The following is a 144,179-nucleotide window of genomic DNA, read 5'->3' on the forward strand; positions in this document are numbered from 1 at the left end:
TTAATAAGGCACCAGGGACCAATCCTGGAGAAACAGAGAAATATGACCTTTTAGAGATGGCTGTGTTGAGGAAGCACAAAGAAATTCAAGATAACACAGGAGGGAATTCAGAATTCTATCAGATAAATTTAACAAAGAGATGGAAATAATTTTAAATAATCAAGCAGAAATTCTGGAGCTGAAAAATGCTATTGTCCTACTAAAGAATGCATCAGAGTATTTTAATAGCAGAACGGATCAAGCAGAAGAAAGAATTAGTGAGCTTGAAGAGAGGCTATTTGAAAATACAGTGAGAGGAGACAAAAAATAATAAAAACTAATAAAGCATGTCTACAAGACCTAGAAAATAGTCTCAAAAGGGCAAATCTAAGAGTTATTGGCCATAAAGAGGTGATAGAGCAAGAGACAGGGGTAGCAAATTTATACAAAGGGATAATAATAGAGAACTTCCCAAACCCAGAGAAAGATATAAATATTCAAGTACAAGAAGGTTATATAATACCAAGCAGGTTTAACCCAAAGAAGATTACCTCATGGCATGTAATAGTCAAACTCCCAAAAGTCAAAGATAAAGAAAGAATCCTAAAAACAGCAAGAGAGAAGAAACAAATAATGTACAATGGAATTCCAACACATCTAACAACAGACTTTTCAGTGCAAACCTTGCAAACCAGAAGAGAGTGGCATGACATATTTGAAGTGCTGAAGGAAAAATAATTGTACCCTAGAATAGTATATCTGGTAAAAATATCTTTCAACCATAAAGGAGAAATAAAGAATTTCCCAGACAAACAAAAGCAGAGGGACTTCATCAATACCAGATTCATTCTATAAGAAATGCTAAAGGGGGTATTTCAATAAAAAAAAGGGACATTAATGAGCAATAAATAAACACCTGAAAGTACAAAACTTATTGTTAATGGTAAGTACACAGAAAAACACAGAATATTATAACACTGTAACTGTGGTGCATAAACTACTTAAGTGGAAGGACTAAATGATAAATTAATTAAAAAAAAACTAAACTTTTCAAGACTTAGTACAATAAAACAGAAACAACAAAAAGTTAAAAAGCTGGGGGACAAAGTTAAGACAAGTTTTTACTAGGTTTTCTTTTGGTTTGCATGTTTGTTTATGTAAATAGTGTTAAGTTGTTATCAGATTTAAAAATGGGTTACAAGATAGTATTTGCAAGCTTCATGCTAAACTGAAGCTAAAAATGCATACAACGAATACACACACACAAAAATCAAGAAACTAAATAATATCACCAGAGAAAATCACCCTAACTAGAGGAAGACAGGAATGAAGGAAAGAAGGAAGAGAGGACCACAAAACAACCAGAAAACAAGTAACAAAGTGTTATCAATAATAACATTGAATGTAAATGGAATAAATTCTTCAATCAAAAGACACAGACCAACTGAATGAATGACAAAAAAAAAAAAAAAAAAAACAAGAACCATTAATCTGTTGCCTACAAGAAACATTCTTCACCTATAAAGACACATATTGACTGAAAACAAAGGGATGGAAAAAGATATATCATGCCAATGGAAACCAAAAAAGAGCAGGAGTCACTATACTTACATCAGAAAAAATAGACTTCAAGACAAAAACTATAAGAAAAGACAAAAAAGGTTACTATATAATGATAAAGGAGTTAATTCAGCAAGAAGATACAATAATTTCAAATATATATATGCAAACACTGGAACACCCAGATATATAAACGAAATATTACTAGAGCTAAAGAGAAAGATAAGCCCCAATACAATAGTAGCTGGAGACATCAACACCTCACTTTCAGCAATGGACAGATCTTCCAGACAGAAAACCAACAAAGAAACAGAATTAATCTGTACTATAAACCTAATACATACTTACAGAACGTTTCTTCCAAAAGCTACAGAATACACATTCTTTTCTTCAGCACATGAATCTTTCTCAAGGATAGACCATATGTTAGGTCACAAAACAAGTCTTTTTTTTTTTTTTTTTTTTTTTTTTTGAGGCGGAGTCTCGCTCTGTCGCCCGGACTGGAGTGCAGTGGCCAGATCTCAGCTCACTACAAGCTCCGCCTCCTGGGTTTACGCCATTCTCCTGCCTCAGCCTCCCGAGTAGCTGGGACTACAGGCGCCCGCCACCTCGCCTGGCTAGTTTTTGTATTTTTGGTAGAGATGGGGTTTCACTGTGTTAGCCAGGATGGTCTCGATCTCCTGACCTCGTGATCCGCCCGTCTCGGCCTCCCAAAGTGCTGGGATTACAGGCTTGAGCCACCGCGCCCGGCCAACAAGTCTTAAAACATTCAAAAAATTGAAAAAATATCACGCGTCTTCTCTGAGCACAATGGAATAAAACTAGAAATTAATGAAAAGATAAATTTTGGAAACTATACAAATACACAGAAATTGAACAATATGCTCCTGAATGAACAGTGGGTTAATGAAGAAATTAAGAAGGAAATTGTGGTGGTTCGTGCCTGTTAATCCCAGCACTTTGGGAGGCTGAGGTGGGTGGATCATGAGGTCAGGAGTTCAAGACCATCCTGGCCAAGATGGTGAAACCCCATCTCTACTAAAAATACAAAAATTAGCCAGGCATGGTGGTGGGCACCTGTAATCCCAGCTACTCAGGAGGCTGAGGCAGAGAATTGGTTGAACCCAGGAGGCAGAGGTTGAAGTAAGCCAAAATCACGCCACTGCACTCCAACCTGGGCAACAAAGCAAGACTCTGTCTCGAAAAAAAAAGAAGGAAATTGAAAAATGTATTAAAATAAATGATGATGGAAACACAACATACCAAAACCTATGGTTAGCAAAAGCATTACTAAAAGGGAACTTTAGAGCTATAAGTGCCTATATCAAAAAAGATGAAAAATTTGAAATGAACAATCTAACAACGTATCTTGAAGAACTAGAAAAGCAAGGGCAAACCAAACCCAAAATTAGTAGAAGAAAATAAATAATAAAGATCAGCACATAAATAAATGAAATTGAAATTTAAAACTAAAAAAAAAAAAAAAAAAAATCAGTGAAACGAGAAGTTAGTATTTTGAAAAGTTAAACAAAATAGACAAACTTTCAGCAAAACTAAGAAAAAAAGAGAGAAGATCCAAATAAAATCAGAAATGAAAAAGGAGACAGTACAACTGATACTGCAGAAATTCAAAGTGGTTACTATGAGCAAGCATATGCCAAGAAATTGGAAAATCCACAAGAAATGCAAAAATTCCTAGATACATACAATCTACCAAGACTGAACCAGGAAGAAATCCAAAACCTGGACAGACCAATAAGTAATAAGATCGAAGCCATAATAAAAAAAAATCTCCCTGTAAAGAAAAGCCTGGGACCTGATGGCTTCACTGCCAAATTCTACCAAACATTTAAAGAGGAACTAGTACCAATTCTACTCAAACTAACCCAAAAAATAGAGGAAGAAGAAATACTTTCAAACTGATTCTACTAGGCCCGTGCTACCCTGATACCAAAACCAAAGACACATAAAGAAAAGAAAACTACAGGCCAACATCTCCAATGAATATATTGATGCAAAAATCCTCAACAAAATACAAGCAAACCAAATTCAACAATACATTAGAAAGACCATTCATCATGACCAAGTGGAGTTTATCCCTGGGATACAAGGACAATTGGAAGTATGCAAATCAGTCAGTGTGATACGTCGTATCAACAGAATGAAAACTAAAAACCATATGATCAGTTCAATTGATTCTGAAACAGCATTTGATAAAATGTAACATCCCTTCATGATAAAAACTCTCAAAAAACTGGGGATAGAAGGAACATACCTCAACATAATAAAAGCCATTTATGACAGACCCAGAGCTAGTACCAAACTAAATGGGGAAAAACTGAAAGCATTTCCTCTAAGATCTGGAACACAAGAATGCACATTGTCACCACTGTTATTCAAAATAGCCCTGGAAGTCCTAGCTAGAGCAATCAGACAATAGAAAGAATTTTTTTAAAATTCAAATTGGAAAGCAAGAAGTCAAATTATCCTTGCTTGCAGATAATATAGTCTCATATTTGGAAAGACCTAGACTCCACAAGAAAATTCTTAGAACTGAGAAACAAATTCAGGAAAATTGCAGGATACAAAATCAACATACAAAGATCAGTAGCATTTCTATACACCAATAGTGAACAATGTGAAAAAGAAATTTTTCAAAAATAGTAATCCCATTTGTAATAGTCACACATAAAATTAAATACCTGGGATTAAATGACAGAATTCTATAATGAAAACTACAAAACACTAATGAAAGAAATTAAAGAGGGCACCAAAAAATGGAAAAATATTCCATGTTCATGGATTGAAAGAATCAATATTGCAAAACTGTCCACACTACCCAAAGAAATCTATTAATTCAATGCAATTCATATCAAATACCAATGACATTCCTCACAGAAATAGAAAAAAAATCCTAAAATTTATATGGAACCATAGAAGACTCAGAATAACCAAAGCTACCCTACACAAAAAGAAGAAAACTAGAGGAATCACAATACTTAATTTCAAATTATACTACAGAACAATAGTAACCAAAACAGTATGGTGCACAAGCCAATGAAACTTAAATCTGCCCCCTCTCCCCAACTCTACAGCTCTTTCCTTAAATGTTTTTTTTAATGTTCATCTGTCTCTAAGCCCTTATTCTCCCTGCTCTAGTCAAGCCACAACTAACTCTCAGGAATACCCCCAAAAGCCTCCTAAAGGCTTCTCAGTCTTTAGCCTCTCACTCATTTTCCGAACTATATAAAGAGAAAATAGATAATCAGTAGATGATAGATAGAACGACAGAATGATCGATCGATCGATCGATCGATCGATCGATAGATAGATAGAGAATTCTGCTTTTGTTATATGGCTTAGAAGTACCTCTATGATTAGGTCCTGATTAGACCTCACATCCCTGGAGAAGTCTTCTCTAATCCCTTAGGTTTGGGTTAGATATCCCACATATATAATCCCACAACTCTTAGCACACAGTGATGTTGCCTAGTTAATTTTCTGTCTCCTCTGCCAGACTGAATGCTCCTTTAAGCCAAGGACCGCTTTTATTATGCTTGCCATTAAAACATTAGATCCTGCCGGGTGCAGTGGCTCATGCCTTAATCCCAGTACTTTGGGAGGCCAACGTGGGCAGATCATGAGGTCAGGAGATCAAGACTATCCTGGCTAACACTATGGAACCCCATCGCTACTAAAAATACAAAAAATTAGCCGGGCGTGGTGGCACGGGCCTGTAGTCCCACCTACTTGGGAGGCTGAGGCAGGAGAATCGCTTGAACCCGAAAGGCGGAGTTTGCAGTGAGCTAAGATTGCACCACTGTACTCCAGCCTGGTCAACAGCAAGACTCTGTCTCAAAAAAAAAAAAAAAATTAGATTCTAGTCATGTGCCTAGAAAACAGTAGTTCATCATTGAATATTTATTGAATGAGTCTTGTTAATATTACAGACTGAAAAGTTTTAGTCAGCTATTGCTAATCTTCTGTTCATCTTATACCCATCAGAATTCAAGCCTTGTCTTCCCAAATGATACTGTAAGTCTTCTGCTAGGTTAAAGGTTGTGTTTGGAATTTACCTAAAAACTCACATAGGATTCAAACTGCACACCTGGCATAATATATAAAATATCTGATCAATTACATGTCTTCTTATTATTTCAAAAATCTAAATTCTTATCAAATTCTTCAAGTTGACACTGAAGACCTTATCAACAAAATACGTATAATGTTTTCAACACTCTTACCAAAACATCGATTTTGTGTGTTTTTAGCCTATTTTCAAATATTTTCCCTCTTTACCTACCCTTCTGTCCTGCCTTCCTCTCCTAGCTCCTCCTGTGACCTACGCTTGCTCTGTTGCCATAATCTTGGATGTCTTTATCTCTTCCAATTAATTTTTTATCCTATCTTCAAAGGACTACTTCAGTTCTTGGCTTTCTGCCCCCTTTGTAAACAAACATTTTTCAATTATTCTTGTCCGTTTCAGGAATGGGACTAGTTACTGAGAAAACAAAATTAAGTAATATACTCTCCCAAGTAAGAGTCTGCATGCTGAGATTGGGGAGGGCTGATTTTTCAATTTCATATATACATATATGTTTTTGTTTTTGTTTATCAGATGGAGTCTTGCTGTCACCTAGGCTGGAGTGCAGTGGAGAAATCTTGGCTCACTGCAACCTCTGCTTCCTGGGTTCAAGCGATTCTCCTGCCTCAGCCTCCTGAGTAGCTGGGACTACAGGCACCACCACCAAGCCTGGCTAATTTTTAGTAGAGATAGGGTTTCATCATGTTGGCCATCCTGACTTCAAGTGATCTGCCTGCCTTGGACTCCCAAAGTACTGGGATTACAGGTATGAGCCAATGTGCCTGGCCTTGAATTTGATATAATTAATGTGTGATAAGGTATATACATGGCACTGTGGAAGCAGGGAGAAGAGAGCACCCTCTGACTGAGCATAGGAGGAAGACGAATGGGAGAAGTCATTAAGAATATTATTATACTTCATTTGTCTATATTCCTGTTATAAAATAGCATGTCTCATTCATTCCAGCACTTTCTGTGGCTAACATTTGTTGAGCACACCCATTAACTCATTTCACTCTTATTACAACTGTATGAGATAGAATGGCATAGATATTATTATAATCAGCAATTTACAGCTGGGAAACAGAGACACTGAGTCAATATACATGTATTGCCTCAGTCATTGGTGGGTGACATAAAATACACTGGGGACAAAGAAAGTGGGGTATGTGAGTCACATGAATCCTAAGACTGTACTAGGCACACAGAAAACTGCAAGCATTTTTTTTTCTGCTTTTGTATCATTAGGCCCAAAGACAATCTGTATATTACTCTCAGAAACTGAAAGGAAATTCAGAGCTGCTAATCCTCTACTCTAACATGTTCACACATAAAAACCTAGATTTATTTATTTGTATTTTCATACACTGTTTTGCTAGAATTTGGACATGGGCTTGTGTAATGGGGAACGATCTCTCAAATAAGAAAGAATACCATAACACTTGCTTCCATATTCAATAAGCCCAGAAATGAGAATTTGTCATCATTTCCACCATTTTTATCAGGAAGAGAGTCTCTCTCTTGCTTTTCTCAGTATAGACGTCGAAGCAGTCGGGCCAGCCCATGGATTCCCTCATCCTCTGTGCACATATAACCAAGGTAAGGCTGCATCCAACTGTCCTTGTAGGGTTTCTCTCGCTGTTTGCATGAAAGAAAAGCTTGAAATAAAATTTACTCTTTGCTCTCAGCAAGAACTAATACTTATCAAATGCCCTGGTCAAACACAATAAAATCATACTGTGTAAGGAAATTGCTTTTGTAATTGATTTACTAGTTTTCATAGAGGAAAAAGCATTTCAGTAGCATTTTCATTAAACTGCTTGTCTACAATGACTAAAAAAAAAAATCTAGTTTTCAGTTTTTAAAGACCCAGTATCTCTGTTGTTTCAATTTTTTTAACAAAAAGTAATCAAATGAGGAAAAATATTAAACCTAATGGTGCACTCTATGGTAAATACAAAATCTAGACCTGTGCTTCCTTGTAGAGAAGTATAGAATTAGACATTATTTACAGGAATGAGAACACTTTTGTTATTGCTGTCTTAGGTTGGAAGACAGGAAAATAAAGGAAGACAGGAGTAGCCTGCCTTTGTTTACACACACACACACACACAGAGAGAGAGCCTTAACCCACTGCCCTGAGACTCAAAGCAGGGCTCACCCAGCAAGAATAAACTCAAATGCACAGTTCCTGCTACCTAGGGCTTTGCGTGTCACTCTAGGCCCCGCAATAAGCACAAAACTGCCAAAAGAAAGCTTTTGTCATTTAAAATGCACTTAGCTCAAAAGAGATCAAGGTAACAAACTGCATCCAAGTTTCCTTTCAGTTAAATTACTTGATACAAAACCAAACCACTGCACTGTTGACTAAAAATATATATTTTGCTATTTCAACATTAAACTGTAAGCTCCATAAAGACAAGGTCTCTGTGTATTTCACCAGGTCCAAGCCTACAATCAAGGTATGACTTTCAAATAAACAAATAGATTTTAATTTCTCATTGAATCAAACAAAAAGTGTCTCTGAATGGATGTCACAATGATACCTTTAATCATTAACTTTTTATGGTAGAAAACTCCTTCCCAAGCTTCCACTTTTTCTCCCATTTTGGGGGCACATCAAAGGAAGAGAAAGAGCTTTGGGGGCCAAGACAAGAAAAAAAATATATAGGAAACGGAAAAATGTCACCAGGGATAATCAGATCAAGATCTTGAGGTCCAAACTCCAAATGGCAATTTTTGCTTGACTGTAAATACCTGTAGTTATACCATTAATTGAACAATGGTTACATTTGGTCGGAATTGTAAGAAACTACGCAGAGTGAAAAATATTTTTTGGACAAACTGGAGTATTCTAGGAAACCCACTTATCATGCTGACACGACTTGAAAACATTCATTTATCCAACAAATATTTACTAAAACTTGCTGTTTGCTAAGCACTGTGCTTGGTGCTATGGATTCAAATAGGAACATGCAATGTATATCTGAGATTTTTTTTGAGGTCATGGATAAATTTGACAATCTGTTATACAGACCCTCTCCCCAGAGGAATGGACATTTAAACATGTACATGTTTTATATACAATTTCAGAGAGGTTGTAGATCCTCCCAAAATCCTACAGCTGGATATTGTTAAATTATTTGGAATATTAACTGTTAAATAATGGAAGCTGTGGGATTTCTATATGTGTGTGTGTATATATATGCTATATATACACACACACATATATACAGAAATACATATTTGCATGTCACTACAGGTCCCAAAATAAGCCCATAACTGCCAAAAGAAAGCGTTTATCATTTAAAATGCACTTGGTTCAAAAGAGATCAAGATAACAAATTGTATCCAAGTTTCCTTTCAGTGAAATTACTTGACACAAAAGCAAATCAGATATATATACACACACACACACACACACACACACACATATATATATATATCTCCTACATCTTCCATTGCTTTCTGCCCAAGCAGTGATCTACATGCTGCTATGTTTCCTCTCTTTTCATTTCAATTACATTCAGGTTATTTTCTGGACAGAAACCTCTTGATTAGAACATGCTGCAAAAAGAAGTTTGCAAAGGCAGGGAAGACAGCAGGTGATCTCACTCAGACCCTTCCCAATTTTAGAGAACTTCCTGAAGTAGCTCACAGAAATTAGTAAATCATTTTAACATAGTCTTTAGAAACCTTCCCTAACCTGATTAATCAACTTATGGCACTTTTCTATTTAAAAGATTTTACTCACTTAAAAACACTTTTGCATTTTCAATGTGTAAATAACCAGCCAGATATGATGCAGAATTTTCAGGAAAAAATCAAGTCAAGGTGTACAATTTCACATCAAAAAAGAATGCTAGGTTGACATTTAAAGTACTTGTTTGCACAAAAGACACTTGGTTTTCTTTTTTAATCAATTATCCTGCTCTCACTTGCTGTATCTATTATAATTTATGGATTACTGGAATTCATAATTGAATAATATGTAGATATCACCTGGGGGTGCTAAACCAATTCTCCTACTTGGAATTGCCTGTCTAGGTAGGAATGACACCAACTTTAGTATTTTCTCTCTGATTAGAGACACTATAGATTTGCAGTCGCCTCCATGTAATATAAATCAATAAAGAATAATTTTCCAGGCAGTAAATCAATTGTCAGTTCACAGACCCTAATACCCTTGTGCAGGATTTATTGAAAAAATGAATGGCAGTCTTGTTAGGAGATGTACAGCATGCTTTATAGGGACATAATAGTGTAAACCCCAAACTATTACCTTCACTATGGTGAAGAATCCAGCAGGAATAACCCTTTCATTTCCATGGAAAGCAAACTCAAATGATTTTTCAATTACAAAATGAAAAATTTTAAAGATAATAACAAGATAAAAATCTCTGATTGGGAAGATATATCAGTCCTGAAGTCACCATAACCCTTTTGCTGGGAGTTTCTGTACCCTGGATGTGGTGGACCTATCAAATTAATATTCTAAACCTTTGCCATCCAATAGGATATCTGCTAGCCACATGGGACTATTAAAATTTGCAATATGATTAGTCCAAATTGAGATGTGCTGTAAGTGTAAAATAAACACTGGATTTCACCTAGCACATCACAAAGAATGTAAAATATCTCATTAATGATTTTTGTATTGTTTACTGAAATGGTAATAGGATATGTAGGATTCAGCAAAATATATTGTTAAAATTAATTGCAACTATTTCTTTTTATCTTTTTTATAGGGCTACTATTTATTTTAAAAGTACATATGTGGCTCACATAATCTTTCTATCGTCCATCACTCTTCTGGACCAGGCATTTTGAAAGAGAAGTATTTTAACCCTAAAAATAAGTATCGGGGGATGGGAGGTGGGTAAACCCAGGAGCACACCAAATATATCTTCATGGGTAAGTCCTTACGATTTTGGATAGAATGATAACAACCCAGAGTACTGAGAATTAATTTGGTAAAGTGGTCCAAGTGACTCACTCAACAATTGTATCATTGTCAGCCATGATGACCCAGCAAATCCTCAGCAGACCAGATCGTTAGACAAAAATAAAACTGTGCTTTTTAGAAGGGAACAACAGGTGGATCCTCTGAACAGGTGGGAAAAAGATCATAGCTGGATATTCATTGGGGGTGGAGGGAGAGGCTTTCACAGGCCATATGATAAACTCTATTAAAGTTCTAGGCAAATGAAACTAGAGAGCCAGAAAGAAGAAAAATGCCACATGTGCTACTGGCTACATAATCAGATTTCAGCTGATGAGAGCTATATGGAAGATGAAGCCAAGAGAAGTCTGATTAACATTCTACAAAAATATTTTTAATTTGCTCGTGTCAAAACATATCTTTGATTCAATAGTTACAGTCTTATTCATTATTGTATGCCCATAATCTTGCACAGGATCTTACTCTAGAAAAACACTCAATAAGTACTTGCTGGATGAATAAAATGATTAAATGGAAAGAAAAATAAACAATGCATGATGCAAATTTTTCTACTGCACAGAACTAGAAATATTCATGGAGCAGATTAGAGAGATGGTAACTCCAGACAATGAAGAAGGAAATACTGAGAAGAGTAGATTTTTAGATGGAAGAATAAGGAAAAAGTAAAATGCAAAATAACATTAATGAGACCTAAATCAGGGGAAGGTAAACAAGGATTATAAAATGAAAAGAATATTACAGTCTAGGCCAATTTTTATAATTCTCTGACTGAGAATTATAAGTCATAGCTTTCTGAATCTCAAATTTTAAAGTTGTGTAAAAGGCTTTGAAATTAATTATAAAACTTCAGCAGTCTGTAATGTCAGTGATATGGGAGAAATCGAAGAATGTAACAATCCCAAAATCCTCAGGAAGTCCTTTAGCAGATTTAACATCGAGAAGAAAATGCACGTACATTTCAGTGCTTCTCAACCCGGGGGACTCTGCACCCCAAGGGATGTTTGGCAATGTCTGGAGACATGTGTGTGTTATTACAACTAGGAGGTGCTACTGACATCTACTGGATAAAACCAGATATGCTGCAAAGCACAGAACAGCCCACCTCCCCCAAAGAATTACCCAGCACAAACGTTAATAGTACAAGTTTGAGAAATGCTGATCTACAATGATACAGAAGTAGTATTTACAGCAGCCAATGATGGCGAGACAAGAATACGCCAGGAATTTCAGGGCATTCTGCAGATAGGACAAAAGAATAGTTTGTAAAGACAAGCTTAAAAGAATGAAATAATACCTAAATTCATTAATAGCATTTCAGAAGTTTTGCTAGAATTCTTCTTAGGAAATCATCATCTCTAAGAAAATGAGAAAAAATAATTCAAATTTATATGGGTGATATATGTGCATTTTATGCAGAGGAAGTAAAAATTATGCTTTATTCTATTAAGAATAAAAAGACTTGCCATAAATTTAGTCTGGGTTCATTTCTTTATGCTTAATAAAGCCTGCACATAGCATCTGAAGAGAAAGTACATAGAAAATGTACCCATTAAAATATTTACCCTTCCAAGTAACCTAAAGTGGTAAGAAATATAGGCTTAATTATCTTCTCAGATTCTCAGCTACCACCTGAATTTGCAGTCCTACTATACTTGAAAAATAGAGAACAAGTTTAATACTAAATTTAAATCTACTGCTTTAAAAATACTTTTTCCTTGAGCTGCAAACTATAATCATGTATTCTATACCACCATGAGTTTTACTACATTAATACAATATAAATTATGCTTTAAAGATATATTCATGATTTATAATAATTGCAACTCTCAGAAACTAATAGCCAGAAGCACTTGACTTTTACCTTCAAATATTCTCACTCAAATCCAGTTAAAATACTGTTTGAATCAGCATAAGAGCTTCTATAGTGGGATTTTAGAAACAATCATCATTTTTTAAAGAACTCTGCTATTATGTTAATACTTAATAGCTTGATGTGTTACTCTTCCCAGGTAACATATTTTTATTTTTATAAAAGTCTATTAAGAATATGCTTTAATAGAATTCTACTAGTGGCATTTTCAAGGGCACAAAGCTAGAAAGTATATATGTATATAGGTGGGTGGAAGGGAAGACGTGGGTGAAGGGCGGGTAAATTTTTAGAATTTCTCACCATATTAGTTTGCTGAGGACACTATAACAAAGTACCAAAAATGGTCTGGCTTAAAACAACAGAAATTTATTCTTTCACAGTTATGAAGCCTAGAAGCCTGAAATCAAGGTGTCAACAGGGTTGGTTCCTTCTGGAGGCTTTGAGGAAAAATCTGTCCCATGCCTCTATCCTAGTTTCTAGTGGTTGCTGGCAATCCTTGACATTACTTGGCTGTGGCAACATTTAACTCCAATATCTGCCTCTGTCTCCATATGGCCTTCTCTGTGTTGCTAGCTCTTCTTTACTAGTTGGTCTCTCTGTTTCTTCTATTAAAAGGACACAAGACATGAATTTAGGGCCCACCTAAATTCAGGGATGATTTCATCTCTAGATCCTTAATTAAATCCATCCACAAATACCCTATTTCCAAATCCAAACACATTCTGAGGTTCTGGCTGGACATAAATTTGGAAGAGAGACATTTCAGCTCACTATGCTCACCATATCTTATTTGTGGTCAACTATTTTGTTTAAATAAAGGTATGACTCTGTCTGTGTATCCCTCTCTCATTTTCCTTATGGCACCACGCCTGAAATTGAATGTGGATCACCCTTCCCAAGGACCCATGATGTCATCTATAAAATAGCATCACCACCAACAGATGTCAATGAAACAACTCAAACAGACTTAGACTAAAGTAGCAAATATACCAGTTTGGGGCTTTTTTAAAAAACAGGTTGGGTATATTAGGTAAGCAATTTAAGTTTTCAATGTCTGTGTTATCAGGAAGATTAAATGATATAATGTACTTGGAGTTTGATCCTAGCTCTTCCACTGAATAGCTATTTGACCTTACACAAATTACCCGGTTTCCTTTATCTCATATTCTTGATGGGTAAAATCAGAATAATACAGATTTTAATGGTAAGACAAAAATCATGCATATGAATATGCCTACCACTGTGGATCTGATGGTTAGCCAGATAATAAATTTTATTTAGCCAGCACAATGGAGTTTATTATTTGAATTTAAATTACTTTAGGCAGAGCAGGCGTTCTCTTCAATTTGCCATAGGTTCCACTCTCCATTTGAATGAAACTGAGTTTATCTGTACTGAAAGGCCTTTGAGTTTATGTCTACAATGTTAATACATAGCAAGAATTCAGTAAAGGAGTAACATCAAAGGCTACCTGTCCCATTACTAATTGTCCTGTTCAGAAAAAAGGAATTCACCACCTACAGTGAAAGCTCACTCCATACTTTGAGATAACCCCATTTTCTGGTAAATTATTCCTTCTGTTCCTGTAACTTTTATTCAATTGACCTTTGTGTCTATCCCTAAGACAATATTAATGAAATCAAATCCTGCCTTTATTTACATAAACACATCTGTTGTGACTCCTCAGTACATGAGATTTGTATGACAGCATTCAAAGCCATGATTGTAAATTACAATTAGGATACATCATGAAGTCATTCATCTCAATGTTGTCAAATATTGCCCAAGGAATTTTCTATTCCATTAGATAATTATATTCCAAGCTAATAAGTAATCATCCCTCCTTTACTTTTTTGACTTTGTAGAATATGATGGGAAAACTCCAATTAGTCACTCCCAATGTTTATAGGAAAAAAGGACAGAAATACACCCTTGTATGAATTTAACAAGAGCTTTCCTTTATTCAATTTTCTTGGGGACAAGGATCATAGAATCAGAAAAATGGACAATTTTCTTTCATACAGCAATAATTTTTAAACTACTCTTAACTTTCACATTTAGCAATAAGATGTAGTAAGCGTTTTCCCCAAATCCCAGGCTACCTGTCCAGTTTCAGGATTTTTAAAGTTCGGGATACAGTGAAAATGCTAACATGAAGCTACTGATCAATGTTCAGATGTCAGCAGTCTGGAGAATTTGACAGACACTCTGGATCAGCCCTGGTAATACTGGTATTCCTGATATTTAGAATGTATAAGAAATACCATTCACCTTGGACAGTGACTTCTCATGCTAAGGCTGTAATTACCAAGTGATCCCATGTCAATATAGTCAGTCTTCTGAAATGGCTATAGGAATTCTATGGGGTCTAGAATGCTGAGATACTAATCTTACTGATGGCAAAATAAACTACTGTCACAAAGCCCTTGATATTTAGCCCTATAGAAACTAAGTCCCTTAAGAGATATGGCAATCCAAAGTGCCCTATGTTTACATTTCTATCCATTTCCCTCACATGCTAACTTCACCCAAACAATCCTCTCATTAAGAAAATAGTTGCATTTAAAATTTTCTAATGCAAAAGTCTATGAAGTCAGTTGAGTGATTCTAATTTATCAATTACAAATTTAGAAAAAGAGACTATGTTATGCCAAAGAGGTTTTTAAATTAACGTTTTCAAAGACCTACACAAAAACTAAATGTACATTGTAGACAAATACAGCAAAGCAATAAAAGAAAAAGATAAAAATCACTAGTAATGAATCCTAATCACCAGAGATAACAGGTGGTAAAATCTGGATTTTTCATAGACTTTTTCAGACACCTGAAGACTTACAATAATGGAAAGTAAGATGATTATCAACTCTATATGCCATGGCTACAGTTTCTACTTAGGTGATGACCTTTTCTACTACCATTTTATCCAGCTGTACAATCTATGATGTCAGCCTACAGAATTTCTCCTATATTCTATATATACACTGATGGACTCTCAAAACTTTATCCTATATATACATCTACTCTCAAAACTTTATGCTACATACACACTACTTTATCCTATATATACACTGATCTACTCTCAAAACTTTCTGCCGCTGTTACCATGTAATTCCTGCTAGCTGAATATTTAAAATAAGTATAAAAATTAGCCTAAATGACAATCATCACATTGTATTGTATGCAATAACTAAAGCCATATTACTCAGGCTTTAAATTAAGAAGTCTAGTTCAGTAAAATGAATTTGGTACAACCTAATGTTTGATACTTGACACATTGATTTAGTTTTTCAGAAGAAGAGATCTTTATTTGGTAAATATAGGCAAATTAGGCAAATAGAATAAACATATTTCAGGGATTTTAAAACATTAATAAATGCATAGTCATAGTAATATTTATTAAGGAAACCAAAAGATGCATTTAAATAAAATTATTTCTCATTTCCAATATGCTGATAAACTGTGAAAGTATCAAAAAGTCAAAGTAAAAAATTAAAACAAATTGACTTTTTAAGCCATGGTAATTGTACTTAGTTACTAGAGGCATTTTTTAAAAAGTATGTATCTTATAGTTTAAAACTTTCAGTCCATAATTCAGAGGGAAGATGAATTAATCCTAACAATGGCATTAAATATATTTAATAAATACCAACATTGGAAATGAGACAGTAGGATGATCAAGAGAGTGGGTCTCATCACTGAGGTAGCCAGCTAGGATGGGACAACACAGATCAAGGGTGCGAGTTGAGATATCTCCTGTAATGAGCACAGCCTGTGAACATGAAGAACAGTTACATTTTACTCATTTTCTACATTCCAGTTTCCTTCAGGCAGCCTTTTAAGTGAGTTTTAAGGGAACAAAGACAGAGGCTACTAAACCTTTATGTAGCAAATAATACCAGAAAGATTGGGCCAGGCATGGTGGCTCACACCTGTACTCCCAGCACTTTGGGAGGCCAAGGCAGGACGATCACCTGAGGTCAGGAGTTCCAGACCAGCCTAACCAACATGGCAAAACTCCTTCTCTACTAAAAATATAAAATCTGCTGGGCGTGGTGGCGCACACCTGTAATCCCAGCTACTCGGGAGGCCAAGACAAGAGAATCCCTTGAGTCCGGGGGGCAGAGGTTGCAGTGAGCCCAGATCACACCACTGCACTCCAGCCTGGGCAACAGAGCGAGATTCTGTCTCAAAGAAATAAAAAAAGAAAGAAAGAGAGAGAAAATGGCAGCTAAATAGAGGATACTTCTCATTACCAGGATAAATGATGGAGAAGCCCAGAGTAGCAACACTGAGCTAGAAGTGAAAAGTGACCACCAAGAAAATTGAAAAAAAAAAAGGTAGAATTCCAGTAAAGCAGGAGGATTATACTAGTAGTAGACTAGAAAGGTACCAAGCACAAGTCTGGGTTAACACATAGAGCTTATACAAAGTAGCCATACATTTTGGTATCAGGGAAAATATAAAGACTATGTGTTTCTGTATTAGCATTATACTGCTGTCTACAAATAACCATCAACTTAGTAATTTCAAACAAGATCCATTAGTCATACTACAGCCTGTAGGTCAGCTGAGGATCCAGCAGAGGGTCTCATTAGACCAAAATGAAGGTGTCAGCTCGACTGAGCTCTTGTGTGGAGGCTTTGGGGAAGACTCACTTCCAAGCATATTCAGGGTATTGGAAGAATCCACTTCATTGTGGCTTTAGGTCTAAGGACCCTATTTACTTGCTGTATGTCAACTGGGAGCTTCTTTCTGTTATTATAGGCCACCCAGCATTCCGTCTTAGGTAGCTCCCTACTGTTTTTTAAAGATGAGTTTAAATGATACAACAAATCCTTCCTATACCTGGAATCTCTCACATCTGGAACAAAGGGTTCATGGGATTACTTAAGTCCATTTAAATAATCTAGCATAATCTCCCCCATCTTCAAGTCAGTTGACTGGTGACTTTAATTACATTAGCAAAAATGCTTTTGAAATGTAATGTAACATATTCACAGGCTTAATAACCTACCATATTTAGTCTTGGGAATTAGGGTGACAAATGTTGCAAAGTCATTTTTAAACTTCTGCCTTACACAGCCTCCATAGTAACAGGGACTAGATTTGCCCTGCTGCCTAAATTAGCCATATTAATGGACAGAATATGAAACAACGATTTTCAAGGCACTGGACATCTGAAAACAAAGAACAATAATCTCTGAGAGAGAAAAAAAAGTGAGTCCTACAACTTTCCCAATGTACAACCTTGAAAGAATTTCAGGGCCACTGCTTGGAGAGGCCCCACTCATATCCTACTCTTTAAGATAAGAAGATGAAGCTGAGCTTCCAGGGAAACCAGAAAAGTAGAACTTGAATGACACAGTCCCAAGGAAGAGAAAGCAGGACGAAGTGCAAACTCCAAAGATATGCAGATGGTTCTTCTCAAATATTCAACAGAGTGCTGATCATCGCACGCATGTGAGGAAACTAAGGCCAAGGAAAAAAAACAATACAAAAGGCAAAAGGTCTTCAGTAATCATGTGGGACCAGGATGATGCATATTCTCACCAGCTTGACTTAAAAACATCATAATTACGGGATACCAGACAGAGTGATCAGAAATACCTTCCTTGCCTGAGTAGTGGGGAGTAATTAGTTTTAGATTAACATTGCCTCGCTCTCAATAATATCTTTAAACAAAGACACAAAAGGATCAACCTGTTTTTGAATAATTTAATTACATCCCAGAAAGAAAACTTAATAACATCTGTAGGAATACAAAAATATCCAGAACCTAGTAAGATAAAATTCATAATGCCTGCCATTTTATTATAAATTAACAGATATACAAGAAAGCGGAAAAGTATCACCCATAATCAGAAACAACCAAAATTGACACGGATGTTAGAATGCAAGCAAGGATATTTATAATTGTTATAACTTAACAGCAGATAAGATATTACAGAAGAAAATATTACTGAAATTGAACACATACCATTAGAATCTATCTAAAAGGAAACATAAGGAAAAAAAAGAATAATAATATAAGAACAGAGTATCAGTGAGTCATGGGATAACTTTAAGCATAAATGTAACTGGAGTCCCCAAAATGGGGAGGAAAAAAATATTTGAAGCAATAATAAACAAAAATATGCTAAAAATATGCCTGTTATCCTAGCACTTTGGTAGGCCAAGGTAGGTGGATTGCTTGAGCCCAGGAATCCAACACCGGCCTGGGCAACATGGACAAACCCATCTCTACAAAAATACAAAAAATTAGGCAGGTGTGGTGGGGCATGCCTGTAGTCCCAGCTACTTAGAAGACTGAGGCGGGAGGATCACCTGAGCCTGGGGAGGTCAAGGCCACAGTGAGCCATGATCATGCCACTGTACTCCAGCCTGGGTGACAGTGAGATCCCATCTCAAAAAACAAAACAAAACAAAAAAACAAACAAACAACAAAAAAAACTATAATCCCACAGATCCAAGAAGCTCAATAAACACCAAGTTCAAGAAATATTTTAAAAATTGCATTACGGAACATCATAATAAATATTTTTTAAATCAGTGAGAGAGAGAAAATCATAATACCAATTAGAGAAAAAAGACATTTTATGGATAAGAATAACAGCAGATTGCTCATCAGAAACAACATAAGCAAGAAAACAGTGAAGTAACCCCTTTAAATACTGAAGTAAGGAAAAAACTAAAACTCTTTACCTAGAATTCTATACCCAGCAAAAACACCTTTGAAAAACAGTATTAAAATAAAGGTTTCTCAGACATACAGGAGTTGAAAGAATTCATCATCAGTAAATTTCAGCTAGAAGAAATGTTGAAAAAAATTATTCAGATAGAAATATTGGTAAGTGCTACCAGATAAAAAGACAGATCTATAGAAATAAATCTAAAATACCATAAATTTTCTTATTTTTACAGAAATCCACAAAAAAGATAATTGATTGCTTAAACAAAAATAATAATTATCAATGTAATGTGGGATCCATAGCATACTTAACAACAATATACAAAGGCCAAGAGTAAGAAAATGAAAATACACTATTGTAAATTTCCTAGGTTTCTATACAATATGTGAAATAACACACTATCCCTTGAAGGTAGACTGTGATAAATTAAAAATGTATGCCATAAATCCTAAAGCAATCTTTAAAATAACAGAGAAAATGAAACCATGAAAATGTGAAAAGCCAATCCACACAATGAGAGAAAATATTTGACTATTACGGATCCAATAAGGGACTTGCATTAGAATATATAAGGAATTCTTATATTGCAACAATAAAAAGACTAAAACCCAATGTAAAAATGGGCAAACAATTTGAACAGTCATTTGTTTAAAAAGGATACACAAATGGCCAATATGTACATACAAAGATGCTGGACACCATTAGCCACTAGGGAAATGCAAATCAAAACTACAGTGAGATAACACTTCACACCTATTTAAAAAGACAATAAATAACAAGTGTTGCTGAATTGGAACCAATATACATCACTTGTGGGAATGTAAAATGATGTGGCCACTAGAGAAAACTTTGTTTCCCAAAAAGTAAGGCAGAGTTAAAACACAACCCAGCAACTCCACTCTTATGTAAATAATCAAAAGAAATAAAAACATATGTCAACACAAAAACTTGTACATAAATGTCCATAAGCAGCATTACTCATAAGAGTAAAAAATGAAAATAACCCAAATATTCACCAAATGATGAACAGATAAATAAAACATAGCAGATCCATACAATGAAATATTTTTCAACCATAAAAATGAATAAAGCACTTATATATGCTACAACATGTAAACAGTATTCTAAGTGAAATGAGCCATTCACAAAATATCACATATTTTATTATTCCGTCTATATGAAATAACCAGAACAGGCAAGTCTACAAAGACAGAAACTAGATTAATAATTGTTTAAGGCATCAAAATCATGAAGGTAATTCTGTGGAGAAAGGTTCATCTTTTTCACAAATAGTGCTAAAACATCCATGCCAAAAAATGAATTTTAAATCACATTTTTACACCATATATGAAATCCGTACCAAATGGAAAGAAGCCTAAATGCAATACCTGAAACCACAAAACTTCTAAAAGAAAAACAAGAAAATCTTTGTAACTTTAAGGAAGGCAAAGTTTTTTTTTGATATAATATATAAAATATAAGGCACAAAATTTTTAAAATAAATTAGACATCATTATATTTAATTGTCTTTCTTTTCAAAGATTAAAAAAATAAGGCAAACAACAAACTCAGAGAAAGCAGTAACAAAACATACCACATAAAGAACTTGTAGTCAGAGTATAACTCTTATAACTAAATAAGAAGAAGAAAAATAAATAAAAAAACGGACAATATATTTGAACAGATAGTCACAAAAATATTTAATTAGCTAAAAAACACATAAAAGGTTGCTCAACACTGTTAGTCATTAGGAAAACATGAATTAAAATCACAATGCAATGTAACTACATATGCATTAGAACAGCCCAAATTTTAAGGGTGATAATACCAAGTGTAGGCAAGGATGGGTAACAACTGGGATTTTCATACACTGTGACTGGAAATGTAAAATGGCACAACAACTTTGAAAAACAGCTTTCTAACATCTTATTACACAACCTAGTCCTTCCAGTCCTAGATATTTATCTACAATAGACTAAAGCATAGGTACATGCATTTGTAATAGCCCCAAACTGGAAACAATACACATGTCCAGCAACTAGTAAATAGAAAAACTGTTGTATACACACACAATAGAATACTGCTCAGCAATGAAAAGTAGTGAACTAATGTTAAACGTGATAACGTGGATGAATCTCAAAACGATTATATTAAGTAAAAGAAGCCAGACAAGAAAGTATATAATTCCATTTACACAAAATTACAAAAAAATACAAATCTATACTGACAGAAGAGATGAGTGATTGCCTTTGACAGGGGAGATAAGGAGGGGTGTTGAGAAGAATTTTTAAAAATGAGGAAATGTTTTAGAGTGATGGAAATTTTCATCATCTTGATTGTGGTGATAGCTTCACTGGCCCATACATACATCAAAATATATCAAATTTTACACTGTAAATATGTGTAGTTTATTTTATGAACAACTATACCTTCATAAACCATTGTTTAAAAATTAAAACAAAAGCAAAGAGAAATAAGTTTATATGGAAAGAAAATTAGAATAATTCTCATTTTTTACCTAGGAATCCAGCTTACAAGGGATGTAAAGGACCTCTTCAAGGAGAACTTCAAACTACTGCTCAGTGAAATAAAAGAAGATACAAACAAATGGAAGAACATACCATGCTCATGGATAGGAAGAATCAATATTGTGAAAATGGCCATACTGCCCAAGGTAATTTATAGATTCAATGCCATCCCCATTAAGCTACCAATGACTTTCTTCACAGAATTGGAAAAAATTGCTTTAAAGTTCATATGGAACCAAAAAAGAGCCTGCATTGCCAAGACCATCCTAAGCCAAAAGAACAAAGCTGGAGGCATCATACTACCTGACTTCAAACTATACTACAAGGCTACAGTAATCAAAACAGCATGGTACTGGTACCAAAACAGATATATACACCCATAGAATCGAACAGAGCCCTCAGAAATAATACCACGCATCTACAGCCATCTGATCTTTGACAAACCTGACAAAAACAAGAAATGGGGAAAGGATTCCTATTTAATAAATGGTGCTGGGAAAATTGGCTAGCCATAAGTAGAAAGCTGAAACTGGATCCTTTCCTTACTCCTTATATGAAAATTAATTCAAGATAGATTAGAGACTTAAATGTTAGACCTAATACCATAAAAACCCTAGAAGAAAACCTAGGTAATACCATTCAGGACATAGGCATGGGCAAGGACTTCATGTCTAAAACACCAAAAGCACGGCAACAAAAGCCAAATTGACAAATGGGATCTAATTAAACTAAAGAGCTTCTGCACAGCAAAAGAAACTACCATCAGAGTGAACAGGCAACCTACAGAATGGGAGAAAATTTTTGCAATCTACTCATCTGACAAAGGGCTAATATCCAGAACCTATAAAGAACTCAATCAAATTTACAAGAAAAAAACAAACAACCCCATCAAAAAGTGGGCAAAGGATATGAACAGACACTTCTCAAAAGAAGACATTCATACAGCCAACAGACACATGAAAAAATGCTCATCATCACTCGCAATCAGAGAAATGCAAATGAAAACCACAATGAGATACCATCTCACACCAGTTAGAATGGCAATCATTAAAAAATCAGGAAACAACAGGTGCTGGAGAGGACATGGAGAAATAGGAATACTTTTACGCTGTTGGTGGGACTGTAAACTAGTTCAACCATTGTGGAAAACAGTGTGGTGATTCCTCAAGGATCTAGAACTAGGAATACCATTTGACCCAGCCATCCCATTACTGGGGATATACCCAAAGGATTATAAGTCATGCTGCTATAAAGACACATGCACAAGTATGTTTACTGTGGCACTATTCACAATAGCAAAGACTTGGAATCAACCCAAATGTCCATCAGTGACAGATTGGATTAAGAAAATGTGGCACATATACATCATGGAATACTATGCAGCCATAAAAAAGGATGAGTTCGTGTCCTTTGTAGGGACATGGATGCAGCTGGAAACCATCATTCTCAGCAAACGATCGCAAGAACAGAAAACCAAATACCGCATGTTCTCACTCACAGGTGGGAACTGAACAATGAGATCACTTGGACACAGGAAGTGGAGCATCACACACTGGGTCCTATTGCAGGGAGGAGGTGGGGGAGGGATAGCATTAGGAGATATATACCTAATGTAAATGACAAGTTAATGGGTGCAGCACACCAACATGGCATATGTATACATATGTAACAAACCTGCACATTGTGCACATGTACCCTAGAACTTAAAGTATAATAAAAAAAAGAATAATTCTCATTTTTTTGCTCAAATGACAAGTGCACATTTATACTTACTTTTAAAAATTATATAAAAAATCTGCTTCTTCCAATTAGGGCTTCATATATTCAACTACATTAATAAAAGATGCACTTGCAAAAAATATCAACATCCATTGACACAATCTTACAATTATTTTATTATTGGCTTCTTATTATTAGCATATATTTCATAAATTTCATAGTAGTTTGTAGTTACAATTCCAATCTATGCTCTGCATTTTTAAGATTTATTGAGGATTTTGAATAAGGGCAATCTGAAGCATAAGCATCTAACATTTTCTAATACTTATTATACTTTAAATATTATAAGTAATTCAATTCACATTTAAAATTGGCATTCAGTATGAAACTGGATCCTCATCCCTCACGTTATACAAAAATCAACTCAAGATGGATCAAAGACTTGTATCTAAGACCTGAAACCAAAAAAAATTTAGAAGATAACACTGGAAAAACCTTTCTAGACATTGGTTTAGGCAAATACTTCATGACCAAGAACCCAAAAGCAAAAACAACAAAAACAAAGATAAATAGATGGGATTTAATTAAAGTGAAAAGCTTCTGCCCAGCAAAAGAAAGAATCAGCAGAGTCAACGGACAACACACAGAGTGGGAGAAAAATCTTAGCAATCTATACATCCAACAAAGGACTAATATCCAGAATCTACAAAGAACTCAAACAAATTACCAAGAAAAAAAAAATCCCATCAAAAAGTAGGATTTTTAGTGGGGCTAAGGACATGAATAGAAAATTTTCAAAAGAAGATATACAAATGGACAACAAACATATGAAAAAACGCTCAACGTCACTAATGATCAGGGAAATGCAAATCAGAACCCCAATGCAATATCACCTCACTCCTGCAAAATGGCCACAATCAAAAAATCAAGAAATAATAGATGTTGACATGGATGCAGTAAAAAGGGAATACTTTTCCACTATTGTGGGAAGGTAAACTAATACAATCACTATGAAAACCAGCATAGAGTTTACTTAAAGAACTAAAAATAGATTACCATTGGATCCAGCAGTCTCACTCCTGGGTATCTGTCTACCTAGAGGAAAAGAAGTCATATGAAAAAGATACTTGCACATGCATGTTTATAGCCGCACAACTGGCAATTGCAAAAATATGGAACCAGCCCAAATATCCATTAATCAACAAGTGGATAAAGAAAATGTGGTGCATATATATATATATACACACATACACACACACACGGTGTATATATGTGGTATATATATGTATATGGTATATATATATATTTGACATATATACACACACACACACCATGGAATACTACACAGCCATAAAAAGGAATAAAATAATGGCATTTGGAGCAACCTGGATGGAACTGGAGACCATTATTCTAAGTGAAGTAACTCAGGAATGGAAAACCAAACATTGTATGTTCTCACTCATAAGTGGGAGCTAAGCTATGAAGATGAAAAGGCGTAAGAATTATACAATGGACTTTGGGGACTGGGGGAAAGGGTGGGATGGGGAGTGAGGGCTAAAAGACTACACATTGGGTACAGTGAACACTGCTTGAGTGATGGGTGCACCAAAATCTTAGAAATCACCACTAAAGAACTTATTCATGTAACCAAATACCACCTGTTCCCCCAAAATCCATGGAAATAAAAATAAAATAAAATAAAAAACCCAGTGGATGGGCTCAACAGCAAAATTGGAAAAAAAGTGGCATTCAATATAAACTGAATATGAACAAACCTCACTTTCTCTCACTATATTCTTCTATTTTATATGGGCAGAGAAATGATTATGCAGTGTATAGGCAAGATTCCCAAAGGTTAAAATAAAACAGTTCTCTTATAAATTGCTGGATATTGAATATGTAGTTTTATATAAAATATTGTGGACTAGAGGCTATGAGGTATATTCAGCTATACGAAATTTACTTTCTGCCCTTGAGGAGTTTATAGTCTAATCAAGTAAATAAGATTAACAAATTAAAATGTATCAGTGATAGGAAAACAGATAAAAATTAGTAATATAATTAAGTGTAATTAAGAGTATTATCTTAGTTCTGAGGAGCCAACATGCCTTGGGATGGTTTCCAGAAGATGATGAGATGAAAGTTGATTACACTCTATCATAACTCCCTATTTACTCGCCAGATTCTCCCACTAAAATGTCAGTTCCTTGAAAGCAGAGATCCTGTTCTCACTTTGTCTTTAGTGCCCAGCTCAATGCCTGCATACAGCATATACTCACTAAGCAGTTGATGAATAATGTGTGAATAACAGAATAAACCTTAAAGACTTGGGCATGTAGGATTTGAATATACAATTAAGGCAACTCAATTTTGTCAGAGGTAGCTGTTTTAAGCAAAAGCAAATGGTTGGAAAAGCAAGCCTGAGTCAGCAAGAATGGGCAGTCCCATGTGCCTGAAGGATAAGATGCGTGAAGAAAAGTTGGATGAGAGAGAATTAAAGTGGGTAGTACAACCCCAATTGAGACTGAAGGTAATAACACCAATTTGGGGACTGAAAATAATGCATGTCAACTAAAGAAGATCTAAGCCTGGGTATGGACAGATGAAAAGGAAACATATTATGAACTAATATCTAGTAAAAAGAAAGAACTGTTCTCACTTTGACAGCACATATATTAAAATTAGAATGATACAGAGATTAGTGTAGGCCTTCCACCAGGACGACACACAAATTCATGGACTGTCCATTAAAAAAAAGAAGAAGAAGAAGAAGAACAGCTAGGATGTATTGACTGAGTTGAGAGGGAGTGCAAGGAAGTATGAAAAGTCAAGGATGGCCAAGCCTTCAAGTATAGATAACAGAAAATAACAGTTGAGATAACAGAAAATATAGCAGTGCCTTTTCAACATTGTATGGGGAATTAATTTTGGAAAAGAAATTATGAGTTAGATTTTAATTTTAAACTTAGATTTTTGAGTATCAAATAGGAAATTTCAGGGAGAAAGTGTGAGATGCTAAGATAGACCACTGGAAGATCAGAATTAGACATATTTTCTCACGGAACACATGAGTCAGAGCTTTGTGCTGAATCCAAAAGAGTAAGTCTGAGTTGTAGTGAATATCCATAATATTGAGGGAAACTGGAAAGAAGAGGAAAAGACCAAGGAGAGAATGAGGAAGAAAGTCAGGATGCTGCAGCATTAAGGCAGCTAATGTGCCATCTTAAAGCAGGGACAGATAACAATGCAAATACTACTAGACAATGAAGAAGAAGGAAGACATGAGCACCACCAAATATGAGCACCACAGAATACAATGATTACATTTGAGAATGTAATTCAGGCATGAAAATAATGAAAATAAACTAATAATCAGAATCTAAGACTAAAATAACCTAATTTATAGATTGCATAACTAGATGTTGACCTTTTTTAAAAGGTATTTTTCAACATCTCTTTAAACCTGCTCTACCCAAAATGGTAGCCACCAGCCACATGTGGCTAAGTTTAAATTAAGATTAATTAAATTAAGCTAAATTAAATTAAATTAACATTCACTTCCTCATTCATGCCAGCTACATTCCACGAGCTCCATAGCCACACATGGCCAGTGGCTATCATTGGATAATGCAGAGTTAGCATATTTCTCTGATCTCAGAAAGTTCTGATAGACAGCATTGCTCTAGACTATAGCCTTTTGAAAGTATGCAAATTAACTACTAATTTTCCTGAAATGTTTGTACTATAAAGAAAAAATTGATTTATCCATTTTACTTCTTCTCTTAAGTGAAGTGCATGCGTACACACAAACACATACACTCACACACCATTTTACCATGAAACACATAAATGAAAAACAGAAATCGGCCTGCACAGAACCATAAGAATTGATTACAAATTCCTAGAAATACTACATAACTGGTAAACGTCTCCTTTTTGAGTTGTTTTTCTTGACACACCAGTATGTCAAACATTTTCAATAAACACATTTCACAGATGGGTTTCACAGATGGGCAGACTGAGGACTAATGTGAAGAGCAGTTATGGAAAACAGTTACGAGGAACGTCAGGTACTCCAGTGTATTTGTGTACTGCACCTGACCTATTCACATGTTTTATTATGAATATTTTCAAAGTTGGAAAAAAATAGCATTTGAATAAATGACTAGCTGGAAGAAAGATGGTTATTTCCTATTGATTCCAGCCTACCTAACACCCAATGCTCAGAACCCACTCTTCCTCCAATGCTTTATGATAAGAATGTTTATTTACACTTATTTAATAATCTGAGCCATCTGTTGTTGACTGTTAGTTGTATGTCCTTGATATCATGTGGTTCAATGATATTCCTTCACAGAGTAACAGTCCAGATACCAAGGATCATGTCAATTACTGCATTTCCAATGCCTACAGCATCAAGCACAGAAAGATGACAAACAAATTATTTTGGAGAACAAGTATATGTAGATCAACTACCCATTTGTGTATGAGTATCAAGTAGAAAAGTTGAAAATAGTCCCAGGAGAGATGGCCATGACAGGAAATGCAATTTACATTTTCAAATGAAATAAATCTGGTTCAGTTACAAAAGGCTTACCTTGAAACTTCTGACAAGATCGTACCTCTAACACTGCGGTAACTGAAAAACCACAATGAGATACCATCTCACACCAGTTAGAATGGCAATCATTAAAAAATCAGGAAACAACAGGTGCTGGAGAGGATGTGGAGATATAGGAACACTTTTACACTGTTGGTGGAACTGTAAACTAGTTCAACCATTGTGGAAAACAGTGTGGTGATTCCTCAAGGATCTAGAACTAGAAATACCATTTGACCCAGCCATCCCATTACTGGGGATATACCCAAAGGATTATAAGTCATGCTGCTATAAAGACACATGCACAAGTATGTTTACTGTGGCACTATTCACAATAGCAAAGACTTGGAATCAACCCAAATGTCCATCAGTGACAGACTGGATTAAGAAAATGTGGCACATATACATCATGGAATACTATGCAGTTATAAAAAAGGATGAGTTCATGTCCTTTGTAGGGACATGGATGCAGCTGGAAACCATCATTCTCAGCAAACTATCACAAGAACAGAAAACCAAATACCGCATGTTCTCACTCATAGGTGGGAACTGAACAATGAGATCACTTGGACACAGGAAGGGGAACATCACACACCGGGTCCTATTGTGGGGAGGGGGTAGAAGGGAGGGATACCATTAGGAGATATACCTAATGTAAATGATGAGTTAATGGGTGCAGCACACCAACATGGCACATGTATACATATGTAACAAACCTGCACGTTGTGCACATGTACCCTAGAACTTAAAGTATAAAAAAAAAAAAAAAAAAAAAAAAAAAAAGAGCATCTTGCAGGGCCAAAAATGGTATATTCTAGCCAATGAATTTATTTCCTTTGACTTTTCCACATTGTCCATGAGAATATAAGTTGTAAGAGAGCAAGAGTTTGGGTGTTTGTTCATATTGCTGTATTATCAGTGCCTAAAACTTATTAGATACTCAGTAAGTATTGTTGAATGAAGTAATGAATTTATGTAGAACAATGGTTTTCCCACTTTAGCATACATCAGAATCACCTGGAATACTTGTAAAACTGTTGATTGCTGGACCCCACTCTCGGAGATTCTGATTCAGTACTTCTGGGGTGAAGCCCAAGGATATGCATTTCTAACAAGCTACTAAGTGACGCTAAGTTACTGCCCTGTGGACCACATTTTGAGAAAAACTTTTATAGAAAATAGCTCTTCGAACTTTCTCCTTGACTCAGATAGATGCTGCTACAGAGAAGAACACAGTATTGTCCAGTCCTTTGGTATAAGATACTTAATGTACCGGGTTGTTTATCTGACAAATAATATGATTGCATTATAGAAACATTTAAAGTTGATTTAGACTACGCAAAATGCAGGCACTTCCTATCCATCAACCCCATTATTTACCATAGATATTTTTTTCCTGTAGATATTTTTCTTCCTAGGGGAAGCTGGCATTCCATATTAGCAGCTTAGCATACTACTCCTTCAGCTCAAGCTTATGTATTTGGAAGAACGCTGGGAAAATATTCACTATCTCTCTACATAAAATTGTTACATGAAGCATGTCTGCCCCCAGAGAAATCAGGTGTCTCATGCACTGCACAAATTTATGTTAAAGAAAGTCTGTTTACAAGAGACGAATATGTAACCCAAATTTATCTCCCTGTGACAACTTCTGAATCTGAAAATTTCCAACTTCTCCCCTTGTGAGTTGCCTGAAATTGCTGTTTTTCAAGTCAAGAACACCTGTTTAGTGTTTTTCTTCTCGCCCTCCCTCGTAAATGAAGCCTCTAGGAAAACAGATCTGAAGGTTTTAATGAATGAGAAATAGAAAGTATTGACAGATTTCAGCACATTATATCACCCTTACCCTGTCCCCCTAATGAGGTAAGATCAAAAAGGAAGAAAACAGTTGTGATATTGGACTCTGGAGTTTATTTTTAAACTGCTGCAATTGAGCTTGGGTTGAATATCCTTCTACTGGGAACAGTCATAAGCAATTTGCACAATGCTGCGAAATGGCACATACAGACATGACTTCGGTAAGTGAACAACCAAAGGTTTGATGTTCAGCATCAGGCACCCTTCCAAATAACTTTCCATCTCAACTATACAGTACTCTGGCAATCAGCACTCCACTTGTACCTTTACTGCTGGATCAGATCTAACCACAAAACAAAAAGCAAACCATAAAAAAGCCTGAGTCACTTATTGCATCTTTTTCTAACTCAATAGTTATTGGGTCTCTAGTTTACAAAGTACAAATCCTAAAAAACAGAAAAGGAAAATATTACCTATGGATAGTTGGTGAGAAGCATCAGTGAAAGCTTCGTAATTATACAACCTTTATTCACTGATAAGCAGTTATAAAGCACCTACTTTGTACAAGTAACTGACAAAGGTGCGAATATTTATCTGATGGTAAATAAAGCTGCCACAGTCCCTATATATCTTCGTGAATTTTTTTAGTGAGACAAACAAGCAGGTCAGCAAATAAATGGCTATGTAATTACAAGTTAGGAAAAGTACACCAAAAGACAAACAGAAGGTTTTCATTTGGCCAGCATTTGCTGTGCAGCTGCAATAAGTCAGGTCCTGTGGCTTGAAAGATGCGTGAAATTTTGAGAACCAGATAAAGTAAAATTAAAGAAAGAAGAGAGAAAGGTAATCTATGTAGAGTGATAACATAAGGAAATGTACCGGGTAGAAAAATCACAGGTAAGTCATCAAATTGAAATGAAATCTGAACTCCATTACAACAGCATGGGTTTTATATCCTAGCACACAGTTCTAAAAATTGGGGTTTAAAAATAACCACTCTATCCACATAGGAAGAACATGTTAAAAGCACCTAGTTTCATTGGTTTTTTCATTGATACACAATATTAGTACATATTTTGGGGTTACCTGTGGTATTTTGATAAATGCATACATGTGTAATGGTCAAATCAGGGTATTTAAGACATCTGTCATCTTGAACATTTACCATTTGTGTTTTAAATGTTTCACATCTTCTAGCTATTTTGAAATATGTAATATATTGCTAACTCTAGTCATCTTACTGTGCTGTCAAACACTAGACCTAATTCCTTCTATCTAACTGAATGTTTGTACCCATTAACCAACCTCTCTTCAAATCCCTTATTCCCCAGCCCTTCCCAGACTCTGGTAATTATCATTCTACTCCCTACCCCATGAGATCAATTCTTTCAGCTCCTATATATGAGTGAGAACATGCAATATTCGTTCTTCTGTGCCTGGATTATTTCTCTTAACCTAATAACATCCAGTTTCATCCATGTTGCTGAAAATGACAGTATTTCATTACCTAAGTTTTTGAAATATAAAAATTGAAATGGCTTTATTTGACATATATGTCAGATGGACATGAATCACCAAGGGATACATATAAGGAGTCTTGAGAGAGAGAGAGGGCCATTTCTCTGAACCTGGCTTTCACTTTCAGCACCTACATAGCCACCTTGAGATGTTATTGATATGGGTAATTTTAATTAGTAGCATTCTTACATACTTTAAATAATAGGATGAAGACTCATCAAGAACATCTTATGTATCACCCAGATGTTTGTTGGTTATCTGAAGGGAGCATACTTAAAGGAGTTACACAGTTGTCAAATTCAAGATGATGAGTTATACGTTTTTCTTCTATAGAAAATATATTTCAAATTTGCAAGTATTTTCTAGGATAACAATAGATTATTCTCACATATGCCTTATCTGCCTCTCCCTGGTAAATATAAATATTTTCATACCTAAGAAAGTAAAAAAAAAAAGTACAGCTTTTGGGATAGAAAAAAAGCTACGGAGAGAATATTTAGAATATCAATGTTTGGAAAACTTCTCCCATTTTTAAAAACAAATTGTTACTAAAAATGACTTAAGTATATCATGTATTCAAAAAAGTCACCACATTTAAATTTAGAAATGCATTTTTCTAGTCTATAGAACTCTTCTAAATGAAGAGTTTCAGATGGTTTGAAGTGTTTATTAATATGTAACACTTGAATAATTAATTTGCAAGAAAATCTGTTAATGTTAAGGAAGGCAGAAATTTAGGTGTCAAATTTCAGCCAAAAAAAAAATTTCACATAACTAGCAAAACATTCAAAATTGAGCATCACGATTTGTTGTAGTAACAATATACTCTCTCATATGTATTTTCTGAGGGAACTTCTAAAATTATAACACAGCAAATAATTTGGACTTAACTCTAAAATATTCAATTTATTAAATCAAAATGTTAAGCTACGATTCTTATAACATAATCATGTATAACCTCATCACACTATCATGGAAAATATTAATTGAATTACAAATTTAAAAATTTTAATCTCTGAATATCTTGTTTGTTTTGTCTTTTGCTCATCTTTTTGAATTTGTTTTATGTATGTTTATAAGTTTAAAATATATTAGTACAATGGTATAGGAACATAAATAACTAAATAAAAACACATTAGTATACATACAAATTTGTACTGATGGGTTGCACAATTAAAAGAGCTTGGTGAGCACTGCCTTACTGAAGAGGCTGCTAATGAAGCTTTTTGAGAAGAGATTTAACAATCTACGCTTGCCTTTATGGAGTTAGCCACCAGAGATTAGAATGTCTAGAGAGAGATAAGAAACTACAGGCAGAAAAGAAAGTCAAAAGTTACTGTGATGATCTTACTAAGTGGGCCTGAAATAAAAGAGTCACATAGTTATAATAAAAGAAGAAATACATATGATAGGTATTGTGGTAGGCAGAATAATGGTCCCCCAAAGCGATCCATGACCTAAATCCCGGAATCTGTGAAGAGAGAGTGTTGCAGATGAAATTAAGGTTGCTAATAAGATGACATTAAAATAGAGAAATTATCCTGGATTTTCTTGATGGGCCCAGTGTAATGACAGGACTCCTTAAATGTGGAAGAGGAAGGCAGAAGGGTCTGTGGTAGAGTGACGTAAGGTGAGAAAGATTCAGTCTTACATTGCTTGCTTTGAAGATAAGAGGCCATGAGCCAAGGAATGCAGATAACTTCTAGGAGAGAAAACAGGCAAGGAAAGGAATTCTTTCAGAGTCTCAAGAAGAAATGTAGCCCCAGCAACACCTTGATTTTATTTCAGGGAAACCCGTTATGGACTTACGACCTCCAGAACTACAGGACAATAAATTTGCACTGTATTGAGCCACCAGGTTTACAGTAATTCGTTACCATAGCAATAGAAAATTAATATCGATATTATGGAAGAAACACAATGCATAGCAGTTAGTGGGAAGAGTGAAAAATTGAATATGACTTAGAGTTTTAAAGCTTAGGAGATTAAAGAGTGGATTTAACAATTATATAATCAGAGAAGAAAGGAGAAGAAACAGGTGTAGGCAGAATGCTAAAACAACATTGTAAAGCCATCTAGCTGTATGGTATGCATGTCTTAGATTGGGCTACTCTAACAAAAGAGTACAGACTGGGTGACTTGAACCACCAATGTTTATTTCTCATAGTTCTGGAGGCTGGGAAGTCGAAGATCAAGGTGCTGACAGAGCTGGTGTCTAGAATGAGGGTGTTCTTCCTGTTATGCAGATGCCATCATCTCATTCTATTCTATCTTCCCAAGGCAGAGAGAGAGGAAGCTCTAGTCTCTTTCCCTTTTTCTAAAGACACTAATCCCATCATGAAGGCAGCACCTTCATTACCTGATGTGGTTTGGTTCTATGTTCCCACCCAAATCTCATCTTATACTCCCATAATTTCCATGTATTGTGGGAGGGACCCGGAGGAAGATAATTTGAATCATGGGGGCAGTTTCCTCCATACTGTTCTTGTGATAGTGAATAAGTCTCACGAGATCTGATGGGTTTATCAGGGGTTTACACTTTTGCTTCTTCCTCATTTTCTCTTGCTGCAGCCATGTAAGAAGTGTCTTTTACCTCCAGCCATGATTCTGAGGCCTCCCCAGCCATGTGGAACTGTAAGTCCAATTAAACTTCTTTTTCTTCCCAGTCTTGAGTATGTCTTTATCAGCAGAGTGAAAATGGACTAATACAGTAATTTGGTACCAGTAGAGTGGGGCGTTGCTGAAAAGATACCCAAAAATGTGGAAGTGACATTGGAACTGGGTAACAGGCAAAGGTTGGAACAGTTTGGAGGGATCAGAAGAAGACAGGAAAATGTAGGAAGGTTTGGAACTTCCTAGAGATTTGTTGAATGGCTTTGACAAAAATGCTTATAGTGATATGGACAACAAGGTCCAGGCTGAGATGGTCTCAGATGGAGATGCGGAACTTGTTGGGAACTGGAGCAAAGGTGACTCTTCTTATGTTTTGGCAAAGAGGCTGGTGGCATTTTGCCCCTCCCCTAGAGATTTGTGGAACTTTGAACTTGAGAGAGATGATTTAAGGTGTCTGGTGGAAGAAATTTCTAAGCAGCAAAGCATTCAAAAGGTGACTTGGGTGCCGTTAAAAGCATTTCATTTTAAAAGGGAAACAGAACATAAAAGTTCAGAAAATTTGCAGTCTGATGATGCAGTAGAAAAGAAAAACCCATTTTTTGAGGAGAAATTCAAACCAGCTACAGAAATTTACATAAGTAGCAAGGAGTCTAATGTTAATCCCCAAGACCATGGGGAAAATGTCTCCAGGGCTTGTCAGAGACCTTCATGGCAGCCCCTCCCATCACAGTCCCAAAGGCCCAGAAGGAAAAAGTGGTTTTATGGCCCAGGCCCAGTGTCCCCATGCTGTGTGCAGCCTAGGGACTTGGTGCCCTGTGTCCCAGCTGCTCCAGCCATGGCTGAAAGAGGCCAATGTACAGCTTGGGCTATGGCTTCAGAGGGTGGAAGCCCCACTCCTTGCCAGCTTCCACGTGGTGTTGAGCCTACAGGTGTACAAAAGTCAAGAATTAAGGTTTGGGAACCTCCACCTAGATTTCAGATGATGTATAGAAACACCTGGATGCCCAGGCAAAAGTTTGCTGCAGGGGCAGGGCCCTCATGGAGAACCTCTGCTAGGGTAGTGTGGAAGGGAAATGTGACATTGGGGCCCCCACACAGAGACCCTATTGCAGCACTGCCTAGTGGAGCTGTGAGATGAGGACCACTGTTCTCTAGACCCCAGAACAGGAGATCCACCGACAGCTTGCACCACATACCTGGAAAAGCCACAGACACTCAACGCCAGCCTGTGAAAGTAGCCAGAAAGGGGACTATACCCTGCAAAGCCACAGGGGTGGAGCTGCCCAAGACTATGGGAACCTACCTCTTCCATCAGCATGACCTGTATGTGAGACATGGAGTCAAAGGAGATCATTTTGGAGCTTTAAAATTTGACTGTCCCACTGGATTCTGGACTTGCATGGGCCCTGTAACCCCTTTGTTTTGGCCAATTTCTCCCATTTGGAATGGGTGTATTTACCCAATACCTGTACCTACATTGTGTCTAGGAAGTAACTAGCTTGCTTTTGATTCTACAGGCTCATAGGCAGAAGGGACTTGCCTTGTTTCGGATGAGACTTTAGACTGTGGACTTTTGGGTTAACACTGAAATGAGGTAAGACTTCGGGGGACTGTTGGGAATGAATGATTCATTTTGTGACGTGAGGACATGAGATTTGGAGGGGCCGGGGCAGGATGATATGGTTTGGCTCTATGTCCCCATCCAAATGTCATCTTGAATTGTATTCTCATAATTTCCACATTGTGAGAGGGATCCCGTGGGAGATAATTTAAATCATGGGGGCAGTTTCTCCCATACTGTTCTTTTTATAGTAAGTCTCATGAGATCTAATGGGTTTATCAGGGGTTTCCGCTTCTGCTTCTTCCTCATTTTCTCTTGCCGCCACCCTGTAAGAAGTGCCTTTCACCTCCTGCCATGGTTTTGAGGCCTCCCCAGCCATGTGGAACTGTAAGTCCAATTAAACCTTTTTCTTCTCAGTCTTGGGTATGTCTTTATCAGAAGTATGAAAATGTAGTAATACATTACCTCATATAAACTTAATTACTTCCAAAAGCCCCTATCCCCTAATACTATTCCAATAGGGGTCAGGGTTTCAGCATATAAATTCTGGGGGGACACATTTAGTCCACAGCAATATCCTTAATATCCTTAATACATATTAATCAATTATAATTTAAAAAGTTCACCACTTCAATGAAACTTTCAATAAGTAATGTCATAATAAACTTTTGCAATTAAATATTAATTATTAAAATTGGGAAAGACGTAAAAGAAAGAAAGCATATGCTTGACCAGTGATCAAATGCTATTGTACACTGAAACTCATAATAAATATAATTTTAGTGTCATGGAAAAAAAACACAGAGCTAACATCCTTTCATTGTTTTTGTCTTGGGTTTTGTTTTTCTCCTGCCTATGATGTATTGTATTGCGATAAAGTGTTTGTGCACCTACATCTGATGCACTCATATCAAGATATTGCTTTGGAATAGAAACAGGAAATTATTAAGAGGGATGAAATGGATTAGTCTAATAAATGTACAACAGATTCCTTTTTTCTGCTCTTCATGTCATGACTTTTGAACTACTCCTCCAACCATGGACTTATCAGAGGGTTGGTGAAGACTGGATGCTATTGGAACTCAATAAACAAGTGCAACTTTGGATTAGATAATGGGGCAACACCTAGGGTTTTTAGATGCTGACAGAGCACTTGCTGTTGAATGAGTATAGACTCAAGGAGGGAACCAAAATAAACCATCACGGTGTTGTAGAGCTCTCCGTTTTACCTTTTTTTGCTTGTTTGTTTTGAGATGGAGTCTTGCTCTGTCACCCAGGCTGGAGTGCTGTGGCACGATCTCGGCTCACTGCAAGCTCTGCCTCCCAGGTTCTCCTGCCTCAGCCTCCCAAGCAGCTGGGACTACAGCTGCCCGCCACCATGCCTGGCTAATTTTTTGTATTTTTAGTCGAGATGGGGTTTCACCATGTTAGCCAGGATGGTCTCGATCTCCTGACCTCGTGATCTGCCCGCCTCGGCCTCCCAAAGTGCTGGGATTACAGGTGTGAGCCACCATGCCCAGCCTCCATTTTACTTCTTATCTGGAAAATCTGGCTAATGTTCAACCCAAATATTCTCTACATACTAGCTAGCAATTTGGCAAGATCCTATTATCCCACTTCTAGGACTCTATAATATAGAACTAACCAGACATATGTATGTGTGTATAAATCAGAATAATTTCTACAAATGTTCATTTGATTTGTTCTCTCTATATTTCCTCACCCTCCCCAAGTAACAAGCTAATGGCCAAACTGTTGTTTGCTTCTTCAACTTATTTTCTAGGACAAAAAACAAAAGAGGCACATTTAGAGTTTTTCTATAAATGGTAGATCATAGAAGACATAATGGTGGGAATGGGAAGGGATGGAGAGGACAAAATTAAAGGCAAAGAAATACGAGATACTTTGTTAGACCAGAGTGAGTACTGTTACTCCTTGGTTAATATATCACATCTCAGGTTTTACCCATCCACAGAACCCTAGCTGGATTTTCAGTTCCAGTTCTGCCACTGACATGGCAGATAAACTTAGTTAATCCCTATTCCAGGAGCTGGGGATTTAGCAGAGAATAAGGCAGATAAGGCCCTATCTTCATGGAGCTTATATCCCTATCAAAAATAAAATAAAATAAGCAGCTCATTCTGCCCCAGCAATGATGTTACACAAAACTAGGAAAAAAATCAGTCAAGAAAAAAAAAGATTTTTCAGCAGTGACACAGATAATGGAGCTAGTAGACACATATTTGTCAGCTAGTATAACTATGTTCAAATAGTTAAAGAAAGCCATAAACATACTGAGAAGAGACACAGATGATATAAGGTCAAATGGAACTTCTGACATGAAAATTAAAATATCTGAAGTGAAAAATTCATTGGAAAGACTTGATAGTAGATTCACTTTGCAGAACAAAGTGAACTTGAAAATATAGCAAAAAATACACCAAAATAAAGCACAGAGGAAAAAGTAATAAACAGTCACAATAGATTATAGGAAACTATTAAGCAGAAGAATGGTGTCAGGGACAGAAAAAGTATTTGAAGAAACAATGGCCAAAATTGTGCCAAATTTGATGAAAACTCGGAATCCACAGACCAAAAAAGGTTCAGAAACCTCAAAGAAAATATAAATAAAACTCTATCAATGCATATGATAATCAAACTGCTGAAAAACTGTGATAAAGAGAAAATATTTAAAGCAGTTAGAGAAAAATCATCCAAATTACATATACAGAAGAGAAAAACCTAAGAATTCTCAAAGACTTCTCATCAGAAACTATGCAATCTGAAAGACAATGGAATGACATCTTTAAGAAAAATTAAAAATATCATGTAGTAAACCCATAATCTGCCCTTAAAAATAATACATCTAGACAATGATCATCTAGTCTGTTAACATCACAAAACAGACAATTTACATCATTTATCTCCTAATGAAAGTACACAAAAAAACCTAATATGTATTTTGACCAAAAACAATACAATAAAATAACGTGAATCAGATCAAACCTCTAGATGCAAAAAATGAGTTTATAAGAAATACAGGGTAAGCTGGGTGCAGTGGCTCATGCCAGTAATCCCAGCACTTTGGGAGGTCGAGGAAGGTGGATCACCTGAGGTCAGGAGTTCGAGACCAGCCTGGCCAACATGGCAAAACCCCATCTCTACCAAAAATACAAAAAGTAGCCAGGCATGGTGGTGGATGCCTGTAATCCCAGCTACTTGTGAGGCTGAGGGAGGGGAATCACTTGAATCCAGGAGGCAGAGGTTGCAATGAGCTGAGATCACGCCATTGCACTCCAACCTGGGTGACAGAGTGAGACTCGGTCTCAAATAAATAAATAAATAATAAATACATGGTATAGAGAAGCATATTAAACAACAAGTGGTCACAACCAGAAAACTTCAGAATAAGGGAAATACTATAGAAGAAACAATGTAGTTTACATTGTTTCTTAACCAAACAAATTGTAAGAAGATAAAAAGAAACTTAAGAAATATAGCAGCCAAATTCAATGTGTAGATTTTACTTGCATTCTAATTTTAACAGACTATAATTTTTTAAAGTTGCACTAACTGGATATTTGAAAACATTAGGGAACCAGAGATTCATGATGAAATATTTATGGTATTTGCAAATGTGTTTGGGGAGAAGGTGAAGAATATGTACAGGTATAAATGAAACCAGAGTGGCCATTTGTTTATTTTTTACTATAGCTGGGTAAAGCGCATATAAGGGGTTCATTTCTCTCTACTCTTATTGATAATTTACAGAACAAAAAAAATAAGAAAATAAAACTAAAACATGTATAGTTTTTATTTTTGTAAGCTTATGGAATGAAATGTATATTCTCTGTATGTACAGACATGTTTTTTGTAGTGCCATAGAATTGGAATGGGAGGAAGGGGAATAAGGATATAAAAATGTATGTAGCATAATCCCAATTAGTTTTTAAATGTATTGTTTTATTTTCATATACATATAAATGAGAGAGGGAGAGAAGGGAGAGGCAGAAACAAGCAAGCATGTAAAAATGTTAGCTGGAATTATTTCTAAGCAATAGAATTATGAGTAATTTTTAACTTCGTGAAAATTTTCTTTTTTAAGTTTTCCACATGATTTATGACTATAATCCAAAAAAACTATAAATTATTTAAAATACAGACCAAAAACAAATGTATCCAAAATCAAACTTGTAAAGTAGAATATTAATCTGCCCTTTACTTTGGAGTTCATGAATAAAGTGATAATTTCAAAATAGTGAGTCACAATACCCATACATCTGCTATGATATCTTCCTGAGGCACATTTGGTCCTTTCCTTCCTTGCTTTTTGAAAGCACATGGTTATATGTCTCTTTTCTAGTGCTTATCTGTTCCATTATACTATCATTTTTAAGTGCCTCTCACTCTTCTCTTGCCTAAATGTAAAATCTGAGAGACATCTTATTCTCCTTTGTATCTCAGCACTGACACACAGCAGCAGTGTCAATGACAAGATTATCGGAGGAGTTACTAAAGTGCTGTCAAAAAAATAATGGTATAAAATTAACAGAAACTAGAGAAAATAGGATTAAAACAGAGATTCTCTTTATACCAGAAGACCCTTTGATGAGATCTACTAATCCATTGTTCATTCACTTAAATAAATATTACGTTTCATTCTTGTTAGGTAGTTGAAGAAATGCAAACAAAATAAAAATCAGATTAACTGCCCCCAAGAAGATCAGAATCCCATAAGGAAAAAGAGAGATTCATAAATCACTGCAATAACATAATAGGAGAAATGGAGGCATAAGTGATACAAAAGTCCACCATGGAAGAGTAAAGAATATTTACATCCCACAGATCACAGAGGAAAACCTCTGTGGAGAAGATAGCATTGGCATTGTCTTGGAAAATGGCTGGTAAAAAATACATGGGCAAAGAATCACATGCATAAAAACAACAGACATACACATACTTTGGCACTGTCACTAAAAACGAAAAAGGCAGAAATTGACTAGATGGAATCAGAGGCTTATAATTATGATGACTACTAATGAAAAGTCAACGGCTGGCCAGATATTTATAAATTTTTTCCAGTAAATGTTTATTAAAAGATCCTGAGCACCAAGCAGCATGTCCATCACCATTGTGATCCTAGCTCTGTTCACCTGTCCACTTCAAACAGTTGTTTCCCCCAGCACACGGGCAATGTCTTAGTCTTCCATCATTGTTCATTCCTCACTCTTCCCTCCCACCTCCCTTTCCTCCCCATCCAACTCATCCATCAAAGCTCCTTTTAGTAGTACATTTTCAGGCAAATTACTGCCTTCGGCCAACCTCTTCAAAGCTGTGGGGGGTGTGTGCACCCACCATTGTGCCTCCTCCCCACTGTCACGGCAGTTTCACATTACTCTCTAACTGCCTTACGCGTTTCCTCCCTGACACCATGACAGTCCTCACCTTCAAAGAGCTTTTGCTCAACATGTGGGGAAGAAGGGAGTAAAAGAAGGAAAGGGGGACATAAAGAAAAAATCCCTTCTCACACACCATTTGGTTCTGCCTCTGCATTATTTGCCTGGTCGTCATCAGAGCCGGTAGAGCTGAGAAGGGTTTTGTAGTTGAAAACACTTGGTCCTCCATCTGCCAGACTTTCCTACCAGACCCACTCGCTGTTAATAACAACGTTCCTGTCAACTATCAAATCATTATCGACTTTTTGTGGATGCATGATGGATTAATCACTGATCTCAAATGGGAATGGGAATGGTGTCTTTGATTAGCATCTAACTGTAGATGCTGAAAAGAGATTTGCTTTTCTTCTATTTGAAAGAATGTGCAGGGGGGGAGGATAGAGAGGTGGGGGAGGGAAGTCATCTGTAAGCATCCCTTCCAGATCAGACGTTTCTCTTTCAGAACTCCACCCACAACAAATCTCATTAGACATGGGAACAATTTTCACCAGGGCGATCGTGTCATTGGTACTGAGTTTCTCTTTACATCAAGGGCATCCTAACGGCATTTTGTTGTTTTTGCTGTTGTTTTTCATGAAGGAAGCCAGAATACCTATTTCATTTTCTCCAAAAGATTTACATCTTGGACAGTGTCAGATTACTTTTCCGTGTCGCTGTCACGCTTGGCTACCTTCATGCTGTTGACTTAATAAATGAAACTTACCTGAATGTCCCCAAATGTGGCCAGGAAGGAGAGTCTGATTCTTTTTTTAATAAGCACACACTGACCAATCATTTAGACTCCTCTGCACTTCTAGAGCTAAGGAGACATTCCCATTACCTCATAATGTCCCTATTAGTTCTCTCTGGTTTTATTAAAACCTTTTCTCTTTCATTAAAATAAAAAGCCTCTGAAAAACTACAGTTACAGATTTTCTGCAACCCACAATTTATGGCTGCTACTTGCAACCTTCAAAAGCTTTTAAAAATAGTATCGGCTCTATTATTCTACATTATGGTAATTGTAGTAAAGATTTAAGAGGCACTTTAAGACTTTTTAGCTCTACAGTATATTTCTGTTCCAATTTCTTGCTTAGGCATTTGGGAAAGAAGCCTTATTTAAAAGCTTTACCCTCTGCCCCCTGATATACAGCTTCCCTCTTAACTACAGTAGCTGGACCTCACCACACAATTAGGGAAGCTAGGTCTCCAATTAAAGCTCAGCAAAACATGGGGCAGAGCACATCTTTCCAGAAGCCCCTTCCATTTATATGCACCTGACAATAATCAAAATTTTTCTCGTGTGCTAGGTACCTTTGACCCCTTCGTTATGCTTCACATTCCCTTGTTAACTCTCCACCCATCCTTTGCTCCCACAGGAAATCAGTGCAGATAATCGCAAGATTAAATAACTCTAATGCCACTGCTAAAATGTTCAAAGCCATTAATATAACAAATGCCCACAGAGCCACAGGGATTTATGTAGTATTGAAATTAAACTGACCTCACCTTATCTTCGACATAGATCTGTTCTTCCTAGTTAACCTGTGCTTTCTTCTTGTTGCCCAGTCTAGGATGGTTACAATTCAAAACCACCAAGGAAACAGCTAATGGAATTTCCACAACTGTGAGCATGCACAAATCCCAATCTGGCATTGTCCTTTGTATTCAATGCACCAAATGGGATGAGCATTTTAAACACAATTCCCTCCACACACCACATTGCTAAGGCATTTTTCTTAGGCACACACCATATGGAAAAATCACACATTCCCTGATTCTCCCTTCCCTCCTTTAGGAATCCAGTAATATCTGGACAGCACAAATCTGTAACAGTCCCCAACTCTTCAAAGCACACAGCCAAGTCCCAGACATTTCTTGTTCTGACTAGAGCCCTCCTACGGCAGAGCCATAATCGTTCATTGTATCAATATTTATCAGCTGGGGAGCTTTACACATGAACTTCCTGAGCACATTTTCCCCCAACTCTTAGCTTTCTTCCAAAGCACGGGATAGCTCTATTCCATACCTATAGTAAATAAGCTTAAGTGTTTCTGCTTTGTTTTGCCTCGCTTCAAGTTTCCGTGTAAATTTCAGAATGGTGAAACACACAGCGATTCCTGCCCACTGGTATTTTATGATTTTAATTTGCTCGAAAGCTCTGAATTTCATTAGATTTTCCCATTTGGTGCATGGGATTTTTACAGTTAACAGATGTTCACTTAATAGAGCCTCCTAGTGAGCAAATCAGTTTTTTCCCTCTGGTATTCATGTAACTTTCTAGTCCTGCAGTAGCTGTTTCTGGTGCCTGCCAAGTTATCTGGCAGTAGAAACTCAGATAGAAAAATGCAACAGTTCTTTGTAAATGTATATTCCTGTTCCTTCAGTCCCACTCACTCCAACTTAACTACCTCCTCATTAACGTCATGTGAGAAAGCCCGCAGGAGAAAACACTAACTACAAAAAACAGACAGGTTTCACTCCCAGATGAAAAGATTTTCTGTGCCCAATAAATATTTTCTTAGCCTCTAGCCACTGAAAATGCCAAAATGTTTAAGGCATCCAAAATTCTAAAGGGAGAGTTTTCCAAATTGTCCTAGACCAATCTCCAACTATTGAGTTGTTTGGAGGGCTTTATTCAGATATATCTCAGGATATTAAATCACAAGACTGTAGCAAGGTCCTTGTCCCAGAAATCCTGACTTATCTGCTTACAGTTCTTTACTTACCTAGGAAAGGAAAGGTTCTGGAGTTTCTGCAGAGGCTGTAGCATAGGTTACCTTCAGGTTTCAGAAACTATCCAAAACTCTGAGTAGCAGATATCCCACCGATACCCCTATTTGTTTCAGGATACAAAGGATGATCTCTCTTGAGAAGTCGTTTGGATCCCAAATTACCCGATAAGAGGCAGAAGTACAGGGCAAAATTTCTCACTAGGAAATAGAATATCAAAACTTGCTAGGATTCTTCATTGTTATTTCTCAGCAGGATTTCTAAGATTAGGATTTGTGGCAAGAGAAGGATAAAATAAGGAGTAGGAGGACTTTGGGAATGTTATCAAATTCCTCTTCTCCTGATGGAAGACTCCTAAACACCTGCAACGGACTTGGTTCTCCTTGGGCCTTGTAGAGAGCTGTCTGACTTTCTGACATAATCTTTTCCATTGCCCTTATCTAGAATGTCCATACCCTGACCAGCTGTCCAGTCTGGCTGTGACATTTATAGCCTCGGGTTAAATCATTTCTGAGGACTCAGCCAAATTTTTCCTCTTAATGAACTACTCCCTGAGCACCACCATTTATTCTAAACCAAATTAATATGTATCTCTTTGTAGCTGAGGAAGACTTTATTTTCCAAATGTCTTATTTAACAGGTAAGTAAACTGAGCCCATTGGCACCTAAGGTATTCACTTAATTTCTCATAGATGGCTAAACTGAGAGCCAGAAATTAAACACAAGGGTTCAGACTCGCACCTGAAGCACTTTCTACTACCTCAGTTACAATCTACTTTATCGTTATTCTTTAGATTTTTATCTTCCTCACTATCCCTGTATCCTGAAGCATTTTAAGGTTTACTGGGCACCTCTTCTATGCTGGGTGCTGTAAAAGCATTTCTCCACTTAATCCTAGCACACCTGAAAGTAACATTTATCAGTCATACTCGTTAGAAAAACAGAAACCACTCTAGATATTTCAAACAGAAGAAACCGAATGTATGAAATCCAATACACTGGGTATGGAAGAGTTGAGAAGCCTAACAGCAATGGCAAGGCTACCCAGAATATAAGCTCTTAGCTCAGGGCTGGAGAGACCAGGGAGAAGGCATGTCTCCATGTCCATCTGTCAGGGAAGCTGCAGCGGTAGTCAGCTGGTCCTGTGGGAGCTGGAACAGTGGAGGAAAAGCAGCTGCTGCCAGAGGAGCTGCACAGAGCCCACAGACAGAGAAATACTCTCACTTTCCCCTTTCTTCACCTTTTACTCTCCTATCAGTGCCTTCTGTGGGCCAAACCTAGGATACGCCAATTAAGAAGTGAGCTTGCAGGTGTCAGACTCCACTGTGATTCAGAGCTGAGGAAGGTTTAAGAGTGACTCTGAGAGCAAAGAGACAAATATCCTACACATGAAGTACCATCAGCCTCGTTTATCAGTTTAAGGAACTTAGGCTGAAATGTGACATACTTACTAAAAGTTAGATATCTAATAACAAATCAGATATAGTTCGGATGTGTTCCCCCCCAACCCCGGATCTCATGTTGAATTGTACTCCCCAGTATACGAATTGGGGCCTGGTGGAAGGTGACTGGATCATGGGAGTGCATTTCTCATGAATGGCTTAGCACCATCCCCTTGGTGCTGTCCTTGCAATAGTGAGTGACTTCATGTGAGATCTGGCTGTTTAAAGTGTGGCACCTCCCTCTCTTGCGCCTGCTCTGGCCAAGTGACATGCCTGCTCCCCCTTCATTTTCCACCATGATTGTTAAGTTTCCTGAGGCCTCCCCAGAAGCCAAGGAGATGCCAGCATCATGCTTCCTGTACAGGGTGCAGAGTTATAGGCCAATTCAATCTCTTTTCTTTATAAATTACCCAGTCTTAGGTATTTCTTTATAGCAAGGTAAAAACAGACTAATGCAGGACCGATTCTGCATTCCAACTTCAACACTGTGCAATGGATTTTGTGATCCATAATCTCTCACTGCCCTCCAATCCAATCCAGTGCCGCACAATCTAATCCAATCCAGTCCCCACAAATACTCTCTCACTGCTCTGTCTTCCTCCTTACCCATTAACACACAATAGGTGCTTGATGTGTGACCAGTGAGCTGGATGAAATGCTAATCAAGCAGCCCTGGTTCTGCTCACAGGTGAAGGGCTCCCTGTGTGAGTTTCCAGAGGCTGTTGATTTTAAGCTTAGAAAAACTCCTATTTATTACCCCATTTGTTGGAAAGGAAGATGCCATCACTGACTCCCAAAATCACGAACATTCATGGAGGATGACTTTAAGTCAGTCACAAGGGGCTTATGTCTGAAATAATATGGGATACAGTTGTGTTTATAAGCAAAGCCTTTAGAATTAGACTAAGCAGGACACAAATCTTTGCTCTGAAACTCACAAGCTGTGTGACCTTGGGGAAAGTGAATTACCTCTCTGAGCATTCATATCCCCATGGGAAAATTAAAATAACAGGACCTCTCACGCAGGGTTGTTAGGAATAAATTAGATCAGTTATATAGAGAGAGATGTTATAGTACCTAACACAATGTAAGTGCTTAATACATATTAGAAAAGATGAAATCAATAGATGCTCAGAAAAATATTCTCCAGGAAGAAATACAACTTTACATGGATAGACCAAGAAGTAAGGCTTCTCTCCAGTACTCCTGCAATAACTCACAATTAAGCAATAACTTGGCAATAACAAACCAGCAACCTTAGTCAGCAGCAAACTCTGGGGTCTTTACTAATACTATGGGGGCATTTAACTGTCTTTTGGCTCTTAATTGGCAACAAGTTAGTAACCCAAGAATGTAAAAATTCCATTTCTCCACATCCAGCTGATCAATATGCACTCAGCATGCGTCAGCTCCTCGCCTCTCACGGGAATTAAATAAATTGTCAGTCAGCAGCACAATTTTGCGGTGATGGTGGTGGTAATTTTTTTCTTTTGCTAAATTATTCACCTCCTCGAAAAACAATTTGATAAATGTTTATTTCTTCATAATACATTCCAGTAACTGCTGATTTGTGATCCTGTGGACTGAATTTAAATTGTGACGAGGTAAGGGCTTCATGAAAACACCTAGACAGGGCCACAGAAAAGCTCTGGTTTTTGTTGTCGTTGTTTCTACCCTGCTCTCTGAGAGCGCCCTGGCCTCCCAGAGCATGAGGGCGCTAATTGAATTTAAGAGATGTAACAAGTGAGATGCACATGTAAGCACAACCTGCAGTGGGAATGCCGACACCGCAGGTTTGGCAGGAGACTTGGCGGTACAGCACAAGGGAACCGCCCCACAGTCAAACCAAAAGGACCAGGACTCAGAGTTGTGCCAATGAGCGGTCCACACAAGAAGACAGGTGAGAGCGAGACTGGGGGCAGATGGAATTGTGAGTGGTCTCCAGCATTAGAAAAGCTTTCTGACCAGGACATTCTATCTAAAACATGATAGAACACACACAGGGCTATTTTCTTCTGTCTGCCTCTTCGGAATAACACCTCATGACCACTACTATTTAGATGATTCCCCGGCTTGAGAAAAAGTCAATGTGTCTTCCAGGTAATTGGGGAGGAAGGTGGTGCACCCAAGGGATCATTCTCCGTCTAGTCTTCTCTATCATCTTCACATCCCTGATGGCAAATGATTGGGTGTTTTCCAGTGCTTTCTCCAAACATGTGAGGGAATTTAAATGAAGAAGAACTGAAACTCAGTATGCCAAGATCAGCAGGAAAGAATGTTATGTTCCTTCACACAGGAAAACACAGAAGTTAGTGGATGCTGCTTGGCACTTGTCCTTACTGAGTAATCACACCGATGAAAATTCCCTCGCAGTAAAGACCCGCCGCACACCCAGACTTCTGCCCTGCCTGCAGTGTGAAGCAAACTCAGATTTAGCTTGTTAAACTTTTAAACAATCACATGCACATCCCATTTTCTGACATAGTAAGTTCTGGAAAAGGACTCATGCCAAATTTTTAAATGTCATTTCTTCTAAGCACTAAACCTTTCCTTAGCACCATATTTTACACACACAATTTTTAAAATACTGCAGTCAAATTTATTCCTGAGCAAGGTAAGTTCCTGAACGTTTGTACTCATGGTGGCTGCTGTGTTCAGTGGCTGCCTCTGAGTTGGTGGTCCTCCTTTAGATGAGGGGTGTAAAGTAAAACACCTACAGAAGGCAGAAAAACGAGTGAGTGAAGCCAGAAACATCTAGGAGTGTTCGAGGCAATGATGGGAACTATGGACAACTTGAGAACACGGGCCCCATGCACAGAACTGCTACCAAGCTCCAGAAAATTGTCTTCAGGAGGAGTAGAATTGCAATATTGCCAGTTCTTCTAATTTTGCCAAAGAATTGCCAAGTTCCAATTTTTTTAGAGAAGCTGGAAATCTGGGTATTAAATAAAATCAACTGGCAAACAATTCAATCAAAATAAAATAAACATAGTGTGGCCAAACTTGTGCAGTGGTTTGTGGTTTCTAACCAATATTATCCCCTTCCACAATTTGTAATCCATTGCATTAGGCTATATTGGGCTGCAGTAGGAAATGAAACCAAAAGGACAGTGGCTAAACACACAGAAAACTGCTTCTTGCTCACATAACAGTTCTCAGTAGCTCCAAATCAGTTGACATGAGTGGGAACATAGGATGCAGGGAAGGTGAGGGAGGGCCTGCTGCCTACAGGTGAAGTAGGAAGCAGACTCTGGACATAGAGCTCAGACTCAGACCAGATTGAAGACTAGCAAAAACAGGCAAGCGGCAAAAGCACCTCTCTTTAAGACATGCCCACTAGTGCCATGACAGTTTATCTATGGCAACACCCAGAAGTCATTGCCCCTTTCCATGGCAATGGCCTAGTGACCCAGAAATATACTTTTTCTAGAAATTTCTACATAATCCACCCTTTAATTTGCATATAATCAAAAGTGGGTATAAACATGACTGCAGAACTGCCCCTGAGCTGCTACTCTCCATGCCGCCTGGGGGGAGCCCTGCTCTGCAGATGCAGTCATGGAGCTGCCTCAATAAAGCTGTTTTCTTCTACCACTGGCTTGCTTTACAATTCTTTCCTGAGTGAAGCCAAGAACCTTCCCCAGCTAAGCCCCAATTTGGGTCTCGCCTGCTCTGTATTTCAGTCATTCAGGAAAGCTGGGTCAGAAGCTCTGCCATTTCCAGTATATAACTTTCAAGGGCACGGGTGGAGGGGGTCACCTCTATCCCAGTCACATATTACCTCCTCTCTATTATTCCTTCCTTGTGGAGGCAAAGGTGCTGGAGGGGAAAGAAGGAAGTAAAAGATAAAATGTGCCTTTCTCCTAACATAACCTTTTCTGTTCAGAATCTGGAGGTATTACTCTAGGGCAATCTAGAGAGAAGCTGGTATCTTGTATTGGGGCCCTTTTTCTGTTTCTCAAAAGTGACAGATTATAGATTTTATGATAGTCCAAAGTTCGCAAGGGATACATGCACCATTCTCCACTTTGAGATAGAAAAAAAACCCCAAGGTTGCCAGTGATTGCCAATAATGGGCATTATTTCACAACCATCACAGAACATCAGAGTTGAAAGCATACTTAAAGACAGAAAGCAGCCTCCTCAATGTAAAGAGAAATGCTTCTGAATGGTTTTGCAACTCATTTGAGGCAGACGTACAATAAGAAAAATCCCAAACCACCGTTTTCCCCACCACTTTATGTACATGGTCCGAGTTGCAGTGTAAAACACTTTTTCCATATAGCTTAAAGGAGTATTATTGTACGATGGTTCATTTTTAAATGTAGATTTCAAAAGACAATAGCAGCATAAAAGGTAAGAGGAATATAGTAGACATGTCATTTTTTGCCTTCCTAATATACATTCTGTCTTCTTCTGCCAACAGCACCCTAATTTCCTTTGAGGAACAAGCTGTCTGTCCCCATATTAAATGTTGTTTGACCCTATACCTTCCTCTAGTCCCAGGAACAGGCAGATGCCCCAAACCTGGCCAATCAGAACATCTCTGCTGTGGCCAGAGTATCTGATTCAGGGATAAACACATGTTCCAAAAAGACAAACAGACTACATTCAGGGACTTTTATTAGATTCCTTGGACAGAGGGAAAAGGTTTTTGGTAGACTCGAATAAAAATAAGGGATAAGCAAGGAGCTACTCAGCCTATAGAGCAGACTACTCCATTTACTCATGAAGCTGAAACAGACGAGAACAGTTACCTGATTGAAGGAAAGTCCTCCATCCCCTGGCATTATTTGAACCAGTTCTAGCAGCTTGCAGTGTCAATCCTAGTTGTTGCTGTTATTGTTTTAAGTCAATTTGAGGTGGGTGATTTAAAAAAAAAAAAAAAGTCCTGCTAACAGAAAAAGTATTACAGAGAAATCAGTGACCATATTCAAGGATGAAAAGTCAAAATTGACAACTTATTTACTATTTGTGAGGGGAGCTCCAGAGCCTTTAGAGGGGAGACACAAAGATATAAGTGGAAAATAATAGTTACAGTAACAGGTACTCCATAAATATGAGCCCTGTCGGGTGCTGCTCTAAAACCTTTCCTTGTATTCATTCGCAGAAATTTCACAATCCCGTGAAGTAGGCATTATCATTATCCCCACTTTACAGATATAGGAATTCACAAAATTAGCAAATGTTAGAGCCAGGAATAAATGTTTCATTCTATAAACTTCAAAGATGTAGTTCTCATTGCTACTGTCATAACATCTTGAGAGATATTTCTTCACAAATAATGTTGGTTCAAAAAATTGGTAAGAGTATTCATTATAAAATGTTACACAGAAAAGGACTGGTTGTTTCACTTATTTGAATAATAATAATACTCTTCCTCATTGAGGACTTTACCTACTCTGAAGATATGAAAACTAAAGTCAAGGCCAACGTTAGCCTGTGTAGCTCCTCTGGGCAAATGCAGCCTTGTTTCAGGCTAGTTTAGCCAAGTGCTTTTGTGCAGTGCACCAACGGCACAACCAGACATAGCAGTCCTGACTAAAGACCAAGTTGATTTAATAAATTGCTCAAAACCAGAGACCTTAAAAGTAACAGAACCAGAACCAGAATCAAAGTCTCCAAATGTCCATGACAGCATAAAAAAAAAAAAAAAATTCTTCTCCTGGGTCCCCCTCTTTAAACCAGTGTTCCTCACACATGCTCAGTGCTACAAATATCTGCATCATGTTTTTATCCCCAGCCAACCACAAAGAATAAAGGCTGCAAGTGATGATGGATAGACCAAAGCCTTGCTGTCAGGTGTTCATTCCACTCGTTTCTCTTGTCCTGTGCATAGGTTTGAGCACATTGATTACATTTTTATGCATTAGTCTACCCATCTGTAAAGTGGGAATAAATATCTACTCCCCTGGTTTGTTGGCATAGTGACTGGCCCCATAGCAAGCACAAACAAATGGCAGGTCTTTCTTTCCCACCTCTGCCTGCCCCCCAGGCTCTCTGCTCATCCAGACTTTCTGAACCAGGTACACACTTTGGGGCAGCCAGCAGTGAGGTCTCCGGGACTTCCTGTTCTGATTAATGAAGAATCTACAATGCTCAGTGGAACCCCATGGGGCTGGAGTGTTTTGATATAGCAAAGGCATTCCTCCCTTCCCTCATTTATATTTTAGAAGGCCCAGATCAGACACTCCACACCTAGTTTGCTCCCACAGGACAGGGTTGACCTAGAACTGTAAAATGTGACTACCATGCTAAGTTTGCTAGAGATATGATGGCCATGGTTAGTGAGAGAAGGGAAAAAGCACTTTCAGCTGAAATTAAATGGCAACTGGAAGAGACAATGGAAACTAAGAGAAAACGGAAGAGAAAAGTAACCAAAATTACTTTTAAAACATCCAGATAAAGTAATAGAGACGTTTAAGAATCTGGTTAGATGCTAATAGTTTGTATTTAAGTTAAAAAAAAAAAGAGGAAAAGAAAAGAAAAACTAAACTTCTGAAAACCCAATGTGGCAAATAACACTTGCTGCTTTTTCTCTAACGAGAAAAGATGAAAGCAAAATATGACTCTTTTTTTTCAGAAAAAAAAAGGATTCACTATTTTTCTTTTTAGCACTTACTATATGCTTTCCATGTGCTACATATAAAACAAACATGTCCCTGTTCCTTGTAAGGCTTATGCTTAGATGGGGAAAGAAGACAAATGCAAAAGGAAGGTGAGTGACTACATGAGACAAAATATTTTCAGTCATCTAACACTTGATAAACTCTAGTTACAGAAGTTTATAGGGTGGAGAATTCATTCAAAATTCTTCTCCTCCCTTCCCTTCAATCCAATCATTCACTAATTCCCATCTTCTCTCCCTTCTCCCTCTGTCTCTTCAACTCATTCTTACCATCACCACTGCTCCTCCCTTGTTCTGGTCACCAGCATCTCTAGCCTTGACCATTTCAGCAGCCTTTGCAGACTCCAGCATTTCTGCTCCCATACTGAACTTTGATTAGTGTCTTTAAAATGCAAACTTAATTAAATCACTTTCACTGCTTAAAGCACTTTGAGGATGCCCCCCAGATGTCAGATAAAATCAAAATTACATTAAATGATACAAGAGTTCTTCATTCTCTGCCTGTCTCTGCAGCTTTATCTCCTACCATTCTTCTTCCTATTCAAGGCCAGACTGAATACCAAGGTTTCCTGTCTCTGGCCTTTGGCAAGCTGTCTTCTCGCTGCCCAGAATGACCTTACCCGCAACCATTTTCTTATGTCTGGATTATTATTGTTTATTCATTTTAATTTAGTTTTAGACGTCATCTCCTCTGGGAAGGACTCTCTGACCCTTCACAAGACAGACAGATAGATCCCACACATATACTTAACAGCTATTCCACCTGGATACTCCTCCAGCATCTTGTATTTACCCTAACCAAGATACCATATTGGAATATCTGTTTCCATCTCTGACTCTCCACTAGACTCAAAGTTCACTGATACCTGCAGTTCCTGCATTGTAGTAGATTTCCAGTGCCTTGCAAAGATTCTAGCCGACATTAAGCACTCAGAAAACGTATATTAAATGAATGAGTAGGTTGGAGTTTCCAGAAGAGAAGTTAGGAAAGAGATGGCATTCCAAATCAGATTTAGAGGAGTGTAAACAGGTAAAATGGAATGAAGGGAGACTTTCCAATAATTTTTGATAAACAATGGAGCTTACTAAAATGCAAATATCCTTATGGTTAACACTCAAAGATATTGTTTATCATCAAGTTTGTTCCAATTTAAAGCCAGGCACTATGTAAATAAGAGAGAATGTCAGAGGGAATAAACTTTTGGGGGTGCAAGAAAACAAAACTCATTCTTTCTAAATGAAACCCCTCCATTTTAGCCCATTTAGTCTTCCAATCAGCAAAATTTTTCAAACGTCAGTTAGGAAAAGAGACCTTAGATAAATGTTTTAAAATATTTGTTTCCAAAACATTAAGTGCTGTGTTGTGATTGAAATAAAATATATACCTTGCAGGAGAAAGCAATATTTAGTGGTTCTCACTATAATGAGAAACCCAAATATCTTTACCTGACTCTTCATATCCCTCCATCTTAGCTTCTTAAAAAAATCTCTTTATTCTTCTTTTCGCTACCATTTCTAGTCCCATAAAATAGTAACTATTCCCAGATAAACCTTAGTTGTATTCTTATATCTCTGCCTTTTTACATCTCGTAACTTTTTCTGGAATACCTTTCTCTTTCCTGAGCTGATAAACTCACTCATTAATGCTCAATTCAAGTTCTTACCCTCCTCTGTGAAGTCATTTCTATCTCCTCCAAAAGTGACCCAATTCTCTCATTTCCATTCTTTCATAGTTGTCTATCTTTATTTAAATACTTTCCGAAGAGCACTAGTTTCATGGAATGTCAATAGGTCATACAGGAAACCGCAGTTTTCATTTTCTATAAATTATGAAATATTTGGCTAAAGATGTAGCATTTCCATATATTTTAATATGCTAATATGCACTATGAAACTTAAGGGATTATGGTTGGATGCATTTTTCCCAATTTTACACAGTCATAAAATTTTTGAAAGCAGGAATCCCTTTCTTCACCAAATAATTTGTGTTCTTCCAAATATTTTGGGAAATGTGACTTATTACATGATTATCTACACGTTCCAGAGAGTCTTCCTGGAAATAGGACTCATTTCTTCTTGGTCTTGGCAACCTCAATAGTCAGTACATAGTAGGTTGTTAATAAATATCTCTATGAAATAATTTATAGAGAGAGGAGAAGGTACTAAAAAAGGATAATAGGGATAGCCAGCCCCATGTATCTCTTACGATGGAAAAAGGAAATACTCACCTAAACACATTGCCCTACCTGTGCAGTCCAATGTAACATGACTTAATTACAAGTCATAGAAATCCAACTCGGCCTAAACTTTACTAAACAGAAATGTCTTGGTAATATGGTAGAATACTGGAGTGGGTTACAGATTTGATGGGGAAACTGCAAAAATCTAGGACCTAGAGGAGAAGAATGAGTGACTTCATGCTATTGGGACACAAATGCTCTCCCCACATCCATCTTTCATCATTGCAACACTGTTTCTCCTTGCATTTATGCGTCATGTCCTCTAACTGAAATTGGTTAGTCAGAATGACAGGAAACATAGGGATCTTAGCCAAAACAAATACTCTTATCAGAAAGTGCAAGCCTCTTTCTCTCAATGTCTATAAGCTGACATCACTTAAGGTGTCTATTGGTCTTTGCACAGGTCATGAGCCCAGGCTTTTCTATTTCTATTGCTAGAGAGATGGATAACAGAACCAAGGCCTCACCCCCACTCTGGCCATTCCTGTATTCAGGGTCCTTAGTGCATTATCAAGAAAGGGGAGATGAGAAAGTCTGCTGAGATGACCAAGAAAGAGTTACCACTATCCACTTTAGGTGATTAAACATGGCTGTTAATGGAAAGGCTGTCCAGACATTTTGATCTCAGTAACAGGAAAACAACCCTTCCTTCTCGTTGTGAAGAGAGTGATATCTTGATTTCTATTTTGGCAACAAGTATCTCTCTCCCAGTATGAAGGAAGACCCTTTCAAAAAGCAAAGCAAAATGACATAGGGAATATATACTTACCTTATTGAAGTGGAAAGCTACTGAGTTTGTCCTTAAATGCAACTATATGAACCCTTTTAAAACCCTTGGGAGCAAGGTAACAAGAGAAACACCCGTCTGATAGGTTAACCATGGCAAGTTGGGTCTTTGTTTCCTGATTTGAGAAACAGGAAATTTTTCTGATTAGAGAAAACACAATTTGACCCCCAGACTACCCATAAAATCTGGTTAAAAATAAGGTGAGTTGAACATCAGGCTGTTATAATCTACAAAACTCCAACATTATTTAATATTTATCTGTTCCACCACACTGGGAAAAAATATTTAGAAGAGCCATTTATATTTTACTTTCCTAGACTGCTTACCTAGAATTTCCCAGTCATCAATGAAGCAGAGTTTAATTTTTGAGAGACATAAAGAAAAATGAAGAATTAAAATTGTAATTGGAAAAATTGCCTCAATCAAAATTGCACTTCAAGATGCTTGAATGGATGGGCTAAATAAGTTCAGGCATCCATTAGTTCCCAAATTGAATTAAAATATATTGAGTGCTAATTCAAAAATCTAAAGGCAGCCGGCTGGAATAGAATGGGAGTCATCTGGATCTAAAAGGGGAGTGCAGACAACACAAAGCAAGGAAAGATTATGGCATTTTTGCTGACCTGAAAGAACAAAAAAGAAATCTTAAAAACTACTGGTAATTTATTACAGCCCATTATACTAATATTGCTGTTTGCTGCAAGCCTGCTTGACGGGGGGTCCCTTTTGATTCCACACATCACAACAGCACCGTTCTAACCCTCCTCTCTGCTCCTCCCACATGAAGCCCTTTTTCTCTGCCATTTGCTGTGTGCAGCAGAGATGACCTATGGTAATTGCTGAAGACATTTTCACCCATATTTTTTAGCAAATGTAATTTCCTTTTGATGCTGCCACGTTGTCCCCCCACCCTGCTGTGACAGCAAACTCCAATAATCATGCCACTAACATTCAGATAGAGATCAAGTAATGCAGCCAGCTGTATCACAACTTTTGACTTTCAACTCTGTACTTACTTGGGTGCACATATTACCATTTGAGGAAATGAAAAACATTTTTTTCTCTAATGAAAATAGCTTTTGGCCTTAGGTGAAGCTGGTGGAATTGTCCTGAGTTTAAAAAAAAAAAAAAAAAAATCTCTTATATAATTTGGCTCTAACAAAAGTCCTTTTAAAAAAAAAAAAAAAGTGAATGCTTTTCTCGAACACATTTTCAAAGGACCCCATGATTAAAATACTAATTAGTATGGTTTTGAAGAAATGGTCCTATTTTTAAGACTGCCCTCCAAATATTCCAAGTCTTTAAAATAATTTTTTTGAAGAAGAGGAGGCAGACAAGAGAGGGGGGAAAAGGTTGAATAACAAATGATTTCAAAATTTAGGGGCATAAAACAACCATTTGCTATGTTCATGGGTTCTGTGGCTCAGAAATCTGAACAGGGCACAGCAGGAATGGCTTGTCCCTGCTCCCTGCTGTCTGGAATCTCTGCTGGAAGACTTGAGAGCTGAAATCTGGAAGCATCAGAAGGCTCACTCATTCAGGTGTCTGGCAGTCAATGCTGGCTTTGTACCAGACACCTTAGCTGAGGCTAGTGTCAGCTGGAATACATAGGCATGGACTCTCTGCTGGGCCTGGGTCTTCTCACACCCTGGCAGCTTGGGACCAATATAAAATCCCCCAAAAGATCAGGTACAACATGCCATGTCTTAGTATCACTTGCCAAGAACACCCAGTGAATTGATAAACTAACACTTCATTGGAGCCAGCCAGGAAATAGTATGTAATTTGAACCAAGGTTATTCTCCGCATGATGTCATCACAGAAGAAAGAAGAAAAGCTGCCCAAGAAGACAAAAATAAGCCTGACAAGTTGCCAAACTTTGAACTGAATATTTATCCAAAGAAGATTGTTTTTATACCTGAAGAGTTTGAATTAACTTTAAACACAAAGTTTAAATACTTTCTGTTGCCTGCTTAAATGAGAATCCAAGAACAAGATGACGTCAGTTATAAAAAATCATAAAGATAGCCACTTGACTTTTATTTCTGAGTTGTAGAAAATACATCTTTGGTCCTAGTAAACGAGGAATCTGTGCAAGTTTTCAATATGTTAAGAACAAGCTTTTCTTTGGAACATAAGCTCCATGAGGTGATGAACTCTTGACATCTACTTAATTTTTACTGAATGTCTACCATGAGCAAGGTATTTCTAGTAGGCACTAAAAATACAGAAATGAATGATACAGCACCTGCCCTCAAGGAGCTCTGCAGCTGCACTTTAGGAAGAAAGCAAACAATCATTTTAACATGGGAACTCTAAACGTTCATTTAAAAGGTAGAGACCCCTGGGCATGGTCTTAAGACCTCAAGAGAGAAGACAGGCATCACCAAAGTTGTCAAAAACTAGAAGAATGTGCCAAATCCACAGATGTTTCATTATTTATTTAGCTTAGTTGGTTAGTGAATCAGGGTAGTATGTTCATTTCCTTTATGGCCCAGTTAGCTCTGTACATAAGCACGTTATGTTCTGTGTAGGAAAAAAAAATCTCAAACCACATTTTTCCCCTACTCTCACACCACCACAGCAACAATCATCAACACAGAAGACTTTGACCAAATGTGGGAGCCTCTTTCTCCCACATACCAACCAGCAGACATCAGCTGGATGTCCTCCAATTTAATTCCGACACCATCTACCTGGAGAGAATGTCAGATTCCACAGACTGGGGGCTTCGTGGGGAGACTGCCTCTCACACCCCCAGACACCAGTCACAAGTCCAGGCCTCCAGAACTTCTGACCAACTGTTTCAAGTTGAGGTTACCACAACTCCCTCTTCGGGTTGGGTTAATTTGCTGGAGTGGCTCATAGAACTCAGAGAAACACTTATGTTTACTGATTTAAGAATATTACAAAGGATACAGATGAAGAGATGTGTGGGGTGAAGTATGGGGAAAGGGCTGGAAGCTTCCATGTCTTCCCTGGGTACACCACCCTTCAGGAACCTCCACGTCTTCAGCTACCCAGAAGCTCCCCAAACCTGGTCCTCTTGAGTTTTTATGGAGACTTCGTGATGTCAGCATTCCTTCCTCCTTCCCAGAGGTGGGACCCTCTCTGGGAAGAGTGTTAAAACCTGCAATCAGATAGGTACGGGGAAGATGGCAGTTCTGCCTTGGGGCAGGTGAAAGGAGAACAGGAGTGAGACTTTGTTCCCTGAGACCTAAACCACATAACATCAAAACAAGGACTATGGAAGTTTAATGGAGCCATGGACAAAAACATATATAAGCCAGGCGCAGTGGCTTACTCCTGTAATCCCAACACTTTGGGAAGCCGAGGCGGGCAGATCACGAGGTCAGGAGATCAAGACTGTCCTGGCCAACATGGTGAAACCCCATCTCCACTAAAAATACAAAAATTAGCTGGGCATGATGGCATGTTTCTGTATTCCCAGCTACTCAGGAGGCTGAGGCAGAATTGCTTGAACCTGGGAGGTAGAGGCTGCAGTGAGCCAAGATCACACTACTACACTCCAAGCCTGGGCAACAGAGAGAAACAAGAAAAAAAAATGATATATATATAACATCACAATCCCAGAGCTGTCATTACATTCCTGTTTCTCATCAGTATTATCTTGAAAATTCATAATTAGAAGTATGACTGATACCTGAGTCTAAATGATTGGGAGACATTGTAAGAAATTATCTCAACGTTTACCAGTGTGGTTCTGTTCTACAAGGTCACCATGCAGCCAGAGAGATGTGAGAGATGTCAGTTGTGAACCATTTTGGAGTCCTGGGCATACCATATTTCACCCAAATTAAGACATCATCAGTTATAAGATGCGCCATTATTTTCTTTACCGCTAAGAAAGACAAGTGAGGTCAAACTATGGCACTGTGCCAAGGCATTCTCAGCTGCAGCTCATATCCCAAATTTCGAGACATAAAAATGAAAAAAGATTTCATCTTTTATCATTTTATCTCAGAATCAGTGAGATATGGCATCATATGAGAAACCCTGATGGATCTCCAGGGAGAAAAGATGATGAGACAAATTCTGCTGACAACTTTGGAATAGAAATTCTTAAATAAGTGAGAATGTTCCTTAACAGATTTAAGATACAAACTCTTGGCCATGGCCTACAGAGTCCTGTACAGTCTGTTTGTGGCTATCACTCCAGACTCTTCTGGGCCACCATGCCCTCCTCTCACTCAATCCAGCGTCCCTGGCCTCCTAGGCCATGGTATGAATACAGTAGGCTCATTTCTGGCTTAGTCTTATTCTATGTTTCCTTCCTGAAACTCTCTTTACCTAGGGCTTTCATATGGAGTGATCCTTCATTTCATACAAGTTCATGGTCAAATATCACCTCCTCTGATCATCCTACCTATTTCTCCTACTATTTTAAGTACCTCATTAGGGCTGGAAAGTTTTTTTTTTTTTTCTCAATATGAAAAGAATGCTTGGCATATAATAGACATGAAATAAATATATGTGAATAAATCACAGTCATCCAAAAGTAGAAAAGGACTGAATATATTTAATTTAATGTAATCCTATCTCAAAACTGATTAGGTTAAATGAAGAAGGAATTTTAAAGATGAAATTGGATGATGCTATTTGAGGTACTCTCCAACACAGCTCCAAGAAGAATCATTCTTGACTTTTTCAAGGTTAGGGATAATTAAAAAATTAGAAAAGAAAATAAAAAGTTGCAACATAAAGGGTGCCCATTGAGGAGGCTAATTAAAAATTATTAATGCTTGTGAACAGAACACTCCTCTTATCCCCATTTCAGGGGACTCAACATCATTGGCTTTAGGAATAACCAGGTCACCACAGATAAAGACTGGAGAGATGACAACAAAGGGATAACTTTAGTTTCAGAGGAATGACAAGAATCATTTGAGGTTTAGGAAAAGAAACGAATAAGGCAACAAGCAGCCCCTGAAAGGTGCCAGGACCATCCAGCATGAAGAAAGCAATCATTTCCCAAATGCTTACAGGTACCAGGTGCTGCAGGTGTTGCACAATGGGTCAAGTGGGCTCACCGCAATCATTTCTCACTTCCATTAACTTTCCCTAGGTCACCCATACGACTTAAGCAAATTAAGCAGCTTCTAAGCTGGACACAAAAGGGAGGAGATCTCATTTATTTGGTGTGTTAAAACAAAAAAGAAGACATAGTAATATCACCAATCTCCAGGTCTCCTTCACCTTCATATTCTTCCATTATCAGTTTCAATAATTGGGCATGTCATGCTTTGGGATGGATGTAGCTTGCCTTTGGCCTGATGTTATGATTTTTCTAGAAACATCTTCCCCATCCTGGGAGGAGCTAAAGGACTTGAGTAGGGTCTTGGAGTTTTGTCTTGATGTAGTGGATGTGACTGGCAAAAGCGTCTGGCTGCTGGCTGCTTGTAGAAAGAAGTTAAAATAATAGTGAGTTGTGATTTTAAAAACAGCAAGATTTCTTTATCATTGGTGCTAGCAAAGGGGAGAGTAGAAAGCAGTTCTACTCTTCAGTTTGTGGAGGGAGTGTAGGGGTTTTTAAAGAAAGGGTTGGAATGCAGAAGAGGTAAGGGGGAATAGGAGGTACCAGGTGGCATGACTTGCTCCAATGGTTCATATTGAATTATTGTTCCATTTGGTGAGGGGAGGATGTCATCATGGATCCCACCAGGTTATGAATTAATTGCAGTCAATCTTATAGCCACTGTTTAGCTGGGAGCGGGTTCCAGCCTTGAAGTAATCTTTTGTTAGAAAGAAGTATCTGGTCCCTATCAGGATCCGACCTCTGAAGCTTCTAAGGAAATATATGACCAGATAAGCGAGCATGGTGTGTGCTTAACAAGCATCTAGGTAAATAAATGTGCATAAGGCATGGGAGTACAGAATGGAAAAGGAAAGGGAGTGGAGGTTCACAGCACATTCTGAGGCTGCATTTCAAGATGAAAGATAACACATATGCAGTTTATCTCAAAGTTATGTCTAGAGACTGGGCAGTGAGGAGGAGAAGAGGGAAAAGAAAAAAGAAGTTTTAAAATGTAGTTCGAGGCTAAGCCACTAAGCTGCTCAGTTACAGATTTAATAAAACTTTTACATCTCCAGATTCCAAACTAGAGCTCAGAGTTTAAAGGGTTTCTCCCAACTTCTGTCCACCTGAGCAGAACCAGCTTCTCCTTGGCGCCTCTCCTCTAAGGTTAACATGCCACAAAGAAGGGTAGGAAAGATTTTTCAAGGGATTATTTTATCCTAAGACCCAAGCTGACATAATTGGCTCAACTACTTTATCTTATTTAGAGAATCAGCAAACAAAGTTAATATGTGACAGTATTACTCTGGCAGTGTTCAGTAGGATGGCACAAAGACCTTTTTTAATTCATCAGCATACCTGCCAAGTCATCATCAAAAGTACTGGACCTCTAAGATTAGGAACAAGACAAGGATGCCCACACATACCATTTGTGTTTAACATAGTACTGGAAGTCCTAGCCAGAGCAATTAGACAAAAGAAAGATTAAAGACATCCAAATTGGAAAGAAAGATACTAAATTGTCCCTGTTTGCAGACAACATGATCTTCTATATAGAAAACCCTAAATACTCTACCAAAACACCTGTAAGAACTAATAAAATAAGTCAACAAAGTTTCAGGATATAAAATCAGTATACAAAAATCAGAGGCATTTCTATACACTAGTAATAAGCAATCCAAAAAAATAAATCAAGAAAACAACCTCATTTAAAATAGCCACAAAAAATAATGCTTATGGTCAAATTTAACCAAGGAGGTGAAAGCCCTGTACACTGAAAACTTTACACTAAAACCTGGTGGAATACATCAAAGGAGACACAGATAAATGGAAAGATTTTTCATGGTCATAGTTTGAAAGAATTATATTGTTAAAATGTCACTATTACCCAAAGTGATCTACAGATTCAAAGCAATCCCTATCAAAATTCCAATGACATTCTTCACAGAAATAGAAAAACAATTCTAAAATTTGTATGAAACTACAAAAAACCCCAAATAGTCAAAGCAATCTTGAGCAAAAAGAAGAAAACTATAGGTATCACACTACCCAAGTTCAAAATATACTACACATCTATAATGATCAGGACAGCATGATACTGGCATAAAAAAGATACACTGATCAATGGAACAGAGAGCTCAGAAACAAAACCACACATTTATGACTGGTTGGTTTTTGACAAAAGTGCCAAGGACACATACACTGGACCTTTGGCAAAGGACAATATCTTTAATAAACGGTCTTGGAGCAACTGAAAACCCCCATGTAGAAAAATGAAATATACACTTATGTCATGCCATATACAAAAGTCAACTCAATGTGGATTAAAGACTTAAATGTAATAAAAGAAACTGTAAAACAACTGAAAAAAAAAAACATAGAAGAAAAGCTCCATGACACTGATCTGGACAAATACTTTTTTGGATAGGAACCTCAAAGCACAAACAAACAAACAAAAAATAAACAAATAGGGTTACATCAAACTAAAATGCCTCTACACAGCCAAAGAAACAAACAACAGAGTAAGGAGACAGCCAAAAGGATGGGAGAAAATAATTGCAAACAAGATATCTGATAAAGGATTAATACCGAAAATACATAAGAAACCCATAAAACTCCATAATAAGAAAACAAATAAGCCAGCTAAAAAATGAACAAAGGGTCTTAATAGATATTTCCAAAAAAAAAAAAAAGACATGTAAATGATGTCAACATCACTAATCATCAGAAAAACACAAATTGAAACTACAATGAAATATCATGTAACACCTGGTAGAACGGCTATTATCAAAAAGACAAAAGACGACAAGTATTAGGACGTGAAGAAAAGGAGAACAGGATGTGCACTGTTGGTGGGAATGTAAATTAGTATGGCCATTATGAAAAACAGTATGGTGGTTCCTCAAAAAACTATAAACAGAACCACTATATGATCCAGCTATCCCACTACTGGGTAGACATCCAAAGGAAATGAAATTAGTATTTTGAATTGATGTCTGCACTCCCCTGTTTATGGAAGCATTATTCACAATAGGCACTTACCATACAAAATATGGAATTAACTATATCTTGGCTGTCAGTGGATGAATAGATAAAGGAAATGTGTTGTATACACACAATGGAATACTACTCAGACTTTAAAAAGAAGAAAATCTTGTCGTTTGCAACAATATAGATGTACCTACAGGACATTATGTTAAGTGAAATAATCCAGGCACAGAAAGACAAATACCATATGATCGATCTTACATATGGAATGTAAAAAAGTTAAACTAATAGAAGTGGAGAGTAGAAAGTGATTACCAAAGGCTGAGATGGGAGCTAGCGGATAGGTAGGTGAAATATTAGTCAAATGAAAGAAAATTTTAGTAAGATGGAAGAAATAAACTCAACAGATCTATGGTACAACATTCTGACTATAGTTAATAGCAACATATTTATTGTAAATCTGAAAATTGCTACGAGAGTAGATTTTATGTTCCCATCACAAAAAAAGAGATAAGTATGTGAGGTAACACACATGCTAATTAGTTTGGCTGCAATTAGCCATTCTGCAATGTTTACATATTTCAAAACATGTTGTATACAATAAATATATGCAACTTTTGTCAATTAAATAATAAACAAAAATGTTTAAAAATATTTAAAAGCCCTGGGCCTAAAGTATAACTAATCCATTTCCTTATATCAGGAGAAAAAACATGAAACTCTAAAAGATTAAAGTTCTCATAGCACAGAACATGAGACCAATGGGAACTAAAACAGTTTGGCTCTGGGTGAGGCACAGTTTACACGGAGTTGGGTGGTGCCCCTTTCAATTGCCTGGCTTACCTACACCTCAGCACTCTATTTCTTCCTGAAGGAGAACGGGAACTAGTGCTTTGCAGGTGGGTCTCTCATAATCACTTAATTATGATTATTCAGACACAAAAGGAAACTCAGAAATTAGCAACCACAGTAATCAGCATTCTTCCTGTTTTGAAGATGAGGACATGTAGTATGTAGCTCAGGTAGTACATAGCAAAGCCCAAACTCAACAGGTCTGTGTGATCTTAGCCCTCAGCTATCATGTCAAGGGAAGTCACATCAAGAAGAACTAAGGCCATGGGCAAGAAACAAAGAAGCTGGGATCAACAGCTTGTGACATCAGAGAACACACGTAAAGGTAGTGTGGACCCAAAGAGTGAGCATCAGCAAGATTTATTGCAAAGAGGAAAAGAACAAAGCTTCCACAGCGTGTAACACCTCATGTAACATATCAGAGCTCCACTGTGGCAATGGAAGTGAGAGGTGGAGCCAGCTAAGCTTCTGGATCAGGTGCGGACTTGGAGAACTTTTCTGTCTAGCTAGAGGATTGTAAACACACCAACCAGTGCTCTGTGTCTAGCTAAAGGTTTGTAAATGTGCCAATCAGTACTCTGGGAAAATGCACCAATCAGCACTCTGTGTCTAGCTAAAGGTTTGTAAACGCACCAGTCAGCACTTTGTGTCTAGCTAAAGGTTTGTAAACGCACCAATCAGCACTCTGCAAAAATACACCAATCAGCGCTCTGTGTCTAGCTAAAGGTTTGTAAATGCGCCAATCAGCACTCTGTAAAAACGCACCAGTCAGCACTCTGTGTCTAGCTAAAGGTTTGCAAATGCACCAATCAACACTCTGTAAAAATGGACCAATAAGCACTCTGTAAAATGGACCAATCAGCAGGATGTGAGTGGGACCAATAAGGGAATAAAAGCTGGCCACCTGAGCCGCAACCCGCTAGGGTCCCTTTCCACACTGTGGAAGCTTTGTTCTTCCACTCTTTGCAATAAATCTTGCTGCTGCTCACTCTTTGGGTCCACACTACCTTTATGAGCTGTAACACTCACCGCAAAGTTCTGCAGCTTCACTCTTAAAGTCAGCGAGACCATGAACCCACTGGCAGGAACAAACAATTCTGGACATGCCACCTTTAAGAGCTGTAACACTCACTGCAAAGGTCTGCGGCTTCCCTCCTGAAGTCAGCAAGACCACAAACCCACCAGAAGGAAGAAACTCCAGACACATCTGAACATCTGAAGGAACAAACTCTGGACACACCATCTTTAAGAACTGTAAACTCACCACGAGGGTCCGCAGCTTCATTCTTAAAGTCAGCAAGACCAAGAACCCACCAGAAGGAACCGATTCTGAACACAGAAGGACCTTAGAAGGAGGAATTTCAGTGACTTGACCAAATCAGATTTTAACATTTCAACCAATTATAAATCTACAATTGTGAACTCGCATGTTTGCCTAAGAGCCTCTGGATATGTCTTAGGGAAGGAATAGGAATGAATTTTAACAACTACCCACCAAACTTACTTTTTAATTGTTGAAGAGTAATGTTACCATCAAAAATTGACATTATATACATAGTAAAATCAGAAGGACTACCCACGAAAAAATAAAGATTAGCTTTTTTGCAGGGGGAGGAGAAAGATTATTATTAAGGCTATCTTTCACTCTCCATATTATATATTTCTAAGTTTGAAATTTTCACATTGAGCATATCTTCTATATTTGGGGAAAAACAAGGTCATTTTGTTTATCTTTGCAAGAAAAAGAAAGATCAACAAAAATATTCAGAATATAAAATTATTTAAAAATAAATGATTTAAAAGATTAAAAACAGAAGTGAAGACATTAAAGCCAAGGAAAAAGAACTGGTATTTTAATTACCGGTATTCTCTTATCTTTTGCTTTCAAAAAAATGCATAAGGTGCAATGTGAAGGACATAAGAGGAAAGTGGCCACTGTCTTATTACTTGGAGGAGGAGGATTCAGAAAGAACAAAGGAGCTCATTGACAGGTGTGACTGTAGTGATGTTATTAGAATGAAAAAAAAAGGGATTCAGAATCATAAGCATTTGTTTTATCTGTCGCACTTCCTTCTTCATGGAGACACAGTGAATTTGCAAGCCAGCTACTAAAGAATAGTGGTCAGGTAAAACAGAGACAGGGAACAGGAGCAGTTATTCCCCCTAGGAACTCAGTCAATTAAATGCAGCCTGGAAGGGATCTAATCTAATATCAAAGATGCTGTCAGGGGATCAGTTCCCCAGAGTTTAGGGTTAATGATGTAGAGCATGGTAGTCTGGCCAAGAGCAAAGAAAAAGAAACCTTACTAAGATCAGGTGTAACTGGAAAAGACCAGGATAAAATAAAGTAAGCATTTCCCAGAGTAATGTAGGACCTTGGGCAGAACCTTCTGCAGATGTGTCACAATATTCTCTCCTTACAGCAGTCTTCAAGTGGTTGGGTCCTCCAACATTTAGCAAGTTTTACTATAAATTAAAATTATAATCAGCACTGAAGACTAGCTTACTCTGAAATAATTCATAAGTCCTGGGGTTTTAATCTAGTAAACCCCAAAGTAAGTCCCTCTCTCAACCAGGATGGAACTAGATGAATCATATTAATCTTGAAGTTTTTGTACAAAAGAGCTCTGAGATGATTGTCATTGGTAAAGTTTTACCTAGAAATCTAGGTGTGAATTAATTGCCTATCAGGCAATTGTCCACTTATGTGAAAAACAGTGACCAACACAAATGAAGCCAAGGTGAAATGCTAAATGCTAAGCTTTCAATAACTGCAATCTACAGAGCCCTCTTTCTAAGGGGCTGTGGATTTGTAGAAATAATTTTTTACTATTTCACAGGTGAAGTAAGATGAAGTAAGAAAGAAATAACGATCACTCATTCTAACAAACAGGCAAACATACTATAGCTCATATTTGGTACTGAATCTTCAAAAGTTACTAATTCATAAGCAACTTTCCTTTTTGATTTTATAAATTTCATTTCCAGCAATATGGCAGAATGGATACCCTAAAAATTTGTTTCAACTGAAGAACAGTCCTCTTCTCTTTCTTTTTTTCTCCTTCCCAATTACAACCTAGGAGTTACTGTGATAATCAGTCCTTTTCTTTAGCTGTATACACTGACAGAAAAACAAATAAATAAGTAAATAAATAGGACCACAATGCCCTTTAAGCCTTTGACAGATGCTATGCTTTTCATTTTTTTCAGACCTTTATTTAACTTTTATTAAACTTTTTGATTAACTTTTTTCATAATCCATAAATATTGAGTCAGATAATAGAAAGGCAACATGAAACAGAGAGGCCCTTTTTTAACCTTTACTGGAATTACTCTCTTTAATGGAAACCAAAGAACAAACTACTCAATGATATAGCCATAATAGGCCCTTTGGAGAAAGAATAAAAAAAAAATAGTGTACTGCTCAAGCTGTCATGGAAGCCTTACCATTACTTAGAGCTTAATGGGTCTGAAAATACTAGTGAGAAGGGATTAAACTACTTTTCCCTCTTGGAAAACTGTTAACTCTTCTAGGATATCATTCAGGGAGCTCAGTGAGCCAGTTTACTCAATGATGCGTCAGTGGCCTCTAAAAATTAATGAACCTTTCAGAGATTGCTACTTATTACCTGATGCTGAGGTCCAGGGCTAGGCATTGTTCAGGGGGGAAAAAATTTTAAGGTAGAGAAACACAAATGCTCACATTGGCAAATTAAAATGAGTGTGAGTTTTGCTATAGCATATTACCTAATTCTGAGAGTACTAATGGCTTTAGTGGATGGCATTTACTTAGCACTTACTAAATGCCGCACATCAGGCTCGCATCTTACATACACTAGCATATTTAATCTTAACAACAATTCTATGAGGTAGGTACCAGTATTTCCTCCAATTTTTAGAAAGAAACTAAACCTTAGGGATTAAAAAAAAGAATCCAACAAATTCCCACAGAGAAAAGTTTATGACCACAAATTTTTAAATTACATTATAAGATCAGTGAACATTTTTGTTCCTGGACTACTGCCCAGAGGCCAAATGGCCACTATGTCTCTCAAGATGGTGGACTGTAACTCAAGAATGTGTATTAGCACACACTTCAGAAACACAGTGAATTCCAACCACAGAATTTAGAGCAAGTGACAAATAGCAGTGGATAATATAATACCAAGGGAAGCCACAATTAATATTAATTACCTCACATAGACATTATAAAACCATATTTAAGAAACAGACCTGCTCGATCATGACCTAAGAAGGTTTTGTGATGGCAATAAAGCAGAATTTGATTAATATGAAACTAAACTATCATATTAATGCCCTCTTATTTGACAACCCATCATACAAATGCAACAGAACTAACAGGAAGATTTGTCAATTTTTTTGGTGTTTGCCTTAGAACTTCTCTACAGACCCAATACTCGCAAGATCTGTTTCAAGTTTCTCACCACTGCTAAACTCTCAAGTTCTTAGCCTAAGCAAAATTCTGAACAAAAAAAGGTAGTCATTAGTGATGAGCCATTAAATTTTAACATTCGCTTGAGGAGCATTTAAGATAGTCATGAACTATCTTTACTTTGTGTACAGTATCTACACAAGAGATGAAGTTACTTTTCAGCAAATAACTTAAAAATAACAACATGTGAAAACTGGAACAAGACAAGGATGCCCACTCTCACCACTCCTATTCAACATAGTACTGGAAGTCCTTGCCAGAGCAATCAGACAAGAGAAAGAAATAAAAGACATCCAAATAGGAAAAGAAGTAAAACTATCTGTCTTCACTGGTTATATGATCCTATACATAGAAAACCCTAAACAGTCTGCCAAAAGTCTACTGGAACTGATAAATGACTTCAGTAAAATTCCAGGATACAAAATCAATGTGCAAAAATCACTAGCATTTCTATACATTAATAACATTCAAGGTAAGAGGCAAGTCAAGAATGCAATCCCATTTACAATAGCCATTTGAAAATATCTAGGAATACATGTAACCAAGGAGATGAAAGATCTCTAGAAGGAGAACTACAAAACACTGAAGAAAAAATCATAGATGACACAAACAAATGAAAAAGCATTCCATGCTTATGAATCGGAAGAACAATATCATTAAAATAGCCATACTGTCCAAAGCAATCTACAGATTCAACACTATTCCTATCAAACCACCAAAGTCATTTCTCACGGAATTAGAAAAAAACTATTCTAAAATTCATATGGAACCAAAAAAGATCCCAAATAGCTAAAGCAATCTTAAGCAAAAAAGAACAAAGCTAGAGGTAGTCACATTACTTGACTTCAAACTATACAATAAGGCTAAAGTAACTAAAACAGCATGGTACTGGTACAGAAACAGACAAAGACCAGCGGAACACAATAGAGAACCCAAAAATAAAACTACACACCTACAACCATCTGATCTTCAACAAAATCAACAAAATTAAGCAATGGGTGTAGGACTCACTTTTCAATAAATGATGCTGGAATAGCTGGCTACCTACATGCAAAAGAATAAAACTGGACCCTTACTTTTCACTATATAGAAAAATTAACTCAAAATGGATTAAAGACTTAAATGTAAGACCTCAAATTATAAGAATCCTAGAAGACAACCTAGGAAACACCATTCTGGACATTGGTCCTTAGAAATAGTTTATGACTTAGTCTTCAAAAGCAATTGCTACAAAAACAAAAATTGACAAATGGGACATAATTAAACTAAACTTCTGCACAGCAAAAGAAACTATCAACAGAGTAATCAGACAGCCTACAGAATGGAAGAAAATATTTCCAAACTATACATCTGACAAAAGTCTAATATCTAGAATGTATAAAGAACTTAAACAATACAATAAACAAAAAATAACAACCCTATCAAAAAGCGGGGAAAAGACATGAACAGACACTTTACAAAAGAAAATGTACAAGTGGCCAATGATCATACGAAAAAATGCTCAATCAACATCACTAATCATCAGAGAAATGCAAATCAAAACCACAATGAGATACCCTCTTACACCAGTCACAATGGCTATTATAAAAAAGTGAAAAAACAGGAAAAAACAGGGTAGGCATGGTGGCTCTTGCCTGTAATCCCAAAACTTTGGGAGCCAAAGACAGAGGGATCACTTGAGACCAGGAATTCAAAACAAGCCTGGTCAACATGGCAAAACCCCATCTCTACTAAAAATACAAAAATTAGTGGGGTGTAGTAGCACACACCTGTAACCCCAGCCACTTGGGAGACTGAGACATGAGAATCGCTTGCACTCTGGAGAGAGAGGTTACAGTGAGCTGAGATCGCACCACTGCACTCCAACCTGGGTGAGAGAGTAAGACTCTGTCAAAAAAGAAAAATATCAAAAAACATCAGAAGATGCTGACAAGGTTGCAGAGAAAAGGCCACACTTATACACTGTTGGTGGGAATGTAAATAGTTCAGCCATGGTGGAGGGCAGTTTGGTGATTTCTCTAAGAACTCAAAACTACTGTTGAACCCAACAATTCCATTACTGTGTATATATCCAAAGGAAAATAGGTCACTATACCAAAAAGACACATGTACTCATATGCTCATCACAGCACTATTCATAATAGCAAAAACATGCAATCAACCTAGGTGCCCATCAATGGTGGACTGTATAAAGAAAATGTGGTACATACACATCATGAAATATGCAACCATATAAAAGAACAAAATCATATCCTTTGCTGCAACATGGACGCAGCTGGAAGCCATTATCCTAAGTGAATTAACACAGAAACAGAAAACCAAATGCCACATGTTCTCACTCATAAGTAGGAGGTAAGCACTGCGTACTCACGGACACAAAGATGGCATCAATACACCGGGCATGGTGGTGAAAACCTGTAATCCCAGCACTTTGGGAAGCCAAGGTGGGAGAATTGCTTGATCCCAGAAGGTTGAGGCAGTAATGAGGTTGAGACAGTAATGAGCTGTGATCATGCTACTGAACTCCCACCTGGGTAACAAAGCAAGACCCTGCCTCAAGGACAAAAAAAAAGATGGCATCAATAGACTGGAGACTGATAGAAGCGGGCAGAAGGGAACTGGAGAGGAGTTGAAAACCTGTTGGGGACTACGTTCACTACCCGGGTGACAGGATCATTTGGATCCCAAACCCTAGCATCACGCAATATACCCAGGTAACAAACTTGTACATGTACCCTCTGAATCAACAATAAAAGATAAAATTATAAAAAATGAGTAACAGGAAGAAATACACACATACATGTGTACACATATGTGCATATATATGTATACTTACATGTGCATAAATATCTAAAAGAAAATGACAAACTTTTACACAATAATACTTCCATGTGTTTATACAAGCAACAACAGCCAAATCATAGAGGCTATCCACTTGAAGTGCTATCAGTAGAAAACAATCTGATCCTCAGCTTAATTATCCATATCATGATCATCTAGGCAGATGAAGAGATTGTCATGAGAGGACAGCCTGCAAAACTTGACTTGCTTTGGAAGGCAGTTAAGGTTCATTAACAAAATTTAGAAAATCAATGACATGTGTAAGGTAACAAATTCATTTAAATTCCAAAATGCTAAAGCAAAAACGCTTTTGAAATACAAATGGGTTAAATATACATGACAAATGTAGCATTATTTCACATGAGATATAATAAAGTCATACCTACTTCCCAGTCTCAGCCTGCAGCAAAAAAGACACAAATGTCTTAAACAAAAATAGGTCAATAAGTCTCTAAGGAAAATTGGTATATGCCTATTATTTAAGGTTTTTATCAGTCAAGATAGCTAAGTAGGTCCAGCAATATTCTCTGTGCTTTACAGGCAATAGCATTTTAGCCTGGGAGGATTACGATCTCATACATTCCGGCAATATCTATCTATACCTTTGTGCCATCCCATCTATCAGTAGGTGTTTTCCTGATAAATATTAACTCATTAAATCTAAGTCACATAGATATAATAGTAAATATACAAGAAGAGATCATAATTTAGTCCACAACAAAATTGAAAAGAGTTTTGTTTCATCTATTTAATATTAGGAATTATGTTTTGTTAACCACACTAGGATGGTTTTGGAGTCCTTCAGAATTGGATCCAAATCCTGCCTCCTTTTCTTTCCTCCCATATCCATTCTTCCTGCAAACATTCATAAGCACCTGCCTCTGCTGAACATGCTGTATACTGGGGATAGAACCAGCAGTTGGTCTGATAAAGAAACTGACAGTTTAGTTGTGTGACCAATCTGGGAGCTCTTAGCCTCAGTTTCATGACGGATGAAATGGGAATAACACCATATATCACGGAGCAGTTGTGAGTCTGATGTGAGAATGCCGAACATAATGCCTGGCATGTGCTCAACAAACCCTAGTTCCCTTTTACTTCCCTACCTGAATGTAGAACTAGGAGGGTGATAGTTGCTTATCCTCTTTCACACGTATGAGAACGCTTCTCTCCAGTCGTTTGGTAGGCTAGTGAATTCATATAGGAAGAAACTGAGATTCAAAAAAGTTAAGAAATTTATCTGAGGTCACCCTATAAGTAATGATGTCATTTGGACAAAAAACCTAGTTCTTCCAACCTCCACCCTCCAACGTAGTTATCTTTCATTAGATTATATTTCAGACAGTCTATAGTGTATGTACTGTGAATGTGTTCAGAATAATTGGAAGAGTATTTCTCCATAAAGGGCTGATCCACAGAATGTGAATGTCGAGATGAAAAAGGGATAGTGCAGTCATCTGAATCTACAAGCAGTGGAGCAGTTACCATCACTAGGTCAAAGAATGAAGAGAGGAAGCAATTGCCAGAATCTAGAAGAAGAGAGGTTCATGTAAAGGAATCTGCCTTGAGAGGAAGAGTGACTTTGTTGGACAGATACTTAGCTATAGGTGACCTTGCAACAAGAAAATTGGAAGAACCACTCTTCACGCTTCACTTTTCATCAGCTCCCCAGTCTCTTAGAGGGACACAACATTACGCTAATCCAGCTAAAAGCCAGAAGGCAAGGGGCCACCACCGACATCACTTCTACAGGCCAGCTTCCTGGGCACCGAGAGGAGAGAAAGGTAGAAAGTGGATTGGAAGGAAGAAAAAAATCAATTAAAAAAAAAAAGGAAATAGATTGGGAGGGGCAGGTGTAAGATGTTCAGCACAAGCTCCAGTGCTAACTTAAATGTTTACCACTGTTGTTTAGGACTCTGAACACAAATATTTAGTCATGACTAGTTTTCCAAACTAAGCTATAAAAGTCTGTTAAAGTCATAACACACATCAAGAATAGAAATGCAGTAGAACCCCACTTCTCCAAAGCAGATAGGATAAATGATTTATCACAGAAAAATCAATCAAAGTGAGAGAGCTTTTTTGTTGTTGCCTTTTGTTTTTTAGAAACAAGATCTCTCTATGTTGCCCATACTAGAGTGCAGTGGCAATTCATAGACATGATCCTGGCACACTAGAGACTGGAATGCCTGGGCTCAAGTGATCCTCCTTCCTCAGCTTCAGGCAGGTGCCACTGTGCCCAGTTCAAAGTGGGAAGTTTTTTAACGTTACTTTTTTGTTTGTTTTTGAGACAGTCTTGCTCTGTCACCCAGGCTGGAGTACAGTGGCGTGATCTCGGCTCACTGCAACCTCCACCTCCTGGGTTCAAGTGATTGTCCTGCTTCAGCCTCCCAAGTAGCTGGGAATACAGGCATCCACCACCACGTTCAGCTAATTTTTTTGTATTTTCAACAGAAGCAGGATTTCACCATGTTGACCAGGCTGGTCTCAAACTCCTAACCTCAAATGATCCACCCACCTTGACCTCCCAAAGTGCTGGGATTACAGGTGTGAGCCACCAGGCCTGGTTGTTAATTTTTTGTTTGTTTGTTTGTTTGTTTTAAGACAGAGTCTCACTCCGTAGCCCAGGCTGGAGTGCAGTGGCACAATCTCGGCTTACTGCAACCTCAGCCTCCTGGGATCAAGCAATTCTCATGCCTCGGCCTCCTGAGGAGCTCGGATTACAGGCTCTCACCACCATGCCCAGCTATTTTTGTATTTGTAGTAGACACAGGGTTTCACCATGTTAGCCAAGCTGGTCTCAAACCCCTGACCTCAAGTGATCCACCCACCTCGGCCTCCCAAAGTGCTAGGATTACAGGCGTGAGCCACCATGCCTGGCCTGGCTGTTAATTTTTAAATTATTTTTAAATGTACATTTCAAAAAATTTTTAATTTTTTAAATGTACATTTAAAAACATTTAAAGGTATGAATTGTGAGTCTTCAGTAAAAGTCCAAGGCATTTTCTTTGATTTGAGTCTACCACCAATAAAAGTTGCACATTCTGTCTCCTTCATAAATGGCTTCCTTAGCACATTACCATAATTTTCCTTCACTTGTTTTTTTAAAGTTCTATGAGAACTTAAATACACTTGAGAAGCATTATTGGCAAACAACCTTTCTGGGTTAAAAAAAAATTCCAATTTTTTACGACTGTCTTTCCCACCCCAAATCAACAGCCATCTTTACTCTGTTTTGAAAGTTTCCAAAGTATTCAACAGAGTTCTGAATTTTTACTGGTTAACTTCACTAGTTTGTGCAATATTTAATTAAATCACAGAACTAAAATAAAATGAAAAAAATGTCAAACAGGTTTAGAAATAAATACAACTATCTCTCATTTTGTGCAAATCTCATGTGGTGGGAACAGATGAACATGAACAGGATAGAGTAGCTGGCTCACCGAAAGGCTTCAATCTGCCGAAAGTAACCAACAGTGCATTTCGCAAGGGGAATAGAAAAAATGGGTTAACGCGGCATATTGGTTAATAGAATTTAGTTAAGAGAGCCTGCTATAATAAATAGTACTAGTTCATCCACCAAAATCTACCATTGATAACCCTGTTCTAAAAGTCAATGAACTCACTTAGCTCTAAAAATGTATATTCACTGGATAACTGGAAAAAGGGATGGATAGATATATGGACAGACAGACAGATGAAAAGAAGGAAGGAAAGAAGGGAGGCAGGCATTTGGAGATTCAACTCAGACCATTGTCAAATGCAAGCCTTCTAGATCAGAAAACAGGAGGGAAAGAGCAGCAGGGATGACTCTGAAACCACTCTGTATGTATATTGGAATTGAACAATTAAGTAAATGCACAGCAGATGGTGGGAGCCAGGTTTCTCACTGTTGGAGCGAGAGGTTTCAAACATGGAAGAGAAACTAGAATGATCATGGGGTAATGGAATTGAGTTGGAGGCATCAGTATTAACCATGTTTAGCTTGATGTTGATGCAGATGGACACACGTAGGAACATTTACAGATGTGCGTATATAGCTACCACACACACATGTATTTCCTTAATCCATCAGCTGAGAAGGCCTAGAAGCAATGACAACCCCATAGCAATGAGTGAATCTAAAGTCCTGATCTTTGTTTCTAACATCATTTTTCATTAAGAGAAACCAGAGCTCCTCTTAGATATTACAGATTCTAGGGCTGGGGTAGGGAAGATACAAGATGAGGCTGAAGTATTCTACAATGCGAGGAGGTAAAGAAGTGCTAAAAACAAACAAAAAATATTAAAATAAATGCACACACAATGGTAACATCAAGGGGAAACGGAAGCCACCTGAAAGAGCTCCCAATGGCCAAAGCAATCTGAGCAAGAAAATAAAGTTGAAAATAAAAAATAAAAAGAGAGAAGAGGCAAATTTTCTATGCAAAGAATTACAAATAATTTAATTAGACACTTTATCCTCAAAATGGATCATAACTCCCACTTCTTAAATGTAGGCTGTTCATAAGGACTTCATTCCAAAGGGTACAGTTTGGAAAGGGACCAAAAAAAGAGGAGCTTCACAGTAATCTAACAAACACAGTTTCAGCCAGATGTTCAGTTAATATCAACACAGATGAGTCCTACTGATAGGATGTGCCCTTGATTTAGTGTGATAAGAATGGCAGTTTACCTCTGTACTACTCTTCCTCCCCGAAACTCATAACCCTAGTCCAATCACGAGACAAACATCACACAAATCCCAACTGAGGGGCAATCTGTAACATACCTGATCAGTACTCCTCAAAACTCTCAAAGTCACCAAAAACAAGGAGACTGCCAGAAAGGACAGAAGCATAAAGAGACACGGCAACCAAACGCAATGTGCCATCCTGATGGTATCCTGGAACAGGAAAAAAAAAAAAAAGACATTGAGGTAAAAACTAAGAAAATCTAAACAAAGTATGAATTTAATTAACAATAATATATTAACATTGGTTCATTAATTGTGAAAAATGAACCATTCTAATGTAGTATGTTAATAGTAGGGGAACCTGGGTGTGGGGCAGAACTCTCTACTATCTTGCAACTTTCCTGTAAATCTAAAAGTATTTTAAAATGTGCAAGTTGGCTGGGTGCAGTGGCTCATGCCTATAATCCCAGCACTTTGGGAAGCCGAGGTGGGTGGATCACCTGAGGTCAGGAGTCAGAGACCAGCCTGACCAATATGGTGAAACCCCATCTCTACTATAAATACAAAAATTAACCGGGTATGGTGGGCGTACACCTGTAGTCCCAGCTACTCGGGAGTTGAGACAGGAAAATTGCTTGAACTCGAGCAGTGGAGGTTGCAGTGAGCTGAGATGATACCACTGCACTCCAGCCTGGGCAACACAGCAAGACTCCATCTCAAAAAAAAAAAAAAAGGGCAAGTTTACTTTTAAAAATCCAACAGGGATGATATTTTTCGACAACCACAAATTCATAATCTCTACGCAGTCTAACAAAAAATAAAGCTTATCCTTCTTATTTCCCCAGGCTCATCTGAAACAACTCTTTCTCCTTGCTAACCATTTTGGACATCTCTCCAATCTTTAAGGATGATATTTCCTAAGAACTTTAAACATGTTGTTCTGCCAGTAAAACGCTCCCCTCTTTTCACCTGCCTGACACTTTCTTTTCTGTCTGAGGTAATCCGCAAGACCTATTTCAAATGCTTAGCCATACACACACAAAAGCCATCCTGAAGGACCACAGAGGTATAGCTTATTTTTCTTTGACCTTGGTAGGAATCAGCAGAAAAACATCTGGTTCATAATGCAGAGACATAGTAGGTAATTTTCTCAACAAAATACAACGGGTCTTTAGTGTTAGGAAATGTTAACTTTCTATTCTCTCCTCTGCCTTTCTTACAGGTACACCCAGGCTTTCCCTGCCATCTGGAGCCTAAAAGCTGCCCTAATAAACTTCTTTGCTCCAGCTTGCAAACAGAGAAGGAATGGAAATAACCAGTAAATGAGAAACCAGAGTCTATTTGAGGTGGAGCTTCCTGGTCTGCAGAAACTATAAACCTGATCCCAATAACAAATAAGGAGAATTGCAGACAGCAGGTGTTACAAATCTGCATACCCTTTCCTTGTCTAAGTGCCAGGAGATAGCAATACTTTCATTTTCCACAAGCCCATAGAGGAAATATAATCTAAGCTTCTCTAAAGGGATAAAAACATACAAACAAAAAATTACTAAGATTGTATCCAATCACTTAGCAAATGGACTGATTAGAAAAAGCAAGGCAGGTGTTGGGGAGATGGGCATCATTTTCCACGGCTCTTTCTCCTGTGAGGACCTAGAACGGATAGCAAGGCGGTGTTAAAGATTTTGTCAGTTCCCTTTTCTTCTTTGCAGCACTTATTACACTTGTAATTATGTGTGTAATATACACATCCCTTAATATAATGCCATAGAGATTTTTCCATTTTGTTAACCAAACTCTCACTCTCTATTGTAGCATTGTTACATAGTAGATGCTCAGTAAACAAACTTTCTGAATGATACACTATTTGTGTCTCTTATTTAGTTTTTGGCATGTTTTAATGCAACTGCATGTGTGTGTGTGTCTGTGTGTGTGCATGCGTTATGTATATATTCTACTCTGCTTTTACTCTACTTTCTAGTCCTAATAAATTGCTTAAAATAAAGAGATTCTCCTTTAGGGGCGTATTTGTCTTATCAATGAAATAAAAGAAAATGGTTTTAATTATAATTTCCCAGTCTACATTACGCCCAATGACAGAAGATTTTAAGTAGAAGTTTATTTATAATTAATTTGTCTTTTTTTAAAGCATAGAACATGTCTGTTCACCACCTTTGAAAGACCTGGCTAAATAGCTCCTTAAATATTCCGGTTAATCCAGCCATAGGGAGTATTAAATATTTAGGAATATAGTGCCAACTACTTTGTCAGAATAGTTCCATTTAAATTACACTCCCCTGTTACCAATTGTAGCTGATGATTTAATTAGGTGGATGGAGTTAGTTACAATGATCATTAATAAGCTCTGTTAATGTCATCAAAATTCCTATTCTCCAGAGCGGTGGAAACTACACACACACACACACACACACACACACACACACACATGCCTATTGAGGAAGATGGCCTATTTCTTACAAAATTCATTCTGTGTCTTCTCCTCCAGTGATTAGCCTTGTTTTGTTTGGTGTCTTCACAGTAATTACAGCAACAGCTCTATTTTGCTTTGTATGAAAAATTGCTTCACTTGATTACATTTGCAGAGAGAGTAGGCACTTTGTGGCTATAACAAAGTACCCAAAAGGACAATTTCATGTTCTTTCTTCAAGGTATTCATAAGAGATGTTCTTACAGTTAAAACAGAGTCAAATAAATAAAGAGTATCAGAAAACTAGTATGTGAATAAAGCTAAGACTTTATAGATTATCTATTACAATGACCTTTTTAAAACACTGTTTTGGAGACCAGACGTGGACTCCAAAAAAACTGTTTCTCATCTTCTCCATGAAACTAGAGATGGAAGAATGAGGAAAACATCATGTAGAACTCTGAATTTTCTCAAAAGTGGACAGCTCCAAGAGAAGTTTCCTAAATCTTGCTCAGAAGGAAGACAGACAGGGATACAGAGTGGAAAGAGAGAATTCTGTATATAGTTGTGGCAGGACCCATTGTGACCTACTGATTGCAGCCACTTTACATGGTACTCACAAATGCAAGAGGTTTTCACTTCTCATCTCTTAAGTTGAAAGTAATCTCAGTAATGATGAATTCTATTCTCAACTCTCCAGTTATCCAAACAACAAACTCTGCCATTTGCTCATGAGAACAAGAATGAAAATGGAAATAGTGTAAGTTATATGCATGAAGAAAATAACCCTCTTAAAGGGTCCTTTACAAAAGCCAATACAATGTGTCCAAATTAAATTCCTTTAAACCTGACAGAGAACTCCCACAAATGATACATTATAGGAGTCTCTACATCGAAATGGATTAAGACTTACTTGCCCTCAGAGAAAGAATCATTAGACACTAATTTAAGAGAAAGGATTAGTTTATCTCTTGAACCAATTAGAGCCACTATCACCTAGAAAAAGTAAGATAGCCTTTAAAATGTGCCACAAGGTTGGTAGCTTTTATCTGAGCGGAGGAGCAAACATCAGGACAATCCCATGCCAAAAACTGCAGTAGCAGAACACACTCATGGAGTTTGTCAACGAGAGACTCAATGGAGATTCATTCAGTCTTACAATTTGTTTACTCCCTACCCAATATAAACAACGGCCTGCGCTTGAACTAAGAGGGACTGGTACAAAAGGTAGCACTGAGTACACACCACTTACCTGCCATCAGATTTACCTGCATTACCTTGTTGCTCTCTCATTACAGCCCTGTGAGGTAGCTCAGCCTCTTCATTTCATAGGGGAGGAAATGAGACAGCCAAATGAGAGGAGGTCCCTGGAGAAACTCCAACCAAACTGCTCACTGAGGTGGAGCCTCAGGAAGTTGGGGCCCTTTGCAGCACCTCTTCCTGTATGGAGCCAGGGAAGTTCATGCCCTGGCCCCGCCTCTTCCTGTGTGGAACCTGAGATTCAAACTGCCTGGTGGGACGCCTCTCATGAAGGGACTCTGGCCTTGCTAGAGTCCTTGTTTCCCCCTTTTTTCCCTTTTCTCCCAATAAAACCCTGCTTTATTCATCCTTTAAGCCATCTGCGAGCCTAAATTTTCGTGGCGATGGACAGACAAGAACCCGATCTTTACCTGAACTAAGAGTCTTGCAACAAAAAGAAACTTGGAGAGGGTTCAGAGCAGCTTTCTCAAAATGATCCACCTACAAAGTGGCAAAAGCAGCGTCCAGACTTCTTTCTGCTGATTCAGATCCCCAGTGATATGATTTGGCTCTGTGTCCCCACACAAATCTCTTCTGGAATTGTAATCCCCACATGTGGAGGGAGTGCCTGCTGGGAGGTGGTTGGATCATAGGGGCGGTTTCCCCTACGCTGTTTTCGTGATAGTGAGAGAGTTCTCATGAGATCTGATCATTTAAAAGTGGCAGTTTTTCCTGCACCCTCTATCTCTCTTGCTGCCTTTTGAAGACGTTGCCTGCTTCCCTTTGCCATATGCTATGATTGTAAGTTTCCTGAGGCCTCCCCAGCCATGCAGAACTGTGAGTCAATTCAATTAAACTCCTTTCTTTATTAATTACCCAGTCTCAGGTAGTATCTTTATAGTGGTGCGAAAATGGAGTAATACATCATGCTAGCTGCTGAAAGACAACTAAAATCATCATCTACCTTCGAAACACTGATCCCTAAACTACAACCAGGGAGGAAAGGCACATTCAAAGATAACTGAAATAAATATTTCTGTGACAAGGAGAGGCACGTGTAGTTTTTTTTTTTTTTTTTTTTTTTTTTTTTTTTTTTTTTTTGAGACGGAGTCTCACTCTGTCGCCCAGGCTGGAATGCAGTGGCGCGATCTCGGCTCACTGCAAGCTCCGCCTCCCGGGTTTACGCCATTCTCCTGCCTCAGCCTCCCGAGTAGCTGGGACTATAGGCGCCCGCCACCACACCCGGCTAGTTTTTTCTATTTTTTAGTAGAGACGGGGTTTCACCGTGTAGACCAGGATGGTCTCGATTTCCTGACCTCGTGATCCGCCCGTCTGGGCCTCCCAACACGTGTAGTATTTTAAGAGTTGAAAAATGAGGGAAGATTTGCAAGAAATAAAATTTAAACTGGGTGTGTGTTAGGTTTTGTCATGTGACTCATGACGCATGGCAAAAATAAAATATAAGCAAAAAAAAGTACAATGTAAGTTTGGGACACAATGAATGATCCCTTTTGGTTTTAGAATAGGGCAATAGGATGTAAGTAACAATGTTCAGTGGGTAATTTATAGCATCAGCTCTGGAGTGAGACTGTCTGAATTCAAATCTCATCTTGAGCACTTATTAGCTGTGTAAACTTGTGCACATTTTCTAAGCTCTCTAAGCCTTAGGGTCCTCATGTGTGAAACAAGGATAATTGTACATATCTCTAGATTTGTTGCAAATATTAAATGACACGATACATACCAAGCTCCCAAGATGGTGCCACACACAGGGAATAAGTATTAGCTGTTGTCATTATGTAGGGAGTAGGGAGAATTAAGGTTGAAATAGAAAATCGGAACTATACTAAAGACTGGTATGAATGTCAATGGCAATAATTTAGACATTGTAATATAAGCAATAGAGAGATAATACTGAAAGTTTTTGAGTCAAGGAGCTTTACAATAAAAGCTACAGTTTAGAGAGAATAATGCAGCAGTAGTGAGAGGTGACAACCTGCTAGCAGCCCTCGCTCTCGGTGCCTCCTCGGCCTCAGCGTCCACTCTGGTGGCGCTTGAGGAGCCCTTCAGCCCACCATGGCACTGTAGGAGCCCCTCTCTGGGCTGGCTGAGGCCAGAGCCACCTCCCTGTGATTGTGGGGGTGGGTGTGGAGGAAGAGGCACCAGCGGGAACCGGGGTTGCACTCCGCGCTCACATGCTAGCATGAGTTAGGGAGGGCAAGGGTGAGAGCTTGGCAGGACCCTCACAGGGAGCAGCTGGCTGAAACCACAGCCCAGGGCAGTGAGGGGCTTAGCACCTAGGCCAGCAGCTGCAGAGGGTGCACCAGGTCCCCCAGCAGTGCTGGATGCACTCGAGTTCTCTGGGGCCTCAGCTGCCTCCCTGCAGGGCAGGGCTGGGTACCTGCAGCCCGCCAAGCCTGAACAGCCCCCCTCTCCCCACGCCATGCTTGAACAGCACCCCCCTCCCCGCGGTGGGCTCCCGCCTGGCCAGAACTCCCCTACGAGCCCCGACCCCTGCTCTGCAGTGCCGGGTCCCATCAACTGCCCAGGGGCTGAGGAGTGCGAGTGCAAGTGCACGGCATGGGACTGGCCGGTAACTGCACCCGCAACCCCCATGCAGGATCCACTAGGTGAAGCCAGCTAGGCCCCTGAGTCTAGTGGGGACTTGGAGAAATTTTCCCTCTAGCACTCTGTGTCTAGCTCAAGGATTGTAAATGCACCAATCAGCACTCTGTCAAAATGGACCAATCAGCTCTTTGTAAAATGGACCAATCAGCAGGATGTGGGTGAGGTCAGATAAGGGGATAAAAGCAGGCCTCAGTGGGCAGTGGTGGCAACCCGCTGGGGGCTCCTTCCACACTGTAGAGGCTTTGTTCTTTCGCTCTTTACAATAAATCTTGCTGCTGATCACTCATTGGGTCCACACTGCCTTGATGAGCTGTAACACTCACTGCGAAGGTTTGGAGCTTCACTCCTGAAGCCAGCGAGACCACGAACCCACCGGGAAGAAAGAACAACTCCAGACACGCTGCCTTTAAGAGCTGGAACACCGCGAAGGTCTGTAGCTTCACTCCTGTCAGCAAGACCACGAACCCACCAGAAGGAAGAAACTCCAGACACATCTGAACGTCTGAAAGAACAAACTCCAGACACACCATCTTTAAGAACTGTAACACTCACCAGGAGGGTCCCCGGCTTCATTCTTGAAGTCAGTGAGACCAAGAACCCACCAATTCTGAACACAGTAGTGTCCAGAATGGACTGGTTAAAAAAGAGAGATTAACATTAGTGAATGAAGTACCACAGAAGCCCAAATAAGGAAAGGTACAGAAAGACCCAACAAATACCACAACCTAAAAGCAGTAGGATGGAACTAAATATAAATGAAGACACCAAGGATATTCCACAACTGTCCATAAGATTATCCCTCACGTCCTACTACAGAGGCAGTCTGGGGTTAATGAGCCAAATATTAACTGATCCTAAAAATGTACTAAATCTGCTGTAATAGAAGATAGTGACAAGATCCTATGACAATGATTGGCCATGTAACCTTGTAAATATTAAGTGTCTCCAGTTTTCCATGCTTTTTAACAAATGCATGGGATATAGTATTAAATATAGCCTTATTCCCACACTCAACACACTCAGAATCTAGTATGAGATCTACTGGTACATGTATTAGCTGCTCAGTTGATAGTGACTGGAAGACTCAAGTATGATCACACCAACAGCATTTCTGAGGTCAAGCAAATCAGAGTTAAAATACTAGCCCAGACATTTATTAAATTTTTGATATGGGTAAATTATTTAGCATTCCTAGCTTTAGTTTTCCTGATCTAGAAATAGAAATAATACACTACATACTGACATAATTATATGAAGTTTAAATGAAAGTCTATATTTTGGCCAGGCGCGGTGGCTCACGCCTGTAATCCCAGCACTTTGGGAGGCCAAGACAGGCGGATCACGAGGTCAGGAGATCGAGACCATCCTGGCCAACATGGTGAAACCCCGTCTCTACTAAAAATACAAAAAAAAAAATTAGCTGGGCATAGCGGTGGGCACCTGTAGTCCCAGCTACTCAGGAGGCTGAGGCAGGAGAATGGCGTGAACCCAGGAGGCAGAGCTTGCAGTGAGCCAAGATCGTGCCACTGCACTCCAGCCTGGGCGACTGAACGAGACTCTGTCTCAAAAAAAAAAAAAAAAAAAAAAAAAAAAAAAAAAAAAAAAAAAGTCTGTATCTGAAGGATGCAAACACTAGAATTAAAAGATTTAGAATACAAATTAAGAAAAAATACTTAACATGTTTAAGGAATTGAAAAAAGAAGTTGAAAACGTGAAAGGGTGGGGGAAGCGACTATTAGAAATTTGTCAGCAACATTTGGAAAAGACAGAGAAGTTTTAGAACTAGAAAATACAACAGATAAAATTAAATGTATATTGGATGGGTTAAGCAGAAAATTAGGCACCTCTGAAGAGATGATTAATGAACTAAAAGATAGATTTAAAGAAATAACTGAGAATTCAGCACAGGAGTCGAAACACAAAAAGAAAAAAAGAAGAAGGGAGTTAAGGTATAAAAAGATTTAACACACTGTAATTGGAGTTCCAGAAATATTGGGAAAAAAAATAGAGGAAAAAAATACTTAGGTAAGAACATTTAAACATTTAACATTACTTTAGGACACTAACACTTTGGCTTGGGAAACAGTAAATCTGCAGTATGAATAAAAATAAACATCAAAAAGACACATAGTAATCACAGCTTAAGTGTAACAAAGACAAAGAGAAAATCTTAAAAGCAGCCAAAGGGAAAAGACAAAGCTGTAGCCAGCTTTACTCCAGTAACAAGGAAAGCCAGAAATCAGAGTAATAAAATCTTCACCAAGTTTTTAGGAAAAAAAAAAAATGTTAATCCATAATTGTAAATTTAACAAAACTAACTTTCAAGAAGAAAATGCAAATAAACTTTTGTTTGTTTGTTTGTTTGTGACAGTCTCGCTCTGTCACCAGGCTGGAGTGCAGTGGTGCAAGCTCAGCTGACTGCAACCTCTGCCTCCTAGGTTCAAGTGATTCTCCTGCCTCAGCCTCCCGAGTAGCTGGGACTACATGTGCACACCACCTTGCCCAGCTAATTTTTGTATTTTTAGTAGAGCGGGGTTTTACCATGTTGGCCAGGATGGTCTCTATCTCTTGACCTCGTGATCCACCCATCTCAGCCTCCCAAAGTGCTGGGATTACAGGTGTGAGCCACCACATCCAGCCCAAATAAACATATTTTAGACAAAAACTTTACAACCAACATATACTCACTAAAGTTATTTGAAAAACTGTACATCAGGAAGTTGGGAAACAATTGCTGAAGATATGTCTAAAATGCAATAAGTAATACTGAACAAAAATAAATGATAAATGTGGACAAAAATTTACTCTAGGATATAGTGATGAGGATTATGAAGTCATCTAATTTGCATGGTTAGAAAAACAAAACAGAAGTAAAATACTGATAACAAGAATATATTAGTTGGGAGTGAGCAGTATATGCTGAAGTGTCTTAATGTTTGAACAGATGACAGATTTCATTGTCAAATGAAGTTGTAGAAATAAATCCAAACTTATGGAAAGTCATAACAAATGTAAATGAATTCTTATAAAAAGAAAATAAAGTATAAGGGAGAAAAGAAGATTTCTTTGTTCACCCATCGCTAGGAGCATGACTGAAACCCTTATAACAAAAGACACAAGGGAAAAGCACACAAGCAAAAGCATACAAATTTATTTAATATAAGTTTTACATGACACAGAAGCTTTCGGGAATAAATACCCAAAGGAATGGGGAAAACTGTGTATTTTTATGGACATGATGCAGTAATATGATTGAAGAACAAGAGTATGGTCCAATATTAGTAAACTGGGGGATCTGGCAAGTCCTGTTTGTTCAGATTCTTCTTGGCATCTCTGTGTCTTTAAAGATAAAGATGTTCTTTGGACATAGGGAGGGTACGTCTGGAATGAAGGTTTCCTTCAGAGAAACGTCAGACTCTTCTTTATGGTCTACTTCAAGAGAAAAAGGTCGGAGGAAAATAAGAGTAATCTTCCTGCTTCTGTTGTTTCCACACAGGCAAAGGTGCTGTATTTTGGGGTACTGGTCATGAAGCTTGTCAAAAGGAATAAATCAGATATACCAAGTAACTATAATGCTAAATAAAGTCAGAGAAACAAATTGATAACAGATAATACAAACTTTAGGGAGAAAAACATCATAAAGAACAAAAACGGGTATTATAAACAGGTTAAAGGAGCAAAAATTAAAACAAGAAAAAAATGTAATGGAAATGAAAGAAAAGAAGGAAAACAAAGATAAGGACAGAAATCAGTAAAATAGAGATGATCAAACCAAAAGTATTTTAATACAACCACAAACTTTTGGCAAGACATATCAAGAAAAAGAATTAAAAATGTATATATTGTAATTAAAGTGGGTAAACAATCATAGTAAGTATTAAAAATATAAAAATGCTGTGGAAAACTATATGCCAGCCAATTTGAAACCTAGATAAAAAGGATACATGTTTGGAAACATGTAAAATGTCCAAACAGTAAAGCTGATGAGGGCAATAACCAGCAAGTAAATTAAAAATACTAATAATGGCAGTTTGTTCTCCATGAAGCCAAAAATAACTTGTTAAACCAGAAATAAGATTCCTAGAACCCTCTTCTGAGTTAGAACTGGCCAAAAAAGGAATGTGCTAAAGACAAAGAAGGTGAAAGTGAAGAAGCTGCCATTCTACTCTAGAGCTTGTCATGTCTCTATGTTGACAGAGCCAGTCTGTGCCAGGTCACAGGAGCTGACTATGCATATCTCTGCAACTTCACATTCAGCGACTTCACATTGATAGTTTGAAATAGGGCGTAGTAGTAGCAATATTTACACTACAAAACTGGAGAACCCTTAATCAGGAATTTTCCTCTACTCCCCACCCCCAACACACACCCTGGAAAGGTGGTTGTTAAGTATTTACCACTGTGTGTGTCTATCACATTGTGATAGACATAAAGCTATCAATAACTTCCCTGTGAATCAACCCTAGGCTCATTATCAGATACTATGAAGGCAGTGATGATCTCTATCTTATTCAAAAAATTCTAGAAAGTAGAAAAAGAATGTAAGCTTCCTGATTATATCACAAAGCTAATTATTAACCTCAAACCAAGTCTGGATATAAGAAAATGACATTATAGGATCATTTCAATATGTAAATATAGATCCCAAAATCCTAAATAAGATATACACTTACTGTTCTAATGCTATATTAAAATGTCTGTATCACTGTCAAACAGATTTTATCCCAGGAATGTAGCAACTGTAACATCAGAAAATCTAGTCATCATAATGCCCCATATTAATGGTCCAAAGCAGAAAAAATATATGATCATTCCAATGAATGCAGGGAGGCATCTGAAAAATCTCAGTACCTTACAGGATTATTTAAAGAAAAACAAATAAAAAAACAAAGCAACAAAAAAACTGAGAAAACCTGAAACAATAGAAGGCTTCCCTAACTTGATAAATATCCACCCAAAATTCTACAGCAAATACATAATTGATAACTCAATATCAGAAACACTGCCACTATTTAATGTAGTACTAGAAGACTTGATTAATGCCACAAAACAAAGAAAATAGGTTAGAAGTATGAAGATTTTGAAGAAGGTGAAATTGTAATTTTTAGAATATATTATTTCTTACATAGAACACTGAAGAAAGTTGATACTTTTACTAATAAGTTTATGAAAGCTTGTAAGTAACCTATTAACAAAAATATCCATAGATATATCTTTACCAATACAACTAATTAAATTATATGATAGAAAACAAAATACTAATCACTGCCACAGCAAAGTATCAAATAAATATCTAGGAATCACCCTCAATAAAATGTTTTCTTCAGTGCAGTGATTCCTCAAAGACTTAAAAACAGAGCTACCATTTGACCTAGCAATCCCATTACTGGGTATATACCCAACAGAATATAAATTGTTCTATTATAAAGACACAAGCATGCATATGTTCACTGCAGCACTATTCACAATAGCAAAGATATGGAATCAACCTAAATGCCCATCAGTGGTAGACAGTAAAGAAATGTGGTACACATACACCATGGAATATTATGCAGCCATGAAAAACTAATGAGATCATATCCTTGCATGGACATGGATGGAACCATTATCCTCAGCAAACTAATGCAGGAACACAAAACCAAATGCCACATGTTCTCACTTATAAATGGGAACTTAATGATGAGAAAACATGGACATATAGAGGGGAACAACACACACCAGGGCCTATAGGAGGGTGGAGGGAGGGAAGAGGGGGAGCATCAAGAAAAATAATTGATGGGTACTAGGCTTACCACCTGGGTGATGAAATAATTTATACAACAAATCCCCATAATACAAGTGTACCTATATAACAAACCTGCACATATACCCCTGAACTGAAAAGTTAACAAATAAATAAAATGTCTTCCTAACAAGTGCAGGAAAAAATAATAACTCTATTAAAGATTTTTAAAACTGAGTAGAAAGTTTTACTATGTTCCAGGATGAAACCATTAAACGGTTAAAACACATCAATTGTCACTCCACCACTCTATTTATATCATGTCATTCCAAAAAAAAAATTGAGTAAAATTTGCAATTTGATAGGTGCCTTCCCAGAATTACATGTAAGAACACAGAATCAGTCAGCAGGACAGTTTAGAAAAAGAAAATGAATAACTTGCTTTAGCAGATATTATGAAGCCAAACAGTTAAAGATAGTTGATGGAATGGACAGACAGATAGATAGATAGAGATAGATCAATAAATAGGTAGTAATTGGTGCAAGAATAGACTATTAAGCCAGTGGGAAAAAATATAGTAGCTTTGTAATAATAAAGAGGCATCATAAATCAGTAGGAATAGGATGCATTATGGAGTAAATTCTCTATATAAAGGGAAAAACACAGTATGTACAAAACTATGGAGCTAAAGGAAAAATATAAAAGAATATATTTGAGACCTTGGGGGTAGATTAGGAAATCAGTTTTTTAAATAGTCAAAATACATACTATAAAGGGAAAAATTAATTTTAATGCAATCAAATTTCATGAAAGATTCATGTTCAGTGAAGCATGTCATAAACAAAATATGAATGACAGACTGATGGAAGACATTCACAATATTTAAGACAGTCAAGGGAATAAGTACAAAAATATAAAAGTAATTCTCATAAATCATCAAGAAAAAAATGGAAATCTATAAGTAAAATGAGCAAGGCTATGAATAGGCAATTTACAAAAATGAAAACCTTAAATGGTTTATAAGAATATGATGTTTAACCTTATTAGTAATCAGAGAAATCCAAATTTAAAGGAGATGCCACTTTACATACATTAGAATGGCAAAATTTAAAAGGTCAGATAGCATCAACTGCTGAAAGCCTCGTGAACTACTGGTGGAAGAACACCCAGGGTGAGAACATCCCAGCACCTAACAATTGTCCTTAAAGAGTGAGCCACATACGAAGATGATAATTAAAGCATTTTTTCTCATATCAGGATGCTGGAGGCCTACAAGATTTTGATCACTAAATGAATGGGTGAGTAAAATGTAATAAATACATATAATGGAAACATAAAATAGCAAATAATAGTTAAAAATAAATAAAATATTTTTAATGTTGAGAGAAAATATTAGGAGTGTATTTTGTAGCATAATGTCATCGACATAAACTGAAGACACCCCAGAATAAAGCAGCATGTTTGTTACAGACATATACCTAAATGAACATATGAACAACATATAACATGGTATGTTATATGTTAAATGCAATGAAGACGATGCTTATATATAGGGTAGAATCAGGGTAGAAGATAAAAGAAAAAAAAGCCATAGAAGATGAAAGGTAAAGCAATGATAAGTGTCTTGATTCAGTTTGTGTTGCTATGAAGAAATACCTGAGACTGGGTAATTTATAAAGAAAGACAGTCTATTTTGGCTCACAATTCTGCTGGCTGGAAGACTGGGCATCTAGTGAAAGCTTCAGGCTTTTCCACTCAGGGAAAATGAAAGGGAGCAGGTCTGTGCAGAAATCACACAGCCAGAAAGGAAGAGAGAGGAGGGAGGTGCCAGGCTCTTTTAACAACCAGCTCTCTGGGAACTAATAGAGCAAGAACTCACTTCAGGGAAGATGGCACCAAGGCTTTCATGAGGGATCTGCACCCATGGCCCAATCACCACCAATTAGGCCCCACGTCTGACATTGGCGATTAAATTTCAACATGAGATTTGGAGGGTCACACACCAAAATATAACAATGAGATTACTATGAACTGAGTAAGAACAACTCAACTCTTGTACCTGAAATTCACACTAGGAAAAACAAAAAGGTCTTTGGATTTCATTCACAGGCACACATTGACATGTTAGGAGAGAAATGATCACCTGTGTCCCATAACTAAATGTCAGTTCACAGATTCCATTTCACCCAACTGATTATTCTAGATAGATGACACATTCTTAAGTGCAAATGATAAACTTGCACACCCAAGTGGAAGGGCAGAATGCTCTTTTCACCCTTCCCCCACCCCACCCACACACATACAGAAACAATAAAACACTGAATTGGTATAGGAAGAACCTGCCATCCCTGAACAGTATGCAACTTATCAAATCATGGTTTTATTATCTCCACATTTCTGCAAACTCCCAAATCTCCAAATAAGAGTAACTTATAGATCTAAGATTGAGTCAGGGGATTAGCTTAAAATAGAAGTCAAATGAGGCATAGTTTGCCAGAGATTTTTCCTTGGAAAACACAAACTACTCTATGCAATTATGTTGAGAATTGAAAACTGCTACAGATGGCTTACTAAGACTATTAATACCATAAGACCATTATATGCAATGTTGTCATTAATTGCAAAAATCCCATTGATTTTAATCTACAAAGTAATAAATCCAACACACACAATAATTGCTTGTATTTTTAAACCCTAAGAGATTAGACATTTTAAATCTTCCTGTCTCCACTCTTAACTAGGGAATTTAAATATTAGAAAATAAATTTGAAGCGTCTACTTTGAAGATGAAAGTATAAATTTTGTCATGGAAACATAAAAACAAATTAATTCAATTTACACTATTTACTGCACAATAGGGTTTCTACAAAAAATGTGATATAAAACTAAACATTAGCACAATTTAACATCCTTGACTCAGAAATAGACCAAACATAGTTCTTAACTCAAATAATATTGCAAACTTGATGTATTTTACAACACATTTTCTCAATTGTGACTATAGCTACATATATTTATTATTGGCCTTATGTCTTAAAATACTTTTATTTATATTAAAATTTCCAAATATACAGTCACAATTCTGTAAATACTTTTTATTAGGTTTTAATTTTACAATTTAACAGTAGTCAAACACAAAAGTCTTAATAATGCTTCTAGAACAAACCACATACTTAAAGAATGTTAAAGTACACACTAAAGAATAGTGTGTACTTTAATAGAGGCCGAGGTGGGCGGATCACGAGGTCAGGAGATCAAGACCATCCTGACTAACATGGTGAAACCCCATCTCTACCAAAAAAATACAAAAACTTAGCCAGGCGTGGTGGTGGCCGCCTGTAGTCCCAGCCACTCGGGAGGCTGAGGCAGGAGAATGGCGTGAAGCCGGGAGGCGGAGCTTGCAGTGAGCCGAGATCACGCCACTGCACTCCAGCCTGGGCGACAGAGCGAGACTCTGTCTCAAAAATAAAAAAAGAAGAAGAATAGAATTGAGAAGGAGAAAGTGCTAAAGACTAACTTTCAACACTAAGTGATTCCAAATCACTTTTTCTTTAACATTTGTATGTATAATTTTGATAAACAAATGGAAACAAAAAATGCAGATTATGATTATGTCTGGAAGAAAAGATTATAGGTGATTTTTAATTTTCACCTTCATACTTTCATATTTTTCATATTCTCTCTCTGGGATACCTACTTCTCTTTTACTCAGAGGAAGTATAAATCTTAAAACGAAGAGGACTTTCACGGCCAGCAATACTGTTAACCACATATCTGGAGTACAGATCAAGTACAGACCACTGAAAATTATAGAAAAAACATAGGATTTTTAAAAAACACATCTAAAGCTTCAAGGCTAAGAATGTTTCAAAAGAGAAAAAACAGATAAGACACTGAGCAAGAAGAGAATAAGTTAGGGTTGAATAAGTGCTGATTTTACTAACAAGCATTCTAATTTCTAAAGGAAGCTTATTAAAATATTGATTAACTTAAAGCATGAAATTAAATATGCCTGTTAAACTTCTACATTTTACTCCAAGCTCTAAAAAAAGGAGAGTGCCCATTTTCGTAGCGGTTTTTACATAGTTTTAGTATCGTCTCAGGATATGATAGAACTATCGTTGCATATTGATGAAGAAATTATGTATTATACACTAAATGGTACTGAGACAACTGGTTGATCAGATGAAAAAAAAAGAATGAAATTGAATATCTCCCATACATCACAAAAACCAATTTCATGCAAACAGAAGCCACAACAAGATATTACTAAACACACATTCAAATGCCTAAAATTAATGACTATCAATACCAAGTGTGGGAGAGAATGTGAAGAAACTAGAATTCTCATACATCGCTGGTGGGAATACAAAATAGGACTACTTTTGAAACACTTTGGTAGATTCTTATGAAGTTAAATATTAACTTATTATTCCTAGCTATTTTTCCAAGCTATATAAACATATGTCCATACAACAACTTGAATACAAATATTCATGACAACTTTTTCCAAAATAATTTTTACAAAACTGGAAACAATTTATTAACAGGTAAATAAATGCACAAATTGTGGACTATCCCACAATAGAATGGAATGAGACTTGGCAAATAGAAAGTAAGAAGAAAACAACTACTGCTACATACAACAACACAGATAAATCTCAATTATGTTATGCTGAGTGAAAGAAGCCAGATGCAAAATAATACGTACTGTAAGGTTCCGTTCATACAAAATTCTTAGAAAAGACAAAACAAATCTCTGATTATTCAACAGATAAGTTGTTGGTCGAGGCCAGGTGACTTGGGAGCAACAGACTGTAAAGGGAGCTTTTTGAGGTGATGCAAATATTCAACCTCTTGCTTGTGGTAGTGGTTACCAGTGTATGCATTTGTCAAAACCCAAAGTATACACTTTAAATGGGTATATATTTTATTATATGTGAATCAAACCTCACTAAAATATGTGTATACATATATAATTTTATATATAGGTACATGTATGATACTTATGTATAATAAAAACTTAAATGTTAAAGCCTTAAACATCTTCTAGAAAAAAAAATCAGAGAATAGTTCTCTGTTTTCTGCATAAAGAGTAAGTTTTTAAACAAATCATAGGAGCGAAAATTATAAATTAAGACAAATAGATCTTACTACATTAAAATTGTGAACTTCTTCAGTGATACATCAGGAAAAGTGCTAGTAAAAATCATAACTAGGGAAAAGATATGAAACACAAAATGACAAAGGATTAGTATCCAGAATATTTTTAAAACTCCTATGAATCAAAAAAGAAAACCCAATTGAGAAATGATAAGGTAAAAGTAAACAATTTACTTAAGTGTAAATAAATGTAACTGACCAACAAACGTATAAATAAATGAAAAGATGCTAAAGGTCATTAAGTATAGTCAAATTCAAACCATAACTTGATACCATTTCACACCCACCAGATCTATAAAAATTAAAATGTCTGACAAAGTTAGGGATAACACAGTAAGACTTTTATTTACTACTGGTAGGACTCTAAATTAGAACAGGTACTTATAAAACTACTTAGCATTACCTGCTATAGTTGAATATATTCATATCCTGTGACTTAGCAATTCTACCCAAGACTAAAATATTGCAAATAATTAATAGCAACATAGTTAATTTGGTTGTATTAAGTTCCTTTAGAAAAGTAGTTCTTGAAGTTTTGCATGCATCATCATCCCCTGGAAGGATTTATTGAAACACAGATCCCTGGGCCCATCCCAGTTTCTGATCCAACAGCTCTGGGATGGGCCCCTAGGACTGGCATTTCTAACAAGATCCTTGGTGATGCTAATGCTACTGAAAGCTGAAAGAAGAGCCACACTTTAAGATCTACAGCTTTAGAGTAATGTGCTGTCCCAAACATAAAAGTGTAGCTAAAAAAAAAAAAAAAAAAAAAATCTTCTTTTGCTTAAGAGATCTGCTGTGAAATTTCAAGGAGAAATGTTGTTGCTGAGAAACAAACACAAAACAGAAAAAAACAGTAAGTTCACGCCAAAAAGGAGCGTGCCTCAAAGTAATTGACAGCCAATTTGATTTTAAGTCACAATAGATGATACAGGTTGAGTTATTTGCTTTCTAGTCCTAGAATCTGCAAATAGACACTAATATTTTATCAACTGCAACAAATTAATCAATCATTTTCTAATTGGAAGACTTTTCTGCCATTATTTCTAGTTTCTCAATAATCTGTACACTGCTTTTTATAGAATAGTGAGTAAATTATGCAAGAGATCTAATTATACCTATTTTTCAGGAGGCAAGATGGGTAAACCATGGACTTAAATAGCAAGAAATGAACATCTAATTTTAATTTACTTTCTCTCAATCTCAAGAAAAAGAAGAAAATTCCAGTTACAATTTGTATTTGAAAATCCAGTATAGACTAACAAACTCTAAACAATTCATTTTAAACACAATTGCTTTTGCAATTCCCAAAGATATTTCTCCTGAGACTTTCCATGACAGCTTTAAAATCATAAAATTATAAAAAATTGTTCCAGGCATATAATGTTTGACCAGATTTTTCATTTTATGTTATGGCATCATCAAGCAATTTCATTAGACCCTAATACCATCTATGACTAATAAAAGCAAGAATAATTTTATCAAAAATAGGAAACTTAATAGATATGAGCTTTTCATGTGTCTCAATCCAAACAAATTTATATGAAATGCTAGTAACTAGTCAATTTAAAATTACTGTAATAATTATCAGCTATAGCTAATTTCCACTAAAAAGATAAAATCATATGAGGTTCTATGAACAAATAGTAATTGCAATAATAGTTAATAGTGTCATAACTGAGAAAATGATTTCATGCTATTAAATCAATGAGGAAAGAGATAAGCCTGAATAAATATATGAGAGTTGGTAAATACTGAATAAGAAGGAGGCAAAATCTAACAAAGAAATTCAAGGAATTGTTTAGCCAAGGACATTTCTGCATGGACTTAACAATGATACTGGTGAGTAAAATCCCATCATTGAAAGTCAAGATCTGCCCCATACTGCATAACCTAGAATGGGCTGATTCACTCCTCTAAAGATGAAGTTTTTGTACTGTAAAATAGGAACAGTTGAGTAAGCTTTCTCATCCAAAATTTTCTGTACTCCACAAAGATGTCTAGGAGGAAAGAGAAAGCCAGACTCCATCCCTGGTCTACTTAGACGGCCTTGTCTAAGCAGAGGGGCTACCTTTTGCTATTTCACACAAAGGCACCATATATACTAGTGACAGCCCTGTTAATAAAACCTATCCCACCCTGTTGTTTTAAAAATTTTTAAAAGAGTGGATTGATGGTTACCAAAGTCTGGGAAGGAAAGCAGGAGTTGGGAATGAAGAGAAGTTGGTTAATGGATACAAAAATACTATTAGATAGAAGGAATAAGTTCTAATATTTGATATTAGGGAGATTATAATTAATAATAATGTATTGTATATTTCAAAATAGCTAGAAGAAAAGAATGAATGTTCCCAGCACAAATAAAAGATACAGGTTTCAGGTGATGAATATCTCAATTACTCTGATATGATCACTACACATTATAAACATGTATCGAAATATCACATGTACCTTAAATATATGTGCAACTATTATATATTGATAAATATCAAGTCTGAACATGATCAAACTTCAAAAATACTAAAGGAGGTAAAGTACGGCAAACATTTAGTGTAGTGACTAGCACACAGAAAGCACTTAATAAAGGTTAGCTATTATTGAAATGTCAGCTTTCATTAAGATCCAAGGATCAGCTCTATAAAAATATCATTACAGACAGAAGAATTTTTAAGATAGTCGGTTGAAGAAATGTCAGTCTATCTGGGAACATCTTGACTTTCTGAATTATTGTGGTATGGGTTGCATGACTGTATACATTGGTGAAAGCTTAACTTGCATCCTTAACCTTGGTGAATGTTACTATAAATTATACCTCAATGAAATTGATTTTTTTAAATAAAACAAATCTGCTGGAGTTTTCCTGGGATTTTTTGTGCCTTACAAAAAGATAAAAGAACCTAAAATCTATCCCTTTTGTAACTCTGACAGATCTTCTGTTTCCTACCTTGATCATGTTCACTCACATTAGGATTTAGCTTATGGATATTTGGCAGCCATTTTGTGACCAGGAGGTAAGAAACCTAGAGAGGGAACAGGGGGATTACAGAGAGAATGGAGAAGGGAAAAAGATATAAAGTACCTGGGTTGTACTGCAATAGTGCACTATCAAAGCAACCTTCTTGTACTTTCATTAATCCAACAGGCAATGCTGTTAGATTTGAGCATTCTGTGACTCAATTCTGAAAGCAAAACATTTTTACAAGTACCAAACTCAGGGAAATTTTCCACTTACAGTATTACATAGGGAATATCAGATACTACAATGGACACAGACTTCAACTATATAAGGGCGGATGTTTGTTCCTAGTGTCCCTCCCTCTTCTGGAAACAACACACTTTGGGGAAATTTGTTTCTCTCCCACTGGATTCGTGCCCTGGCCCTTAATATTTATGCCTAGTGTTCCATTATTGGAACACTAAGAACATGGGAGTTATTTACATCCTACTGTTGAAGGTCATCACCAAGGTCTGATTGTAAAAAATGCAAAAACTTGCCACCTCAGGCATAAATGGGTTAATACTATGTGTAAATTTAACATTCTAATAAAGCTTTTTTATTATTCAGGAGCTTTGTCCAATCAATTGATCATTTGTTTGTTTTTACTGAAAATAAGTAAATAGTTCATTGTAGCCCCTCAGTGATAAATAAGAGTTTTTCACTATTTGAAGAAATAAAAGGAACTTTCCTGCATTATTTCCCCAAAACTATGGCAGAAGTTGTCTCCCCCGAACTTTCCAGCACTTTACCAGCTATGAACTTGTCTGTGTGCAGAGTCCTGTGTTTCAGTGCTGATGCTGCTGTGACACCTAATGATTAAAATTTAAGATGTTTGAGATTTTTATACTCATGTCTAAGTATACAGACAGAGATTGCTATAAACAATTTATGATTATAAGCTAAAATGAAATACTATAGGCTGGTGCTAGTTGAAACTGTCTATTCACCTTTCCACTTACCTCAGATTCTTCCCATAATCAGAATCTATCTCGAGCCTCCTTTGTAATGGAGTTGTCTCAAACAACGACAATGCATAATGATTTTCCCTGTTCTTCAACCATACAGTATAGATATAAGCTGTAAATATTTGCATTTTGGCAATTTTATATATAACTTTTTAACATTTATCGTAGGTTCAGTGGTACACGTGCAGGTTTGTTATATGGGTAAATTGTATGTCATGGTATTTTGGTGTACAGATTATTGTATCACCCAGGTAATAATTATAGTACCCAGTACCCAGTAGGTAGGTTTTTGATCCTCACTCTCCTTCCACCCTCCACCTCCAAGTAGACTATGGTGTCTGTTGTTCCTTTCTTTGGGTCCATGTGGATTCAAGGTTTAGCTGCCACTTACAACTGAGAATATGCAGTATTTGGTTTTCTGTTCCTATGTTTGTTCACTTACAATAATGGCCACTAGCTCCATCCATGTTGCTGAAAAAAAAAAAAAAAAAAAAGATCTTTTTCTTTTTTATGGCCACATAGTATTCCACGGTGTATATGTACCACACTTTTTTTATCTAGTCTACTACTGATGGACATTTAGGTTGATTCCATATCTTTGCTATTGTAAATAGTGTTGTGATGAACATACATAGGCATGTGTCTTTATGGTAGAACCATTAAATATTCCTTTGGGTATATACCCAATAGTGGGATTGCTGGGTCAAGTGGTAATTCTGTTTTGAGTTCTTTGAAAAATCATTAAACTGCTCGCCACAGTGACTGAACTAAATTACACTCCCAGAAGCAGTGTATAAGCATTATTTTCTCTCTACAACATCAACAGTATCTGTTACTTTTTGACTTTGTAATAAGAACCATTCTGACTGTTATGAGATATTATAGTATATCGTGGTTTCCATTTGCATTTTTCTAATAATTAGTGATGTTGATCATTCTTCCATATGCTTGTTGGGTGCATGTATATCTTCCTTCTAAAATTGTCTGTTCATGTCCTTTGACCACTTTTTAAGGGAGTTGTTGGTTTTTTTGCTTGTTAAGTTCCTTATAGATTCCAGATATTGCATAGTATGCAAATATTTTCTTCTATTCTGTAGCTCGTCTGTTTACTCTGTTGATAGTGTCTTTCACTATGAAGAATCGCTTTCATTTAATTAGGTCCCATTTGTCAAGTTTTCTTTTTCTTGCAATGGTTTTTGGCAGCTTCTTCATGAAATCTTTGCCAGGTCCTATGTCCAGAATGTTATTTCCTAGGTAACCTTGAAGGGTTTTTATAATTTTAGTTTTGAATTCAAGTCTTTAATCCATCTTGAGTTTATTTTTGCATATGGTATAAGGAAGGGTATGTGTCAGTGGGGGCTACTCTACTGGAGCTCTTTGGTGGTCAAGCACAGTCTACCAGCAAAGGAGTTATGATGTGGCCCAATTGGGCATCCGGGGCTGCACCACAAACAAGCTCAGCCAGGCTGGGGCCCTGAGAGAGGCCAGCAGAGTTGGGAATAGCCTGATCTCACAGGCAAGATCACCCTGCTCTGTTCCAGTCTAACAGCTCCCTTAAGGCTAATGTCTCCTAGGGAAGCATGATGAGTCTGAGGAATGAGCGTTCCTGGCCATGCTCCATTGCAGAAATTCCTGTACCAAACCCTCAGGGCTCCACAGAGGCTGGAGTCCTGCCCTTACTACCTCTAAGAAGCTCTCCCTCCCAGCTCAGGTGTCCATGGGAGTGTTGGGGTCTCCGGCTCTCAGGATTCCAGAGATCCATGGTGAGAACATGTCACTGCTTGCCTATTCAACTTACCCTTTCCCCAGGAGTCATTGGGCCTGGAATGAGTCCCTGTGCATGGCATAGTAGCCCTGTGCAGGGTTCCCAGCTTCCTCCCTCTTCAGCCAAGCATCTGTGTCCTCCCTTTATCCACTCTCAATGCCTTCCCTCCAATGATCTTCTTGGAGTATGCCAGTCTTCCTGATGCCCTGCTCCCTCAGTGGCAGATGCTTCTCCTGGCTACATCTAGTTGGCCATCTTTATTCAGTCTTAAAAAGGACGATTTTATATTTAATTTTATTCTCAAATAAGATTCCACACCACCAAACACTGCATAAAATGCTAGGCATATAGTAGGTATTTGTAAACACTTGTCTTTGAATCTAACACTTTTTATCATCTATCTTGGAAGTGGGTAACATGGTAAACACAGAATGTTAAACTTATGTTGAGTGCTTAAATAAAAACATTGGATACTAAATTAATAAAACTAAAATCTTTTTTGTTGTTTGTGTTTTTTTTGTTTGTTTGTTTGGTTTTTGGTTTTGTTTTTCTTTTTTTTTTTTTTTTTTTTTTTGAGATGGAGTCTCACTCTGTCGCCCAGGCTGGAGTACAGTGGCATGATCTCGGCTCACTACAACCTCTGCCTCCTGGGTTCAAGCCATTCTCCTACCTTAGCCTTCCCAGTAGCTGGAATTACAGGCACATGCCACCATGCCAGGCCAATTTTTGTATTTTTTAGTAAAGACAGGATTTCGCCATGTTGGCCAGGCTGGTCTCAAACTCCTGACCTCAAGTGATCTGCCCTTCTCAGCCTCCCAAAGTGCTGGGACTATAAGCATGAGCCACCATGCCCAGCCTAAAATTTTTATTTTTAAATTAATATATCACATCTTATAATTAACAGAATTAAAAACTTGTAAAATAGTGATCATCGAAGTAAGCCAATGGGTTTCTCCAAGACCTGTAACTAACATTAAATATGAATCTTTGTACATTTTAACTATTCAAAGGATTTAAAAAGTGTAATTTCTCATATTTACTTCAAGAACTGCATGAGACAGATATTAGCGTACCCTATGACATGAGAATATACTGAAGCCACACGAATAATAACTGGGCTGTCCAAAATCTCAGCTCCCTACCTGTCTCTCTGGAGACAGAGCTGTGGAAATAGGAATATTCCATCACTCTAAGGAAGGCCATGTCTTCAGTAAAACACAAGCGACACAAAACTATTGGCTGCTAATAAGTTGAAATTAATCTATGGCTTAGACTGTATGATCCCTTAGATAATTTCAATTCTTAAAACCTACACCATTCTTTATCATAAAATATGATTAAAATGAATGTGTGAATAGAAATAGAAAATAGAAAAGCAATTCTACACACTCAAGGTGATAATAATGAAAAATTCAAAAGTAAAATTACAAATTTCTATATTGATAATCTTGTTATTAATTAAACTGGTAAAAGTTTAATGTTAAAGCACATATATGCCTACAAGTATTACTGATGAAAACTGTGAAACGGGTGATGTGTTACAATATAAATATATACTATCCTTCTCATCTGGAATGATTATTGTTCAAAAATAAAACTAACTGAGACAACTATAAAGATAACAAAATGCCTATATTAAGTTTTAACTCTCTCCTTAAATTCTATCATTACTTCATCCTCCTCAATAGATTATCCTATATCTTTTTTTTTTTTTTTTTTTTTTTTTTTTTTTTTTTTTTTTTATTATACTCTAAGTTCTAGGGTACATGTGCATAACGTGCAGGTTTGTTGCATATGTATACTTATGCCATGCTGGTGTGCTGCACCCATCAACTCGCCAGCACCCATCAATTCATCATTTATATCATGTATAACTCCCCAATGCAATCCCTCCCTCCTCCCCCCTCCCCCCTCCCCATGATAGACCCCAGTGTGTGACATTCCCCTTCCCGAGTCCAAGTGATCTCATTGTTCAGTTCCCACCTATGAGTGAGAACATGCGGTGTTTGGTTTTCTCTTCTTGTGATAGTTTGCTAAGAATGATGGTTTCCAGCTGCATCCATGTCCCTACAAAGGACGCAAACTCATCCTTTTTTATGGCTGCATAGTATTCCATGGTGTATATGTGCCACATTTTCTTAATCCAGTCTGTCACAGATGGACATTTGGGTTGATTCCAAGTCTTTGCTATTGTGAATAGTGCCGCAATAAACATACGTGTACATGTGTCTTTGTAGTAGACTAATTTATAATCCTTTGGGTATATACCCAGTAGTGGGATGGCTGGGTCATATGGTACATCTAGTTCTAGATCCTTGAGGAATTGCCATACTGTTTTCCATAATGGTTGAACTAGTTTACAATCCCACCAACAGTGTAAAAGTGTTCCTATTTCTCCACATCCTCTCCAACACCTGTTGTTTCCTGACTTCTTAATGATTGCCATTCTAACTGGTGTGAGATGGTATCTCATTGAACAGACATTTCTCAAAAGAAGATATTCATACAGCCAACAGACACATGAAAAAATGCTCATCATCACTGGCCATCAGATTATCCTATATCTAATCTATTTTCTTTCCACTAGTCCTAAAACAAAGAACTACCACTCTTCTTTTTTTTTTTTTTTTTTTTTTTTTTTTTTTTTGACAGAGTCTCACTCTTTCGCCCAATGTGGAGTGCAGTGGCACGACCTCAGCTCACTGCAACCTCCGCCTCCTGGGTTCAAGCGATTCTCCTGTCTCAGTCTCCCAGGTAGCTGGGACTACAGGTGCATGCCACCACGCCTGACTAATTTTTGTATTTTTAGTAGAGATGGCATTTCACCATGTTGGTCAGGCTGGTCTCGGACTCCTGACCTCAGGTGATCCACCTGCCGCGGCCTCCCAAAGTACTGGGATTACAGGTGTGAGCCACCATGCCCGGCCCCCACTCTTCTTCTCTAAGAAGAGACTTAAGATTGTATTTACTCTCTGTCTCTCTACTTGAACCTTTTCCTACGCCTAAACTTGTCTCCTCATCTACCTACCCTGAGGTCCCATCACTCTCAATTCTTCTTTGACTTTCTGTCTCTCTGCCTCCCTCCCTCTCTCCTACATTCAAGATCTTGAAAGAGTAGCTCATACTTAGCTCCTTCCCTTAGATTACTCACTCACTCTTATTCCACAGTAATCTGTTCAAACTACCATGCCCATGTCTTTCTTTGAAGATTCCTAATGGCCACTTCACCAAAAAATTCTAGAGCTATTTTTCAGTTCTCATTCTTCTAATTCCCTATGTAACCATTCACAATCTTGTCAGTTTATCTTCCAGAACTCCCTTTTCCCATAGGACCATTATTTTCCTAGGTGTCTGATCTAACTCAGGTCCTCTTGCTGCTCCTTCACTAAATGTGAGTTTCCCCGCAGCAGTACCTCGACCCTCCTCTCTACTCTTTATATTTCTCTACCTGCCCCCTTGGTGTTCTTGGTATGTTAATCCAGTCTCATTAAATTAAATATCATCATTATGTAGAAGGCTTCCTGATACATACCTCATCTCTCTCCTCAGCCCAGACCTTCCCTCCAAACTCTAGTCTCTTTCACGGCCTATCACCCTTTCCCTTACACATTGGAGGTGTTCATGGTTCTGGTTAACGGTGCTGCTGTGAAACAGCTTCCTCTCCTTTGCTTCCCACTTACACTTAGGTTTAGAATCCACTCCTCTACTTTATTCCCAAGACAGCCTAATTCAGATCATCACTATTTCAGGGAGGCAGTGCAGCACAGACATTAATAATGTAGGAACTGCACTCAGAATGTCCAGGCTCCATATCTTCAGACGAAAGAGCAGGGGAAGCAGTGATGAGGAACCCACAGGAACAGAAAGAACAATATTCATGGCCAATTTCTTGAAGCTTAGAACAGACCAATGGCAATATGATCAGTAAATTCTTACTAAAATGGGAGATGATAAAAGACACTAAGAAAAGTGTTTTAGTGATTACTGTTCTCATCAATGCAAAGAAAAAAAAAATGGAGAAGAGATGGAAGAGGGGACACCCTATTCGTCTATTGTTTGAGACTCAGAATGAAGACCATTTTTATTGCCTTTTTCATTAGCACTCATGGTATTTGCACTGCACCATAATTTCTCTCCCTAGAACCTAGCCCATACATAACAAGAATTCAAAAATATGTTGAATGAACATTAACAAACAACAACTATTTATTAAGTGCCTATCAAGTAACTAGGCACAGAAAAGCTCAATTCACATACATTAGAAATTATTGAATCCTAGTTAGATTAGGAAAATGAGACTCCAATGGTTTTAATTTTCTTTCCAGTGCCCCACAATTTTAAAAGATTGGGTCAGAAGTAAAACTCAATTCTATCCAACCTGAAAGTTCCTACTCTTTTTCCGTGTCATTCTTCGCCTATACTAAAAAGGTATTTTGAGAAGTCCTCCCAAGACTTGCCCAGGCTCTAATGCTTGCATGAAATTTCTTCATGAAAAGTAAATCTATAAAATCTGTAAAAGTAAAGTTATTGACTGAGGAGAGAGTTAAATTTAAGCTATTTTTATTCATTTCATTTGTACAAAGGAACTGAAAAGGTGTTGTAAAGTCAGTGAGCAAAAAGAGGGTGGGAAAATGGTGAGAAACCGGGAGCATCTAAGATTCCTAACTCAACATACTTTACCACTTTGCTCAAGGCCAGCCCTGAGTTATCATTTCCAAATATCCTAGACATAAGACTTATCTGAAAGAGCCAGCAGTCTTCATTAAATATAGATGAACAGGAAAGAGAAGATGTGAGTATGGAATACCCAAGTTCTACTTGCTCTAGGCAAAAACTTGGAGAAAAACAATGTAAGACCAATTTTTTCGTTTGACCTGTGACATAATTCTCCACGCATGCATTTTGGCTCCTAAGAATTTATGATCAATATGTTGAAATTTATCATTTTAAGTAGCTAAGGTGAATTCTTCAATCATCTCTTTCAACTACAATAATTCATGCAGAAAATAAAACTAAACTAAAGCATAGTGGTTATCTTTGGACTAAAGCCCCATAACGTATTAACTATGCATTTGAGCAAGTAATTTATTCTCTCTATATCTCAGTTTTCTTCTCTGTAAAATATTGGTAATGATAGGACTCTTGTTGTGATCAAATGATTTGTTAAATGTAGTGATAGAAAGTGTCTGGCATATGCTAAGTACTGAAATGTTAATTATCATTATTCCCCCTCTAGAAATTTCCATGAGAGCAGAGATGTTAGTCTTTTTTATATATCGCTATCTGCCTTTGAGCCTATAAAGTGCCTATCATATAGGAGGTATCAACAAACCAGTCAATGAGTGAATTTTAATAAATAAAACATTTTTTGCCTGAGATCTCTAACAATGTAAGCAAAAATGAAGTTGCCTTTGTAATTAGCTAGTCAGCCAAATGCTTCTACTATCACTCTACCAGATTACTAAGTACTGCTTTAAAGTCCTCTGGGGTAACAATTCTCTGTTTTCATAATGAGAAGTGTTGAAGGCACTTTGGGCCCACCTCCTCATTCACCCTCTTGGTGCTTAATATCTCCCATCTGTTCAAGTTGATCGCATCAGTTACAGTCTCTAGGGAAAGAAAACACCATTTTCATTTGGGGTTCTGACTTTTATGAGGGAATGCTGGAGGTACTAAAATAATATTAATTAATGAAGATGAAGCCATCATCATTACTTGCTTATTGATCCCTCTATCCCTAACTGGCCAGGTGTTTGATGGGCATTCGCTTCACGGCTCAAACCCCCACTGTCGGGAAACTCTTACAGTGAATGCAAATGGGACTTTACCTGCCTTTTGGGGTAATGCGGCAAGCAATTAACAAATGTTCATAAAGTACTTGGAAAGAGATAATGGCACTATATAAATGTTATAGATTATTGCATCACAAAGCTTAAAATTATAATCAACTCTAAGATGGATTAATTGGAAAGGTAACAAAAACTTTCTCAAAGAGAGCCTCCTTTCAGAGGAGTATCAAAAGGGGCTGAATTTGCTGTGGCTTATAAATCAATAGCAGACCCTTTACCCACACCCCTCAAGAAATAGGAATAATAAGTAGCTGCATGGTTGTGACTGAAGAGAGGGGAAAATGAATATTGACAAAATATAAATAAAATCACCCCCAATCCAGAATTAAACCAGAGATACCATTTGAGATACCTGGCTTGGAACTGGGTTACAATTTGAGTGTGTCACAAAGACTGTTTTTATGCAAGTCACAGACAGAACAACATAGAAGCCAGTGTGCGCATCAGTGCAGAGCATGCGCACTAGTGCTGACTGCTCCCAAATGTATACCTCCAATCTCAACCACTCATTCCCAGCATCCTTGTAATGCCCAGACCCGCGATGACCTGAAAGCAACCACCAGAGTCCAGAGACAAAGCCAAGCGGCAGGGATCGCTTTATTTCGAGTTTGAACTCGGTTCCCTCCAGCTAGGTATCAGATCCTAGGGAGAGACCTCGAGCTCGGTGTTCAGCCGTCTTTTATAGTCAGACACAAACAAGTTACAGCAAGTTACAGAGTCACTGGGGATTTTTACAGTTGTAGGTTTACAATTGGCTGACATTTAAAGTTAAACATTAGTCAGTTGTTCATTGGTTCCCGCCCTTTGACCAAACCACAAACGGCCAGTTGCCCTGCTAGGGACTTTCCAGATAACCTTGTTGTTTTAGCATTAAGGGGAGTTTCCTGACTTTTCTGACCTCTGATATTCAGTATTTTTCCATTCCTCATCCTGCTTATCATCTCCATTTTGGTAATAATGAGCACCTCAGATTCAGTATGTCCAAAATCAAGCTCCTGATCTTTCCCCTAAAAGACCCCCCAATCCTCTTGTTCTCCGTAAATAGCAACTGTATCCTTCCATTTGCTCCAGCCTACAACCTTGGACTCATTGTTAACCCTTCTGTACATCTTACATCCTTCATCCAAACTGGCAGCAAAACGTGTTGGCTTTATTTTCAAAATGTATCCAAAATCAGACTTCTCACCACCTTTACTGCTACTACTCTGATCCAACCCACCATCTCCTCTTGCCTGGATTATTGAAATAGTGTCCAATTGGTCTCTCTACTTCTTCCTTTCCTCTCTTTTAGTGTATTTGTAGAAAATCAAATCGTGACATTCTAAGGTTCACAATCCTGAAATGGTTTTCCACTTCACTCTGACCGAAACCCAAAGAGTCTTTCTAAGGGCTGATAAGAACCTACATGATCTCACCCTTCATCTCTGAGCCTATCACCTACAATTCCTCCTTCCTCTTCCCACCCTCTGCCCACACTGGCCTCCCTACTGGCCCTAGATGGAATCAGGCATGCATTTGCCTCAGGGCCTTTGCACTTGCTGTTCCTAACTTCCCTAGACTTTCACATTGGCTTGCTGCCTGGCCCCCTTCCCATCTATCCTTACAAGTGGCCAACTCAGGAAGAACTTCCCAAGCTTATCTTTTTCCTCTGTAAAATTGCAGGCCTCACTTCCACCCTGATTGTCCCCTTATCCCTTCTCTGCAATCTTTTTTCTGAGTACTTATCACCATGAGGCATTACTTGTTTATATATTTACTTTATCCCCCCCCTTATTTGAATATACTCTACAAGCGGGCAATCATTTTTGCCAGTTTCTTTTTGTTGTTGTTGTTCACCACTATTTCTCCATACCCTAGACCAGTGTGTGACATATAACAAACACTGAACAAATATTTGTTAATTTTTTTTTTTTTTTTTTTTTTTTTTTTTGCCATTGTACTGGTCCTTGAAATCCCAAGTGCCAGAATTATTGCATTAATCATCTGTGTGAAAGAACCTCACAGCACCATCAAGTAAAGATACTAGAGGCCAGGAGTGGTGGCTCACGCCTGTAATCCCAGCACTTTGGGAGGCCGAGGTGGGCAGATCACGAGGTCAGGAGATCGAGACCATCCTGGCTAACATGGCGAAACTCCACCTCTATGAAAAATACAAAGAATTAGCCAGGTATGGTGGTCGGGGGCTGCAGTCCCAGCTACTCGGGAGGCTGAGGCAGGAGAATGGCATGAACTCAGGAGGTGGAACTTGCAGTGAGCCGAGATGATGCCACTACACTCCAGCCTGGGTGACAGAGCAAGACCCCGTCTCGGAAAAAAAAAAAAAAAAGATACCAGAAATGTGGTCGACCCACTCTCAGACACCTGAATATAAAATTTCTGGGCATGAAGATATTAAAGAGTAAAATTGGAATTTGGTTTTTTTCCATAGTTATTAATATTGAATACTGCCCCTCCAGTCATAAAATGCAAGGCTGGCTTTTACTCGTGAATCAGGCTAGAGGGGAAGAAATCAAACCAAGCTGCACATTTCATACTCTGGCACCATCCCTTGGATATAAGAGACAGTTTTGTTGAACAGCTAAAACAATGTTTTTAATGTGTAAATTCCAAAAGAAAATTAAAACTGGCAGCTACTTGATGTTTAGGAAAGAAAAAAAAACCTCCTGTTCAGCAATCATTAAGATCTAGAGCTGTGGTAATTCCCTCTAATAAAATAATTTATGATTTTCTTGGAGTTGAAAAAAGGATGGTGCACCTGAGCCTCCGATTTATAAAAAATGCATTTCAGGCTCTCTTTTTTTAACTGCATCTTTATTTCAGTTTTACAGTTCCTCTGTCAAAGTAAATAATAATAGCAAGTCCTTTGCAAGAAGACAAAGGCCACAGGAGGAGGAAAGACAGATACGCTAAATTGAAAAGAGAAAGGGGTGAACTTCTGGAATCATCTTGGAGAGCTCTCCAGTGCGACACAGTGGCCTTCCCTGACCACCCAACCTGAAGTGTTCCCCCAGCATCTCCCAATCATTCCATTTTAATTGTTGACAGATAACTTGCCTGTTTCTTCCTATGCATTATCTGTCCTCAACTCTAGGGGTCCCAAAGACAAGGACCTGTCTCTTTGGTTTGCTGGTGTCCTCACAGTGGCGGGAATGACATCCAGCAAAGAGCAGCTGCTGAGTCCAAATTTGCTGAATGAATAAATGCATTTAATATTTGAAGTTTTTTTCTCTTGTACTATACCCAAGTAGGAGGTATGATTTCAGCTCCTGCCAATTAATGAGTTAATCTGAACAGCTAAGAAGATTTGAGAGAAACACATGTTTTTATAAGGACTAAGTTCTCCACCTAAAAATTAGTGCCATATAAAAGAGAGTCCTGTTAAGTATAAGCTCATCCCTGCTGCCCTCCCCAGCTCCCAGTACAATAAATGAAATGTACATTTCTGTTGGCTCCTATTTGCTGGTGACATTTAGTTTTAATTCAAACCAGTCTTCATAAATTCTGGTACTCTGCACAACATCTTAAATGGCTCTATTCTTTATTCAAAATCATCCCTCTCGCTCCCAGAATTGTAGTAAATAGATCTTCTAAAGGGGAAATAAAACTATTTCAACAACAGGCCTATTTCAGCAGTTTTTCAAAAGGTATTTTTTTCATTCCCTTGGTGAGAGTTTTCGTTTTATGCTTGGAAAGTTGTGTTATATATACATGTATTTTAGTCCAAATGGATGTGGCGTTTTTGTGGTTGTTATTGTTGATTTCAGCTTTTCTATTTTCCACTTCAGTATGTTTGCAAAAGCAAAACTTCATATTTCTCTTATTCCTCCATTTGTGAGTCTCCGTTATTGAACCCATGTTGTCTTTTAAAGAAAGAATACTCAAGATACTCTGATTTATATTTTCCCCAAAGGAAAAAAATCGAACTTATAGATCAGAATATTTATAGCACATAATAATCTCAAATAAGCTTTCATTTTTCTACACAACTTTTTAGGAGTGACTTACATGCATAAAACCCTTTTCTAACTTTTTCTTCTTATACACTGTAAAAATCAACCTGGAGTCCTCAGAATTATCATCTAACCAGAGACAATTCCATGCTATCTCTACAACACCAGGAGTGATTACTATAAGTGGGGGTGAAGGGAATACTTCACGAGCAGGGTTCTTTTTCTCCTGTAATCAACAGCTTCAGTACCACCAATCCCTCTCTCCAGCCCAAAGCCCCACAGTAACTCTAAGCCTTCACAGTATTAAAACTTAGGGTTTAAACTGATCCTAAGGAAACAGTCAGAACTATACACAAAATGTGTATACAAAAAGGTTTATCACATTATTCTATTATACTAGCAAAAATATATACAAACATGTACCCATATTAAAGGAAAAATAAAAGAGACTGGAATGAATGAAATAAAACCCTTTAACACGATGATGAATCTGAAAGGAGGAATTAGCAATTTTCCTTGTTTTCCTCTTTTTACTTTGTATTTCTAACTTTGTGCAATCACCTTGTATCACATTAAAAATCAATTTAAAAATATTTAAGAAAAAATTTTAACAACGAAAAACAGTCATCTAATCAAAACTATTTTCTTTTTAAAATGTTGTGTCTGATCAGATTAGAAAGAATAAGGTGTCAGCCTGAGAGATATTGAGAGTTCCTGTATCATGTGGTGAAAAACACATCCCCGAAAGGCCACCTACCAACAAGTCTGTGGATTAAAAAAAAAAAAAAAAGGAGGAGGAAAAAGAGGAAGAATGCTTCTCCAAGGCTGGAGAACTTATCTTTTTATAACCTTCACCCATTGTTTTGTTTTGTTTGTTTTTCCTTTCTTCTTAGAAGTCTATGGAGTATGTGTGATTTCTGACCGATTACGTTAATGGTCAGCATAATCAATGACTATTTTTAAAGACAAATCTTTCTACAGATGAGCATCAACTCAAAGTTTTTTTACAAGCATTAAAACAATCTCAGTCCCAGGCCGGGCACAGTGGCTCACTCACGCCTGTAACCTCAGCATTTTCGAAGGCAGAGGCAGGCGGATCACAAAGTCGGGAGATCGAGACCATCCTGGCCAACATGGTGAAACCCTGTCTCTACTAAAAATCCAAAAATGAGCCAGGCGTGGTGGCGGGCACCTGTAGTCCCAGCTACTCCGGAGTCTGAGGCAGGAGAATCCCTTGAACCCGAGAGGGCGGAGGTTGCAGTGAGCCGAGATCACGCCACTGCACTCCAGCCTGGGTGACAGAGAGAGACTCCGTCTCAAAAAAATAAATAAATAAAAAATAAAAAAATAAAATAAATCTCGGTCCAGATCGGCCCTCCTCGCCTGCCACCAGTGCACCGAGTCCGCGCAGCCAGCCCGATCCACCCAGTCCTCACCGCCTGCCCGCCGGCCAGGGACGCCATCAGGAAGATGCAGATGCTAAAGCTGGATAAGAAGAACGCCATCGACCGCCTGGAGCAGGCCGAAGCCAACAAGCAGCAAGCTGAGGACCACTGCAAGCAGCTGGAGGGGCAGCGGGAAAAGCTGAAGAGGACAGAGGCGAAAAGTATTCTCAATCCATGAAGGAGGCCCAGGAGAAACTGGAGCAGCCGAGAAGGCCACCGATGCTGACGCGGATATGGCCTCCCTTAACCGCCACATTCAACAGGAAGAGGAGGGGCCGGACCGGGCCCAGGAGCGTTGTCTACAGCCCTGCAAAAGCTAGAGGAGACCGAGAAGGCAGCCGATGAGAGTGAGAGAGGAATGAAGGTCATAAAAACCCGGCCATGAAGGGCGAGGAGAAGATGGAGTCGGAGGAGGTGCAGCTGAAAGGAGGACAAGCTCATCGCTGAGGATTCAGACGGCAAATACAAGGAGGTGGCCAGGAAACCGCTGATCCTGGAGGGAGACCTGGAGCGCTCAGAAGAGAGAGCTGAGGTGGCCAAGAGCCGAGCCAGACAGTTGGAGGAGAAACTTCAAACCATGGACCAGACCATCAAGTCCCTGATGGCCTCAGAGGAGGAGTATTCCACCAAAGAAGATAAATATGAAGAGGAGATGAAACTGCTGGAGGAGAAGCTGAAGGAGGCTGAGACCAGAGCAGAGTTTGTGGCAAAGTTGGAGAAAACCACGGATGACCTAGAAGAGACGTTGGCCAGTGCCAAGGAGGAGAACGTGGAGATTCATCAGATCTTGGACCAGACCCTGTTGGAACTCAGCAACCTGTGAGGGCCGGTGTCCTGCCCGCAGCCAAGCTACAGTTGCAGCCCTAACCGAATAAAACTGTCAAAACTGACGTTACCAGCCAAACAACAACTCACCTCATGCTCTTTTTTCCTTATGTTTACTTATTCTTTACTAAAAACATGGATCAATTCTACTACCTAACACATTAACTGCGTTCAGTTTTCTTTTCAATCCTTATCCACAGACATGTCTATCTGATGTAGTTGTAAAGATGTTAAAAGATTTTGCATTTTACTCTCTATTTAATTTTATAGATGAGACTCTTATTTTAAGCAATTGTGTTTTAATTCAAAGAAAAAAGTAATTCTATGAGGTTTTGACTAGAGATAGCTTTCCACCAAAATATAAACCCTAAAAGCAAATACAGCTATAAAAATTAATTACACCAAATTGCTTGAGCAAGGTAAACAGCAAACCCAGGGCCAAGTGTTAAAACTTGAGAGAGTCAATCATCAAGCTATCTAGTAAAAGCCTCCAAAAAATCGATAATCCTCCAGCCTGACTTTTATGATGACATTAGAAATAGCATTTAACTTTTTTATATAAAGAACAATCTCATGGAAAGCTGGTCTATGCTAATCTTTTAAACCTATTACCAACATTTTATGCATCATAATCCTAGCTAAACCAGAATACATACATATATATGTGTGTGTGTGTGTGTGTGTGTGTGTGTATATATATTTAGGTTTGCGCAACAACAGCACTTTCTAAAAGGGTCCCTGCCAGGCAGTAACACTATTGGTTTACTAAAATATTGCCTGGGGACCCAGCCATGCATGACTCATTAACACAGATGGAAGTTTCACATTATATCCCAGGTCCGTGGAACAAATGGAGTGACCCCGTTATTACTTCTTCTCCTTTCATATCTATTTAATGTGGATTGTAAAGAGAATTTGATCTGCTCTGCTTTACTCCACTGCCAGATGCCATTAGATTCATGTTTTTAGTTTGTTTCTCCTTTGAACCCAAGTATCATTTATCCTCATGAGTATACAGGTAGAGAAAAAAATCACACCTTAAGCCATTATCTTAAAAATAGTTCGTGAACAACCTCCTGTTATTTCTTAATAATTTTTTGGTGAAATTACAAGTAAAGAAAATTGGATACTCAGAAAAGTTGTTACATAGCCTATAAATTTGTACCCTGATAATACCAAACATTGCATATTCTCACAAAACAGAGGACAGTTATTTTATAACAGAGTAGTCTATCAATTTTCTTTTTCTAGTATTACTATTTTCTAGTATTACTATTTTCTAGTATTACTATTACTCATTCAAATAATAAAGTCAACTTAAGGCTATATAAACAATTGAGTAAGAGACACTTGTTTCTAAACCTCTAACAACATGATGAAATAAATTACAGCCTATCCAACCAAGAGATTGTATCAAAGCCATTGACTATGATGACATAGGTCTCTATTTATTGTCCAGGATGGATATTTACAACATATGACCAATTAAAAAATAAACAACAGGTCAATATGATATGTAATCCAATTTTGTGCCTCTATGTGTGTGTTAGAATGCAGCACCAAGGAACAAAGAATACACACCAACGCTTATCAGTGGTTAGCTATAGGTGGGAAGACTGCAAGTGACACATTACCTTGTTTTCACCTGTTCATGTTTTCTGTAACCACCAAGACAAGTCCTGCTAAAAAGCTTGGGGAAAATGTTATAAAGAGAGAGGGAGAATGATTGAAAACTTCAGAGACAGGTAAGCCACCTTGTCCTTCGCTTTGATATTAGACATGTAAATGCTACTTTACATAAATGATAAATTCATTGATTTGGGTTAAGAGTCAAGAATCTAACAATCATTTTGCAACTACCAGGATACAGACAGTTAAACCTTAGAAAACCAGAGTGTCTTTGCCATTCTTTGTCCTGTGGTGCAGACTAGTTCAATTTCCTTACCCACATGTCCTCCATTAATTGCCTTTTCAATGGATTACTAATAAGTTTTTGATGTTAAGCAAACATCAATGCTCCTATTAAAGTGAGACCAAACACTGTGACTATTTGTTTAATAACACAGTCTGAATGAAGGACGAAGTTCAATTAGCACTGGAGCTGATACAGGCTTCATTAGGAAGGAGAGGCAATTAACAAGTGGAAGGCTGCAGGAGGCACCAATGTGCACATCATGCAGCAAACGGAAAAGGACAAGCAGCACCGAGTTTCTTTGAAAAAAACTGTAACCTGAAGACTTCAGACAGAAAGAAGGATCATCAGCACAAAATTAAGCACCCTAATAGGGTGATCCTTATCCAGCTAGCTCCAGAAGAAATATGAGGCCAAGTCACATAATCTAACTAAACTGCAGGGTGTCAGGACAATTGGAAGGAACAGGAATTATCTAGCAGGTAGAACTTCACTTAGCACAAGGTTTGGTTCACAGACAATGTTCCATGGATGCTACTGAGCACTATTTTTGGAGTCAGAGGACCTACCTGTACCATTAACTAGCTGTGTGAGCTTGAATGAGTCAACCAACCTCTACAGTAGTCTGTTTCCTTTTTTGTAGAAAATTAGGGGAATAAACAAATAAGCTCTCCTAGTTCCAAAGGTCCATAATTTTTTTATTCTAATTACTCATTCTTATCCTAGTTATCCAGGAAATCATGGAAATCATAAATTGCTTTGTCATTAACAGTAATCATATGATTTTCTCAAATGGAATGTGGTAAGGGTGAACAAAAATGCCATAATATTTTAAAGACACATATGGACAAAAGTTTTATTTCATGACTAAAACTCCAGGATTTCTCTGATTTGTTCTAATTTCAATATACATCCTCCATATTTTAAACCAATATGATAAGACAGATTTTTTTTAAAAAAATCTTTTCTTTACAATGCTGAGTGTTTACAACACGGTGCCAGATATTTGGAAAGAAATAACTGTGGCTGAAGTATGAAGAGGGGATTCTTTCATCTATTAAATTGTTTAATGACAACTCAGTCACACCCCAAGGTCACTCTTGAAATCACAGCCTTGCAAAGTGGCCCACGAGAATCAGACCAGCTGCCTAGTGTCTCCTTTTCTTCCAGATCTCCCAGGAGAGAGAGAAAGCCAGCCAGCCTTCCACAGTAGAAACAGCAGACAGGAACACAGAAGCATTTTGAAGAGGAGCATGAGAATACTAAAATAAAATAGGCAAGGATGTAAGATGGAGGGCTGTAATAACAAAGGGTTTGAAATAAGTAAGCAGTTTCACTTCTAGAAATTGATTCTCCAGAAATATTTATTCAGTTGGGTAAAGATATATTCATTCACTAAATACTCATTCAACAAATAAGATGTGATAGCATTTGAACAGAGACCTAAAAGAGAAATGAAGAAGTCAGTCAAGCAAATATGGGGGAAGAACGGTTCAAAAGATTGTAGGCAGTGGGAACAAATGCAAAGATCCTAAGGAGAAATTGTGCTTATTATATTTAAGAAATAGCAGATATTTTAATGTGACTGGTGTAATGTGAATACACGGAAATGTAGTAGAAGTCAAGGTTGGAAAAGTAGTAGGATGCTGGCTCAGGGAGGGTCTTAAAGACCATGGCATGTACTTTGACTGTTAGTGACTTAGATGGAGAGTCTTTGAGTAGAGCAATTTTTATCGGATTGAGTTTTTAAAAGATCACTCTTGGCTGCTATTGGCAAGTAGAAAAACAAGTTACAAGGTAATGACAATAGTTCAGATAAGAAGTAATGGATTGGATGATAGTGAGAAGAGGTGATTAGAAATGACCAAAATGACCAATGTCTCTGCATATATTTAAAAATAGAATCAGTGGGATATGCTGATGGATTTTATGTGGGTATTAGAGAAAAAGAGGCATCAAGAGCAATATCAAGATTAAGCCTGAACTGGAGAAAAATGGAATTGACATTCACGGAGATGATAAAGTCTAGGATATTCATTTCCATATAGTTTCCTATATTCCCATTAATATAATCTAAATGGCCATGAATAGTGGAATGACTACAGAAATGATGCTACATCCATACTATGGAACCAATAAAGTTAAGGCAGAATCACACATCTTTTCATGGAAAGACATGCATGACATATAAATGAATCAGTCATGACTTACAGAAGAATACGTTTACTGTGATGTCATTAATATATATTTTATATCTATGTCTACATAATTAGAAATAATATTCAACAAACTTTTTTAAAAATTAAGACAGAATCTCTCTATGTTGCCCAGGCTGGTTTTAAATTCCTGAGCTCAAGTGATCTTCCTGAGCCTCCTGAGTAGCTGGGACTGTAGGTGCATACCATCACCTCTGGCTAAACACAAACTTTTAATAATAGTCATCTCTATGGAAATTGGTAGGTGGAGGAGGGACCTTCATTCTCAGCTTGTATTTTACCATTGTTTGAGGTTTTAAAAATTTAGGAATTTTACTATTGCTTTTTAACATTTAGCTTGTGCTATTTTTGTAATTTAAAAGTTGTTTTATTACTAAATAAACATAAACAAGACTCCCTAGCCAGTGGAGGGGTATAGCATTGTGCTTAAGGCCTGAGATTTTGAAGTCAGACTCTAAATTCAAATACTGGCTCTCCTGCTTATTGGCTATGTGACCTAGAGAAAATTGCTTTACTTCTTTGTGCCTCAATTATTCTTGTTTCAAATGGGATAACAGTAGTGTCTATCTGAGAAGGCAGTTGCGAGGATTAAACAGGATGATCATAAGGTTCTTAAAACAGTGACTGGCCCATAGAATACGCTAAATAGGAATTTATGATAATACTCTATCATGAAATAAACCAACATAAATGTTATAGAGTGATTTATTTTTATACCATGAAAAAATATGTGTGTGTGTTTAGGGAGTGTGTGCAAAGTTGGTGGGGTGAGATAGGAGAAAAATGGTAATTGAGGAAGCAAAATTTGATAGCTTCAAAGATCAATAGAATGAGATAATGTTGAATTTTTAAAAAAAGGAATCTCCATGACAAAAGATATGCATATTCCAGTTCAAAATATCAGACTGATTACTTTTTAAAGAGTCTTGATCTTTTTTGAAATGTTACTGCTATGATTGGGGCTAATCTTTTAATACTCTTTACCATATATGCTAGAACAGACAGTGGCCCAGAATATGAGTCCTCCATTTTCTCAACAAGAAGATTCCCAAAATGTTTTTTAGCCAACTTCAGTATATTAACTTCGACTTAGAGACAAAAAGTTAAATATTTGCCTCTAAGGTTTATTTTTTGTACATTTCTATATGCGAGTGTATTTAAAATCACATATGGTATGAAGTACATGAATTTAGACATAGTTCAGATATATTATTCTTTACTACCCTCACGATACTTGGAATAACTTACTTGGAGTTCTTCACATGCATCTTCATCATCATGTCATTATCATCTCTGGATGCATATTTTGAGATGTCAAACAGTCCTCTAGCACTCATTATATTCTCTTCCATCTAAGTTGTTTGAAATTGTGCGTGATGCCACTGGTAGCAATATTACCTCCTGCCCCAAGTATTCATCACCATTACATTGGGGCATGTGCTCTTCTCTTCATCCTATAGAAGTAGATACCTAACCTCCACAACCCAAACACACAGAATTTTCCTCTTTAAAGACTCTTTATAGATTGTGTTCACAGTGACATGCAATACTTGATGTCATAAGGTGAAATCTCCAGGAACATTTACTAATTATTTCTTAATTTTGGGGGCTTCTTTTCTGAACCTATCATGGCAGATGATCACTTTAGGTATGGAAAACTTGCATTCACTGAGGTCATTAGGGTTTATGTGCTTTTATGTGCTATTTTACAGCACATCTCTTATGAGAGATTCCATAATAACTTTTTAGTAAAAGCCACCCCATCTTCTGGATGATGACATTTTGGGGAAAAGACAGCTCTTCTTATGTTGAGGCACCAATCAGGCAGTATGCTAAGCCTCTTATCATATAATGTCTTTTATAGCCATCAGAATATTCATGTGAGGTAGTTAATATTATTGTTGCAATTGTCCATATGTGAAAACTGAGGCAATTAAGTAACTCACCCAGGATCACAGTGCTAAAGAGTGAAGTAGGACTTGAAAGTCCAAAATCTTAGGCTCTCCGCCATTACTTTTTATAGTACTACCAGTAAAGCTATTGGCAAAACATCCCACTTTGAAGAAAGGGTGAGAAAAAAAGAAAGAAGGATCCAAGAAAAAGCATGCATCTCTTCATCATAAAATATTAAGAATTCAACAGGAGAGGGAAATGTGGTCCAAGCTGGAGGGTTTTTTTTTAAATCAACATAATTATAAACCTTCATGGACCAAGGAAAGAGCAATCTTTCAGACACAAAGAGGCACAGCTGTTTCAAGAATTTTTCTATAGATGACATTACAGAACCATGGGGAGTTAAGTTGAGTAAGATTTTTCTAAAAATGCAACTTGTTAGGGCCTGGAAGTTTTACTTAAGAAAACATTAGAACATAGCCTTTCTGGTTTCTTAAAACAAAAAGTAAAGTGTTGGCTAAGGGAAGTGTGATTTTTCCTATGACTAGAATTTCTACATAACAACAGTCTCTGACATCATTGGGTAGAAGTCATATTGGACAGTCAGCTGTGTGAAAAGAAAAAAGGAGCGAAAGTTGACAATCAAGTCAAGAAAATATGATTCAGCTCCCTTGTAAGCTTAATCAATTATGTTTAATCAACTATGTTTTGTGGAACATGCTGGATTATTCAATATATGTATCTTGAGAACAAAATAATGTCTTTTCAGCAACTTAGATGGAGCTGGAGGCCATTATACTAAGTGAAGTAACTCAAGAATGGAAAACCAAAAACCATGTATTCTCACCTATAAGTTAGAACTAAGCTATGAGTATGCAAAGGCATAGAGTGGTAAAATGGACTTTAGAGACTCAGAAGAGTGAAGGAAGGAGGAGGGTAGAAATTTAAAAAAAAAAAAACTACACATTAGGTACAATGTACACTAATTGGGTGATGGGTGCCCTAAAATCTCAGAATTACTGCTATATGATTCATCCATGTAACAAAAAAAAACCACTGTACCCCAAAACTATTGAAATAAAATTTTTTAATGTACCCTGAGTATTCCTTATGTGACTAGAACCTTGTTAAACATTTCAGGTTTGTAAAAAACAGTCTCTGTCCTCAATCTATTTAAAATTTAAGAGTAATCTTTGGATGCTGTTTATGTTGATTTTTATTTTTCCTTTTGGACTACATTTTCCTGCTATATCAACACAAATTCATATGAGGAATAGATGAAATGATACACTGGTTTTTTAATGAAAATTAGTTGTTATTTCATTAATATGATTATTTTAAGTATTGTCTGTTTTTATGGAATCTTTACAATTGTGTTTGGAAAACAATACACTACTTACTCAATATTAAATGGTTCTTATTCAGCTAATTTATTGGTACCAAAAGGCAATATGCAATTGAGTGCCAAAAGAATGTCAAACAGAGTCACAAATGCAGAGGAGAGATCACTTCTGCCTAGACTAGTCAGGCATACATTGACAGAAGCTTCAAGTTTCCAGGAATGAATGGGAAGCAGGAGAGAGCACAGACAACCAGTGTCAAAGGCCCACAAAAAAGTAAGTTCAAATCATAGAACTTGGAATACAACCAAGGGTGGTGAGTGAACAGTCAAGAGGATGGACAGCATTCCTTGACCCAAATCCAAGGTTGCCAAAGCCTTTCCCTTTTAAGTTTTCTCCATTCTGATGTTTGAACATCCACTTCTTAAACAAAAAGAAAGGCCATCCTCTCTCTTCCTATGGCTCATGATCTGGCTATTTTCACTCCATTCCTTTTCACCTTCAAGTCTTCTAAGAGTTGGAAAGCCCATCTGCCCTTCCTAAATATGGGAGTAATAGGTAACCACATCTAGCCAAAAAGCAATGAAGATGTTTCTCTGTTCCAGGTGCTATAGTGAAAAGAGCATGAGATGAGATGCTCTCATGGAGTGGATGGGAAATCAGACCTAAGTTGCAGTCCTGTTTTGCTTACATTACTTATATTTCAGAGTCACAGTCTTTCCATCTGTAAAATAGAGTGGTTATAATATGGTTGGTAAAAAATTCATTTAGAAAAAAGTAAAGCCTATAGGGTGTTTAACATCACTGGCATATACTTGGAACCCAAATAAGAAAAAAAAAAATGGTTAGGAGAATGAAGACAAAGAAGTAAAGGAGGGAGGGAATGAATTAAAGTAAAGGCAGAAATTCATTAGAAACTTTTTTTCTTGCCTTTATTTGTTGAGGGTCAAACACAAATGATTCATAAGGAAACCAAAGGAGAAAAAATGTGTTTGCAAAGCTGATCTACCCTAAATTTCAGTCTATCTAAATATTTTCAGCGATAGATCTCTGTAGTATTTCATAACTTGAAATTTTGAAAATTTTCGTGTAATCACTTATACAGAATCAGTAATACCTATACTAATTTAATTTCACCATTATCTTTTGGTGCAAGTATATTCCCTTATACTTAATGATATGGAAGTACTTGTATGTCCCTTGAATTTTTTAATATGGGTTAAAACTGCCTCAAAAAGTAAACTTCTCATCATACATATACTGTATCAGCCAATATATCCAAAGAAAACTGGCATAGTCATTCATTCATTTACTTTTTTTATTCATTCATTCATTTGTTCATACAACCAGTATTTATTGAACAATGTCTGGGTCAGGAACTGTCTTTGCTCCCATGGCTGTAACAATGAGCAAAAGAGATGCAGGCCTCGCCTCTCCTTGGGCTTGTAGTCCAGTGGAATCACACATCACTCAGTGAGTGTACACAAGGAACCATTCACCCAACACCTGGCACACTAGACTGCATGAGGCACTTTATTGCATCCTCATTTAACCCCACAGCAGCCAAGTGAAGTAGGACTCCTATTATTGCCCCAAATTTACAAGTGAGAACCACAAAACTCAGAGCTTATATAACTTATCTAATATAAGCATATGGTCAGCCCTAGCCAAAACAATTAAGGTAACTGTGACGTAGCTGATATAAGATACTGTCTTACTATCCTCTTACCACACACAGCCCCTGAATGGCCTTTATCTGTTCTCCTTAAATTCTGCTATATGAAGGATTACCCATTCAGCCAAATTGGTGTTCATTAAAATTTTATTCCAGTGAGGAACATTCCCCTAAAGTTCAGTCATTCTCAAACGAGAGCAGCATTAGAACAGTCTGGATGGTTTTATTACAACACAGCTTGCTGGGCTCCACACCAACATTTTATCAGTAGGTCTGGAGTGGGGTCTCAGAATGTATATTTCTAACAAGTTTCCCAGGGATTCTGACATTACTAGCTCAGGAACCACATTTTGAGAATCACTGCTCTAAACTGTTAAAAATAAAAGACGAAATTGGGCTTCTAACCCATCTAATATTAAGAATTCAAAGTCAATCATAACAAAAATCTACAAAACTCTTCTTGTAACCCACTTAAAATATAGGCACAGCGATAGCCTGAGCACATGAGAGAAGTTTGCTTGCTTAAATCATTTACAGGTGAAACAAATGAGATTCAAAAAGTTATGTGGTTCTATATCCAAGTTATCTTGGTTATAGAACCAGGCTGGGCACAGTGGCTCACTCCTGTAATCCCAGCATTTTGGAAGGCCAAGGTGGGTGGATCACCAAAGGTCAGGAATTTGAGATCAACCTGGCCAACATGGTGAAACCCCATCTCGACTAAAAATACAAAAAAAAAAAAAAAGAAAAACAAACAAAAAGAAAAACCCTGATATGGTGGTGGGCACCTGTATTCCCAGCTGCTTGGGAGGCTGAGGCAGGAGAATGGCTTAAACCCAGGAAGTGGAGGTTCAAGTGAGCCAAGAGGCACCACTGCACTCCAGACAGGGCAACAGAGTGAGACTCCATCTCAAAAAAAAAAAAAAAAAAAACAGTGACAAGGCTGAAGCCTGGAGTCAAATGTACATAGACCAAGTATACTCCTAACTCCTACGCCAGAACTTCCCATGTAGAGAGCATTGAATAAATTACACAGGTCAGATATTGCTCCCTTGAGTGCCCCTGAGGGGAAGAGAGTGGGAGACTTGGGATGATCTGGACCCCATGAAAAGCGTCTTCCAGACTAAGTCCAATTACTCTTGGGCTTCTCTTCTGCTTTCCTCCAGGCCTATGGTTTGAAATACATGGGTTTGATCTAGAATAGGGCCCCCAGGAAACTACACTTCCCCTATGTACATTGAATTCTGAGAAGAATTAGATAATTGTTACTGCCTCAGGGAAATACTAACCATGTTCAAAACAATCCTCACTATTGTTACTCCTTAAAATCTTCTCACTAGGCACTAAGTGTCTGGGTCAACATCAAAGCCCGGCAGGGAGTAAATTGCTCCATTGCTCAATTTTCCAAATGGTCAATACACCCTGCAAATCAGACTGGTATTAGGTTAGTGGATCTTTAATCTCCTAGATGATCTGAACTAGAAAGATGGCCCAGGCACAAGCCAATACTGAATTAATTTCCCTCAAAATTTGCCTTCCATAAATCCAGCCATCCCTGATTTTCAATACATGCAACCTAGCTTCATCCAGAGCATCAACCTCCCCTGAAGCAGTTCTGTTACTCACTGAATCTGAATCTGCTCAGGCCTTAAGTATATACACATAGGTGAACAGAACGAGGAAAAGGGCAGCTAGATTAGTACGTGTTAGAGGTTAAGAAAATTTGTCTACCCACCTCAGGTATTCATTGACCAGACACCTACCACACATGCTTGTGCTGTGCTAGAACCTAAAATCCCAAAGGAGCACAAAATCATGGTCTCCACCCTCGTGGAGCTTACAGCCCAGCAAAAGAGTCTACCGATCAGCAAAGGTGGGAGGAATGATCTCTGCCTTGTTTATGTACGTATGAATACAGAAAACAACTTTTAAAAAGCTGGAAAAAATGACACTGAAGTAATAAAATCCATGTATTTAGCACCTCCACTTTGGAAAGGAGGTAATGTGTATTTGGCCTAAACAATATACTGAATCAAATGCCCAACTTTTCCTCTCTAGATGGGATTCAGGACAGCAAATTGATCAAATCACACCCTGTTTTGCCCAAAAATCTCTCCCCTACAAAAAAATAAAAACAAAAATAATTTTAAAGACTATGGTATCTAACTACCCCCACTCCATGACTCATCCCCTCCTTTCAGTGATGCTATTTTTCCTGATCCTTTTATAAAGACAGCTACCCCTTGGAAGATTTATTTCTTAAGCCAGGAGTTCTCAGACTTAGGTAAGAGTTAAGAATTTCTTAGAGAACTTTTAAAAGTGCAGATTCCTGAGTCTTTCCCTTAAAATTCTGAGTCAGTTGTCTACAATAAGACTTAGAAATTTTCATTCTTTTTTTTTTTTTTTTTTTTTTTTTGAGACAGAGTCTCGCTCTGTGGCCCAGGCTGGAGTAGTGCAGTGGCACGATCTCGGCTCACTGCAAGCTCCGCCTCCCGGGTTCACGCCATTCACCTGCCTCAGCCTCCTGAGTACCTGGGACTGCAGGGGCCCACCACCTCACTCGGCTAGTTTTTTTTTTTTTTTGGTTTTTTTTTTTTTTTGGTAGAGACGGGGTTTCACCGTGTTAGCCAGGATGGTCTCGATCTCCTGATCTCGTGATCCGCCCATCTCAGCCTCCCAAAGTGCTGGGATTACAGGCTTGAGCCACCGCGCCTGGCCGAAAATTTCATTCTTAACAAGCACTTTGTGTGTTCCACTCTTCTGATGCCAGACGCCAAGCTTCACATACCGTGTTTCCCTGATTATTCAAAATGGGAAAATTAAATCATTTCCCTCAACTTACACAGCAAGAAAATGGCAGACTCAGGGTCCTACCAGAGCTTGCTGACCCCCAAACCCAAGGACAGCCCACGGTTCGTAAGTGGAATGCCAAAGGCAACTGAAGTCAAAACTAAGGTTTAAGGGGAAATTAAAAAGAAGGTTTACATTCAGAGAAGGGAAAGGTGAGCAACAAAATCAGAAGGGGCTCAGAAACAGATTTTGCCAGCATCTCAATTTTGCCTAGGGCCAGTTCTACTCATGCTAAGGCCAGCAGAAGCATATCAGCATAAATAAGGTAAAGCAATTTCTATAAATGTGTCAGAAAAAAACTTGATTTTACATGCAATTAATTGCAAAGACATTTCTTAATGGCAGCCTCCTCTTGCCTTTCCAAATTAACGAGTCAGAAAAGCACAGCTCTCACTAGCATCTTTAAAACTGGGCAAACCCCCCTCCTGGGCTCCCATTAATACAGAACACAAGGACCTTCAGCTAAATACTAAAATGTCCTCCATTTTAGAAAGTCATCTTGATGCTGGAAAAAAAGAAAAAAAAAGGTACAAATTTCTCCCTCGAATCCTTTTTGGTCCCAGAAAAAAAAGGGAGGTAGAAAACAAGATGAAGATGAAGATGTCTCATTTTGGGTGATGTGTTTTGCAATCTGGGGGTAGTTTACTCATTTGATAGATGGTTCTTTCTGTGAAGAAAAACGTCATTTTTGCTAATGAATAAAAAGCTATGCAAGTAAAGAGGATGAGGATAGGAAAAAACCTGAACTATCACATGCAGGGAAGCATATTTAGCAACAACATTTTCAAGTTCTTGCTGACTGTTTTTACTCTAGGGGTAAGTGTGTGTGTGAAGCATATATTGGAGAGGAAATAATATTGAAATAATTTTCTTTTTATAATATCCAGTCTATGAATAGATGAGGTCTGGTGTGCTCTAGCTACCCCTAAATTAAACTCCAAATTAAAGGCCAGGGTGGCTACCTGGAGGTCTGCATTCTGCAGAGCCTTGCCTTTTAAATGAACCAACAAGGGCCCACCTGTGTTTGTTACATGTCCCTTGGATAATTAATGCTGGTAATAACACCTAAGTGTTAGCACACAAAGCACCTGGAATGCGACTTGCTGTACACATTCTAATCACATCAGCCACCGAACTCTCCAAATGACCTTCTTCAAAACAATGACTGTCTTTGAAACCGCAGAAGCCAGCCTAGAAGGAAGCTGTATCTCAGGGTTTCGTTGTAGCTGAGCAGTTTCTAAAGCTAGAGTGGCACCAAGTGGTCAGGAATGGAAATAAGCTGCCGGTTTGTATTTGCATCCTCTGGCCAGCCCCAACTCTGCCCCTAGGCAGCCAGAGAATACAGTCCATCTCCTGCGAGCAGGGCACCAAAACTGCTGGGGAGAAAACAGTGTCCCAGACGCCGCTTGCACCTTAAATATGATTCTGAAATGCACATAAGTCCTAAATCCTTCTACATTTTAAGAAGGCCTGTATGTTAACAAATATGAGAGAGAGAGAAAGAAAGAGAGAGGTTGCAATGAAGACCAACCTATTCTACATCATTGTTTATAACATTGACATCGACTTTTCTATTTTTAGCAGTCTATCTGTGTCACTGTGTCCCACAAGAGATGGTGAGAAATATTGTCACCATATTACAGGTTACAAAGGAGGGTGGAATGATAAGGATGACAGGGAGATGCCAGTCAGCTAACAGGATGAGGACTCTGGCTTTGCATAGTCTCTTGTTTAACTGCTAAACCAATATCTCTTTCTGTCTGTTACCTTTTCATGTCCCCAACCGTTTCGATTCTGTCTCACACAGTCTCTCCCTAGACCAGTGTCACTACTACATATTCTGATTTTTTTATAGTTTTCTTGCTTTTTTCTTCCTGTTTTTCCCCCAATGGCTTAGACTCAAATAACTTGGGTGGCTTCAAAGACCAGGTTCAGAAAGGGTTTCTTCCTCCTGTGGCTTCGTATAATTATAGACATACCATTTTCCCACAATGCTGCACCATCGTTAATCACTTCAAATACAGAGAAAGCCAGGCAAGCTTTTCTGTGAACAGAGAGCTCAGGGTCCCATTTCAATTTGTGATTATATCAATAATCTCCAGACTGTCTTCTGTGAACTAACCCATTATTTCTAGAGAAATTAGAAGGAAACGGCTAAAATCATATAGGCGTACCCTTGCTGACACAGGGAATATGTGTTTGTATGATATAAAATTCCAGATGACATTTGTCAGCTGCTTTGTCCTGCATTTCTAAGTGGCAAAAAGGCAATTTTGTCTTCCCTGTCAGGACATTCATGTAAAGAATTGTGAGAACCTCTATCATTAAAGGCACAAATTATCTATGGATCTCTCCCACACACAGCAGAGGCCAGTATGAATTTAAACTGCTTATAGATCAGAAGAAAAACAACAACAAATTAATTCTGATGTACTTTTTCAAAATACTGTAGCATAATTTTCATGCTGCAGCCCCTATATCCTGACACCCCTGGCAAATCTTGTAGCAATTTCACAGATAATCTTCGGGCAGATTGGAAAGATTAGAGGCAGCAAAATTTCTAAAGAATAATTTCATAGAAAAAAAAGAGCTTAACATAAATATTATTATTTGTACTGATTATTTCTCATGAATACATCCTTAACCAAGGGATCTTCAAGCATAAAATAAACATGACACTCAATCTCCAAAGAGGAAGACTTTTATTTTTCAAACGGGGATAATAAATAAGGAGGGATAACCTATACTCCCATGGTGAAATAGTAGAGCCACAGGACTGCAGGAGGCAATACTGAGATACAATTTGCTTTTAAAGAACATGTTTTCATTTGCAAAAAAAGTTTGAGTACTTGCTATATGCCAGGTATTAATACAATTCTCCAGGCAGGAAACAAGACTTCTCTGCCCTCATGGAGGTTATATTCCAGCAGGAGAACTGTAGAAATTTTACTGTGTAAAAACAATATACTAATATAATATTATGTGAGGTAAGGATAAATATTATGAAACAAAATAAATCAATGAAAGAAATACATTCTGATGAGAGGTACAGCTGTGGATAGGGTGGACTGGGGGAGACCTCTCCAAATAGATCATGAATAAAAACTAAAAACATAAATCTCCAGTGTCTGGAACATCATCATCCAAAAACTGGGAACATTTTTTTGTTTTACTTTTATTTTAAGCTCTGGGATACATGTACAGGTTTGTCACATAGACAAATTTGTGTCATGGGGTTTGTGGTACAGATTATTTCATCACTCAAGCATTAAGCCTAATATCCGTTTGTTATTTTTCCTGATCCTCCCCCTCCTCTCACCCAGTGTTTGCATTGTTCCCCTCTATGTGTCCATGTGTTCTCATCATTTAGCTCCCACTTATTTATATATGAGAATATGTGGTATTTGGTTTTCTGTTCCTGTATTAGTTTGCTAAGGATAACAGCCTCCAGCTCCATCCATGTCCCAGCAAAGGACATTATCTCATTCTTTTTTATGGCTGCATAGCATTCTATGGTGTGTGTGTGTGTGTGTGTGTGTATGGTATATATGTGTGTGTATATATAAATATATATACTTATATATAGACATACACACACACACACACACACACACATATCACATTTTCTTTTCTTTTTTTTCTTTTTTTGAGACGGAGTCTTGCTCTGTTGCCCAGGCTGGAGTGCAGTGGCGTGATCTCAGCTCACTGCAAGCTCTACCTCCTGGGTCCACGCCATTCTCCTGCATCAGCCTCCCAAGTAGCTGGGACTACAGGCACCCGCCAACACGCCCAGCTAATTTTTTGTAATTTTAGTAGTGACGGGGTTTCACCATTTTAACCAGGATGGTCTCGATCTCCTGACCTCGTGATCCACCCGCTTCGGCCTCCCAAAGTGCTGGGATTACAGGTGTGAGCCACAGCGCCCAGCCCCCACATTTTCTTTATCCAGTCTATCACTGATGGGCATTTAGACTGATTACATGTCTTTGCAATTGTTAATAGTGCTGCAATAAACATATGCGTGCATGTTTCTTTATAACAGAATGATTTATATTCCTTTGGGTATATCCCCAGTAATGGGATTGCTGGGTCGAATGGCATTTCTGTCTTGAGGTCTTTGAGGAATTGCCACACTGCCTTTCACAATGGTCGAACTAATTTACACTCCCACCAACAGTGTGAAAAGCATTTCTTTCCCTCTACAACCTCGCCAGCATCTGTTGTTTTTTGACTTTTTAATAATAACCATTCTGACTGATGGGAGATGGTATCTCATTGTGGTTTTGATTTGCATTTCTCTAATGATCAGTGATGTTGAGCTTTTCTTCATATAACTGTTGGCTGCATGTAGTCTTCTTTAGAAAAGTGTTCGCTCATGTGGGAACATTTTAAGTTATAGGACATTTTGTTTTGTCTTGTTTTCAGCTATTTATTTATCGCTGTGGATATATTACTAATTTAGTTACTCAATTTATGACAATATTTCTTTAAATACTCAGGATTATATCTTTCAAAGATCAACTGCCTTTTAGAAGCATCTTGGGCTTTGGAGAAAACAGCTCTATTCATTTATTCAGTCAACCATCTATTTTTGGAACAAATAGTTATAAAGTCTCTAGTTTCTGCAAGGTGCTAAGTGCCCTCTGTACTGGGAATATTGAGGTGAACAAGACAATGATATTCCTTAAAGCTTACCACAAGAAAAAAATTTCGAAAGCCCATTGGATTCATTCAACTATTCCACAAATATTGATTGAGCACCTATTAGGTGTGGATACACTGTACTAGACACTGGGGAATATCATAGTGAACAAAATAAACATAATCCCTGCTCAGTTAATCCCTCACACTCTAATGTCCCAAGTGAGCATCAATTTAAAGAATAATGCATGTACAACAATTAATCTGAGGTTGCCCTTACAACATAGAAAAGTCAAGTATCATAAAAATATGAAGGAAAGAATAATTCCAACTTGGATAATGAGATTAGAGGTGAATGTTAAAGAATGGGTAGAATTTCAAGGTACCATCTAGGAAAGACACTTGAAAGGTTTCAGAGCAGTGGAAGTCCGTTATTAGATGTCTATTTTAAGATTTCACTCTAGTAGCAGCCAATAGAAAGTGTCAAAGGGAATAAAGAGTGGGGCCACCCAACAGCTGCGGATGTCTTTGATTCAATTTGGGGGAGAAGGAGATTAATTAATCATCAGGGGTATCAGGTGCCTGCTCCTCAACTTCCTAGGATCTAGGTGCTTATCCAGTGGCTTCTGCTTTGGCAAGGGAAAAGAATGAGAGTCACTATAAACAGGTCACCCTTGACATTTCACAGTGGTTGAAATTAACTGCCATGGGATAATAGCATCGAGACTTAAGCTTATAACAAATGTTACTTTCAAATCAGTTATGCAAATACAGCTTTAAGAAGGCTAATATATGTAGATTTATGACTACTTCCTTAAAGGTAATGATTTTTTTAAATCTGCACTAAATTCTGGGAGGAATTTATAATCTAAAATAAAAATAGGAGAAAAGCAAACAATGGACCTCTAAAGCTTTTTATAAACAAAGTAATGCAGTTTGTTCTACTAGAAATAATAATATAAACTCACTCCTTTTCTCACATAGCACATTTTACTGAGCTTTCGCATATATCAGAAGGCAAAGGCAGCTAGCAATCTGGAGCACTGGCACATAGTAGATTTCATCTCATTTTGCATATATAGGGCCTCATGCTGTGGAATTAACAACTTTTAGATTGTCCTAGTGCAACCATTGAGCTATTGCATTTGGATATGATGTATATGTTTTAATTTAAATAAAATGCATTTAATATTGACTTTTTTCATCCATATTTAGTATGCCATCCGAACTACAAAATACACTGATGATTTTTTTAAAAACCCTTCTGGAGCTTCTATGATTGTATGTGATGTTTCATTTATGCTTAGTACAAATTTACCCCTCTAGACTTTCACAGCTTTCTCAAGTCCAATCAATAATTATTGGTAGTTTATAATATAAAAAGTTATCCTGCAGATACTAAGCAAGCACTTTCCATGGTGTGCTTTTTGAGATTCAATAAAGATACAGAATTAATTTATTAGATATATAGTTACTGAATTAGCAAAGCATTGGTATACAACCAAAATAACAAATTTTATAAGGAGACATAATGTACTTCTTGTTAATAAACATATTAAGCATAATCAAAGGTGAATGTGTTCAAGAGAGCCTTTCTCTGGTAGTAAAACTCTGAGTGGCAACTCCCTGGAAATGCTTTAAGGACCTACTGCGGTAGAAAGAAGTTTTCAAAACAACTCCTCAATGACATGGGGAAATCAACTTAAGAATTTATTAGGAATTTTTTTAAATGTTAGTAATTGATGTTCGAAATTTTACGTAATCTCATCCAGATTACAGATGAGAAAACTAGCAGACAGATATATGAACACAACCACCGTGTCTTGTAGGTCATTAGTAAGTTTTGTTTGCTTGAGGTGGTGATACAACAGCTGAGAGAGGAAAGATAAATGACTTAACAGTTCTGTTGGGACCATCTCTATTTTTTTTTTCACCAGAGATTTAAAAAAAAATCAGGTTTTCAATTTAGTAAAGTATAAGAAATAGTGCACACACTCTTATGCATAACTATAGCTTCGTTCTGAGTTTTATGTGAGCTCGAGGGAAAACGTATGTTAAAATGCAGAAAAGTAGCATCACGCAGTAAAGAGAAGCAACAACCACTTACTTTAAAATGAATCCCACAAAAAATGTATAATTATCTGAGAGATCTTCGCCTGTTATCTTCAAAGACTATCAGTGAAAGTTTATTTTCATCATTTTTAAGCAGAAAATCCTTAATCATTATCAAAAGAATTTAAATTTGAGGTACCCATCTGTTGCATTTTTTAGAGGCTCCACACACCCCTTGTAGAGAGAAACCTTGGTTTTGAACTTCAGTGATTAAACATTAGTCTCCTTTGTACAATCTGCTTATACTGTTGTTAGATAGCAAGTATTTTAATGCCAACCTTCAGTCAAGAGCCTCTTGTCCTACAAGACAGTCATTATTCAAGAAAAAATATCATCTACATTTAAAAAATGAAAGGAGTGAATCTATGCTCACACAAGTGTTTTATGTTGTATTTTTTTAATATCCAATTCAGAGGCTTTGCAATCACCAGAATTGTGAACTTTTTTCCTCTCTGAAATAATAAAGAGACCACTTAATTATCATCTCATGGTCATTTTGCTTGCTACGTGCAGATTGCAAAATCCAATGACAACTCTAATGAAAAGAATTTCTTCATGGCCACAACCCTTTTATACCTGAACTATAGCTTTCAGAAGATGATTATATGGTTGCTGCAAGAAGGTCACTACACAAGGCCAAAGTCACAATCCAAATGCCTGAATTCCTCCCAAGCACCTAACTAACGCATTGCAGAATGAATGGCTTCGAAGGATGGAGTGGCTTATAAAAGAGAACATTTTTAAACATCTATTAATATTTTGAAAAGACTATTTTAGATAAACAAAACTGTACAATGAGGTTAAAATAATACACTGACTTTATACAATGTTAACCAGCTTTGTAGTTTGAATTAAGAATAATAGTAAAAGGAGATGAAGCTAATATTTTACAGTAATTTTCACCAAAGTAAACGAAATAATGGTTAGATAGGAGAATCTAGGAAGAATGCAGAATTCTGCTCATCAATTTGCTATAAACGACAGCATATGTTGTGTTTTATTTTGAATTCTCTGATAAATGAATGTTTATCCTGGGATCAATGGCTCTGGGTGAATGGCAGATTGCAGCAGCAATTGCTTTCTTACCAAGAGAATTATCTTAAATCAGATCTCCTTTGTTTGATGAAACCTAAATTGCAGGGGGAATATTTAAACATCTAAGGAGAAAATCCATGGATAAGCTAACACATGGCTCCAAGATGCATTTAGCAGAACTAATTGTCTCTATTATTCTTTTATTCTAGAAGCTACAGATAGAATGTACAAGTCAAATAGCAAAATACTCTATCGTTATATCTTCCCTGATACAGAAAAGTAGGCCACTCAAATTGTATATTTACTTCAAGTGATATGGGAGGGCTAGGGCAAATGAGACAATTATGTCTATGGTGAGTCCAGCTAAATAACTGGATTAAGAATAAAAACTCGTTCCCTGAGCTATGTTATTTTTCTGTGAGACTAAGCAAACCATGGAAGCTACCTCTACTGTATATTACCTGCGTGACTTAGCATACCCTGGGACCAAGAAGGTTCTCAATTCTGTAAGTGACCACATCTTCATAGCCCTGATGAAATTGGTGGAAAAAATAATCACAGCTAAGAGCCCTGTCCCTCAGGGAAGACAGTCATATGTTTGAATCCTACGTCTGCCCCGCTCACTAGATGTATAATTTCATGTCAAGTATCAAACCTTCCTTTTATTTGTTTAGATAAATTTGATTGTGTCTATTTGTGGTTTATAAGATGGTGTTATGGGATACTTATAAATAGTAAAATGGTTACAGTGGTGAAGCAGATTAACATATCTGCCATCTCCCACACTTCCTTTTTGTGTGTGTGACAAGAGCGGCTGAAATCTACTTATTTAACAAAAATCCCTAGGACAATACAATTTTATTAGCGTTAGTCTTCCTATTGTATATTAGTTCTCTACATTTATTCATCCTACATATCTGCTATTTCGTATCCTTTGACATCTATCTCCTTTCTAAAGCCCCTTTTCCTAATTGGTTACCTAGGGAATGATAAATAAATATATACATGTATATATATATATAAAACCAAAAAGTTGTCTCGCTACCATATTCTTTTGTCTTACACTTCTCAACTCACTCCTGCACAAGTTTGTTGCCTCCCCACCCCCACTGAAACATCCCTCCTTGAGTTAATTCTCATCACTCAGCCCAAAGGCTCTTTCCACAGACCCCATTGTTCTAGCATGATGCTGCTGCAGCATGTAAGATGTTGGCCATTCCTCACTTCTTGAAACATCTCCTTCCTCTCTACACAGAGAGAAAAGCAGACACATTTACAGAAAAGAAGCTACCATGATCTGATACACAGTAGCTGCCTGGCTCTTAGAACCTGGTTTCCAGTCTTCCTGACTTTTGGGTTCTGGGTCACTGTCATGAGTCCCTATTGTGAATTTCCCTTTGGTGCACCTTAAAACATTAGAAACTCTATGCACACGAAAGGCCAAACCACCTTAAAATCAATTGTACATCCTCTCATCAATATCCAGCATTGGTTATCTTTCCCACTTTGATTTCTTAAACGTTGGTCGCAGACAAGCACACAACACATGCATTTACTGGGCAGGGAGAAGCAGTGAAAAGAAACGTGAAAGTTCATGGCTCAATATGATTCATTCGTAGCCCCTTCTCCAATTAAGTGACATCCCTGGAGGTTTCTCCCAGGTCAGGTGTTGGAAAGGTTTCCTTGAATTTAGAGGAAGCTAACTTAGGACTGCCCCCGGCCTGAGATATTCCTTCACCCCTTAAGGGACTTATTTAAAATAAATAGTCAAGGCTTTGTCTCTTTGCCGCAGCCTTCCCTATTATTAGCTGAGATCAGGACAAATAGCTTATGTCCCCAACATACAGGTAAGGATGAAATGGCTCCTCTGAGGAATCACTAAATCACACAATCCTCTTGGCAAAGGACAAATGGAGTTTGCCATTCGCCATCAGCTCAAACAGGTATCAACAGGGCTTGGAATCAAGCCTCTTATGTTTCTGCTTTGCTTAAGGCCCTTCTCGCTGCCCCTTGAAGAGGTCACTCCATCTCTCCCGCAGCCTGGCAGTGCCAGGTGGGGTGAGTCAGTGCTATATTACTGAGAATGCTCCCTGACTGTCAGTGCCTCATTTGCTAAGACAAAGACTGACAAATTACACTTCTTACATTAATTTTCAAGTACATTTTGAAAGCACATGCCTCTGATGAAGTATTTTGAATAGTGCTGTGGATGTCAAGGAGACATTTAAAATATCTCACTCATAATTTTTGAAAATCTTCCTCATTCCAGGTTGTCACAGCTTGACAGCTTAGCTCTGTTTTGAGTATATTCTTTTACAATGTACTACAAACTGATTGAAGAGCTGACAAATCTGACTTAACCCAAACAAGAATCTTTAAATATATCTGATTAAAAAGAATGTTTAATGAAAATGCACATACAGACATTCCATCTAGCATCCTATTTTTTTAGAAGTCAAATTACACAATTAAAATCTCTACTGATAATATACCTCTATCCCCCCCACTAGAAAAAAATCACTATCTATTGAGACAAAATGCTAAAGTTATTAGCTATCACTGTCATTGAATATTCAATTATCTTTTTTTGTCTAGGAAAAATCTAGAATTTTATCTCCTGCATGTATCTTCTCAAAGAATTTAATATAATTATTGTCCAACTTATCCATTCTTTTGAATCTAATGATTGTTCCTGGCTTCTAAAAACAACTTATAAGAAGGAGAGTAAAGCATTGAAATAAGGTTATTATAATTCTTCTCTAACCCAGGCTGGATAAATAACCTTATGATTATTAAATAGAGAAAAGGAAAAGGAAGAAAAGAGATCCATAACTGGACAAAGGGAGATAAATTAATTGTGTAATGCAAGAAGTAACCATGAGTTAAGGTTCTTAATGCAATGGGAATTCTACCCAAGCATCCCTATCTTGGGATAGGCAAGCCCATAAAATTTCACTAATCCTAGCAACACAAAAGAGAGAAGCTTTTCTGAAGAAACAGTCAAAAGTTTACTCCCAAAGTGTTTTTTGTTTTTGCTAAAAATGTATTAGTCCCCTGCATCCTTTCTTGCATTAGGATTATGTCACTAAGAAGAAGTAGAAAAATAATCGGCCATAACATAAGGCAAAAATTTCTGCCAGAGAGAAGGATAAAGTAGAGAACCTTTCCAGCACTGGGAAGAAATGAAGGAAAAAAAGAAAAAAAAAAAAGAGCAGGATAGAAGCATCGTGGCAATCCACCACCTCCGGGGGAGAAAAAGGCATAGAAACACCCAGATAGTTTCATGGGAATCTGAGGCCATTGTGAGTGGGTACCCCATTTTCCTGAGTGTATCCAAGAGGCTGGGAGGATCTCAGAGAAGCTCAAGTGTTCACAATGGCTTCACATCCCACATGGCACGAAACTGATAGAGCAACACCATGCTCTCTGGGCCTGGCAGATATTTCACCTGGGTACTTTGTGAGGATTTCAGAGCTTCCTTCCTCTCTGAGCTTGCCAGGGAACAGCTCCAATGACATGGACAAGTCTTCCTCAGCTTGGTTCTCTGGTGGCCCACTAGTGGCTGTCACTACTGGAAGCTCTTCACTTTCTCTTCAGTAGAACCTAAAATAGTTCAGGGACAAGTCTCACCTTAATATGGCCCACATTTGGTCCATGGAAAATGTGCATTATCTGCTTGACTATTGTGGACATGTAGTTGTTTCCTAAATGCAGTTTTCTAGCAACTCTCTTCGTCTTTACTCAGGTTTTTTTTAACTCTCTCTGACATAAGTGGAGCCCCGCAATGCACAGTAGCACCAGCTGTAAGCTCTCCTAGAAGTTCCATGCAGGCCCCAACTCTGAACCAGGCCTAAAGCTAGGAGTAGAGAATTCCTCACCCGAAGTGCTTGGAGGACTAGGGAGAAATTGGACTGCCCGCTACAATGCAGGTAAGAAAGAATATATCCAGAATTCTTCTTTCTAGATATACACAAGATCTCTCAGAGTGTCTGTTAGTGTTACCACATCCTGGATTATACCAATGGAAAAGCATAACAACTCAATCCAGGCAGGACTCCTAATGGCCCAGACTCTTCAGGAATTAAGATTTAGAACACCCAACCAGGTAAAGAAGTATGACCAGCTAAGATATTTGCTGAGGGCAAAGAGAATACAGAATGAGCCGTGGAAGAAGGTAGTTATAAATACCTGCTACAGCCACATGACCAGTTACAAAGATAAGGACCTGTAATTATCATAATGTCATGAACACTTCTTCCTTAATTTGTTGTGAGTATTTGTACATGCATGTGTGTATATTCCCTCTCTTATCCCCTTATCACATAACACAGACATATTGACTTTATATCATGGAATGTAATTTTTATTAACTTTACATCATAGTATTCAAGTTATGGAATATCAAGAAGAGTACACATCATTAAACGACTCTGCATCATCTTATTTGGAAACGGTTAGTGCATTTTTGTTGTACTCAGGATAGTTGTACAATGTTAGGGGGAAGTATGACCTTGTAATGGTCTTTGGGGGCTAAGTATGATTTAAGAAGATGGATATGGGTGCCAAGTAAACAAGGGGAGAGGTTATGTTGGCACTTGCCATGGTACCCAGTTATTGGGTCAAACATTCTTCTGGATGTTTCTGTAAAGGTGTTTCTTGAATGAGAATAACATTTAAATCAGTGGACCCTAAGTAAAGCAAATTGCCCTCCATAATGTGGGTGGGCCCCATCCAGTTAGATGAAGGCCTGAATAGAAAAAATACCTGACCTCCCACAAGAGAAAATTCTCCAGAAAACTGACCTGGGCCTCATCTGCAATATTGACTCTTCCTGATTTTCCAGGAATTGATTTTGGAATTGAACTACAACTCCTTCCTGAGTCTCCAGCTTGCTGGCCTCCCCCACCAGATTTTGGACTCACTCCACTACCCACAGTCACATGAGACAGTTTCTTAAAATAAATATCTTTATACACACATAGATCCGATTGGTCCTGTTTCTCTGGAGAACCCTGGTTCACAGGTTTAGCACCACACTGTCTAAAGAAAGTCTCCCCCCAAATCCTCTCCTCTCATTATTCTGACCCCTTTCCACCGCATTGATTTGATTGAAGGGTTCTTGCTCCCCAAATCAGCTGCATTTTAATACTGGTTAAGGCGCATCAATTACATATTTTTACCTTTGAAAAATTTTACTGCAATATTCTGCGATAGATACTAATAGGAGCAGGGGACTGGAGAAGTGCTTAGGACAAGGAGACTTCAGAGAGTAAGGACCTCACAAGAAGAAACAAGGGCAAGGTGTGCAGTGATCTACAGCAGGTGCTGCCATATCCAGGATCCAAACCAGCAATTCACACACAGTCGGAATCAGCCAGGACAAAACATCCTCGAAAGTGAGTCTCAACTCTGAACTGACTGTGTTTGTATCTATAAGAGATAATTTTAAACTACAGTTTAAACATGACTAGAAAGTTTTATTTCTTTTTTCTTCCACTAGAAGAAATAGGTAAAACAAAAACATGGGAGCAGTATGAAATTAGTTTTGTAAAACAAAGAAAATATAGTAGCCCGTTTTCATGCTGCTGATAAAGATATACCCGAGACTGGGCAATTCACAAAAGAAAGAAGTTTATTGGACTTACAGTTTCACATGGTTGGGGAGGCCACGCAATCATGGCAGAAGGCAAGGAGGAGCAAGTCCCATTTCACGTGGAAGGCAGCAGGCAAAAAGAGAGCTTGTGCAGAGAAACTCCTGTTTGTAAAACTATCAAATCTTCCCATTCACTATCATGAGAACAGCACGGGAAAGCCCCGCCCCCATGATTCAGTCATCTCCCACTGGGTCCCTCCCATAACTCATGGTCATTATGGGAGCTACAAGATGAAATTTGGGTGGGAACACAGAGCCAAACCATATCAGAAAGGTACATGCTTATTCACATCTAAGTCATAATAAGAATTCTAGTTCTTTTGATATTATTTCATGGAGAGAATTTTGAGTGCAGGCTAACTGACAATTCTTGGCTGTGAAAAATTATCCACAAAGTAAGTTAATCATGAGTACATTGTGGTTTCATATTGAACGTGGAAAAGCATGGAATACAAAGAGATAATCAGCCCCCAAAGGTGAAGGGGGGGCCAAAGGAATAAGAGCTACAAATTGATCTGCACTCAGATATTTCCATTAGCCTCTTCTAGAATTATCCAGAAATGTCTAAATCCTTGGAGAGGACAAATCGTAAGGAAATGCCAGAACTATAATGTAGTCATAACTATTCTTATTGTCGTAGGTGCCTATATATAACATGCATAAATGTGTATACTTATAAAATATTCATTGTATTTTCCTGAGGTAAAAGAGATAGGTCATAAAATTCATCTCTTTCCAGTTATTAATAGTCCCAAATAATGACGGGCACTGAAAGCTGACATTTTCAACACTTTCATCTTTTAAGCAACCAAGACTGACAGCATAGCGCAGTAGTTAAAAACACATATTCTGGAGGTTTCAAATCACAGCTCTTTCATCTGTTAGTAGTAAAACACTGGAAAAATCATGTAACCTCTCTGTGTCTCTTTTCCTAACGTGCAAACTGGGGATAATAGTACCTGCCCCAGAGGGGTGGTTATAATGATTAATGAAGAGACTGAATACCTATCAAGCTCTTAGAATAATGCCTGGAACATGGTGAGCTCTACATAAAGTTTTGTTAAATAAAACAAATACAGTAATACACGTTTAAAATCATGATAATAAATTATGTAAGTTGTTATTTGTTTTATTTCAATAACATATATTTTGGATGAAATATGTATGTATGCCAACAAATACATAAATTCAAGTTTGATAAACTACATATTTCATTCATTTTTGTTCTCAAACAATCTTTTATTTTTTCTTTATCATGTTCAAAAAGAAGAGGAAAACCCAATTGCAATTATTATTTTAAAGTTGCTTAAATCAAGTGAGCCAATCTAAGAACAAATAAAATCGAGGTTTTAGTACATTATTAGAAGTTTAGAGATAGCAGTACAATAAAAGAAATATTAGACTGTGAGGGTATTAAACTGATATTTAAAAAGAAAAAAGGGAACTAAGAAATATCAATATTTTATAGAGAAAATGCAAAAATGCAGTAGAGCTTTGAAATTCAAATTGACATCACTTTCATCTAACTAGGATTTTCCCATTTGGCTAAAATTTAGAGTATTTGTAAAGGAACATTTTTAAAATTCTAGGTTTATAATCAAGCAACATTTAGGCCAATTTTCAATCTACTATAATCAATGAAAATTGATAAATTAGAAAGATTTGCCTGATGCACTTTAAGATTTTTAGTTAAAAGTAGATCTTATTAGGTTTAATATATTGTTTTCAATGGCAGGAGAGTGAACTTAGACACTATTAAAGATTTTCAGAGTTGAATAAAAAAAAGAAGAAAATGCCTAACCCTCAGCTAATATACAAAAAAATTATTATGTATAATATTCTAGTCTTCCAGCATTTGAGTTTATCCAAGTTCTATCACTAAGTCCTGATTTCCTGTTTGATATATTGTTTACCACACCTACAGTTCTAATTTTTTATGCTGCCAAAATCATTTGAAATGCATATAATTTGGCAATGTGCTTGTTAAGAAAGAAACATTTCTGCAAGTAATAATACAAAAAAAAATAACCACTCAAGGACATACTCACAATAAAAATTCCCAAAGAGTCAGCAGCTTAGATCTTTTTGTGGGGAAAGCATCTAGTTTTCCATACAAGCATACCCAGAACTGAGAAATAGGGAAGTAAATTTAATATAATGGCCACCCACCAAATGCATTTAACATATGGTAGGCTGGGTTATGCATGAACAGATTACACTGCCCACCTGGCTTTAGGGGGCTGGAGTTTATGGTCATTACCACTTGTAAGCTTTGAGATTTCTCAGTTATTTACACAAAAGCACCTCACAACATTAAATCCTTATCACTACCGCCACTCTCTGCCTCTGACTGCACAAAATGCTTAAAGAAAGAAAGGGGATTTTGGAGCTTCATCTTCAGGAGACTGGAAGTTACAGTTTTCTTTCTTGGAAAGAGGCTGAGAATCTCTTAGATATTTGTCTTCAGTTTCTTTCATTCATCTTTTGTTCAAAAAAGGTCATTGTCTTCTCCTCAGGGGAGGTATCATGCCAGGTTGCTGCTTTGAGACATATACACAGATAAATTCTCTCTTATAATCAAAGTAGAGGCAACCTTGATCATAAGTGCTCAGAGAATATTTTCCTATCTGTTTCTACCTTCAATATCAAAAAGGTTTTCTTATACCTGGACAATAGCCACACCATTGCTCTATCTTGGTACTATGTCTGTGGGCTTGGCAAAGGACAGTTTTGATAACAAGGGTAAGTAGTATTTTCCATTTTTTCTCTTCAGTTTATATGATACAGAGAAAATCAAAATGGGACAGACTAGCCTTAGTAAAAAGATTAGACTCTGAAATCAATATGGGTTTGATTTTATATAAAATGTTTAATCTCATTTCCTCCTCTGTCAAATTGGATAGCAATAATACTTCTCAGGTGTGCTTTGAATATTAAATGAGATCCATTTGATCAATCACTCTTATACTTCTTGAGGGCCTACTCTGTGCAGACTTTTCTAGATGCTGAGGATGACACAGTGAGGAAGGCTGACAAAATCTCCACATCATGGAGCTTGCATCATTACTGTGGAGACAAACAGATAAACAAACACATGTGCATTTTATAGTGCAGCGGTGCAGAGAATCCTGCAAGGAGAGAAAACTGGGTGAAAGGCCAGAGAGAAACAAGTGCGATTGAGGAGAAACACAGTCAAGGACAGTAATTTGAGTGGAGACTTATCAAAGTAACAGAGCAAACATGCACATATCTGGAAGAAGAAAATTCTAGACAGAGAATTCAAAGTGTGTGAGCTAGCAATACCCCTGGGGTCTTCAAGATACCATGAGGAGTTGTCATGGCTAATGTGGGAGGGCAGAGGGAAATGAGATCTGAGAAGTAAGAAGAAAGAAGTGGAGGCAAATCACGAAAAGCCTGGCACAGACTATTCAATGAGGAGGCTATTATTAACACATTTTATCCCTGTATCAAAACAGGTTGGGATTCGATGGTTTCCCTTAATACTGTCAACAAGTACTCTTTTGGAGAAACACTTGTTGAAGAGGCCTTATCAATCTCCCACAATGCTGTCAGTGTAGTATCTGGGTTCCCATTGACTCTGAGCATTTGGTAATTGGCAAGTGCTTTTCCTCTACACAAGGTCCTGTTTATCCAAATGAAGATGCATCACTGGCACTTGCTTCCTATAAGACTGGGAAAGAGCAGCGGAACGAAAAGGCCCCATCCAGATGGAGTAGCTCAACAGAACATCTGCCTTGCCTATATGTCACCTCCCTACCTCCTGCTGCTAGGCTAGCTGCCAGGAATTGCAGCAGCTCCTGACTCAAGGGTCCTCCTCTTCTGGTGTTTGCTTGGAGCTTTGAGTGATTATCTGCACCACCGTTCCCAAAAACATCATGCCATCTTTCTTAAAAGTGCAGGGAGAGCCTGTTAGAAATCTCAGTCCTTTAAAGAACTGCACTATTATTTGATCTCTAAATTGGGATCCATTAGACCATAGCCTTGCTTGCAAACTTCATATCAGCTGGCATTAGGTAGCTAATACATTGCATTGATTACATAGATGACCTATTCTTGTCCGTAAGACATAGAAAGGAGACAGCTATGAACAACACATTCATTTTTCTCCGTCTCCTCTACCACTGCTCTAGAACAAACCACCCTCATCTCTTGCCTGGATTATCAGGAGTATCACAATTGCCTCCTAACTCATCTAGTCTAAACCATCTTAGTCACAACCATCACTTGCCTGATTATTACTAATATAAAGTAGCCTCCTAACTTGACCGTTTCTTTTCCAGCTCCTCTTCCCCCAGTTGAGTTTCTACATTTGGGCACACGGAGTGACACTTTTGAAACCAAATTCTGAGCATCTGAGTTTTGTCTAAAACCTTTCTCTTGCTTTTCAAAGCTGTTAGAGATTATCTATTAGCGATAGATCAAGATTCCTTCTGGCACACTTAAGGCAACTCATGATCTAGCCTTTGCCTACCTCATACCTAGCAACACTCTTTCATTTGCTCTCTATACTAAGAGTCCTATTGGTCTCTTTTTTCTTTTCCCCCAACGTACCACAATCCAGCTTAGGTTTTTTAAAAAAATAAAATACTGTTGCCTCCAACTGGAAATTCTTCTTAATCGCACCTCACTTCACTAACTAAACTATCACCCTTCATATCCCAACTCAATACTTTTTTGGGGATACCGTCCCAGTGTTCCCCAGACTATTCCACCACTTTCTAGTCTACTATATTTGCTCTTTCAACTTTAATTTTGAAGTCTCTATAATTACATGTCACCATGATATTTTAAATACCTACCCCCCTCCACTAGGCTGTATTTCCTAGGAAGCCAAAGATTGTGTTTGCTTTTCTCACCACTTGAATCCCAGTGCTTTGTGGTTCCAAAACTAATGATCATTCCACCGCTTTCTGAACATATTTGTCAAAGAATAAATGACCATTTAAATCTAAAAGGCTCTCAATATAAAGACTGCTTCTAAAGTCTATGCCACTCAACTCATTTTATATAGCAGAAATAACAACATCCATATTTTCAGACATGAGTTTGAGCCAAGAACTAAACTAAGATCTGAGGCATCCATAATACATGTTTTGAGTAACACTTTGCAAAACTGAAGACTGACTTTCTATTTTTTTCTTCTCATTGAAGGTATATCCAAAAATCTCAATTTTACCTTGCTCAAGCAGCAAGGTGAAAATGCAACTGGCCCACCTTCTGCTTATCTGATCCTACGCAATTTGTTCAGTGAAAGTGAACATTTACTTGCTTACTTCTGATAGGTCCTACTTGTATTCCTGTGTCCCAATTCCAGAAGCAGTCTTGCCCAGACTATAGTGAAGTAGTGAGATCATAGTTCACTGCAGCCTCAACCTCCTGGGTTTGAGGAATTCTCCCACCTCAGCCTCCCAAGTAACTTGGGACTACAGGCACATGCCACCATGCCCAACTAATTTTTTATTTGTTATTTTTTTAGAGATGGAGTCTTGCTTTGTTAGACAAGCTGGTCTCGAACTCCCGGCCTCAAGCAATCCTCCTGCCTAGGCCTCCTGAGTAGCTTACAGGCAAAAATCACCATGCACAATCCAATTCCATATTTTCAGTGGTATAAAAAGACAACCTTGTCTATTACAACATCATCTCTTCCTTCCAAAAACAAACAATTTTCATGAGACTTTAATAAGACCAGCTTAAACTCCTGAACTTTTAAAAAAATAAAAAAGCATTTATTTATACTTGAGGAAAAAGAAGAGTGTCACTAATCTAGCTCAATTATAAATTCCCATGAAATGTAACAAGAAGGAAGAGGAGAAAGACAGAAAGATACAAATATAAAACAACATTGAAAAAGAGGAGTAATTAAGTCTTTGAACTACGGATTCTGTGCAAAAATTATGTTATTCTAATATAGATACAGGAAAATGTAACAGCATTTATATATATAAACTACCCCTATAACTAACTCCTAAATTAATAAGAACTTAAAGCACATAAAAATGATAAATATTTGATATTCAGACATCGCAATATTAAAATTCTGTTAAACGGTGGGCAACAACATTATTTCTTTCATACAGGCAGCAAATATTTATGGATCATCTACTATATGTCAGATACTGGGATCCACCATTTAAAAAGGCCTAAGACCTCTGCTTCCACAAAATTCAGATATTAATAGGTAAAGATACCAATAAGAAATAAATGTAATTAATACATTATATAATTTGTTAGAAACTGATAAATGCTATGAAAAAGAAAACGGAAAGAGGCATTCCAAGTACAGGGATAGGAGACTGTAATCTAAACAGATGGAGCTAGTGGGCCTCGTTAGGAAGCTGACATTTAAGTAAAGTTTGAAAGATGTGAGATAGCTGGCTATGTAAATATTTGGGGGAAGTACTTTTCAGGTAGAGGTCAAGATTGTATCCATTATATTCCAAAAACTGCAAAGATATGTGTGTGGCTGATGTGAAGTGAAGAAAGAAATTCAGAAAAGTACTAAGGGTCCAGTTCATATTTATTTATTTATTTATGTATTCTTTTTAGAGAGAGAGATAGGGTCTCTCTATGTTGCCCAGGCTGGTCTCAAACTCCTGGGCTCAAGCGATGCTCCTGCCTCCACCTCCCAAAGTGCTGGGATTACAGGCGTGAGCCACCATGCCTGGCCCCAGACTGTATATTTTCATTTCCTTCTTGGTTAATGTTGTTAAACATCTTTTCTTGTACCATTTGTATATACTCTGCAGAAATATCTGTCAAGTCTTTGCCACTTTTATAATTAGTTTGTTTTCTCTACTGTTGAGTTTTGAGTTCTATATATATTTTGGATACAAGTCCTTTGTTGGACATCTGGTTTGCAAACATATACTACCAGTCTGTAGTTTATCTTTTCATTGTCTAAATAGTATCTACTGTGAGGCAAAGGTTTTTAATTTTGATGAAGTCTAATTTATCAACTTCTTTTATGGACCATGTTTTCAGAGTTTCATCTAAGAACTCTTTGTTTAACCCCAAGTCATGAAGATTTTCTTCTAAAAGTTTTATAATTTTACAATTGGATCCATGATTAATTCTGAATTAATGATAGATAAATCTCAATATCATCCTCATATACATAAATCATAGATTTAATTGTAAAATTGTGAAATTAGATCTATGATTCATTCATAGATCATTCATAGAGGTGCATTTTTTACAAACGGATATCTGATAGTTCCAACACTATTGAAATGACTATACTTTCTCCATTGAGTTATTTATGCATCTTTGTAAAAACCAAATGGCACCCATACAATGGAATATTATTTAGCAATGAAAAGAAATTATCTATCAAGCAATGAAACAACATGGATAAATCTTAAATGCATATTTCTAAGTAAAACAAGCCAATCTAAAAATGTTACATCAGTCTGATTCCAATCATATGGCATTCTGGAAAAAGCAAAACTACAGTGATCAGTGGTTACCAGGGGTTCAGCAAGGAGGGGTTGACTTGTTCTGCACAGCACAGCTTTTAGGGTGGTAAAACTATTCTGTATGACATATAATTGCTGACACAGAGCATTATACATCTGTCAAAACCCATGAACTTCACAGCACATTACAGTGTAGTTATATAGGCAAGTTTTAAAAGTTTGTTTGGTAGGTCATAGGATTCCTGAATGGAATGCAGAATGTAAAAAAGGAGTCTAACTGTACTGCAGACATATGAAACAACGTCTCCGAAGGGGTGTGGGAAAATGTGCTAACCTAAGTAACTTCTGGAAATGAGTGTAGGCTGTAAAATTAAAGGTAAACAAAATTGTGTGTAAGACCTATGCTCTAGTCAATAAAGTTATTTTCCACATGAGTACAAGATAACAATTCAGCTACACATACTAAAATTAAACAAGGAAATTGGTGGGGTGTCATCAAAGTCACATTGCTCACTGTTGGAGCGGGAGTTTATTGATAAGCTAGGGAAGGAGCTAGAGTAATCCATATGGTAACAAAATTGGAGATGGTAACAAAATTGAGTTGGAGACCTCAGTGCCAACTCATGTTTACCTTAACATAGGTATATATGCTTATAAGTGGAAACATTTATAGATATATATATATAGATATATAATGCTCAAGTCTTGGCTTCTAATACCATCTACAAGATAAAGAACCAGAGATCCTTGGAGAAATGGGTGATTCTAGGACTGCACTAGGAAATATACAATATAGGCCTACAGTATCCTCTATTGCCAGAAAGCAAGAAACTGCTGAAATAAGTAAG

At 37.5% G+C, this 144,179-nt stretch overlaps 1 pseudogene across 1 annotated transcript; it reads left to right on the forward strand.

Moving 5' to 3' along the window:
* The first annotated feature begins 46,869 nt into the window (after window positions 1-46,869).
* LOC104665507 lies at window positions 46,870-110,600 on the forward strand (annotated as a pseudogene). Its single transcript, XR_004056234.1, has 3 exons — window positions 46,870-46,991; window positions 108,134-108,179; window positions 109,667-110,600. The product of XR_004056234.1 is annotated as a tropomyosin beta chain pseudogene (transcript).
* Window positions 110,601-144,179: the final 33,579 nt, after the last annotated feature.

Source organism: Rhinopithecus roxellana, chromosome 3, assembly GCF_007565055.1.
Source record: "Rhinopithecus roxellana isolate Shanxi Qingling chromosome 3, ASM756505v1, whole genome shotgun sequence".
Classification (NCBI taxonomy): Eukaryota; Metazoa; Chordata; class Mammalia; order Primates; family Cercopithecidae; genus Rhinopithecus; species Rhinopithecus roxellana.